The sequence below is a fragment of the Amphibalanus amphitrite genome, unplaced genomic scaffold (assembly GCF_019059575.1).
Source record: "Amphibalanus amphitrite isolate SeventyFive unplaced genomic scaffold, NRLGWU_Aamphi_draft 000101F_arrow, whole genome shotgun sequence".
NCBI classification, from domain to species: Eukaryota; Metazoa; Arthropoda; class Thecostraca; order Balanomorpha; family Balanidae; genus Amphibalanus; species Amphibalanus amphitrite.
Window position 1 is genome coordinate 871794 of NW_024881596.1, and position 144179 is coordinate 1015972.

At 51.1% G+C, this 144179-nt stretch overlaps 3 protein-coding genes and 2 long non-coding RNA genes across 6 annotated transcripts; 3 read left to right on the top strand and 2 right to left on the bottom strand.

Annotated features, from left to right (window-relative positions):
* Positions 1–21944: 21944 nt before the first annotated feature.
* LOC122380604 lies at positions 21945–27767 on the bottom strand. Its single transcript, XM_043363904.1, has 2 exons — positions 26248–27767; positions 21945–21948 (listed from the first exon to the last, which is right to left on the bottom strand). The coding sequence occupies exons 1-2, from the start codon at positions 27765–27767 to the stop codon at positions 21945–21947; spliced, it is 1524 nt and encodes a 507-aa protein (XP_043219839.1).
* Positions 27768–52925: 25158 nt separating this feature from the next.
* Positions 52926–112780, bottom strand: LOC122380583. Its single transcript, XR_006256350.1, has 3 exons — positions 112475–112780; positions 70183–70674; positions 52926–54178 (listed from the first exon to the last, which is right to left on the bottom strand). It is a non-coding gene; the product is annotated as an uncharacterized LOC122380583 (long non-coding RNA).
* Positions 56446–64065, top strand: LOC122380582. Of its 2 annotated transcripts, XR_006256349.1 has the most exons (3): positions 56446–56894; positions 57053–57283; positions 63665–64065. It is a non-coding gene; the product is annotated as an uncharacterized LOC122380582 (long non-coding RNA). The 2 variants fall into 2 exon arrangements; XR_006256348.1 differs by having other exon boundaries at positions 56446–57283.
* LOC122380581 lies at positions 60585–64065 on the top strand. The gene is made up of 2 exons (XM_043363865.1): positions 60585–63854; positions 64013–64065. Exon 1 carries the CDS (start codon positions 60623–60625, stop codon positions 63347–63349), a length of 2727 nt encoding a protein of 908 aa, XP_043219800.1. The 5' UTR covers positions 60585–60622; the 3' UTR covers positions 63350–63854; positions 64013–64065.
* LOC122380580 lies at positions 88070–92159 on the top strand. The gene is made up of 2 exons (XM_043363864.1): positions 88070–88833; positions 88954–92159. Exons 1-2 carry the CDS (start codon positions 88723–88725, stop codon positions 91813–91815), a joined length of 2973 nt encoding a protein of 990 aa, XP_043219799.1. The 5' UTR covers positions 88070–88722; the 3' UTR covers positions 91816–92159.
* Positions 112781–144179: the final 31399 nt, after the last annotated feature.

Genomic DNA, 144179 nt, shown 5'->3' on the forward strand with positions numbered 1-144179 from the left:
GACTGTGATACATATTTTAGAGTAGTTTTTACTAAATGCAAGCAAATTTCCGCCACACATTTTGCTTTGCATGGGGGTACTTTCGTAGGTAATATATTATTAAATAACTGTCCGCCAACTGTTAGATATTCAAAATTCAAGTAGCAAGCAACGCCGTTTAGCTACGTTTAGTCTATAAGTGGCCATCAACATAGTGAGCATATCATTCAGCATGACAACGTCGCCACGAGCAACCACTCAGTTGGTCAGCGCCGAGGGTCATCCCCATTCACCGAGTCAATCTCGGGGGCCACCCCACTCTGTACGACCTTTATGAAGCCGCCACCGCCCGTCACCTGTCAGGTAACCACTGCGGCCCGTCTGGCTGGCTTCATTACACCAATAACACGTCCGGGCCAGGCGCGTCCCGCCCGGCGCGGGGAGCCACAAATGCGCCCCTGCCGCCGGCCGACGCCGCCGCCGCGCCGCTCAAAGGGTCGCGCCGGCGGCGGCGGCGCAGACGAGGGAGCGCCACAAAGGGCACACCGCCGCCTGGCCGCGCCAGTATTGCCGCTGCCCGATGCCGTCGATAGGCGCCACACAAAAACCAGGCCATGAATAATCGCCAATGATGTCGGCCTCAATCAAAACACTTCTGGCTGAGACGATAATTTCGGTGACATACACGGCCGGCTGGGAAAAATCTCCAGCTGCTCGGCTGGAGGGGCAGAGGGAGGGAGGGGACAGAGGGCAAGCCACTCCAGTGTCCCTGAGCCGCCGGCAAGTGGCACCGATTCAGACCAATGAATGGGTCTGGGACCCCTCCACCGCCGGAATCCAGGGACATTTGGCCGCAGTTGCATTTCGGATAATCTGGCTCCATTGAGGAGACCGGTTGGCGGCCCTGGCATCGCATAGCCCGGGCCACGATCGGATGGGCAGAAACGCGACACAGAAAGGGGCGACTGTCACTGTCACGGACCGCCGCACTGGGCCAACAAGCAATGACCCAATGAGAAGTGTTCTTGGAAGACGTTCTAAGGGCTACTGGAATACATTGCCTAAGCATAGGTCCGAGTAACGTTTATGATAAGGGTGTTACAAGCCTAAGCTTTTATTGATATGCTAAAAGGTGCATGCGGAAGCATTCAATGGAATCGCAATTCGCTACAGATACGACGTAACAAGCTATGCTACCTGGCTTACGCTGAACATATATTTACAAGTTAAATTCGCTACCAAGAAGTGATTTACATTTGTCTATGGAAGCAGCGCACTGCAAAAGTTATGAGTGAATTAGGTTTCGGTGTGAGCTTAGAGGCCTAGATAGGCATGCAGGTCCCGTTGCACAATATTTCAGCAGAAGTGCGCCTGCGTCCAAACTTGCGCAATGCATTCCGTAATTTAGCAATTAGCCACGCACTATATCAAGTCCCGCTACATAATCACCTAGAAAACGATCCGCTCGTCTCGCACCCGGTGGGCAGCGGTGGCAGCAGCCGCGGCAGATGCAGTGGTGAAGTATTACAGCCCTCCTCAGTGCAGTGCCGACCAGTGAAGCTACCACGACGCTGCCAGCCGAGCCCCGGGCAGCTCTGTCAGACGACAGACCACCGTCTGAGCAGAGATCAAACAGCGCCGCCATGAGCGGCGGACCGACCGATGACGGGCTGTCATACGGAGCCGCTCGTGTGTCGGCGGGACCCGTCAACGGCGACCTGTCATCGGTGGGCTATCGATGGTATAGACTGTCAACGGTAGACTGCCGTCGTATGTAGGTGGAATGTCATAAGCAGAGGCAGAGGCTTCGAGGCTGGAAGGCTGAATGAAGCAATACCGCATGCAGGTTCGCCGCCACATGCAGCGGGCTGAACCTCACTCAGGAGAAGCTACGAGCATGGTTATATGTATCTAAGCATGGTTACCTGGATGAATGATGACGAATGTCGTCCATTTGGCCGATTGGCCAAATGGTCTCGTCCATTTGGCCGAGACGTCGAGTAGCTATCACCACACCTCGAATTCTCTGTCAGGTGTGTCTCCCATCAGGAGACGAATCAAACACCGCTAGTGGGGTTGAGCCAGGTCGCGACCGATCACACTCAGCCCTCCAGAGGAGTGGTGCTGTCCGTACCAGCCATAAACTCCCGAGAGCCAGACGACGCCCCAGCAGTGAATGACCGACAAAGACTTACCATTTTTATGTGACGGCGACACACGTATTACGAGGATCAGACGCCTTGCAAAGGCCTGTTTAGTCAAATCAAACACCAATCGTTGGTGCCACCAATCGTTGGTGCGTTTCAATTAAGGGTCGGCGGATTGTTTCAATCCTCTGGAGTTTAAATGTTGTCTGATTGGTCACAAGTGGCGAGATTTCTATGGATGAGATCGGGCAGACCCCGACTGTTACCGTGTTACAGACATTTTTTTAATTTAGCCTTGACCCAGCGAAACGCAAAATGGGACATCAATAAATAGCTCGAGAGCTGGCCATTAGACCACTTAGCAGCGATGCCATATCTTCACATTGATTCAGTTGATGAAAGAAGCCATCACACGGAGGGAAGAAAAACAGACGATTCGTTTTTCTTATCGGTCGTGGTGATGTCAACTGCATTTGCATAGCCGGAGAGCCAACACCCACGGGACAGCCACGAAAACACGCGAACAAATTCCGAGACAAAGCTCTGCTCGTGGCGATAGCACGCTCCATTAGATCCCGTCACATCCACTTCCTGGGGCGCCTGCACACGGGCGACAGTTCCGGTGCGCTGTGTGCCACCGGAAAGCGACATACCCGGCGCACCTTCTCTCGTGAGAACATTCGTCACAACCCTCCGCGCCCAGAAGCCGGGCCGATATCAAAACAAGGAGCGGCGGCGTCAGCACACCCCTCTGTATCAGAGAAAATCCGTCGTGAGTTCTCTGACACCACAGCAGAGACCCACGGCGCGGCGCGGCAGAGCGCTAAGTGCGCCCTAATGGCCGCCATTGTCCGGTCGTGTCCGCGGACAGGGAATGAAGCCACTTGTGTCAACACCGCCCTCCGGTTGACACGGCGGACATCAGGCGGCTGTCAGATGGACAGTGGTGGGCTGAGGGAGGGGAATGGCCGGAAATCGGCTGGGGAGGAGGGGGGAGAGTCGGGCTGAGCACCCACTCAACCAACTCAAACTATAACTCATTTTCTATACAGAACAGACGTGCTGGCCATTTGAGCCTTGGTGGCCCGACCCGGATGGGACGACTGGGTCCCCTGACCGAAGCTCGGGTTAGTGCACTGAGAAAACAGTGTCCCGATTTTCGGGCTCAGAGACCAGTTTTCGGGCTAATGTACCATATTCAAAACAGACAGCACATTTCGAGAATACTTTCTGAGCTAGCGCCACATGGGCTCATACGATCCCTTAAATCGGTATCATTGATCGCAGAAACAGAGCTCAGTCAGTACCCATTATCGGTGTCAAGCTCTAAAACTAGTCTCACTATGATACCAGTTTTCAGCCTGATCCCCATTTTCGAGCTCACCTGATTCCAGTTTGAGGGTTCAAATTGTGTGGTGAAGCCAATATTAGGGCTCACGTCATCGCTTTTCAGGGCTTTGGTAAAAGCTGGATTGCGTCAGCTGGCTGGCCAGCTGGCGACGCACGAAAGGTATTTAATTTTAGATATACCTAAGCGCGGTAGTAGGATGGACATAAATATTTCAAATGGCTTTAAATGAAAAATTGATCGGTAAATATTCATTCTTTTATATCTAGCATTGATATGTAAGAAGCTCTGCTAGCGCCACCATACGGCGCCAGCTGGCAAAAAATCCAGTTAATACCAGAGCCCGCTTTTCGTCCGATGCAGCCCCTCCTCCCCCCTCCCCCGTGTCCAGCAGCTGCGAATAAGACGAAGCCGCGGACAAACTTTTTTTTTGCTCGGCCAGGCTAGCGCCAGTCTCGAGCGGTGGGACAGTTAACCGGCAATTTTGGCCGGGATGCAAAAGTTACGTTAAACCGGTTTATGTTAACCCGGGAGCAAATAACAACGTGGGAGCCTATCTTAGGTGTGGCAAAGCTAACGGATTACTTACTTGTTGCCGAGGTGCCCAAAGAAGGTACTGGAACCGAAAACACAACATTGGTTCATGTATTTATTAACATTCATACACACAGTCATACTTGTGCAAGGTGTCAGTGTTCGGTTGTGGGGTGTAATAGCCAGGGAAAAAGTTCTATGAACTGAAAAACCCGGCGCCTATTACTTCGCAACATGGTTGTGTATTCAACATGAACTGCAAGGAGTGCAGACGACATTGCCTGTGCTAACTTAACGTCTCACGGGCAGCGCCGCGCTCTGACACCTTGGTCCCAGAAGCGGCGGCGTTTCTGACCGCAAATCGCCGGAGAGCCGGTCGACGCCGTTGAGGGGACTGAGCAGGCCGCTGCCAGCTCCACCTTCACGTCCGCGCGGCGCAGCTCGGTGTGCGGCGGCGGCTCATCGCGCGGGCCGCACCCGTCCGTCCGCTGCACGAGCCGCTTTTCGATCCGACAGCGCAACACCGGCACGCCATTGTGCTGGCTGAGCGGCGGCAGCGGCACGTAGGCAACAAAACAGTAGAAATCGATGGGCCTGGATCGGCGTTGCCAGCAACGCCGGCAGCGGCGCGGCGGGAGGCGCCAGTGCCGCCGTCGGGGACGTGTGCCCTTCGCTGCGCTCATTCGAGTTGGCCGGCCGGCCGCGCGGCGTAGTCCTTTTGACACGGTGCGAGAAGAGCCGGATGAAGGTGGACTTTTTATTGGCGTTGCTGGTGCTCACGCCGCCGGCGTCCAGTTTGGGCGGCAAGTCCGAGTACCAGGAGTCGGACAAGTCCCGCGCGAACGCCGCCAGCCGGTCGTCGTCACTGCTGGCGGCGGCCCGCCGACGGCGCTGCCTCAGAATCGGACGAGTCGGTGGTACTGAGCACCTCGCGGGACGGGTAGCTGGGAGTGGGCCGGCCGCGGCCCCTGCCAGGCCGCGCCACCTTCACCGGCGCAGCCGCCTTCAAACTGCCCTTGCTGGGCGGCGGGTTGGTCGGCGGAGGCGGCAGCGGTGCCTCGACGTCAGTCCGAGTCGCTGTCACTGGGCGGCCGCCGCGGAGACGGCTTCTGTTTGACCCGCAGCCGGCCTGGGCCGGCTCGGCGCCCTCGGCCGGCGGCGCGCGCCGTTTCGAGCGTTTCACCTTTTCACTGTTACTCTCGCCTGGTCCTCAGCGTCGAGCGGCTCGGCGCTGTTCGGTTTCATGTGGCCCATGCTGCTGGGAAACTCGGGTGGGGACAGCTTTCTGACTGGAGTGCCGTAGAAGATGGAGGAGACGGGGGTGCTCGCAGAGTCCTTGCCCAATGCCCATGATAGAGCCGAGGCTCCACTGGACGCCCAGCTTAATCGGGCTATCGCCGCCCTCCTTCTATGGTGGATTCTTCGGCCCCCTACAGCCACTAGGGCCATCATATACTCCCAGATGGCGGCACCTAGGGGATGAGGGGGGGGGGTGTCTGGGCCACTTGTCCACCTCGTGGCGTCGCCAGCGACGCCTGCGAGTCGGAGCAAATGATTATGGGGTCTTCCTCGAAGGACGGGTGCTTCAGGAGATGTTGCTTTGCCGTTTTGGGCGCCACCATCTCAGATCGGTAAATGGAGCAAATCCTCCCCGCCGCCTCCCGCAGTACCAATGTTGTACTGTCTGGGTGCTCGGTGAGGACCCCAGCGCCGCCTTCCTATTACTCCCCCGGTCGCAGACCCGTCGACCCAGGCCCACGTCGCACGCTGGGGGAGCGCTCCCAGTCACGCCTCCGCAGCACTCCTCCTCGCTGTCGCGGACGCCCCGATCGGCAGCAGGTCCAGGTGGACCGTGACGCCGTCTGTTGGCGTCTACGGGGGCAGTCTCGTGGATAAGCGCGCCTCGGCGGGCAGCGCCACTCCAGTGGTCCCAGACCGCTCCCCCGCGCTCTCTTCAGCCGGTCACTGACTTCAGTCACGGTTGGGGGGGGGGGGCTTCCGCCACGACGCGGCGGGTCCTCCGACGGGAGGGAGAGCGCCTTCGCCAGTAGGCGCGATGCCAGCGCATCCCTCCTCATCTCTCCATCGGCACGACGCCCGCCTCGGCCCTCACGGCGAGTCTTGGAGCATGGAAATCGGGCAGCCAGTGATGACTCATGCCACCATCAGCATCTCCGCCTCCAGGACGCCAAGATGTGTGGCCGCAGCCGCAGGCAGCCACGCCGACCCCGCTGCCCGCATGCCCAAGTAGTCTCGAATCGCTGACACCTCTCCTGAAACAAGAGTGGTGTCGTAAACTTAAACCCCTTGCTGGAGCCCGCCAGCCGCGACAACACCGCCACACCAATTTTTGTGACCCCGGAACTTCCGTCCCGGGCCTTATTTCACGGCACGATGCTACAGTGCGCTACACGTATTGTGGTATTCAGCTTCCATGGAAACATCAACTAATTTGGACGCTCAAACATGGGAGTCAGGAGTGGTTAAGGCCCAGAGCGTTCTGTCTGGTTTATAAAACCTTGGCCAGCAGATGTAAACGTGCTTTTTGTATAAGTGGCTTAATTTTGACGCAAAAGGGCACTAACCTTCGGCGCAAATAATGCAGAAATTTCAGCGCAAATTGCAAAATAGCTTGCGCCGAACTTCGGCGCATGACGGCTTCACGGGCGTCCGGCGTACCATATGGATGTTTTCCAGTTTGGGCTGCAGGTTTTAGCTCTAGGTTTTAGACTGTAGGTTTTGGGTTGGGCTGGGCTGGGCTGGGCTGGGCTGGGCTGGGCTGGGTTGGGCTGGGCTGGTTGGGGTGGTTGGGTTGGGTTGGATTAGGTTAGGTAAGTTTAGGTTAGTTTAGTTTAGGATAGATATGAATACCTATTTTTTGTAAGTTGAATTATTTTTTTCATTTTGTAGCATCATATGCCTTCCATCTTTGAACTGCCATATTCAAGCACCAGAATAAGTATGGACTTGAACCTTTTCCAGTCTGGATGCCTGTATGGAAGTTGTGCAAAATCATGCAGTTGAAGGTATTGTAACCACAAATAAGAGCTCATGACTCAAGTCTCAACTTGTCCATAATTGGTTATCTTGATGTATACTTGTAGACCCTTCCTCTTACTTGGCACACAGGCATGGTGTCACAGTGTTCTAAAATTGGATTTCAATTGGGTGTCCCAATAAAAAAAAAATCTGAAGACAAAATGAGATAGATTTAGTCTTTCCGCAAAACTGCATAATGCCATTTTTACCTCAGATTTTGTCAGAACCTTCACAGGATCTGAAATGAAATGATGTAGAGTAGATGCATCAACTGTCAAGTCATGCGTAACCTGGCAGCTGGCTGTTGAATCAAACTTTTGACATATTTTTTTAGCAAAGATGAAATAAAGCCACTTGTCATATTTTTAGGATGAAAACATTTTCCCCATCATGTGTGGTTATTCACCTAAAATTCCGAAACATGGAACACTGTCATACCAGCATTCCATCATGTCAACCAGCATTCCGCAGCATGTTAGCAGAAGCAGCAGCATGTTATAAGTATATGAAAGATCCAAATAGGTTGTAGGTTGGTAGGTATTGGTACTAAGTTTAACTTAATAGGTTAGTAGGCAAGGTTAGGATTAATTTTAGTTGAGCATCAAGATAACCATTACGAACAAGTAACAAAATCCTTACCTACCCTTGAAAGCATTGCTTCAATCACATCATCACGAAGAACCAGACAAAATTTTTGCACATTCTTACACTATTTGACATCCTGAATCCAGATATGATGCTTTCATGTGGCGCAAATACAAGAAAAACGAATAATCAAACCCGTGCGTATTCGTATCAACGGCGCCACAATTGTAGATCAGACCTTTTCTGAACAAATGCCACCACAATTTTAATTGATAAGGGATTAAAATGGCATGAGCATCAACATCTTGATTTTTTCCAAAAGATAGCGATAACTGATAACTAATAACTTACCATTCATTTTGAAATCACGGCGGTAGGTACACCAACACATGGCACTGAAAACAGCAAAAGACGGAATGGCGGAATGTCGTATGGAGCCCTAAAACGCAGCTCGAATTGAGCCCGAAAAGGAAGACGAACTGATGCCGCTTTCGGGGCTAATGTACTTTGAGCCCGAAAAGGGCGCCTAACTGATCCCGATTTTAAAATCATACAGATTTGAGCCCTGTTTTGGCACTCATATGAGCCCTTATTCAAAAATGTTCTCAAAGTGTTTTCTGAGTGTGGGCGTGCAATCGGAAAAGACCGATTACGATGACGCTTTGTGAACACGACAAAAGTGCACATCACGCGACCATACTTATAGCGATGTTCACGATACGGTATAATGTTCACATACCCCAAGCAGCTTACTTGTAATTTGACTGCATAAATAACGATAAGCAGGTCTGATGGCGCCTGGTACTGCCTTTATTAATCACATCCAAATAAACATGAGAAATGTTTACTGCAAGTCAGCGGGGATTGCATACCAGATGAAAGGCGAGCCCATTTCATTAAATAATGAATGTGAGAATGAGACAAGAACAATGCCCCATTAACCTCAGGCAGCAGCTCTGAGGATAAACATGATGAGCCAACGGCTCGGAACTCGGCGGAGTTGGTCATTCGCCTTCAATACGCAGCTTGCGCTGATTTGTTTAACATCTACACCGTGATATAAGATCGAAACAAAATTGGTAAGGTTTCAATTTCCCCATCTGACTTTAAAAGTCTAAATTATCAAAGGAAATAAAGAGACAAAAATGGCATTCGTGTAAGCATAGGTAATAAGAAAAAGAATAACTCAAGTCCAGCAATGGAAGCGCCACTTCTTCTCTAGCTTCAACTTCAATACCATTCTGCTATATCGTAGTGAATACGAACCATATTGAAGTCTTTCAGGGTCTCACATGCGTACCTAAATGCGGGACGAAAGACAGATGGGAGGGCTAACACGAAAAGCATGTCCCCTGCTGTAGTGATTTCCAGTCAGACCGCACGGAGGCAATTCTTCCTCTCAAATCGCACAAAGGTAAGTCATATTGGTGGCTAAAGGAGCCGCTCAGACCTCATTATTTTCCTTGCCTCCACAGTCCCATTGTCACCCTCACCTCCACACGCCCATGCGCAAGAGGCGGGCCGGGTCGACACAATCGGGTTCATTAGGACTTCCATGGGACCTCGAGTCCGTCGTCGCCGTCCCCTTTTTACAAATTTCACACACGGTGAATGATGCGGCGGGCCCCGAGAAAATATCAGGTCTGAGTCCATTATTCCACTGTGGTTCCTGGCAGCAGCCACCGCCTTTACGCTTTGGGAAATTTAGTGTCGGCGGCTGTCGGCTCTCGAGGGCGTCTGTCCCTGCTCTTCAGGTAGACCCGGCAGCTGGTGTCGCGGTCAGGTGGCCGAGACACAGGGCACCGCGGTCCGTAAAGCCAGACCGGGTCCCTGAGAGCGGGAGGGAAGGAGTTATGACACAAAAAAAAAACGTCGCTGGCACCCGTGCTTCCTAGAAAGAGCCCATGTTGGGCGCGAGGGAGGCTCGAAAGGAATGACATCCTATACGCCGCGTAGGTTGTTGGATACTTGTAGCTAGTCATGTAGAAGCATCGTTAGCTATATTTTCCTTTGAACAAATCACGAATTTTCCACAATCATAAAACAATATTTAATCTCTCTAGCCGTCGTTAACACCTTCTAAGCAGACACCTACACCACGTCAACAACATTTGTGGTCAAGAAAGGCCGATCTCTAAGCAGATTAAGTTAGGTGTCACATAAAACACATTTACTGCCATCGAAGCGGCAGCTTGGAATTCAATACGTCAAATAAATAACTCATCTGAATATCACCAGGATATGTGTTGGCACAAGCACGTGATGTCAAAGTCACACATTTCCAAACTGTTTTTATTTACTGTTTATTCGGTGACGTTCCATTGGATGACATTTAAGTTGGACGGCACAACGCCCATTCTAAATCATATTCTTTCGATATAGGCACGAAACAAACATAAATAATAGACAGTGTCGACTTATGTACTCAGCTATGTCAGTTTGTCCAGGTCATCTCCAGTCCGGTCGGGTCCGGTCAGGTCCTCCCAGATTTTCACCCGTTCTTCAGTCTCCATCAGCCTTTTCAGATCTCCCGAGTGTGTCTCCTCAGATATCGGCCTTAAACTTAGATAAGGCCGATAAGATATCCCATCAGTCTGCTATTCCTCCCCCGCAGTCCACCACTATTGTCTCCCAGCAGTCCATCTTGCATCTCATCAGTCCACCTTGTCTCCCATCAGTCCACATTGCCTCCCAACAGTCCACCTTGTCTCCCATCAGTCCACCTTGCCTCCCGTCAGTCCACCGTGTCTCCCGTCAGTCCACCTTGTCTCCCATCAGTCCACCTTGCCGCCCATCAGTCCACCCTGCCTCCCACAAGCCCACTCAGTCTCCCATCCTCCCGTCCGTTGGCCCATCTATGAATAAATTCGCCGCCGGTGTGTGACGGACGAGGTCGTTTCTCCCTCTGGCCCCGACTGAGACGACGATCCCCGTGAAATATATGCACGGGCGCCTGCGCGGCGGCGGCGGCGGGCCGCCTTTTTGACATTCAGTCGGCACTGGAGCCATGTCCGACACACAGCAGTAGCCAATCAGGGCCTGGTCGGTAGATTAGACCAGACGGATGGCCACCTTCGGCAGACATTAGCCCCACGCTGAGAGACGCTGCTTACGCCTCATAGAGACGCCCGCCCCCGACGTGACGATGACCCCAGAGTCATCAGTGAGGGCCAGAGGTGAACTTAGTTGCTGTATTTCGAATGTGACCTCAGAGTCATTAGTAAGAGGGCCAGAGATGACCCAACAGTTGGTCTCGAAATGATCGCAACCATGCGTGATTCCACACCAGTAGTAAGCCAAATCCAGCTAGCAACTGGTCCCTAGCATTTTGTCTGTCTTTTGCGTCGTTAGATAGAAGCTTTACTTTATGCGAAGCGTAAAAAGCCAGCCAAAGGCGAGAATCTGTCACGCATGGAGCAACATTGATGCGACTGTTATCTGTATGCGTGGCGCCATTGTTGGTGTGACAAGTGTCGGACCAACACCTGCCATGTCCTCCCGACCGAGCGTTCCTAGCCAGACACCGGATGAAGGTCCAGCGGTGGAGGTGACAGATCCCAGCTCAGCTCCCAGTTCGGGCAGTCGTCATGAGGCGGATTTCACAGCTCTCTGCATGAAGCGGATTTCAGGCGCCTACTCCGCTCGCCAATCCGACGTGACACTCTAGCGGCGCCTTTTGTGGCGTCTCTGGTTCTAATTAGACCCTGGAGAATTTAAGATCAGCCGGTGAGCCCTCCTGGCCGGCCATATGACTCTACCTGACGTCAGTGTAAGGGCAGCTGGCGGTCAGCCGGCCGACTGACCGGCCGTCCTGGCGGCGCGACCGACACGTAAGCTATTAAAGCCATTATCACCGCCCGGTCTCCGATATCGAGCTGGGTGTCGTCGGCCAGACGTCACAACAGCGGCGCGTCTCAATTACTCCGACGGCGAGAAATTTGAATACCGGCCGCGGCCCGATCGGCCATCGCGGCACGGAATGCCGAGCGGCGGCGCCGGTCGGACGGCACCGACTCACGGCCAACACCGCTACACAGATCGGTACGGCGTGATAAACACGAACGGGTGCCGTGCAGCGCGCCGCGGCCTACCAGTCAGCAGCAGCAGCTCGTGCGCTACTCCCATTGGTCCCTATTGGGTCCGAGTGACATTTATCAATCGACAAACAATAAAACATCACCGGGCAAAATATTGCAATCACGATACGTCTGATGTCAGTGGCACCTAGCAGGCCCTAAAAGGGTTGGCTCGTAAAAAGCGACATTCAATCCCGGCATAAGTGAAGGTTTTACGAGTGTGCACTTTTCATCTGTGGTCTGCAGATTGGTGCGGGAGCGATATGGACCGACCGGCCCTCGGGATTGGCTCACGAAATGTCAGAGGAGAGGCGTCGGCACCCAACGGGCGATGTGACACGTGACTTCATATCTTCGGAGCGTGCCTTGGGAGCCGTCTGAAAACGCGGCATCAGGAGAGAGGATGTGCCATTGAATGAACGACGTTATGCAATGATGCTGCAGCATCAGAAACAAAACTAAGACTTAATTCGCAGCGAGAGAAAGTTGAGTTTGAAGCAGCTTTTAGGAATTGCTATGCGTAATATAACCAAATTAGGGTTACATGCAATGTTTTACTTGTTACTTGCCGGGGCCTTGAAGAAACAAAATGCTGCTGTCAGTTGTTTCAGACAAATTTGTGTAATCTTATTACATTATTGCTCAATATTTTACAACCTGTAAATGCTACAAGAAACGCCGAGAATTCGTCTACAGCTTTCCCGTAAAAAGCTCATCGCTGCAACATCGATATGTTTTCATGACACTTCTGCAAAGATCGGGGAAAACAGCAACATGTAATTTACAAACACAAGCCAGTGCTGCTTTGTCTAATTCGGAACGCTATTAGGAACAGATTGGATTAACGTGACATTATTTCAGCGCTGCAAATCACGACACTTCGCAATGACAATTTTGATTTATCCTATTTCAATAATTCATAAGCTAGATGCGCTATGCATTTAGAAACAAATAGCATTAAAAGTTGTTCATTTACGTCACCTTTTTCTTAGCGAACGTCTGCAGAAGCCAACCGTGCTAAGTCGTGACGTGTCTTTCCGAAAACCGCCCGGCGTATCTGGGAGCTGCCGGCGGGCGGCAGGGGCTCAACATTCTTTCCCGCTAAGAACCTCAGCGTCGGCCAGTGTACCCGTTCTGATCAGATAGCAGCGAGCGATTCTAATTGGTAAGATTTCCAGAAATACAGGACGGATGCAAATGGTGGAATAACACGAAAACGGGACTGAATAGAAACGAAGTGCATGATGACGGAAAAGAAATGGCAACGACTGACATCATTAGTTTAATGTTTACTGTAAATTGAATAGAGTAACTGTAGTGTCCTGTCATTCAGCTCCTGATTATACTATTTACTTATCCATTTGCTGATAGTTATGAGAGTAGCCAGCGATCCACGTCCTCCACTCAAAGAGGAAGCACCCGTGGTAAGAGTGACAGACACCAGTGGTCCAGCAGCCTGCACGTGCCAATCGGATCACCACTCTAAAGGAGCCGCCGCGCCGGGGGCCTCCAAAACCGCTCACCCAGGCACGCACGCGATGGGTATACCGGGAAAAACGGCCAGGAATCCGCAAACCGGGGCTGATGATGTGGCATGCTGGGCCTCTGCCTAACGTCCCTCCTCCCCCCGCCCACCACGTGCGCCATCCACCCCCGCCAGCCTTTGATACACGGCGGTGGACGGGCCGGGCCGGGCTGTGCCAGGCTGGGCGGATGGGAGACTGCAGCGCGACACAGCAGGCTACCACCAGCTAAGGCCAGCCAATCGGCGGGCCAGGCCCACGGATGAACAGGGCTGAGCTCAATTAGCTTCACTTCAGCGAGCTTCAACTGACCACAAGCATGGGATGGCTCATGTAAAAGATGATGATGTGTATGGCCGCACGGAATTATTACGTCATGATTGATTAGCCGTATGACAGCATATTCTCGTCTGTTATCTATGGCAGGTTACGTATGGTATGATTCGTCTTTGTGGTTGGTGAGAACGGTCTAAATGTGCCATCATACCTTTTCCCAAAAGTTAGCTCTGCTTTCTCATCATCATGCTTCATATGCACACAATAGCATACATAGTAACAAAAGCTACCCTTACATTTTTTTTTTCGAAATATCACGCCGTCTTCACTTCGGTGCTAGTAACCAATTCAGCATCAAAATATCCTTAAATGTTCATATGAAAACAACAATACGTCCAGTGTCCCCACAGCTTCTGCTTACACCCAGCAACCATCTTCAATCATCACAGCGGCCTATGCCGCCTTCACTAGCGATAGCTGGGCCTCTCCCTGCAGGCAGCACCTCCCGACCGGGCGTGGGCCGCGCCATCAGAGGATCGCCAGCCGCAATGACAGCCCACGAGATCCGCACTTCCGATAAAAATCCCATTAGCAATCAAGCCACGCTTTAATCAAATGGCAGCAATCAACACGTGGCGAGTGACACGGCCGCTGGGATGTGCGAACAGACCGCCCGTCGGCCCGGCTGCACCTGGCCAAATTGGCTCCTGGGAGGGGCGGGCCGGGTAAGGCGGGGTGAGGAGGAGAGGGAGATGGGTCGGGCGTGTGGCGAACTGATTGGCTAGCGAGTGATATCACCAGCCGGCGGAGCCGCCTGCTAAATAGATATCACGGCGCGGTGATTGCCGGACGGGATTGTTGCGGGGAACAATGGCCCACATTGTCGGTCGGTGATGTGCCTGATCGAGTGATGGGGCTGAGCAAGCACTGGGGTCAATGGGTGGGCAGGGCAGGTCAAATAGTGGCACGCGCCGGGCGTAGTTTCAAACGGTCTTGACGACGCTTTCTACTATGATTGATAGAAGGAGGTGCAGCCAGGAAGAGAATTTAAGCAGCGCATAATTGACGAGATATGATATGGTGAATTGGGAAGTCAATGGTGATGCAATTATACACAACTGCAAAACTAGCTAAAATAGGAATGATTATTTCTCATTGGATGATTCGTAATAACAAAAATGAGCCTTGGAGCAGGAGTGTAATGGTCTTCATGGTATGACATCATGAACGAACCGTTTGAGTTTCACGAATTCAAAATGCTTTAACTATATACATATTCAGAACGTTTTTACATTTGAAATGTCTCTCCCTAGCACGGTACTTAATGATTAACATTTGATTTTTACCAAAGACTCATCCCGCAGCAGGACTTCAACACAAAACGGAATTGTCGGGGGAGGCGATGGGAAGAAGAAACTGTGACCTCACGGCGGGTGACTTAGGACAGCAGCCATACGGAGCTGATAAGCGATGGAACAGACACCCATGGTGATTTATAGTGACACTTAGCTCCACCATATACCCGCAGTGGAACGGGGCAAAAATCATCAGACGGACATCAATATAAGCTTAATATGGGCATCGGGCCACGAGTGGGAACGGTCGTCCCGGAGGCAGCGGGCCGGGTAGGAACAGTCGGGGAAAACGGAACGGAACATGGCTGGGATACTGAACCGATTCTGAACATCTAGAAGGCGGTTAGAGCAATGCATTGTTTTCGATCACGGAAAATAAGCGGCAGAAAGAATTATTGACAGCAGAAATAAGAGTTGGAGTGCAGTCCAATCGTGAATTCGTGGATTTCAATAGTAACACAGCAGCATGGAGTTATTATTATTCTAAAGGCGGCACATCCACTGATGAGCCCTAGAGCATCTGAAACTGGCCACGTGTGCGCATTTTCCTCCCTGCAGAAATATCTGCGACTTGTAGAGCCCCACGAAAACCGGACCAGCAGCTCAAATGACTAGCTAACCACATCCGGATCAAACCTAGTTGTGCTTTGTTCTGTCAAAATGACAAGACTCCAGGTTACGCAAGACAACGAGCGAGTAACTCACCGTCTTGACCGCAGTCGGGGGAAAAAGATTGACGAATCTGGGAGCGGGATAGGCAGCGTACGGTTAGGTCAAGTCGGGGCTAGAGAAGCAGCAATGACACTTCGCAGCGATAGAAACTGCATTGTATTAATGCGGTAGAGGAATGTGGGAAGCCCGTGAGACGAGACTGAAGAAGCCAGCAAGCAGAATCCATGACGAAGTGGTCTGACAATCCCTGCAGATCAAGGCCATATAACCAGGTATGGTCATCAGGCTTTTTTTTACCGTCCCCCTACCGGGCCCGAATGACGTCACTGGGATGGTAACTCGCCGGCCGCCGTCCGTAGCCATTATGGAGGACGGACGTTTAAATACGTTTTCAGCGGATTTTAGTGCAGTTTTGATGTCCGATACAAGGCAGAACGGTGTGATGTTTCCTCAGTGAAGCAAATCAGGACCAGCTGTTACTCGAACCAAAGATTTGGCGACATTATTGGGATCGGACCGAGCCAACGTGCGCCCCGCCGGTGATCCGGCCAGCACATCGGCGGCTCTCTCGTAGATGAAAATCGCCATAGTTTTGCGCCAGGCTTCGGAGTCAATGGATTTCTGGTGACTCTGACTCCAACCGCGACTTCCAAAAACCAACTCCGACTCCGACTCCGGGCTGGGTAATCAACTCCGACCGACTCTAACTCCGACTCCGCAGCCCTGCCAGATCTGCGGAGCGGCCAGGGCTGCGGAGTCGGAGTCGGAGTCGGTCGGAGTCGACAGTTGTGACCGGAGTCGGAGTCGGAGTCGATTTTAGAAACCCGAGCCGGAGTCGGAGTCGGAGTCACCGAAAATATGTCGACTCCGCAGCCCTGCTAGGTCTGCGGAGTCGGAGTCGGGAGTTGGAGTCGGTCGGAGTCGACAATTCTGCCCGGAGTCGGAGTCGGAGCTGGTTTTTTAAAGCCGGAGTCGGAGTCGGAGTCGGAGTCGCCGAAAATCCATCGACTCCGCAGCCCTGGCGGAGCCGATGGATTTTCGGTGACCCCGACTCCGACTCGGTTTCCAAAATCGACCCCGAGTCCGGTCAGAACTGTCGACCCTGACTCCGACTCCGCAGCCCTGGTTTTGCGTCTATTTCGCCCCATAATTAAGAGAGGTGTGAACTGCACAAACCGAAATTGTACCGTAACACAAGTATATGTACACATTCCAAACTTCTGACTGGAACGAACCAAATGCGTACACAATATACCGGTTTATGTCATACCATAAATCGTAGTTATAAAAACCATATTGGACAGATTGGTAGAGGACAAATAAGGCACAAGCCTAATCTCTTGCGACTTGAGTAGGTACAATAAAATGCTCCAATAAAATGCTCCGAACTGTCGGAAAGTTGTACAAGATGTCGCCTCTCCAAACACAATGTGCCGATTGACTCCGCGACAGCCAGGAACCGGGCAACATAACACGTGAAACAGAGCGGTGGCACCTCAGCACAGGCTCCCCAAGCTCGTCAAGGCGGCGAGAAAGGTCCGGCAAGTCGGTAACAGGTTCACCACGGCAGCGACAGGTCAGGCAGGTCGGCAGCAGATTCACCAGGGCGGTGGCAGGTGCGACAGGTCGGCAGCAGGTTTACCAGGGCGGCGACAGGTCCGGCAGGGCGACGACTGACCTGTTTCACCAGGGCGGCAGCGTAGACGCGGCGGCAGGCCCGCTGGGGTGGCAGCAGGTCCCAGGGCGGTCGCAGGCTCACCAGGGCGGCGACAGATCCGGCAGGGCGACGGCAGTTTCACCAGGGCGGAAGCGTAGACGCGGCGGCAGGTCCGCCGGGGTGGCAGCAGGTCCAGGGCGGCCGCAGGCTCACCAGGGCGGCGACAGCAGTCGGCAGGGGCGACGGCAGTTTCACCAGGGCGGCAGCGTAGACACGGCGGCAAGTCCCAGGGCGGCTCAGGCTCACCAGGGCGGCGACAGGTCCGGCAGGTCGTCGGCAGGTCGGCCTCAGCAGCAGGCAGTCAGCACTAGCAGATTCTCGGGGCAGCCCTGGCTGAGGTGGGATGTCATCAGAAACTGCACGTCTGGGTGCCGGTGTCGGATGTCGTACAGACCACGCAGCGAGGCTTTACTGCGCAGCACGCCCTGCTGGCAGCGCAGGAGTGTCGGCAGCCCAGCGGGTGCTTTCGGGTCGCTTTCCTCAACTTCCTTTCGGAAACTGGCGCTCGCCACTCAGGGAGTCGGGCGACGTCTCCAAAGCTGGGAGACAGATGCTGAAGTCGATATGATGTGATTTTATGCCCTCAGCTCGGTGCCAGTCATTGTGTTGTTATGTGCAGGTAGCCACTCCTCGCCGTCCTGCACGCCAGAGGACCAGCCCAGGACCTGCAAAACACATTACCAAGTTTATTAACACAATGCAACATGAAAAAAATTCACTAAGCGATGGCAAGCAAAAATAATCAATGCCCAAAGGTGCCTTTTCTTCGATTGCCTTTTCTATGTGCTGATATGAAGCCTCAAAACATGTACCTATTTTATATTTATGTATTGATTGCAGGCCTGACTCAGAATTCAGTTCAAACAAGCAAATAACACAATTTTTCATTATTATTTTGACTTTGGGTCTGGCATTACTGTTCCATGCACAGGTGCGTCTGCGTATAAAATCATATGAAGCAAATGCATTAGGTAAATAGTCTCAACAAATAGAAATTAGTAGTAGCACAGGTGGTATAAGTAGAAACCAATATATAGACATTAGACAAGAATGAGCTTGTTTAGTTAGCAAATGTCAATTACATAACATTTACATAAACAAGAATGGGATTTTCAGTAATAAGCATGTCAGAAATCCTTTTAAATTCAATTTTGAAAGTTTAGATACAGATTATAAAATCTGGCAACAACTAATATTGAAAAGAAGTAACAATGAGCTTCAACTTTGCACAAAAGATGTGCCAAAATTTTGGTGAGAAATCACTTGCGCTGAATTTTGAGACCCGAAAGCCCCTGGGCCCTGACGAATCTGACAGTGAGTGAATTTTTTTCCAGTCTGGGAGGTAAGCATAGATTGATTTGTTATTTGATACTATTTAATTTGACAAATAAGTTGTTATTTTCACAAAGCATTAAGATTTATAGAAGCTAACCACTTCCGATCCGAAACAATTTACAACTAGGTATTCCATCTCTATTCTCCTTCTCATTATGTTTTAAACAATGCTAAGGTATTTTACAACTTAATATGAGATTATCATGCTCCCTTTGAAAGCCAAAAATGACAAAAAAAGGTTAAACCGGGTTGAACTGAAACGTGGCTGATCTGCCTATGATACTCATGCTTATACAGTTGAATTAATTGAATACCTGAGCTAAACTGCTGAAGCTGGTCATTCTTCACGATCTCTGAGACGACAAGTGTGTGAATGCCACTTATGTATATGCTTTTCCGATCTTCAAACACATAAAAAGTAATATTATTATCAAATAAACAATATTCAAACTCCGTATAACAATACACGCAACGGCTGGAAAACACTGCGCCGGTGCGCCAGAATTGACAGCATCGCCTGAATCTCAGCGACCAATCAGCTTTCGACCATCCCAGTGACGTCACATTGGCAGCATTTGGTAGCAATTTTCCTCCTATGGCCCGGTAAAGGGACGGACCCCCCCTGCTGCAGATGTTGACAGGTGAAGAGGTGTCTGACGTACCCCGGCGGTCATTCCATCGGAATGATGGGGTGCGCCGAGTGAGGACGACGACAGGCGGGGGTGCAGCGGCGACTCGTGATGATACCAGACCGCCCACCGGCCAGACACTGGGCGGCTCCGTATCTGACCACCCGCCCACGTGCCTATCCGTACCGCAGACCGTTACAGAGGCGATTCGGCACTCTGGCACACTGCACTGTGACCCGGTCGAACCCAAACGTTAAGCCGATTGCATCTGGTGCCAACCAAGTATAGGTGTTTTAACCGTGTCCCTTCGTCACGATGTTCAAACTTTCCCAGTCCTTCTTACGGTCAATTTTGGTTTCTCTTGAGTACTTCTGTCTAAGCCCCTCTGTGTTCTTTCCAGTCCACCTTAATCATTGTCAGTCCCCTTTTAGTTTTGTTAATTCTGATCCAACCTATGTCTTACTTATCCTAATCCCATCGTATGCAAAGTCCCACTGTGGGTCCTTCCATACTCAAGTCGCTATTTTAGGACAGCGATTACCCCCACAGTTCACCGTCCGACCCTTCTACCTAACCTCCAGCCCCGCCGCCGCTCCATGCCGGGCCCATCGACCCGCGGCGGTCGTCATCCACCCAGGGCGGTCGTCATCAGCCCTCCCACCGGCGCACAGTGCCCTCCAGAGACGGGTTTTCGGAACATTCCGACCGCTATCTACAGCCATCGATACATGCATACGACCGATCGGTCGGCCGCCCTGTAATTTGGGGCCGCAGGAGCCGGCCCGAGTGCAGTCGATGACGTCATCCAAACGCCGGAAACGTGACGGACGGAGTAACGGGGTGGGTCGGTGTCCTTAGAAATACTGTCATCAGGTGGGAGGGATTGTGAGGTACTGAAAAAGGTTGCAACAGGCAATGTATGTAAAGTGATGGGACTCAAAAGCAGTTATGACATCTCAGATTGGAAGACGGAACACATTTTCACACTTTTCCCACTGCACAACTGCTAGCTAGCATCAGCGGAGTCGCTTGCTCGAAGCGCGGCCTCAGGTGTGATCGGGAACACGATCTTGCGCAGCGATCGCGTCACCCACGACAGTCTTCTTCTCCGGTGGTGTCAGAGCGCTCCTAGCGGGGCCACCATCGACAGACCTTTCAGGCGCTGCCACGTGTGGCCGTGTAACTGTTCAGCTATGATATGCCGTTAGATGAACGGCAAAGGAGCACCGACGTTGCAGAAGCAAGAGGACGTTGCAGGGAAGAGACAGCGACGAAGACTGGACTGAACGACACTTCCCGGTGACAGAAGGTCCGACGAACTGACATCGTCCAACACCTGACAGACTGACACGATCCGACAGCTGACGAGCTGACACGGTCCGTACCAACATAACCAAACGGCACGCCATCTCATCGTACCGGTGTGCCCCGCGGCCATCCACGGGGCCTCTCGATCCGCCGATATCGCTAAACGCACGCTTAATTAGCACTTGGAAAATGATAAACATGTGACCCGCGAGCGTTCATTAATCACAGTGAACGAGCCAAGCAAACTTAACCTGTCGGTAAGTGGGGAAAATCCCCACCACTTGGGTTACGGAGCACAGATGAGTTACATTAGCCATTCGTTCGGCTGTGTTTGCTCTCATGCAATCAACTTCAATGCCAGGAACGTTAATGGCGTTTTAGTTTATGTCCGCATCGATTTCTTAAGGGCACTTAGGATCCGCTATGCTGCACTACCTATTTCATTTTATTATTTGCATGTGGCTCGTGAGTGCATGGCTCTCGACAATGACTCAGAAGTCGTAAATAGTTAAAGCTTTCCTTCCTTAAATATGCAAGATATTACAACAAAAATTACCCGACGTTTCGTTTATTATAACTTTTTCAAGGGTAATGTGTACACGACACCCAAGCCCAAGCAAATGTTAAAGTCACCTTCGGGCTTTGGACAGGCCCTATATAATTATTAGGGCCAAGGCCCTATATAATTATTAGGGCAAACAATATCTAACACCCGCACCGGCACCCGCACGGTCTGCCGGTGCGGGTGTTATAATAAACGAAACGTCGGGTAATTTTTGTTGTAATATCTTGCATATTTATGAAATAATCGTCACATTACAACTTTCCTTCCTTCCATCATATGCGCCATTTTCTATAAACCGATCACATTTCCCTGCATAGCGGCGAAGATGTTGCTCCCAGGTTCATGGATACTGGATAGTACATGAAAAGTACGCAACAGCGGCTGAATTGGATGTAGCGCGCCATCCAAGGCCTACCGCAGTGGCGCAGCATTGGCATTCGCCTCTGCAGGAATGGCAAGCGCCTTCTCTTGCATGGCTCATCTTGCCCCAGATCTGCATTGCTCGACAGGTAAAGATCTTGGACTGACCCGAAAGAGGTTATTGTGGCCGAAATCAGTCTCAACTTTACCACGGCCATGTGAAAAGAACGTCACTGCAGACAGAAGGCGAGAAAGAAAAAAAAAACATGTTTGAACTCAGGTGAGTAATTTTAGCAATTACAATTTTCAGTCAATCTGTGATTTCCTAAACCATCCGTTACCATAACGTTACTCGACGTGCTAAATTATTGAACATCATTGGGACCAAGAGAGCAAACTGAAGCTGAGTCGATTCGATGCCAAAAAAAAAATCCACTGACCTTATTGCCCTGCGGCGTTTTACGGCACAATTATCGGCAAACATCCTTCTGGGTACTCACCTGAAACAGAGAAGACAAGTGGTTAGAAATCACACATGGCTCCATGCAAAAACACCCCACGGCACCGTCATTCATCGAATTTTTGGTCCCCTTGCCGTCACGAGACGGGTTTGCTGATTCCTCGGGTCATAACAGCCAATATTAGGCGCTCAAAATGTAAGTTTTAACATAATTTAAAATTAAAAATGCATTAATTGGCAATGAGTTGACATGCCAAGCGCGAACAGCATACAACGAGCTTGCATTACATAAAAGGCGTTCGCAACGAATAACTGCATTGCTTCAAATAAATGACAGTTGCAATTATAAACAGCATGAATGCCATAGAACCGATTTGGAGACTAATTGACACAATTCAGCCTAAAAGATTAAACCTTTCCGTGGCACGAAAATCTGCCTAATTACCAATCGATGACGTAATTTCTCGGATAAATATGCGCCATATGTCACCATTAAAACATGTCCTTGAAAACCACTCCCGTGATCATTCACGGTCACGCGGATGCGATTGTTGAGACTTAAGATAAATATGGAACACGATTATACGCTAAAGAAGCGTGACACCACGGGAGCCAGCACAGTAGCTCTGTTTTCTCAGGGAGTTTAAACATCCAAATCATTTCTGTGATTATTCTGTCGGACGGTCCGTAAATTCGATTGATTTAAAGCTGGGAGTGGGGCGCAACTGATCACAGCGAGGCGGAGTCGGCCCGCTAAATAACCGATATAAGACAGCCGGTGGGCGGCCTGATCGCTCTCATGTCTTACGCCCCTGCCGCAGAATTGACGCAATGCGATCCACTCCGTTTCTTATTCCTCTTCCGTATGTGAATACTACGGAGTCCTGTGGAAGGAATGACCCCCCCCCCTCCCCGAATGGTCCAAGAATAGGTAAATCCCAATGAAATATGAGAATATATTAGCTCGCAGAATAAATTTCTCAGCGTACCGAGATGATTAGCATAACCCAACATACCCATCCATTTGCTTGTTCGGTACACAGGGGATCGTTTACCTTCGATATCGCTGTAGAACTTGACGATATAACTATGGAACATAAAACCGACCAACAAACAATCGGCTGTCTATAAACCAGATAACTCCACGAGACAATTACCAGTACCACTATCCCAGCATAACGATCTGCCTCAGTTGAAATGAAAAAGTTTAGCTAACCAGACACCACAAAGAAAGCAGCATATCAGATGGTCGCCTGTGAAAACTGTGTCATCTCAATCAGTTCTTGCCAATCACTCGTTAAGGCCACGGTTGAAATGCCACGAGGCGCGAGCATGCGAAAAAGGCGATTTACGACCGAAAAACCATCGACATTTTTTCCGTAATGCTCTGCCTAAACTAAAAATCCAATAGCTTCTTGCAGTTGCATGAAAACGCATTTTCACATAAAAAACACTAGGATAATGCCGAGAGGGCTGACGGAATCAAACAGCCATTGGTTGACTCTAAATGCATGCTGACGGGCTTGGATGTTGACATATGCCTGTGGGCTGTGACGGACGATGACAGTCGCTGACTGACTGCGGCAGGCCATGACTGACGACTGAGACCACCCTCTGACACCGCCTTTCATATGAACAGGTGACTGAGTCCGAGCGGGCACGGCTGGTTTAGGGCGACCGCTCCGGCGCGCAGTGTGACCGGGTACGCAGCACGCTGTTTGCAGGGTCAGCACTGGTGGATTTATTACATGGATCGGGAGACGGGTGGATCAAATTAAGTATGTTCTTATGGCGAGGGTCGCATTTTTACACCGCGGGAGACGAACATAGGGAGAGTGTTCAGTCTAAGGTATAACCTCGTGGAGAGATCAATGAAAATAAGTTAGTGGAATGGGAAGAGAGGGCTGCCGAACACAGAGGACACAAGTTCAACAAATCACAACGTCCTGCGAACACATCAGCGATGCCTGCTCTGTCTCGTTCCCTGTTGATGCCTTGTTAAGTGAATACATGTCAGACATCACAGTCATCTAAACGGGATAGCTCGTCACTTGCCCAGTCACGGCCGGCTGCATATCAACTCTTCGTGGCAGAATTTCCAAACTAGCATGGATGCCTGACTCATTTTGTCATGTCGGAATTCAGCATCGACAACGGGCAGCATTTACCTAAACAAGACATCCGTAGTCCATGCGGGCATAAACAACGGAGTCTGCTGCGATACGATCAGCTGGCTCCATTACGACCGTTTGAGCGCCATCAGGGCGCAGTTTCCACCTACTCGGGGCCCAATTTGTAGCTATTTATCTGCAACTTGGGCCCATCGCCGACCACCGCCGGCACGGCATCGCCGGTGATGGGATGCAAGTGAGCGGGCCGGGCGGTCCGGCACCCAGCCCCGCTCCCCGTCTGCAGCGGCTCACCCCTCTCTCCTCTCCTCTCCTCCTCTCCCCCCGGCAGCGTTTGCAGTGCAGCATCCTCGCCCTCTGCCGCGGCGGCGCCTCGCACCGCCACCACATGGCAGCTACCCGACCGCGCAAGTCATACGCTAACGGCACCGCAACAAACCGCTATTATTTTATAATCAGGTTAGGATGAATAATGGCGCAAATTTTTAAGCGCCGTGACTCGACAGCGTTCGTGGCCAGCGAGCCGACACCGTTCGCGCGGCGCAGCTCTCCTATACTGATCGGGAAGATCAGTTCAAGGGCTTCTGAGTCGGGCGTCTTACAATGCTGAGGTCAAGTGCCGACTGCAAGGGAGGGAAAACAATTGCTTTGGATGAAAGAGAAGAGGCGCACGTAGCTGGTTTTCTATGAGATAAATGAAAGGATGACATGCAACATTTGAAAACTGGCATGTAAAACAAGAGAAAAGAGCCCTTCTTTCCATGAAAAACTGTAGGAATTTGATTAGATTTATCGTCCTTTGATCTCTTGGACACCAAAACTGTCCGATAAGTTATCTTTCGTATTAATGAACAAACATGATCAGTAATCACAATTGACACTAAGAATCACCTAATCACCAAAGCCGGCCTACGCCTTTTCCACACGAGTCTTCCACATAATCACTTTTACTCATAAGTCATACTCCTCCCAGATGCCCCTAAGCCCCAAGCAATCTTCCCTTCTTGCCAGGGCCTCACCCCACCTGACCCAAAAAGTAGAACATTCAATTCACTTAACAAATAAATGACCAGTTCACGTGCACTTTTGAAACAACGCCCTTTCAAGCGGTAACATTAAATCACACTCCTCCCCGATCCTGATCGAAACCGTACCGCATGGGAGCCCGCACCTGCCGCTGGGACCGCCGACACTGTCCCTCTCCCTGACCCATCTCCTCCCGGTTCTCCTCTGGGAGACGCACAAGGAGCGGCCCTTCGTCATCTGCGGTATCACTCTGAGGCTGTTCCACGTGCGCCTCACGGGGCTGCAGGTGGCGCACATGTCTTGGCACCCCATCCACTTCCACAGTCTGCAGTGACACTCGCCCAGTCACCACTCCCTTGTTGTACCGATCGTCACATCGCCCCCGCGCCGATTTCACCCACACCGCATCTCCCACGCTGTACCTGCATGTATCTGGCTCGGGCTCTTCAGCGGGCTGAACCGGATCCACTGCCTTGACTCTCACTGTGTACTTGTACACCATGCTGACAGGGGTTGCTGCGTCGGTCGAGTCGTCCCTCGGAGTCGCATTGTACAAATACACCGCCTCCGGCACGCCACATCCCTTCCTCGCAGCAATCACCTTCACGGAGCGGTGATTTCGTTCGACGATGCCATTACCCGATGGTGCGTACGCTGCTCGGTACCGCACCCGGGTGCCCCATTCACGGACGAATGCCTGAAATGCGCGGCTGCGGAATACGGTAGCATTATCGGCCAGCAGCTCTGAAGGTGCTCCCCTCTCGTAGAAAATCGATGACATCTCCCCTGTGACGTACGCCGCGCTCTCACATCGCAGCTGGCGCCAAATCGCGAACCTTGATGGTCCGCAGTCCACCATCGTCAGATAGAGGCGCCCCTGGAAGTGCGTGACATCAACTGCGACTCGCTCCCAGACAATGTCTACCGACAGCTGTCCGCCAGTCCACTTCTCCGGTGCCGGGTCGATCGACCGGCACGTCTGACAAGCTGATACAACAGATCGTGCCATACGCTTGGTGACCCGCAAGTTTGCCCTCTTGGAAAAGTACAAAGTTCTTCTGACACCTGGGTGTCCAGCGGCATGATGCACCCGCTCCACCTCCTTCACTAGCCCGGCTTCATCTTCGTCTCCTTCTGCACCCGCCATGATGCAAGCCGGACCACTGCCTGCACGCGTGTCTCGCCACCGCTCCGGCACTCTGGTGAGCTTATCAGCTTTGTTGTCAGCAGAGGCCACGCTGTGAACGCTGATCTCCAGGTTGTACTCGTCGGCCAGCATCTTCAGTGTACTCAGCCTTCGCCGGATAAGCATTTCCGAGACGGCCTTCGTCTTTAACCGTGCTTTGCCGCTCAGGAGGTCAGTGATCCAATGGTACACAGTACGCGAATCCGTCATCAGTCGAACTCTCTTAGCACCCCAGAGGATGGCCATGTTGACGCCCTTCAGCGCGGCATCAAGTTCTGCCATGTTGATATGTGTTCCGTCGGTTGGTCGCAGCCAGCATCCGTCCTCCACCACCTCGCCCTCGATCTCGAGGACCACTCCCAAGGCCAACATGCTGGCGTCCGCCCAGACCGTCACCTCGTTCCCTTTGACGTCCCACTGACCTCTCGCTGGGTCATCTGTGTTAATTTGCGTCATTATCTCTTCGATCAGCCCATTCACTAAACTGTCCTCGATGACGTCGTCCCAAGCGTCCGCCGCTTCATTAGCCTTTCGCTTCAAGAACGACACCGCTGGCCGCAGCCAGCCACACACCGGAAGGTGTCCAGTCAAACGGCCGCAAAGCGAGAACACCTTGCGTTTCGTCACCGGCCCGTCGATCTCTCGGACGTCGTTGTCCCTCTTCCATTTGAGGTTGCCATGCTCTTCCTGAACTCGGAGACCGAGAATCCGAGCGCCTTCTTTTGGTCTTACTGGTTCCTTGCACTGGAGCCCAAAGGCTCGAAGATGTTTGCTCACATTTTCCGCGGACATCACATCCTCATTGACCAAGACATCGTCGACATATGATGACACTGCCTTTGCCACGTCCTCGTCTTGATTCACCACTGCCTCGAGGACTGTCTTCATCACCCTTGGTGCGATGTTCAGGCCAAATCCAAGTCGACTCAGACAGTATCTTGTCCCTTTGTACTCGACAGTCTGGTAAGGCCACAGAGATTCGTCTACATGTATCTGAAGGTATGCTTTCTGGAGGTCCAGAAGCGCTACGTTCGCTCCCATCTGACGCCATTCGCGGAGCTTCTCGTCACACACATCAACATCTGCCGTGTACGTGTCGACAAATGTGTTGATCTCGCGGAAGTCAAGCACGGGTCGCACCTTCCCTTTATTCTCTTGGACCACTGCCATGAGTGGAATCAGGCCTTTCGGGGGACCGTGTTCTTCTTCATCGTATTCTAGTAGCCATCCGTTCTTGATCCAGGTCTCAATCTCCTCTTCATAGTCCTTTCTGACCTCATCCGGCACAGTATACTCGCTCACTCCATTCTTGAGGCGAACTGGTGGCTCCTCACCGGACCACTTCCATTCCACTGTCCAGCGCTGCAGCTCCGCAGCGAAAACGACACGGAAGTCTTCCTTATCAACAGTCAGATCTTGCGGGTCCCCCACACAGCCACATGCTTCGTTCTCGCCGGCGAACTTTACCTCAGAGGGCGATCGCACCGCTACTCCCCCGAGAGCCCTCACTCCATCCATGCCGAGAATCGCACTGAATCCCAGCGGCTTCTTAGCAACCACAAGTGCATCAACAACTACTGGTGCCATCCCCGGAACCTGCACACGAACACCAGCCGTACCCGCACATTCCAGCCTCTCCCCGTTGGCCGTCAGTACGTACACGTCCCGCTTCTCCCAAACAGCGCAGAGTGACGAATGAATCACAGTGCGAGTACACCCCGTGTCAATTAAGACATCACAGTCAACTCCGTTCATCGATAGCTCCCTCACCGGCAGCGCGCCGTTCCATCTCAGTCCCGAGAGGAGGCCGGCGCATGGACCGCCTCTCGATCCTCGTTTTCCGGGCACTGAGCCGCGATATGCCCACGCTTGTTGCACCGGAAACATCTCACCATGCTTGGACCGTTTCCTTCACGCGCCTGACATTCACGCGCGATATGTCCCAGACGACCGCACGCGTAACACGGCCCTCGCTCCTTCCTCCCACCATTGAAGCGCTGGTCTTGGCCGTCTCTTCCCCGTCGCACCACCATAGCCGTTATATCGGGTACCTTGCAGTCTTCCCGTAGGATGGCTCTGGCCCTATCCACGACTTCAGATAGAGTCAATGACTCCATGCGAGCGCCGGCCCGTAGCATTTGCTTCACAGATTCGGGTAGGCCGGCAACGAACGCGCATCCCATCCCTTCTTCGGAGAGCCCTCCAAAGAGGGTTGACAGCCGTTGCAAGTCTGCCAAATACACATCTACCGATTCTCCCGTGCCCAGCCGACGCGCGCTGAACATTTCATACGCAGTGTATTTATCAGCGGCAAAGGCGCGTCGCAGAGCCGCCTTTACCTTAACCGCCTCTCTCCTGTCCACTTCAGGCAGCTGCCGATAAACAGCAGAAGCGCCACCCTTCAATCGCAGTGGTATGACTACCACTTAATCTGCAGCCGGTTGCTGAAGATTGCATACCATTTCCACCTTTTCGATCCAGTCGACAACATCCCCAGTACCGTCGAATTCTGGGATCAATCTCACATCGAAACTTGCCATAGTTGAATTGAAATAATGACTAAAACGAAAAGGAATGCCGAAATAGCTTGTAGGAATTTGATTAGATTTATCGTCCTTTGATCTCTTCGACACCAAAACTGTCCGATAAGTTATCTTTCGTATTAATGAACAAACATGATCAGTAATCACAATTGACACTAAGAATCACCTAATCACCAAAGCCGGCCTACGCCTTTTCCACACGAGTCTTCCACATAATCACTTTTACTCATAAGTCATACTCCTCCCAGATGCCCCTAAGCCCCAAGCAATCTTCCCTTCTTGCCAGGGCCTCACCCCACCTGACCCAAAAAGTAGAACATTCAATTCACTTAACAAATAAATGACCAGTTCACGTGCACTTTTGAAACAACGCCCTTTCAAGCGGTAACATTAAATCACAAAAACATACTGAAAATGATAAAGAAGAAAGGTTTTAAAATAGCACCAATAGCCAACACGATCAAAGGCAAGAGCGTTGTCCCCCTCCCCCCCCCCAACAGACGCATTGAATCGGTGGTCGCCGAGGGCTGGTGCTCCGTTGTTGTGCAGTCGTGCAGTCTCCAGGTTGTGCCGCCCTGCGCACTAGGGCGGCACGACTAGTGAGCCGCATTGCAGGCGGCGGCGGCCGATCACTCAGTGCACACTACACAAACATCGGCTCACAAACGACTTTCAGGAATCCGGCGGCTAATATTTGCCTTCCATCATCTGCCTGTGTAGTCACCAAATATGTGCACACTGTGTGATTGCAGGCCATCTATAACCACGGTAGTTACAGTCGGTGAATCATTTGCAGAAGCGTATCATTTTAACGACACCGCATCATTATCATCACAATGCTCAGCATTAAAACGTATCATCATGATGGTGTATTTACATGAGCCCAATCGCAGGTTAGCAGTGATGGTGCGTGTCTGTGTCTATGTAGTTGGTAGTCGCTTTATCACTATATCGTCTCTGCGACTGAATCACTTTGTTTTGACAACGGTAGCCCAATCGACCCGCATCACATGGGTCTCTGATCCTTCCGCCGTCAACAGAGGCATCTCTCTCCCTCCCTCTCTCCCCTCTCACTTCCCCTATTCCTCTCTCTCTCTCTCTCTCTCTCTCTCTCTCTCTCTCTCTCTCTCTCTCTCTCTCTCTCTCTCTCTCTCTCTCTCTCTCTCTCCGGCAGGTGCGCGCTCAGTTACGGCCATGTTGGTATCACCGCCTCTGCTGGCACTGTCCCTCCCGACAGCTGCTAACACAGATCTCACCGACGGTCCCTCAGCGGTCCGATCCTGGTCCGGTAGTCCGGTCCGGTCCTGTAGGTCCACCAAGGACCGGCCGGAGCCCCACGGACAGACTGGATGACAGTCGCGGTGGACGCGGCGGCGCCCCATCCACCCTAGTGGCTGACACTAACGGCCGACAATTGCATTAGCGCGGTCGACGGCGTTGTTTGTGGAGTGCCGGCCACGTCCGATCGGCCACCGATAGCAGGGCAGGTGACACCTCCGGTCAGTGGGCGGTGTCATATGTCGGGGCACGGTGACAATTCTACGGCGCTCTGAAGGCAGCCAGGTGTGAGACGCCCACTGCGTAGCGTCTGTGCATGGCGCAGGCCACCAGTGACGCAGTGATAGTGTATGCTGGAGCAAGACACACGCGTGGACGCAGCCTGGCCATAAACTGTGGGACGAGGCCGGCGGTAAATCTGTCTCCTCCCGTGACCTGGTTATTCTGCGCATGCGCAATGACATCACCACTCGCCGAATATCCCACAGAAAAACCAACAAACACAACTGCAATAACATACAACCATTTCCCGAGCAGGACAAACACAACCCTCTAATGAGGTCGTTCGGAAACAGGGCGCGGCGCCCGGTCCGACATTCAGCGCCCATGCCGCCCCCTTTGGGCCGCCTAGTATACGAGGGTGCCGAGTCATCATTTAGGAGTTTCTGCACCGCCACCTGACGCCGTAACATATGTATCTCCTGCTGTAAGGTGTCTAACATATATAGCCAGATAACCTCACATAAGAAACAGCAAGTGGTGAACTAGTGAATGTTAATCCGACGAAATGAGTAGCCGACGACCCGACCGTCGCTGTGGATTCGCACCGACCAGAGTCACGCATCGGCGTCCTGCGTGCAGTTAACTGTTAAAGAAACGCGACGCAATGGCAGAGGAACGGTAGACACGAAATAGTACAACGACCAGACAGGAGCTGAGAAACAGCCGCGGAGGAACATGGAAATGGTATGACATGGAAGGAACAGTTTTAAAAAATAAGGCAAGGAATTAATTTAAAAATAATATAAAACCACTTATTGCCTCGGGGCAAACGATTACGAAGAAAACTTCTGAACGGTTACACCAACGAAAAGGAGTTGCATAAATAACGGTAGACCTGCTGTTATTTATACAGAAAGGAGCGCCTTACATTTCACCAATGTCTCAGTTTAAGGCACATTCTGCCATAGCATAGTGTAATAAATTCCCGAGGCTTGCCGTCCTCAGTGTCGCCTTGTACCATTAGCAGCCATTTCCAGCTTGGTTTCCATGAAAAAGGCGCAACCTAATTCGGCACCGTGGGTCCAGATCTCCATGTGGTGAAGGCTGCAGATATCAGAGACAATCGCTCATTCAAACGGGTGGAGTGTGGAATGCAGCTTCAGGGATTCGGTGTTTCGCAGAAGTCGTCTGACCCGAAATTTGGTCCTGCAGCATTTATGAAGAGCTTAGCTAGGTTATTGTAAATAAACCGGTAGGCGGTAACTTCCGCAACGCACCAGTTCCTAGAACAAGAGGTACAGAGTGTATGTGATTTAGCAAAGGTGCTTGCTACAGCAGGACACCGAACTTGGATTCACTAGTCGGCAACGACCTCAGCTCCGGAAAGACAACTCATAAAATAACACCATCGCGACGCACATACATCAATCCCGCATCAGACAATTGAATCGAGCATCTATATTTCATCGTAATCCCCATTGCCTCACACACATCGGCTGCCGTGCGAGTGTCAGCCACACACCGATACCATCGCTTTTCACAGCTCAACGCAATTAACATCTGACATTCGGGCAGCCCGGTGCCGGCCCGTCTCCCGAACTTAATTAGACACAGTTTGAACTGTTGCGTAACCGGCGAGCTGAGTTGATCGTGTATCGGCGGCGGTGGCGAACACCGCAGCCCGACCGGTAACCCAGGGACAGCGATTGGAGTCACTGTGAGAGCATTACACCACTGCGAACGGCACGCACCGGTACAGCTCTGACAGATCGTCAGGTGGCCAGTGACTACTGCGTGTTGGATATGGTTTATTCCGAGACAGACAGGCAAGCAAGCGTACAGACGGATACAGCGATTCGACAAAAGTGCTGATCTGATATGGTATCGATTTGGATCGGTTCGAAAAGCATCCATCCTGCGTCGAAACCTTCTGGTTTGAGAAAATCCGAAGAGTCATAACGGCCGATGACGTCAGAGCAGCTAAAACTGTGACGAAAATGTCAGATATAACCCGCTACATCATGGTAAAACATATACCAAAACGTGTTCGAACACGGGTCGGTCCGATCCCATAACGGCTCCTGCCTGTACCCGTCACCAAGATCGGCGTCAGAGATTACACAGAGGCTGGACGATCAGCCAGCGGGCTCGCCTGACCTCTGTGCACGGGCGCCGAGGTGGCTTTGTGAAGAGTGCTGTGCACGGATGCTACCCGCCGCGGGAGCAGACGTGCCGTCCGCAGCCGAAGGAGAGGGTCACTACTCAGTCGGGATGACCTCATTAGGGACCAGCATGACTGGCGCGGACCCAGGGGGTCGGTTAACGCCGTCAACGCCTTCTCAGAGGGGGTCTGGCGTAAGCCGCACGACCTCGCTGCATTATGAGCGTCTACACCCATACTGGCCTTCTAAGAGCGACCCTCTCCTGACATCGAGCGAACCCAGTCGTTCCCTGCGCTCCGCAACGCTTCACATTCTTCCTACATACCACCTAATCCTCTCGAGTTACCGCCTTGCCCTCGCAGGGTCATCGCACTCCAAGTGACCTGACCCTCCCGACCTGACACCGAATCATTGTTCGGCCAAAATGACCCATGAGAGCCACCACCCACCAATCTGACCCCTAGTCGCCACCCACTGCCCTTGCACCCAAAGTCGCCACCCACCGACCTGACCCCGCCGCCCACCTCCCAGCGGCCCACCCCGGCGCCGCTCCTGGCCCCGCCGACCGGTGCCCGGAGCCGTTAATTCGCAGCCCATTCTGCACACCAGCGGACGGCAGCGGGGCCGACCGACGCCGCAGAATAACCGGTATCAGTAGCGGCAGTGGTTATACCGTATTTGAAGAGTGCATGACGGCTGGTGAAAATTTAGGGTTGACTTGTGGGCGCTGTCCCATTACGGGTCATAAATCATGTTCTGCCAGCGGCACCGGTGCAGGAAAGCTGCACATCTTCCACCAGGCTGGAGGATTTGCATAAGCATGTTGTAATAACATTTGATACGTTATAAATGACCCGTGATGCTGGCAGCCCTTTTCCAGTCTCGGCGGCCACTCGGCTTCCGCACTAAACACCACACGGGGCAACTGATGGTATAATTAATCAGAATAAAGTCGCCTCCCACGATAGCGAGACAGCATAACAACCACCATTCCGGTGCAGCACCGCCATGATCTTCTGTTTAAGGGATGACACAATGCACGCAGCATATTAAAAGGTGCTTATCTGAGGCCGCTCTATGAACTGCAGTTAGCGGCTGCTGATGCGACTTTAACGCTAATGGTGTATATGGTGGGCGTTTGAAGATGACAAACGCTCGAATGAACGGTGCATTGTCCGCACGATGGACTGCTGCTGGTGAGAATGATGTCCGTCAGAGAGAGATGTGCTCCATACATCTGCTTCTGGTGAGTTAGAGGCCATATTCTCCGTCAGTGGCAATGCTCTTTGAGGCTTGTCAAATGTTTCAGAAAAGGTGCAGATGCAATATCAACGTCTAGTGCTCCAGGCCCAGTCGTTACCTGGCAGCGACCCATGCTACCCTGCCGGTACCCGGTAACTGGTTGTCCTGTCCTGCCAGGAACCGGTAGCGACCTGTCCTGCCCTGAGTGTACCTCAGAGTAAACCGTCCTGTCCTGTCGGTACCCAGTGGCGGCTATCTGTCTCGAGATATCCCGCACCTCAGCCGGGGGCAGGCCTCCCATCTCGCACTCCTTGCCGGCCGCTTTCCCGGAGGGCCGGGCAGGCTGACGGCGGCCCCGGGGCGGCCCTCGCACCCGTGAGAACTGTCGTAAATACCAGCCATCTGACCGGCCCCGCGGCAGCGCGCGCCAATAAATAGTCAGAGAAGTGACGGCAGCGTACCCTTCTGAGGTCGGCGCGCGTCCCTCGTCGAACGCGTCCCTGCGTCCCTCGCTGAGCGGGTCGCGACACGGCACGTCAGGGGCCGCCCCCGCCGGTCGGTAATAATAGGGTCGGCGGACCCCTCCGGACCCTGTGGGGCCCCGGCCGGTCGCGAGAACCGGAGATACCGGCGGCAGCGGACGGATTAGGGCATACCGGGGCAGCGGTACGGGTCCGCCCTGACGGACAGCTTCCATCAGACGCCACTGATGAAGAGAGAAGCCGACGCGGTCCGACGCGGCAACGGCGTCACGCGCTGACCCGATAATGACCTGACATCACGAGCCGAACACCCCGCGACCAACAGACCGTTGGGGACAGACGGACCGGCTCGCGGAGGGCGGGACGGCGGAATATGTCCCCGCACCTAACCGCGTCCACGGGACGGGAAAACACACGGTAGATGTGAAAACACACTGCTCGCCGACCAGGTTCGCTTGGCGGGTCTATTGTCTTCCAGTCATTGTTTCGGCACGCAAATGACGATGGTGACGGGCGCGACTTTCTCCGCGCATAGTTTGGGGAGGGGAGGGTAACGCACAGTGATTGTTGTTTGACGGGCGGCGAGATCAGAGCCAGGAATGTCTGGTCATCGTCGGCGCGCGAGAGATAACAGTGGGCCGCGCGCCGCCGAGCCGGTGTGCAGATTATCGCCCTTTACCGCGACACGTGTAGCCCACTTTTATCGGCGCTTATGGTGGCGTGAGTGTGCTTCGCTGCCACCTACAAACAGACCTCAGCGGACACTTATGGTAAATAAAGACACTGAAAAGTCTGATTTATGTGGAATCGGCACTCGGAAATGCATAACGTGTTCGGAGCTGACAGAAATATGTCAGTTTTTCGCGAAAAGGACATAATGTACTCCGCTATCGGTGGCATTAATTGTTCCATTGGTGGCACTGCGCTTTTTAGTCATCCAATTGTCAGCCAAAACCGGTTTCATTTGGTAGCTGTCGGCATTTCTGGTAAGGAATCGACCTTCTATTGTTCGCTATGAAATACGTTCTGTCCGACGTAACTTAATGAAATTCAGCTGATTGTTGTTACCAAGTGCGGTCAGGCACGGAAGCCCCCGCTGTTGTCGCTGATTTGGGCATCATAAGTAAAATTTGCCAGCAAAATGCTACAGTAAAAAAAAAAAAAATGCATCCTCCTTTTTCACAATGATTGATCGGTCACAATCCTAGAATTGGCTAGTTTCTGTGCGATTTAGACAGCGTCACAGACAGCCCTCCCAATAGTGATTTTACCATTTCACACTCGAGTGAGACAGGCTAACCTCGGCGAGTTTCGTCAACACCTGTCAGTCTGTCAGAGACCCCGCCGGCGCCGGGGCAGCGCATAACCTTCTCATCTCTCCCTTCTCCCGAGTCCCGACAGGTCTGATTTGGCACGGACGGCAAAAAGGCCACCGAACCTCTCTGGTCCACGGGCCGACGCCGGCCGCGGCGGAGGCGGCGGCAGCACGACCGGTGACTTTTTCGTCCACCGACGCGGAGCGAGGCTGCCTTGAGCCTTCACCAACGTCACCGTAGACAGACAGACGGACAGACGGACAGACAGACGGACGGACGGACGGACGGACCAAGTTGGCGGCGTTTTTGTGGCAATATGATTCCTGCCAGTGTGCAGGAATTTAGCGAGCGGCGCGGCGGCGCAGCGTTGGAACGCTGGAGGACGAGGTACCGCTTGTCGACGCGCCGCACGACAGGACAACAAGGGGCTCATTCGTCCGTGTCCCTGAGTGAGATGCAGGTGGCTGAATTTGTATCATTCCGTTCTCCCGAGGAAGGATAAGGAATTCAAACGTCTCAAAGCACCCTCAGATGAGTAAGAATTCTGCCCAAGATAATCATACATTGCGGCGTACGTTTCCCGAACCGGACGATCATTCACTTATTTACGAAGGGTGCAAGCCAACATTCTATGCATATATTTATCAAATCACGATAAATGAATCAATTAAATCGGGCTGACAACACTGCTATCGTCTTTTATCTGTGCCTGTAATGCTGCCAACGGCGAAGCAAAGGCATCCTCGGATAGCACGCTGCAAATTACGCAGCATCGCATTCCGTTGACGTTTTATGAGTGTGATACAGAAAAGTGGGTTGTCGGGCCGAAAATTTACAGCACACTCACCTGCCTTACAGTCTGCATAGCGTGCACTTTTATCTGGGCATCGTTTTGCAGCATTTCTGGAAACAGTTTTGTTCCAGCCGGCAAACAAGTTATCTTCCGTAACAGCCTTGATTTTTGTCGCGGCTGACAGCCGGTGACGTCACGGTTCGTGTCAGCACGCCCTGTCGCCGGTCTGCGGACTCCACCTTCGCGGCGAGCCAGGCGACCTTCCTCGTCAGGGAGTCAGGTTCGGCAGGGGTTTAGGTCTGAGCCGCCGCGCTGAGACGGTTCTCCGTGAGAGCCCGCCCGCGGCGCCGGTGTTCCTGCTATCCGATTTATCACCCGGTGTCGCCGTATCTTGTTTGGAGTAGCATGATTATTGGTCCAATTACGCCGCCGGAATGGCGCTGTCAGTGCTAAAAGCTGGCAAATATTTGCCAGGTAAGCTAAACAGGGTGGAAAAGATTTGTGCGCGGATGTCTGGCCGCGTAACTGGCGGAAACAGGGGGGCTGAGGGGGCGGCTGCCCCCCCCCCCCCTGACAGCGACATACCATCAGTGTCGCCCAGGCGTCAGGTCCGTTAGGCGGACGCTGTGACCATATACGTGGGGCGCCGTCAGCCCGAGAGCTGCTCACTGCAGTCCACCGAATCGCGTGCCGAACCGAGTCCCCCGCCATCATCACCGACCAGCTCCGCTCGCTCGCCATCCTTCATCACGTGCGAGAAACTTTACTGCCGACATGCTCCGGTGGGAGAGCACAGGCGGCGGGTGCAGACCATACGTTTTGCTGATATACAAACCTTTCAAGCGGCTGTTAAACCGGCCAGAACATAAGACCGTCGAGCGGGACGGCATGAGCCGATGTCGTAAAAACGGCCCAATCGCGCTCATCGGACCGGTTCGCCGACAGAGATACGGGACCTCGTGAATCGCCCCACCCCGGCGCGCTGAAAAGTGGAACTAATGCCCGCCGTGCAGCCGAGCGCTCACGGCTCGCGCAGTCACTAATTGGCCCCGGACCGGGCCAGGGGTCGCCGCTAAAAACGTCGGCACATGTGGCCGGCCGGGGCGGAACCGATTGGCGCCGGACGCGCCGCTCACGACGCGTCACTCACCGACGAGTGAGATCCGTGAGACGGCCGTCGAGATCGGTGAGCGCCGCGAGGCCCACTACTATCCCTCTATTCGGGATAGACAGAAGGATAAACTGAGAGGTGGGAAGCATTGACACATGTGAACGAAGCATTGATCACCCTCGAAAATGATCAACTCCGTGTGTTCATCACTTATTGGTGGCCACGTCATTCTCAAACAGTGAGAAATTCTGTGTCGATGCAAACCACTCAACGAGCTCAACACATGCTTATCGACCAGCCGAACGGAGATCCTCCCACAGCAGACAGCCTATCGGCAGTAAACGGACCCATAACCGGAGCTCCCCAGCTCGTCAGAGATGTAAGCGATGCCACCGACCGTAGTGCGCCACAACTGACCCCGCCCGTCTGAAGAACCGCGCAGCACAGAATTTTCGCGGATCTGAAATCGTAAGCCAGATGATGGAGAGCTTAGCGTGCATGCTATGTGCTTTTTAGGTGGATAATTGGCATAATTTTGAGCAAATAGACGCGCCAGAGATTCCTCGCAACATGAACTGGCATAATTTGGGCTTAATTTAAGGCTGTAAAGTGTACAGCCTGAAAATCCGCACCATTCTGTCGGCATGTTTATTTCAGACACACGAGCTTGAACCCGGGTTTGACCACGAGCTCGCTGCGGGGGGTGTTTGAGCTAACGCGACCGCTTCTGTCAGCAGACTTTGTTGGCTGAGGTAGAGACGATACAGAGGGCAGCACTGAGCGGTCATCTCGCCGACTTTCCGCTCCGATCTGAGGACCGACACTCGAGAGGGCAAATGATTTGATCTCACACAGTTGTAGACTAGCACACTGCACACGGGTCAACATGTGCACTGCTTACCGGTCGTACGCGCATCTCCTCTAGAGCCGATACTGGTTCAATGGCGATCACAATTCTGGGCCCGAGACATGGCGAATCATTAAAAGTAAAAAAGAAAATCAACTTAGTTACCTTAAGCTATGAAAGTTTTCTTTTAGCATTGGCGGATCGGAAGAGGTGTATTTAACTAGGGTGAGACAAACCAAGCAGTTCAGCATTGACGAGCTGTGCTTAATCTTTGAGCCAAGAGAAATCATTCTGGGCCCTGATAAACCATTCCATTGAGCCTCAATGAGCAAAATAATCATTTAGAAATTCCAGCCATGCACCAATTGACCTCACGATTGCATGCTGACCGTATCGACAAAATCACAAAAAATTCATGCAGAATGATTAATCACTTCCAGTATAGCTCATAATGCATCACACGCACCGCTCAACCTACCAGGAGAGATGCAGCGATCCAGAAAACACCCTCGGCTGTCACAGATAGGCCGGCCTCAACACCGATCCTATTTAACCGGCGCCTGATTAACGTGACGCACGCTAGCTCAGTTGCCAACTGCCAGTATTTTCACAGACTGAATCGTGAATAATCATTGGCTTCATATTGGTGGAATAAAAACCCATAGTCCGAGATAAGTGCTAAGAAGGTAAATATTTTCCTAGCATGAAACAGATTTACTTTATAAATTTAGATAAAATAAACCGACACATTTGAAGGTCGTTTGCCTTCAAAATGGCGTGACAGTCAAATGATCATTATGCATAATGCACGAAAAATATTTTAGATACGATGCACAAAACATTGATATGCACCAGGGTGAAGCAAAATCAAATCACAATCATCAGATGTTAACAGTTGCAAGTAAAACTAAGCTGATAGTCCTGAGCAGTGCTACTTCGTGATGTTGCCTCAACCTAACTTAACAGTTTACACTACTTCAACTTTTGATACATGATGCTCAACGCTAATCATTGCAGGCTAAATATGTACGATGTTAAATCACCCATCCTGATAAACTCCGGTTTCAGACGAGTTTGCCCAATGCCCATCCTTGATCAATCCCTGGGCGACACCCAGGGCGGATGGGGCTGACCTGTGACCGACAGTGACCCATTGTCGTCTGATCCTGCCGTCCATTACTCTGTACCTTTGTGATCGGGAGCATAGAATGGTGCCCGCGATAATATGCTACCGGGCCGGGGAGCCGACTGTCTCGTCAGTCAGGATACCGAGCACCGGGGCGGGGGGGGGGAGGGGTGACAGGTGCGTCCTGGACGAACTGCGACGTCACACAACGACGGTCACTCTGAACCATTGACGTTACAGAAGAGCGCGCGCAGGCAGTGAGAGACGCCGCAGATTAGGGTTATCCAAGACACTCGTGACGCCATGAAACAGTGCGAAGACACTAAGTGACGTCACCGAGAGCCGGTCACTTTGAGCCAATGACGTCACAAACACACGAAAACCAGTCGGCCCACATCAGGGAGGACATCAGTGCTGATAATGACGTCACAGCGACCGCATCAGGGGCTGCGCTGCAGTACCAACATGGCTTTGGATCTTAAAAACATTGTTGGCATGAATATTATGGCAATAATTTTTGCATTCATGTCATGTTTGAGGAAATACATGATTTAAACATAACATGCTGAAAATCTTGTTTATACTTGCAAAAAAAATTGAAACGTTACTTTCAGTTTCGAGCATACACGTGCCTTCCAGACATAAGCGTATGAAATTTATGATCCTTTATCTTCCCACTTACTTCTGAACTATAGATAATAAGATTAAAGTAATTAATAAATTGAGTAGATTAAACCCTAATTTGGTCCGGGATTGAGCCCATTAGAGCGGACACAGTCCAAAGGATGACCGAATGTGACTTTTGTCTTACCTGTGGGCCAACCAAAGCCACATTATCACTATGGGTTGGACAGATGAGGAAACAAAGAATACAGGTTGAACGAAGGACATGCTAGATAAAACCACCATCACCTTATTCCAGAGTCGAGCTGAAAAGAAACAGCATCTAACGAGGCAGTGACCTAATCGATATCGCAGTATTTGCCATGAGATTTGGCCGAACAGAACAGCTAAGCCTTAAGCCTAAGCCCTGTGGTCGAACTGAAAGGATCCCGCCGACTTCCGCTCGGTCATGGTGTCCCGTCGAGCAGCAATGCGGCGGCGAGCCCACGGAAATCAACCCTCCCCCGGGATTATGACAGTCCACTTGTGGCGGCCAATTCGTTTCTCGTCAGCAAACAAATGAACCTCACCGGCAGCAATCGGCGGGCGTCGGCAGCGGCTGCTGGGAGGCCGGCGGTGGGCTAGCCCCATGGCGATTCAATACCCCACCGCTGACACAGACGGCTGCCCCGACAGCCCCCAGGGCCGCTGAGATGCCGAGGGGAGGCAGATGAACCGGGCAAGTACCCAGCGGGGGCGGTCGTATCCCCTGTCTTGACCGGGCCCCTCGCCGAGAATCGCATCAAACGGTAAACCAACAAACAGCGGGAAGACATTCCCGGTAGGACCGCGGCGATCATGAACCATGCTGGTTATGCTGATGGTTGCGGCCGAAATTCAGCCGTCTCAGCACGACTCTGGCTGGAATTCTGCCCAATCATGAATGGCTTACAGCGGCGGATCGCCGGAATAGTTCATAAACACCGATGGGCCCACGTAACTAATCGCTGAAATATGCAAAACGGCCCGCAGCGATCCAAGGTTATCGGCGACCGAAGGACACTGCGGGGCGTCCGGCGCCCGCCCGGGCGCCCACGCGGTGACCTGAGGGTGACCCCGGGTGGCGCCCCTCCGTGATCTCCCTAGGCTACCCTGGGGCTACTGTGGGTCACTCAGAGGTCACCCTCGACCCACCACTGTCATGTGTTCCCACAGCAGCGACATTCTCCGCGGCTGAGCGCGGCCTCTCGGCATGCCGGTCACATCCAGTCCGCGGTTATTAATTGTCGACCGCGACCGGCGTGTATTCCCGGCTCGAGCCGCGTCGCTTGTTGTCCGACACGGCTATGCCGACAATGGCACGGCCGCCACGGCGCCGGTCAGGAGCCTGGTGGCCGCCATCTTGTCGTGACGGCACACTGGCTGACGTCACGCCCGTATGTAAATGCGGGCGAGTGTAGCAAATGGGTCGTGGCCAGCTGGCTGCTGGGGCTCGGTATCTCGATTGGTCTCGCAGGCGATCGGCCCGCGGTATCGACACAGACGCTCGTCGTGACCGGGCAAAAACGGCGGCACCGGCGCGGGCACCAGCGCGGGCGCCGCCGCTGCCGCCGCCAGGGATGAGATATGACTCCCGCGATATATGACCAGCAAAACACCTCAGCTTAGCATGGTGTGCCACGACAAAAAGGGGGCCAACAGCTTGGCGCCTCGGTGGTAGACGAAGCACGATCCGAGCCGGCCAGGTAGCTGTAAGAAGGAAATTCTCAACTCACGGCGAGGACCATGCACTACCTACGCAATGGACTTTAAACAGCAGCAAAGCTGCGTTTGTTGGTGACCAGCGAAGCCCAGCGTAACCTCAGCAGTTGTCAGTTGACCTCAGAAGACAGTCGTTGTCAGTTGACCCCAGCCATTGACCTGCCCATTGACTGAACGCAGTTGAAACCGCCCATCAGCCGCTGTTGTTCGATTCTCTGCGCTCGCTCAGCCGATTGATATGCGTGTAAAATGGTCAGTATCGGGTCGTACGTTCCTCAAGTCCAACCACGTCATAGATAGGTACCCTGCAGAGCCGCATTTGAGCGTACAGACGTCCCGTTAAGTGTGTACCGATGTGACTGAGGCAGAGGGTGTTGTCTGTTGGATGAGTTCTTAGTTGTAGGCGCACCTCGGCACAAGCGTTCGCGGGGATCTAAGAAGTGGCTATGTTGGATACCTCCGCATCTGCGTGTGACTTGAGTGTGTATGCACGAATTATGGCGTTTATAAGAGTTAACATACAGTACACACTACACACTGTATACCTACTGTGAACTCAAAGAAGCCCACTGTAACATCAATTCCAAATTCCGAAAACTCGCGACATCAAAGAATCAGACGTTGGCACACAGTCTGGCCTCGGATTCTCTCAGATCGATCACTCATCCATCAATCATTGACCACTGACCACCCCCAGCCCCTAGTCAGGGCTGCCAGGGCCCCCTGTGCAGCCTGAACCAAGCAGTGCAGCATTACGACATATTGATCTCTGTCGTTAATGATGACAGCAGTGAATGATTTGACGTCCAACGGGGCATAAAGGACCTCTGTCTTGTTGCCAGTTCAACCGGTAATGGTATACGCCCTACCGGAAGTCAGGGATGATAGCGAGATGGAGGGGAAGGTGCTTCAACTAAGTCGCAGAGTTCGGAGATGAACATGCTCTGGACAACGGGGCATTGAGACGACAGCTAGCAAGCGTGATCCATTCAGCCAGCGGACTAAGCTGGAACTTTGGCACTCATTCACCTCCCCATCTCCGAAACATCAGCCACCAAATCAGCCAAATCAGCCTCCTTCCGCAGCGATTGCCCTCCTCAACACAGCCCGACACAGCTCTGGGACATTCTCGCCTGACTGGTGGCCTCGAGGGAGCTCTCAGTGTCTCGCTGTCTCTCACTGCCTCAAGGGAGCCCTATCAGCCTGAGATTAAATCACAGCCGCGGCTCTCACTGCCCAACTCAACCACAGGCACACACAAAGAGAGCAAGGTCCCCTTTGGATCGTGCCAGCGCGCAGCTGCCGCCGCACACGCACGCTCCATGTGCTCTCTGTTCACCGCCCCTCGAGCTCGAGGGTCCTCCAGGCTCCGACCGGGCCCTCGAGCAGCGGCTCGGGGTGCTCGGTGGGACACTCAGCACCCCACGGGCGGACGGGTGGGTATAGAAAGGGGCTGATTCTCCACAGAGTAGTGGAGAGATCTGATTTACATGAGACCCATCGAGGTTGTAGTGTGATGAGGTTCATGGCATGGTGTGATGAGGCTCATATGGTGTGATGTGGTGACGGGAAGGCTGATGAGCTGGGTGATGAAAGGTGGTGGGAGATGGTGCGTGATGGGAATAGAATAATGTGTCTCTAGTCATGATGTGGTGACTGCTACATACCAAGAGCGACTGTGAGATGAATGGTTCAATGAAGCGCAGTGCAAACTGGCGGCTGCTCATTGCTCAAAGCTCAATTCTCCCCTTCGTTTTGAAGAAAATGCGGGTTGACCTTTCCTTTCACATTTCAGTCAAATTATATCGACATTTCACGTCAAAATTCGCACCTACAAGAAACTGCGGTATCTGGTGCGATATGCTCGATGGCTCGTTCGCTCCCTGGTGGGCGTGTGCCGTGTTGGCAGCCCTGTTTACCCCCTGTCTCCGTCCTCTCTCGGCTATTATATCTCGCTAGGTAGCGGACACCACACCGGGAGCCAAATTTATCGCACCCTCTCTTGATCATCAGTGGTTGGATGTAAATCACAGCGCATTGGAGCACACTTAAAGCAAAGCAAAGCAAAGCAAATCTCCAACCCGTGTAGTGTAGTGGTTCTCTACCGGCCCGCGCAGTGGGAGACGACCCAGCACGGCAGCTAACTAGTCTCTGAGCCGCGCCGGCCGGCGGCTGGTCAGTGGGCGCAAGCTGGGTAGAGAGGGGTGCGAGGGCTTCACTCGCCACCGATGGGGGCCGATTGCCCGTCTGGAGGGGAGGGTCGGCCCGTGCAGGGCAATCCGTGTCGGTATCAGCCGGCCGATCAGGCCCGTCTGGACCGGGTGGCGCCGGCGGCTGGGAAGCAGCTGTCGGCAGCTCGGCGGTGCAGGGGTGGAGGGAGGATCCAGGGCTGACAAAGCCCCGGCAGCAGCCACTGGCCGGTCGGGGGAGGGACGGTGGGAGTCAGATGAGCGGAGCGGAGCGGCGCAGAGGGCGCCACCTGCCCGCTGCCGGTCAGATGACTGACCCTCGTCGGCGCGGCGGGCCGTCTTGCGAAACGACAGTCGACATGAGTTCGAGCGGGCCACGCTGAGCTCGATGCCGGCCTCAAGATGAGCTCCTCTCAGCGGTTGTCCGTTACTGGAATAGATGAGCTTAATTCTCTTCCGATAGAAAAGAGAAGTTAAATTTCTTCTGCGATCAAATACGTCTATGCCATTCATAACTATGAAGCGTTGTTTTTTTTTATAAAACTTTGACCAATTCATCCCATCAAATTGTTTTGAAAAGAGCAGCTTCGAGGCGAAGTGCTTGAGAAGAACATCTTGAGAAGCTAGAAAAGCCTGATATCCGAGGATAGTCTGGAAGCTTCGTAAAAATTAATTCAAATCCCTCAGAATAAGCTAACCACTCTCATCAATGGACAAAAAGAAAAGATACGCAGGGTATTCGTGCAGCCGCACATGGTGGCCCTCAACTCAGACATCATTCACCATCAGACATCAATTCCCACGACGGTAAAAAGACACCCATTTCTGTCCAAAGACAGTGACATAAATCCCGCGAAACAGCTCCCTCCCGTCAGACGAAACATCGTCTCTTACATGATCCGCTTCGAGCTCCTGTCTCCAGCCGTCACTTTCCATTCCTACATTCACCGGAGAACACGAAAAAAGTCGCACTGCTGGTGGACTCTAGCGGAAACTCGCCAACCGCAGCATTTTTGTCCCGTCGAGATTCGCACAGTTTGAACTGCACCTTGGCCTTGGTAATGCCGCTTCTTATCTCGTGGGAGGACTGCGTCGATTTTTATGTTCAAATCAGACGTTACGAGATCAGATAACGATACTTATCCTGTGGATAGATTTACAGTTAGACAATTCATCAGACGACAGAGCCATCTCGTTCCAAACTCTGTTGCTGTCGAGATCTAGGCTTAATTGAATTTTGAAACATTCAAGAATGTCAGCATACCAGTAAAGAAGATACCTATTAAAGTCGCACCAGCCCTGGAATACCATCGCACCTGCTCGCATACCATCCCAGTCCCGGGAACAGAGACGAACCAAGAACGCGCGGCATTCATCAGTTAGCCACCAACAAAAGAGCCAGTGTTTTGTGGCGCTCACACACGGAGTTTCTACACAAAACTATTCAGCAGACAAACCGCACACGTCCCCCAGAGCATAATTATATCGGCCCGACGTTAGCTAGCCCCGAGATTCGCCCATTCATAAGTCAGTCACTAGCGCTGGAGCAGCAAAGGTCATCTCCCTTGCCTTTGCGGGCGCCTCCCGGTAAGAGCAGCGCTCGGGGTTAATTGGGCTAGAAATAGCTTCCTCCAATTATGGTTTCCCTCGAGCGCGCCAGACTGGAGTCTGCTGAGAAGTTAAGTATTCACTCTCGGTGGATAATCACAGCATTGGACAGGAAATACCGCCACCGCACGGCAGGGTGGAAACAGACGCTCACCAGACAGACATTCCAGTGAGGTTTTCACCCCTGATTCATCATCATCGGCAAACTCCGCCTGGCAGTAATGCATTTTTCTGCAATAAAATACGCAGATATCATCGCTATCTCTAGATCTACGTCGCTGTGGCCTTCAAACCACGCTACCTCCGGGAGCGGTCGCACAGAAATGTCGCGGCTGGCCGGCTGGATTCCGGTCCTGACCTCTCGCCGCCAGTCGCCGTCGATGCTATCTCGTGGCGATAGAGCCGCGACGATAAACGACGCCGGTATCGGTGGCCCGCGCCCGGCGTCCGTCACCCGACACGGCCCGGCTCCCGGCGTCATGTGGCGTCGACCGAGTCGTCTGATGTTCCCGCCCCGCCGCCTCTGACCCAGCCCTCCCCCCCCCCCCCCCCCAGCTCATCTGTGGCCCATCCCCGTCACATCAGGACCACCTTCCTGTATGCAAATCAAACGCCAAATGAGGGCCGTAGCCGACCGCCGCTCCTCTGTGTCCTCGGCTCATTACCGGCGTCACAAATGCGCACTCTATCGGGAGAGGCATCATCATTTTTTGCCTGTCAGGCCGCAGTCGGCCGGCTAATTTCAATGGGCCGTATAAGGCGCCGCGTGGCCCAGCTCGCTCCGCCACAGAAGGAGAGCTCTCCAACAGAAGTGGAGATGAAACAGAGATGCAGTAACACAACGGAGAGATTGTGGGACTGAAAGACGCGGCAGGAGACAAGGTGGAAACACAGCAGAAGTGAAGCGGATGAACTGGGAGACTGAATGGAAACATAGGAGTGAACTGAAATATGGCAGACTGATTGGAGCTGGACAAAAAGAAACAGAGGCAACATGAAATGGAACACAGGCGGTAAAGGAAACCATAGAGAAGAAAACAAAAATAAGGAGGAATTGACATCGCCTTGAAGAAGAGATGAGACAGCAGAAGAGCCTGATGAAGTCCGGATTAACAATCAAAGGTTAGAAAGCTTCAGACTCAGCAGCAGATTATGATGACCCCGACCACATTGTTATTTGCCATGTAGTCATGCTTTACAAAATTAAATAAACCATCCCAAACTTAAGCCCGCAGAGGATTTAGCTCGCTCAAAAATGCGGCGCTGTAACAGAACGCCTGTTTGTGCAGGGGATCACGTTTGCACATGTTGCCCGCATAGTTGCAGCGCTGTATTTTCGGGCACCTGTCGACTCTGGTGCAGTGGCCGAGTGGTCAGTCCGTTAGCTGCTCTTCAAGGGCAGCTGGAGTGGGCATGGTCCCGCTGTCAACACATGGTTCAAACTTGTCCCGCGCCGTGGATTACACGCCGGTCCCCCGATCGTACGACACAGCCAATGTAATCGTGCAATGGGATTACATGGTGCGCATGGTTACGTTTGAACCAATAATCGTGATGCTCCAGTCAACATAAATAGACTGGGAATACATGTGAGTACAACAGGTGATTCATGCCTTTTTGGGGATATGAAGCGATGAATGGTTTAAACTGTGACCAGCCTGAGGGTCCATGTGGTCCATGTCCATGTCTTTGTGCACCAGTAGCGGGCTAGGTGGTGGTCTAGCTAGCTATATAATCGTCTCCACCGAATTAGATAAGAACATGTACAATACTAATACAAATCATGTAAAAGTAGATGCTCACACGTCAACGAATGCAGCTTTGACCCAGCTGAAATACCCGCAACTTTATCCACCACCGATTTAGATTTCGACCATTTCACAATATGAAGTTATCGCAAGTCCCGGTACCCAACTGTGAAATCAATTCGCGTGAGCATCCATAGCACCACGTTGTACGAAAATTTGGAACACGTGTATCTAATACAGGTAGTACCATTCACAAAGCTCCAGTGGCCACAAAAACTGGAGCCAATGTAAGTAGCACGGTCCTAGCCATGTGACCACTGGAAAGACATGGAATGCACCCAGCCTTACACGAGGAACTGAATGTGGGCACTCAGGGCATGAATGCGAAAATCCGCCAAAGTATGTGCTCCGTTCTGTAAAGCGACAGGCAATCCAGCTGCTAAATAAGCGTAATACGACTGGGGTGCAGTTTCTGGAATTGGACAACCTTGACAGTTAAAAATGTATTTCAATGCACGAATCTTATCATTCCTGAAGTCCTATCCGGAAGTATTTCGAAGCAAAACGGTATTTGCAAATCCTCTATTCCCAGAAATAAGCAAACACAAAAAAAAAACACCCTGACCATAGTTGAAAAGCTTTAAGATTTCCCCCGAAATTAATCTAAGCCGTACCATATGTTCAGCTAAATAGCTCTAACACCGAACAAGGCTCTGGCTCAGCTGCCACAGTTCGGTCACACCTTCCCAAAGTTCCAGCCTTGGTCCCATGTCCGCTAGCTCTATTCTCGGCCCCAGTGTCCGCCAACTCCAACCCCGTTCCCGTGTCCGCTCACACCGCCCGGCACCCCTGGCCGTGTCCCCCGTCGCCATAAACGCCGCACGACACCGCGATCACCGCGGCGACGGACGCTTTTTCGGCGACCTTTCTACGCCGCGCGCCGGCCGCCCCCCGTCGCCCGCGCCGCCGACCCCCAGAAATTACCATTTCTCATCGAGGAGGGCGATTTTTCACGCGCCGGTGGGGCTGGCTCTCTGTGTGTGACCCGCCCCGTAGCCAAGGTCGGCCCCAGCGGTGTGCCGGAAAAACGTCCCGCTGGTTTGAGCTGCCCGGCAGAGGCTACCCGGGGCGCAGAGCTGCCCCGACCGGGCACCGTCTGGTTTTTGTGGCACCTGACACGTTTGATATCCCACCTGGATATATTGAAACCCGCAGTTATGGCACCTCTACGACTGGTAGCAAAAACACGCACTAATTGGGAACAGTTCGGAGTGAATGCGTCTCAGTCACATTTATGACAATATCAAATGTGTTTGGTGGAGCTTGGGAAAGGAAGACGATTCTGTATGATAGCTAGGAAGGAGAAATATATAAATATGCTTAGGAAGATGCATCGGAAGATAAAGGAACATGTGTTTACGCAATAATTATGAAAGCATTTATGTAAAGCTCAGTTACCACCTACGATTAAAAACATAAGTACAGCCAATTTGAATATACTAAGAAGATCCAGTGAACACGATGAAAACATGAGCAATTATCGTTTAAGATAAAGGGTCATGTAACACGATAGGAGCTCAACGCTTTAATTCAAAGGTAAGCCGGTGGTTTGGATAAACCCAGACATGTTGGGTTACAGTGCCAAGTACGCATTTGCATACAGATCTGCCTGTTTATCTTGCCTTCCACCGAATTTGCCGATTTGGGAATCCGGGACTGCAACGACTGGACAGCAAATATCATCACAAAGAATTAAGATCGTGATAATCGCATTTAGAAAGTCGATTCATGACAGCTAAACACAAAAAGAGCCTTGTAACGCCGTGTAGGGGAGAGTGGGGCAAAGCGGCCACCCGGGGCAAAGCGGCCACCCATCGTTTTAGCCCTTCATAGCTGGCGTCAGTTCCAATTTATGGTTTCCAATTATACTTCTCTTCACGGTCGTTCGAATGAGCCAGACCGGGGTTTCAGGCCCATCACCAATGTTCTGTGAAACACGGAAAAGCATTTCTTGCCAGGTTACCAACTATGTTTACAATGTTAAAATGTTATGTTATTCCATAACCGTTTGGAATTTTTATAAGCGTTCTTGTCCATGCATTGCATTGTTATCGTACATGTACTCTACCAATTTTAATGTTTTTTACCCCACTAATAGCTAAGCTGGAATATTTTTGTCTCGGACGGTATGCGCGGGGCAAAGTGGCCGGGGCAAAGTGGCCACCCCCCAATTGGCCATAAGTTGCTTCCATCTGGATAAAAAACATTATTTATATTCAAATGTGTCGTCATGCATTCATCTTGGCCACTTTTCAGTTGCATGAGTTACCAAATAATGCAATTAAATGTTTATTTTCATGAAAATCCTTTCTTTGTTTACCTACAGGTGGAAGATGATAAAGTAAACATCCATCCTCGCTTAACCTTGTCACCATCAAATACCCTAGTCGTACACGAGGCAACTATTTTGTTTCTCATATCGGGACTTGAGAAGACGCCGGTGGCCGCTTTGCCCCAGGGCAAGGGGCAAAGTGGCCAATATGCATATGTTTAAAGTTTTGTCAATATCTTTCATATGTGAACGCCTTTGGAAATAAAACGCAGTTGAAATAAAAGGCAACTTAATAGGGATCACATTGGTATAGAAAGAATCTTTCCAAGTTTAAAAATCAAGCGTTGGCATCGTGAGAAGCGTTAGGGTGGCCGCTTTGCCCCACTCTCCCCTATTATTTGTAGGCTAACATGTATTTTATTTGTAGCCTAACAGGATGTCACAGTCGGCAGGTGTGGTAACCTTATCAAGAGACTGGATGCGCGTTTTTAATATATCATTTTACAAAGGTTTATACACGGACGTTTTCAAACAACACAATGGTATTATCTTATGAACATATCCGTTCTACTTACAATATACAACATTCATGCCTACATAGTTATATTTAGTCCAAACAAAGTAGCATGAGACTTCAAGGAATTATCCGGCAATAAGCCATGTTGAATTTGACGTTTTCATGGCGCAGTGGTATCATTTAAGCGGATAAGAAGGAGCGAGTATTGTTTCTATCGTCTGCATGTATAAACAAATACAGAAAGACCATCTGCTGGTGGTGAGGTAAATACATTCACTGTAAGGCTACGCTTGTAAAGCACTCAATTACATATACTTACTTTAAAATTTACACATAGAAACATTGCGCCCTTTCGTCAAATGTTGTGCATTCTACATTTGCATACATTCATGGATCCATTCACAAAGGAAGTCCCTAGCTTCTGGATAGGTAGGTGCTTACGTACTATGCTAGTCGGGAACAAAGGCTAATTTAGATATTCAGATCACGGTATATCGGTTTTATTGCATGAGAGACAAGTACCACTCCACTTCCTGAATTCCAGTTCATACAAATGGTCTCTACTTTCGGCAGTGCTGCACGCCAACAGGCACGGCCGGTGGCTTAGGTGCAACGTGTGGCACTTTTTCGGCAGCCGTTTATGCATACAAGGTCGTCCTTGCCACGACTTAGCAACATTTTATGATGTGACCGGAATGTCTTGTGAATGCAGGGGAAACCGTTAGGTCTGAATAAGCAAATGAACGTTGCTTCCTCATGGCCTTGCTGTGTTATGGCACGTCTGATAACAGAAAGGTGCGGTGCCTACCGTTTATAATTAACCAGAATATGTACGAATATTGCAGCTCTCATTGACAAGTCAGCAGATCAACTTAGAAGCCCGAGGTTTGGAAGCGGTGCAGTGGGTGAAACAGTGCCACACTGATTTGGTATAAAACATTGCGAAGATAGCAATCTTTGAAATCTTTGGAGCTGAAATATGGTGCGAGTTGCGACTTCAGCTCCATTTCAATTCAGGTCTCATAACAAAACAGCTCGTCTCATAATTGTGCTGAGTGTATTGCACTGAGTGGGCGAAAAATTACGCAGGTACGAAGAGTCAGGTCGGACGACCGATGCCTCGCTCACTGCTCAAGCCACCTACATCCCTACCATCTAGCGGTCGACCGGCGAACTAAGCAGAAAGTCTCATGCAGAGGGCAGCACAGTACAGTGGAAGCTCGATCTCGGGAACATCGAACATGGACATGGACGGTGGGCGGTGAGAATACTAGACAACAAAATTGGACCAAAACCAGAATACATGCACCTATCCGTGCTTCTATCCTCAGGATACTGAAATCCTTCTCCTCCACGCCACAACCCCCTTCCGGGCTGGACAGGCAATTTTATCTCATGCGGGCTGCTCCCTTGGAGCGGCACCGCTGCTCCCGAGGGAGCTGCACCCCGTAGCCGGGTGCAGAGAGTGCTTGGGGGGCTGGTCGGCCTGTCCTATGGACGGGCTCAGCCCCGGCGACTCTCTAGGGTGCCTGCCCAGACCAATGTCTCCCCCTAATTCCTATCATCCTTCCGGCTCTGCAATGGTCTTGTCGACCGAAAGGGCCTAACCCAACAAAACAAACAAACAAACAAACAAACAAGAATACATGCGCATGCCTTAGGTATCCCAGACTGTGGCCTGTTCCGATGCACTTCAAATAAAAAATCATCGCAAATGACGCGAATATAGTACCTAATGTTCGAGGTTTTGTCATCAATGGCCTATGAAAGACGTGTACCAAGTTAGGCGTTTTCTAAGGTTTTTTTTAGCAATCGTTTCAGCCAGAATACGTTCAATAATCACATAGGTTTCGCACAATAATCATACGACGGGAAAAGTTAAATGAGTGCCTCAAATAAATCCACCTATATTTTCCTTTTTTAATAAGATCTCAGTCCGAACTGAGCAGTCAACGCCGCTCACAGCGGTGCTGGCCGTGACATTATGATCCCATTCTCCTGCCACGCATCTCCAGCGACGATCTCACGCGGTTATGCGTTGGTTCGGCCCACACTGCGCCGCGTGCGCCGCTGGGCTGCTTGGAAAACATTGGATGGCGGTCACCCAACAACCAAAACCGAACCGGCGCCGAACCAAAGGCCGCCGCCGTGGTCCTCAACGGTGGTCAACATTCAAATCCGACGCACCGAGCGCGACAGCGGGGATCGGGGTATTATTTGGGATATTGTCCTAGCACTTCTGGCTCTGCGATTCGTCTACCGATCCTTCCGCGCACAAGCATTCTTCTCTTTGCGACAGCTTACAGAGAAACCGTTTAGCCCACATGCCAATCTTGAGTATTTTGTAATTTGGGTTTTCATCTACCGCACATCTGGATCAACAACCTGATTTCACCGGCACTATAGCGAGCTGAAATTTCAGCAGTGTCACTGTGTCAGCGGAGTCCGGGCGAGGCCCGTTCCTGTATGTACGTGAGCCCGGTGTCAGTGATGTCACCCTCCCCCACCCGTCAGTGACCTGTCAGCGGACTGTTTGCCCATTTACAGCGTCAACACTGGACTTCTGTGACGCCGTCGTAGCTGCACAGACACCGCGAGGGACACTGCACAGGACTCCAGCGCCGATTCGTGACAAATTTGTCTGTCGGTTATACAAATACACTCAACACAAATTCGGAGTTATACATTATACCAAGAGTGAAAACTAATGATCACGATCATTCCTTCCTTAGAAATGGCAGCTGAATATTGCGATGCCGCTCCATTCGTACGCTGTAACCGCAGACCAAAAGCTGTTCGCAGGCTGAGCCAACCTGACGACTATCCGCTCGCGCCGCTGGCAAATTCGCCGAACACATGAGATGAAGACGCGACCGGGCCGCCCCGACCGGTCATAAAGGTCACATGGATGACCCCGGGCGTGAGTGAGAACGGCACTATTCGGGCGCGGCGCTGGCCGGCCCACGCCGACCGCCCGCGGGTGCAATCATACGAGTGGGCGCAGCTCAGTCAACGCGACTCCATTCAATCACGGACGCGACTCCAGTCAATCACAGACGCAGTTCAGTCAATCATAGACGCAGTTCAGTCAAGGCGGCTTCAGTCAGCGCCACTCAATTCAATCACAGACGCAGCAGTTCAGTTAGTCAGGTGCAGTTCAGTCTATGCGACTCCATTCAGTCACAGACGCAGTTCAGTCCGTCATGACAGTGAATCAGCCGCGGGGCCTGTATGCACTACCGCCCAGAGCCAGGCAGGTTGAGCAAGTAGACGTGGCAAAAGTTTGCTGGCTAGTGTCCGATGAGAGAAAATGATGCCAGTTATAATAAAAAAGGCATTCCAAGGCTCAAGCGCGTAACCGTTTTGAACTAATTTTGATAAGGGGTGCATGACAATGTCGATTCGTAGTCTTGCTCGTCATCTTCATGCAATACAATTTTGACGACACTTGCAATATTCTCGAATGCATAAGAAAAAGTTGCCAGATTTATACGATAAACAGTAAACACTGTATTTTTCCGTGGTCCCATCTGGTCTCAAGGCCGGCTCCTCCCGTCGTTTATGCTCGTATACCGCTCAATGCTGGCGTATTTTCCAGAGGGCTGTTTTGATACAAACACTGAATTCCTCATCCATACCCACAACTCGGTCAGAAAACATCCAGAAATATGTTTACGAACTACGAGCGCTGCATAAACGAGACAAGCCGGCGGCGTGATCAAAATATTAGCTGAATAACAGAGGGACGCGGATATAGACTGTAAGCAACAGGCAGTGTCTCAAGCCGCCATATACTGAAATCACGAGACGGGAATGAATTTCTACGGCATATCGAAATACTGGTGCGAGTGGATATGACACGTAAATAATACATGAATCTGTTCTACTCATGCAACGGGTACTCACATTGGGTTGGTGGCGTTCCAGAAGACCTGGATGCGTCGCGCGTGACACTGACGGACCAGAAGATGAAGCACCAGCAGGCCCCACAGGGCCAACTCGGGGAGTTGCATCGCGGCAGGACGCTCACTGACGGGGCGCCATGGAAGCTGCAACAGCCGGAGACGGACAGTCATAAGCGGCAGGATGGTTTTAGAAAGAGCGCGTCACGACAGCGGCAACAGGAGGGGAGAAATGTTCATAAACGCTAGCTTTATTTATAGGGAAAAGACAATATTCGCACAGCGTCCGAGGTCAGAGACACAACAGCCCGAAACAAATGAATCCTGGAACGGGATTTCATAAGGCTGTTTATGAAAGGATAGATGGAAAAATAAGCTGTTGAAAAAAATGTTACTTTATTCATCTAAATGTTTAATATGTTTCAGCAGCCAAAAGGCAACTTGCGCAAAGCAAGCGGCCACGTTGGTTCAAAGGTCAACCGTTCTGTTTGTATGTGAACTTGTTTTCGTGGTGCATTTCTCTGAATGAATGAATGAATGGAATGAATTAATTCCTAAATTAGTAAGCAAGGGCCTTGACAGTCAGCCTTCCGAAATGAACGAACATGCAGTGCAGCAGCTCTGCACGCGCTTCATTCCCATGAGTGGGCGGCCGGCGGCCGGGCCCGAGGGCAGCACCCACCAGTAGCGGCGGCCGAGGTGCTGACATTTGGCCACAAATAGAGCGCCCGGCACGCCAGGCCACTAATGAGTGCATACCACTGACGGGAGCGGCCGCGGCCCGCCACCGCACCGGCGGACGGACAGATTGACCGTCCCGTTATGGACAGACTGGCGGGCGCCGGGGAATGGCCAGCCGGCCCGGACAGAGGACGCTGTGTTGATATTTCCGTTCATAGATGGCGCCACCAGTGTGCGCCTGAAGGTATGCTGTGCCGCCCGACACCGTGCGCACATACGGCCGACCGAGTGGTGTGCGGAACGCGGCGGAAGGAACGACAAACTGACGAACGACCGTGCTTTGGATATTTTGAAATGTTCAAATGAGAGTTTAGGAAATTGTAAATATTTACTTTCCATGAAGACAAAATGCATTTATAATTGGTTATCTTATTTTTAACGGAAGACACCAAGAAAGGACGCACACCATCACATTCAGCGAAACAGCCATGAACACGAGCGCCTATCTGGCTGTCTGCAGAGATCTGGGTTAGAGCGCTCAGTAGCGCTGCATTTGATGCGCCGGCGAGTCCGAGCCACTGACTATACCCGCTGGTGGACACCGGAGGCCGGCCAGCCGAGGGCCATTACCGGAGCCGCTCCAGTGTTATCTGCCGCCAGACCGGCTGCATGGGACCGTGGAGGCCATCGTCGTACGGTGCCGTCGTTACACGGCACACATAGCAGCTCACGGCTCTTAGCTCCGGTCGGCGAGCGGCCGGCGGCACTTAGCAGCTCGGCAACGGCCCCGGAGCTGAACGGCAGAGTCGACGGGGTCATCGGAGTAGCCCGGTAAACCGTGGCGAGGGTAAACACTAAAAGGTAGGTGTCGGCTGTCAGTGAATGCTAGTTGGGTTCATGGACTACGAACAACCTATGCGACAAAATTATCCATTTATATTTTAGATTGCTACAGGATGGATTGGCCGTTTTCACGACGGCCATCTGGTACACATCTGGTGCACATTTGGTACAGATTAGGTGCAGATTTGGTCAAATCAGGTTCAGTGTGTCTCTTACTAGCTATCAGCTAGGGTTGCACTAATTGTTTGCTAGGGTTGCACTAATTGTTTATATGCCGGCTTTGTCATATTATCAAAAAGTATCATCGATTAAAGGTAGTGTGCCACCTTTGAAAGATTTCCCATTTTATTTTTCCTAGGATAAGAAGCTTCTGTTTTTACCTAATATCGCAAAAAAAATCAAAAATGGGCCTGGAATAGTGCCTTTTTCGCCTAAAAGTTTATCGGTTTTTAGATATGTATAACAACTGTAGTGGGCTCACCTGCAAACAGGCGTCGGGCAACAATCGCGAATGCGGCGCACTTGTGACAATAAGCAAAGGTCATTATAGTGTTACGACCATACGACATACGGGAATGAGTTATCAGCTGTCTAATCGTAGACAACACAATGTCGAGCCTTAAACTGTAAGCCCGTATTGGTATTGTTTCTTTTATTTGGCTGTCGAACATTATTTATGGTTTGAAATATGATTTTATGTAAAATAATTGATATGAAAAAGCCGTCTTATAAGTTATGACCCCATTTCACCACACGCAAGTGGCTGAAATGACAATGATCAGCTGACGCATTTTTCTTGGCCTTAGTCAGAGCGCGCAGCCCGACGCACCACCACCGCACCACAAAGTATGAGCAGAAGCCGCGCCCAAAGCCAGGGCCCCGGTTGTTAAAGCCGAGTATCTTTTTATGTTGGCTGCAAAATGGATCTTAATCTGTCGAGTTTTTCTTCTGTTGGCAGGTATCTTATGTTAACGGCACATGTCTTATATATATATTTTTAGCGTTTGTCTCGTGAAGTCAGATTTAATTTGCTGATTCAATTGTTGTTTCGTTGGCCAGAGATTATGTTATTTTTCTATAGGTTTTGGTATCGCTTTTTTGTCATTTTTATGTTTTATGCTTTTGCGTCCGTTTACAAAATCACCAAAGGACAGTGAGCGGGTGAGCGGCGCGAAGCGGAACGAACGAACCTGAACGAACGAACGAACCTGTACGAACGAACGAACCTGTACGAACGAACGAACTTATACGAACGAACGAACTTATACGAACGCCAACGAACGAACGTTAAATCGGCGGTGTCAAGTTCTTGCCGGTGGCTGCAGACCTGAAACAATCCGTGAGTTTTCTTTGCGTTTATGTGTTTGTGTGCTATGTGTTTCGTTTTATTTGGTTACTACTTCTATCGTACTTATATTTGGTTACGTCTTATATCGCTACTGACTGTCTTTTTTAATTGTCATACTTATGGACCTGTTGGTGTTTTGTTTCTTGCAGAAAACCGTTTTTAAATACAATGAGTATTGGATCCTGAGGCTCCACCGGTAAAGGTTTTGGATTGGTTTGGTATCGTCTTACTCCGGAAATTAAGAAATCAAGTTGAATCCAATGTTCGTCAGTACGAAAACTGCAAGAAGAATCAACAAGGTGGATTAATTCGATTCTGATCTGTGTGAGAGGCACAGTAAGTTCTGCAAGACCTTCAAATCTATCATCCCAAAATCTAAGGTACAGTGACTTCATATTATATTCTTCGGCGTTCTTCAGCAACCTCACGGCTGTCTTCTGGAACCTGCTGGGTAGGGGTTCGGGCTTCTGTTGTTGGGTCAGCTTAGGCCTCTGTCTGTTGTTGAGCTGGTTTGATTTTCTGTTGTTAACGAATACGATTACGAATTGCGCATTGCGACATAGGGCGAGTAGTGCTACTAAGTACTAACTGATCGGTAGTAAACGAACTTATATGTATGTACACAAGATCGAACAAGATCACGTATTGCTTGATGTTGAGGTCTTGTAATTTCGTTTAACTGAACTTTTAGTAGGTAATTTGCGTGACATGTAATCACGTTCTCACTGTCCTTTTATCCCTTTAGCCCAACCTTTTGTTATTGTTTTTTTGTTTTTACGTTTTGTTTTTTCATAATTGCTTTATTCTTAATTCCTTTATTCTCTTTGTCTTGTTATTTTTAACATATTATTAGCACTTATCGGCTAGCCATCTATCGTTTACTATTTCACCATATTTGGCTTAGCATCCATTTTGCAAGTCAGCATACACTGCTACCCGGTGCTATACACCCAACTTTTAAACATGTCGGGAAATTTCAACAATATAACTCGGGGGCAGTTGCGAATACTGCTTGATAAGATGGGACAGGATACACAAGGGACAAAATCTGTTTTGATTGAGAGACTTCAAACTTGCCTAAAGGAAGATAATTCTGCATGCCGCTCAAATAGCCCAGTCGTGCCTTTACAACCGGACGCTGATGACGTGCCAAGGCTTAGCACAAGATCACCATTAAAACCTCCCGATATTTCTGGCCTCGAGGCAGCACGTATTCATTGGGAAGTAAGTTCACAAGCTTCGGCCTCGTCTTCGATAGTCTCCGAAAGAGTACGCCGTGCAGGACTACAGGCTAGGGCATCATATTTAGAGCAGAAACATTTGCTAGATCGCCAAGCGCAGGAACTTAAGGCTAGGCAGGAGATGTTGGAGTTGAAAATGCAAATTGGGGAAGTCAGTGCGAGGGAAGCAGCGTTAGAAAGGGAGGAGGAAGGAATTGCAATGGGTTTTCAGGAAACTGAACGTGATGACGCCGCGTTTCGGGATAACGCGCCAAACATGCAATATGTTTCTCATTCTCCCTCAGCTCATTCGCCCTCAGCAACTAGGGACCACTTAGAGGACGTTCATGCCTCACAGTCAACCCAATCGAACGTGCGTAGCGACATAAATCCTTCTTATGACCTGGCTAGACGACTCCATCTTCCTCCTTTGGAGATTTCAACGTTTGATGGAGATTTAAGTAAATATAAATGTTTCATGCGGGCTTTTAAGTCAAATATTGCTACAAAGGTAGATGATGAAGATGAAAAATTGCATTATTTATACCAATAGGTACACTTCCGGACGACCAAGGGAGATTGTCTCCACATGCTTACACCTGCCACCAACGAGAGGGTTCGTGGAAGCGGTAAGTTTGCTGGATAAACGTTACGGGTGTCCGTTTCAGGTGGCGTCGGGTCTGGTCGATACCCTGATACAATGCCCCGCGGTGAGGCTCGATGACGTCCAGGGATTAGAAACGTTTGCTATTCAGTTGAGGGGAACCATGAATGCCTTGTTAAGCCTCCCATGCGGAACGGATTCAGTCGACATCAAAACCGTCCGTTTGCTCTTAGACAAACTGCCTTCGTTTTTTAAGGATAAATGGCGGATCAAAGTCGATGATATTGAACAAACAGAGCAGCGAAAATCAGACTTTAGAGACTTTGTTTACTTCATTGAAAGGGAGGCGCGCATTGCATCCAACCCGTCATATGGGAGACATTTAACAAATGTAACGAAAAATTACCAAGATAGAAAACATGAAAGCAAATATCACGCGAGAGGGACACTTTTAGCCGGTAACGTCAGCTCTCATCACTCCTCGTGTCTTTATTGTCAGCAGGATCATGAAGTCGCCGAGTGTCCCGAGTTGAGAATGCAGAGCAGAGATGTCAAAATGACGTTTATACGGTCAAATAAGCTTTGCTTTGGTTGTTTGTTACCGAATCATTTAAGCAAATATTGTGAAAATAAAAAGATTTGTACAGAATGTGGGAGTCGGCACCCAACTATCCTTCATTTTGACCGAAAACAAACTCCACTCTCAACAGTCACTTTGGGCCATCTTGCATCAAGTGGAGGAGCAAAATTGCAAGTCGTACCAGTGTGTGTTACGTTATTCGGGGTGACGAAGTTCACGTCTGCCTTTTTGGACTCCGGCAGCACACATTCGTTCATTTCAAGAAATTTACTCGCTAGTTTAGGGGTTGAACCAGCCGAAAGTACTTCAATTACTCTTTCTACTATCAACACAGATCACAAATTTGAAACATGCGTTGTTTCGAAGGTTACCATGGAGGATTTACAACACAACAATAAATTAGAACTTCCTCCGTTATTTGTTCTAAATAAGATCCCAGTGTCCATCGAGGATGCCCCGAACGTTAGAGATTTAAACAAATGGCCGTACTTGAGACAAAACGGGGTATACTTAGAAGAAAACTTTAAGCACGACGTAGGCCTTCTACTTGGGAATAATGTGGCGGCGGTGATGGAGCCGTTTGAGGTGGTTCCCAGTCAGAACGGCGGGCCATTCGCCGTGAGAACCAGGTTCGGATGGGTCCTAGGTGGGGTTGATAAGGATTCTCCAGTTCGTCTGAAAGTTAACCAATTGCAAGTGGCTCTTGACGACGTTTATGGTAATAGGGCTGAATATCGGTTGGGTCTGTCCGCAGAAGACATTAGGTGGCACGAAATGGTAAAGGCATCGTGCCAGCTGATAGATGGTCGGTACGAAATAGCCCTGCCGTTTCGTGATCCAAGTCTTAAACTTCCAAACAATAAGTCTGTGGCTTATAGGCGCCTTGTGCAACTGAAGCGCAGATTCGAGAATCAGCCCCATTTCTTGAGAGAATATGCCAAGCAAATTGATAAACTGTTAGACAACGGCTACGCTGAAAGAGCTCCCGATCTCTCGAGCAATGCAGAAGGTAGGATATGGTTTGTGCCCCATCACGGAGTCGAACACCCTGTTAAGAAAGGCAAATTACGCGTTGTTTTTGACTGCGCTAGCTCCTTTCAAGGAAAAAGTCTAAATGAGGAGCTTTTACAAGGACCTGACCTTACCAACACCCTGACAGATGTTCTACTTCGTTTCCGACAAGAACCCGTTGCCTTCATGGCGGACGTCGAGGGTATGTTCTTACAGGTGAGGATTCCCGAGAAACAACGTGATTTTTTTGCGTTTCCTATGGTGGCCCAATGGAAACATCGCCTCGAATCCTAAGGAATATAGGATGACAGTTCATCTTTTTGGCGCTGTTTCCTCTCCTAGCTGTGCAAATTTTGCGCTTCGTCGCACCGCTCTAGACAATGAACGGTTGTACGACCCATTGGTGTCTAGGACAGTTCTTAATAACTTTTATGTGGATGATTGTCTTGCATCGACTGGAAAAGAAGATGTTGCTGTGAAGCTGGCATCTGATCTTAAGCAATTGTGTCTGAGAGGTGGATTTAATCTCACCAAGTTTGTTAGCAATAGCGTTACAGTTTTGAAATCCATTCCAGAAGTTGACTACTCGCCCGGTATCCAAACACTAGATTTGAAATCAGATACTTTGCCTTCTGAGCGAGCCTTAGGCGTTGGCTGGAACGTTCGTTCTGATCGCTTAGAATATCAAGTTGACTTGCAAAAATTTCGGGGCAAGCCTGTCACAAGACGAGGGCTTCTGTCCGCCACAGCAGGTCTTTATGATCCACTGGGGCATGTTGGTCCGTATGTAATGCGGGCCCGAATGCTCTTACAAGAGCTGACTCGCCTTCGTTTAGGTTGGGACGATGAGGTGCCATCCCACTACCACAGACAGTGGAAGCAATGGTTAGCAGATCTAGAATGTCTATCCCAGTATAGTCTTCCCAGGTGCATATGTTTCGGTGGCCTTTCCTCTGCCGTCCTCCTCGAGCTGCATCACTTTTCGGATGCCAGCGAAAGGGGGTACGGGGTGGCCTCGTACGTGCGAGCCGTCAATGGAGACGGTCAACTGTCTTGCAATCTTTTGGTCAGCAAATCCCATTTAGCACCAATTAAGCCTCTCAGTATCCCAAGGCTGGAGCTTTCTGCTGCAACACTAGCTGTCAAAGTCAATTTAGAAATACAAAGAGCGTTTCCATTCGATTTTAAGCCAGACATCTTCTTCTGGACTGATAGCACTACAGTGTTGAAATATATACAGAATGAGGCAGCGCGATTTCATGTGTTCGTGGCAAATCGTTTGGCAGTTATACGAGACGGCTCTTCAATAGACCAATGGCGATGGGTTCCTTCGGAGTTAAACCCAGCCGACATTTTGTCACGCGGGTGCGATGGAACTACCCTTCTCAAAGAGTGTATGTGGCGTCAAGGTCCATCGTTTCTACTTGAATCACGGGAGAAATGGCCCCGATTCCCTGTCTTAGAAGATAATGCAGAGGACCCTGAACTAAGAGTGACCACTGTTGCATTAAACAGCCGAACAGAAAATGAAACAAAGATTCAAAAGAATTCGAGCATTCAAAAATTGATTGATCATTATTCCTCGTGGCAGCGTTTGAAGAGAGCAGTTGCGTGGGTACGACGCGTTATAGACACATTGGCTGGTAAACAGAAATCAGCACGAGCATCAGAGCTGACTGTAACAGAGCTAAAGTCAGCCGAGAATATTATCATCAGGGAACTTCAGGGTCAGTACTATGCGGAGGAGGTAGAGAATCTGAAAGCAGGACGGGAAGTGCGGCGGTCCAGCAGCCTTGTGTCTTTGGACCCCACGTTGGAGGATGGTCTTCTGAGAGTAGGAGGTCGTTTAGGGCACGCGATGGGCGTGGCCTATGAAAGTAAACATCCTTTGATCATTCCAAATAAAGGGCGAATTCCGGAATTAATCATACGGGATATTCACGAGAGGATTGGCCATGCAGGTCGTCAATGTGTCCTGGCGGAATTGCGTAAGAGCTTTTGGCTAATCAAAGCCAATACGGCGGTTAGGAGATGTCTCCACCAATGCCTCCGCTGCCGCAGGCTTTTTCGTACTACGGAGACGCAAAAAATGGCTGATTTGCCTGCAGATCGAATACAGCAAAGTGAGCAGCCATGGGTGAGTACCGGGGTAGATTATTTTGGACCATTCTATACCAAGAGAGGGCGTGGGCAGGTCAAACGTTACGGTGTCATTTTTACATGCTTGGCCATTCGCGCCGTCCACCTGGAAGTAGTCGAAATTTTGTCGTCTGACTCTTTTATATGCGCCCTCAAGCGCTTCGCGGCCAGGCGGGGCTCACAAATAAGAATCATGCGTTCTGACAACGGGACAAATTTTGTGGGAGCGGATCGTGAGCTGAAAAAAGAGCTCGAGTTTCTTGTTCAGCATGAGGCCCAAATTCGGAGAGACTTGATAAATCGAGGTATTGAATGGCGTTGGAACCCCCCTGGTGCCTCTCACTTCGGAGGCGCATGGGAGCGATTGATTAGGAGTGTTCGTAAGATACTGAGCGGTTTACTCAGGGAGCAAACATTTACTGACGAAACACTAACCACATTCCTTTGTGAAGTGGAAAGCATTATGAATAATCGACCCTTGGTACCAGTGACAAGTGACCCTCGAGACGACCTGCCGCTAACGCCCAATCACTTGCTGCATTTACGTTCTGTTTTGCTACCAGCCTCAATGGTGACAGATATAGATGCGTTTAGCAAAAAGAACTGGAAACGAGCATCGTTCCTTGCAGAGCAGTTTTGGCGACGTTGGCGTGCGGAATATCTCCCATTACTTCAGCCAAGGGCCAAGTGGTCAAGGCTCCAGACAAATTTGCAGGTAGGCGATGTGGTGCTTATTGTTGACAGTTCAGTCCCGCGGGGTGTGTGGCCTCTTGGCTTGATAGAAGAGGTCAGAACAAGCACTGACTCGAGGGTACGATCCGTCAAAATCCGGTGTAAAGGTACCACGATTTGGCGGCCTGTTCAAAAGCTAGTTAAAATCACGGAAAGTTAAAAATCTCTCAATCTGAATAAATTTGATCCCATAGTATCAAATGGGCCGGGTGTTAAAGCCGAGTATCTTTTTATGTTGGCTGCAAAATGGATCTTAATCTGTCGAGTTTTTCTTCTGTTGGCAGGTATCTTATGTTAACGGCACATGTCTTATATATATATTTTTAGCGTTTGTCTCGTGAAGTCAGATTTAATTTGCTGATTCAATTGTTGTTTCGTTGGCCAGAGATTATGTTATTTTTCTATAGGTTTTGGTATCGCTTTTTTGTCATTTTTATGTTTTATGCTTTTGCGTCCGTTTACAAAATCACCAAAGGACAGTGAGCGGGTGAGCGGCGCGAAGCGGAACGAACGAACCTGAACGAACGAACGAACCTGTACGAACGAACGAACCTGTACGAACGAACGAACTTATACGAACGAACGAACTTATACGAACGCCAACGAACGAACGTTAAATCGGCGGTGTCAAGTTCTTGCCGGTGGCTGCAGACCTGAAACAATCCGTGAGTTTTCTTTGCGTTTATGTGTTTGTGTGCTATGTGTTTCGTTTTATTTGGTTACTACTTCTATCGTACTTATATTTGGTTACGTCTTATATCGCTACTGACTGTCTTTTTTAATTGTCATACTTATGGACCTGTTGGTGTTTTGTTTCTTGCAGAAAACCGTTTTTAAATACAATGAGTATTGGATCCTGAGGCTCCACCGGTAAAACCGGTAACGTGAGGTAGCCGAGTCAGGGCAGCGTGCGCTGACCCAAGCCGGGGCCGCAGCTTTGGGCGCGGTCTACCGCATCCCTGCGGGCAGCCCCGGGCTATCACATGACACCGGGAGGACGCGCGGCTCCGGCTTGGGTCAGCGCACGCTGCCCTGACTCGGCTACCTCACGTTACCGGGGCCCTGGCTTTGGGCGTGGTCTACCGCACCACCTAACAGGCGTGTTCGAAACCGCAGGAGCTGATGATGAACGGGTTTATCGAAACTTGATTGGATGAGCATATCGGTAATAGCGATTTCAGCGTGTGCATTTATTGTTCATAGTGGTGTGAAATGTGGTTGGGGTACGACCGACAACCCGTCGGGGCGAATTTCGCACTGGGGTACTCAAAATTTGAAGAATTTAAGACGTTTCCATGAGTTTTGAAGGTATGGATAAGTTCTAAAAATCCGGTTCTCCTTATCTGGGCCATTAACTCCATACGGTCCAGGAAAGCTGGCACACTACCTTTAAAACACTGAAATAAATTCATAAAATACAGATATTTGCTGTAAAAGAGATTAGGTGCAGATTTGGTCAAATTAGGTCAGGTGCACTCGCCGGATAGCTCGTCGTGAAAACGATCATTATAAAATGTTATACCTTTGCATACATGAGGCAAGGTATTCATTGACACAGAGGTCTATGAATAGACACAGAGGTCTATGAATACGCAAAAATAGTATTTCGGTGGCAACAAGTCGCACATGGCCAAAACTAAACTTAGCTGTTCTCATTCAATGAACATGGCGTCGCGCCCACGCGGCTCTGCTCGGCGGCATTGTCAGGTCGCATTACGGCCGCCCGGCCGGGGGGATTGTCAGGGCCCGCGGTGGCGGCGGCAGTGCTCTGATGAGATTATCGGTGGCGGCGGCGGAGCCCGCCCGCCCACTCTGCCCGTCTCCAGAGCGGCGCCGGCGAATTGTGAACACAGCTATCCTGGTGAACTGGCCCCATTCATACCATGACTAGGTCGCCACAAAACCGACGAAAGAACCGCGGCGACCGCACGCTACCGCCACCCACAGAGCTGAACGTCAGAGTAACTTATCACACAGACATACAAACGGCGGGCACGCCACCAGCAGCCATATTGGCACGACATCCGTGCGCACCCAACCGAGACAAATTAAAACGGCCCGCTTTGTTCAGCTAGTTTTAACCGCTCCCGGCTCAAACTTTGATATTACCTATCACACGGTGTCAGAAGCAAGCATCGTTCATCCGGCGGGGCCAACACGCGGCCACCGACGCGGAAATTCCCCAGAAGCGGCGAGCGGCCAAATCTGATGGCAGGATCTTCCTCCAGACTCAGATGAGTGAGATCAGAATTGTGAAATTAACTAAGGAAAAAATAATACACACTTTTCTCCTAATTTATAAAAAATTATCGATGCAAATGGTCAAAAATTCCATTTGCCACATGAATGTTATCATGTCATGGTCAATGGTCATCTTCCTGGTTGTTACCGTCAATTTGCAGCATGGAAAATTAAGTTGCGAGTCAGGTTTTTCGTCATACTTTACATTCAATATCTCCTGAGAATTAAACATCTTCTTCGTTATTTAACTGCTCGAATCAAATCACCTGCATATTTGAGTCAAGGATTGGTTTGAGAGCAACGCAAAAATATTTAAATAAGATAAAATGAACTCAGGAAGATGCCGAAAAGCAAAACGTTTACCGATGAAAGTTGCATGCATTTTAGTAAGCATTTATCATGTGCTTTACACCACACTTATTTTTAACAGTTTTCAACGGCCCGTCAAAAACATTTCACCAAAAACTCCGTAGCACCTTTTCAATAGTGACCATCAAAACCGCTTTGTTTCCTCTCAACAGCTGGATGACAAAAATTGAGCGGATTGGTTCGACCCTCTTCTTTCCCTTTCCCATAAACCTGTTCGATCGTCACTGTGCTTCTAACAGGAGTGTAATCTCCTTCTGGCACGACCATCGGCATTTCACGACTCAGCAATCCCCCTACCGAGGCGAAACAATTTCACCAGAGAAGGGGAAGAACAACGAACAATTAATACCTCCGAGACCCCCCAAAAATCATTCACTTCAAAATGAAGAGTAATTCGTGTTTAATGACTGCGAGGTTAATAGGCTATGTTGCAATCTAAATACGCCAAAACCACAAAATTTTGACATCTTCGATGGTGATTATTAGGCGTTGATATTTGAAATCAAAATGTCTTGCATGAATGTTGACAGCGTGGGTTATCAGCTGAAACATGTGACGGCATTTAACTGCTTGAGAAGGATTCGGTTTAGTCGTAAAATGCTCATCTTTAGCGAGCCATAAAACGCCGCTTAACGACTGAGAACATTGACGTACGACTAACTAAATTTCATCCCAAATCATCCTAATGGCCGTTAACCTCAGTTACCGACTCCTTTTAACGCAGTCTTCGCACAAGCGTTTCGTTTGCATTTTCTTGCTGCAGCCTCATGAAAGCGGAACAAGAAATTTCATGGCATAACCTTTAGCGGGAGAGCTAAAATATGCTGATCTGACCCGACCGAGCTGTTTCATACTCGACCAGTCCTAAATCGGACACGGATATTCTGCGGATGGGTTCCAGTCCATCTTTTCTGACGATGGGTTGGATATTTCGGCGTCCATCGCAGTAGACGTCTCTTTGCCTATGGCCCGACGAGGTAATATTACGGCCTTACCGACCAATCCGGTCGAACTGGAGAACAGCGGTTGGGATCGTGGCCCAGAAGGATACCACATCGTTTCGCAGAACAGCTGTATGTGAGGACCATGCATGAGAACTGACGATAGATAGCTTTAGGAATAAAAGTGCACGTGAAAGGAGCCATGTGATAGTTTTTGCGCATTCATTGCTCACAGTGTGTACTATGTAGTGTGTAAGCAGAATATGAGTGCGTGCATTCAGAGAGTGACTGCATCTCTTGGCCCTGGTTGCTTTCAAACTGCTAGCTTTCTCACTGCTCAAGCATGGTTACAGGGCTAACCAAATAAAGCCAAACCTAAGGCTGCAAGAGCTGGGATGCTATAACTTAAGTATTTTAATTACACTGTTCTAGTCTGTCACCGAGTTACATTCATTTCAACATAAAATATTGACTTTGAATGCAAAACCAATCAACAATGAAACACCAGCATCACTTTAGTATTCCGATCATAGCTTTTGCAAACTAGAGCTCATGCCTTACTGTCGACTTGATGTACGACTCTAACGGAAAGAGATTACTCCTTGAAGCTGTATTCAACTTCGTAGCGGTAAATAAATGAATAAAACAAATAGCGGAACAAAGCAAACCAACTACTGCCACTAGGCCTCCAGAGTTCCCGAGCAAACGCCGTTAAAACGTGTGCTCTGCTGGATGTGAGCCGCTCTCTCCCCCGTATCACCTTTGGTACGCCTTTCCAGCACTCGTAGCAGCAGCATCAGACTGCCAAACCACGCTCAGTAGCTCGGCCAAAACAATCGTGAGCGGCTTTAAAGGCCGGTAACACCGTCCAACCGCCCATTAAAGACCGTCTGCTCTGGAGACTCGGCTCAAACTGCCCAGCCAAGCTGCCGTGCTGGGTGCTGTGGCGATCCCGAGGACCATTACGGGGCCACGCCGGCCGGACCAACGGACCACACTGGACCACACTGGGCCGTGCCGGTCTCACGCTGGACCAACCGCAGACCCATCCCCACCTCCAGGGAGGCACCGCGTGCTGAGGTCGGGTCACAGACGAAAAAACAGGCGGCCAGGACCGGTCAGCCCGGCGCCGCCCCTGTCACTACAGACTGACACCGAGCAGCCGCCGTGCGCCCGGCAGGCGAACCTGTTTTGGCAATCAGGTTTTTACGGCGTCAGTGAGGCCGCATGCGCTCCTGGTGATGCTCAGGAAAAACATACAGATGGTGGTTTACATAATGTTATCGCCACTTGGGCGCTGAGGCAATGAAATCATTCGTTAGTCGTCACTCTTAAATCATTTGATAGTTTTGTTTGTTTTTTATAGTATATCCTCAGCACGCACGTCAGTCACCCCAATTGAACTAAGAAGTCTGGAGCTAGCCCACTTTGCATCGTGACCAAGTACATACATAGAACTGCTGAGTAGCCCCTACTCCGAATGGCCTCTAACAATCAAAACACTTAAAAACACATCAGCTCTAGTTTAAGGTGACAGCTCTAACACACGGAGCAATGTCTTCAACCCTAACATGTTCGTCACAGTCAATTGATGCAACTTGAATGAATAGACAGAACACGAGTCAGCGTTATTAAACAAATGTAGATGGTCGGCCAAGCGAAGCACTAACAAATAGTTAGCAAAGCCCCTTCCTGAACGTTTCAAACCCAAAAGGATGCGTTACTGTTAAGTTGAAAGTATATCCCATTTACCTTCTGCATTTAACGTGCACTAAAAGCCTTAAGGCTGTGGTTATATACATGGATAAGTAAAACAGCCTGATGATAATCAGATTCGCTTGATGTGAAACTAAAGCATCATATGCAGAAAGCAAGTTTTATTATGCCGCTATTCAAGTGGGACGATTCAATAGGAGATCCCACTAATGACCATGATGACAAGCTACCAAAGATATCGCAGAAGTGGCTGTCCAACTTCAGGAAGAATATTGACATCAGCTGTCTCGGTCGACGCGGAGCTCGCGGGCCAAATTGGGAAATATCTTTGAACTAGATGGTTCTTAACGAGCCATTGATCTTGTAAGACATGTTAAGCAGCATATAAGAGGCGAGAGCATAATGAATATACATACCTATCAGCATGACGATGAAATGTTTAATGAAATATGTTGATGAAAATTACTTCATGAATGAAATATTGCGTTATTTACACATGAGCAACTATAAATATAAATATGTCAGCCTCAGGACCAGTCCATCGGCTACAACGAGGTGCAAATGAATGCGATCCACCGAGCAAATGATTTACCGATCTATACGACGTGAATCAGTCCTCAATAATATTTATGCGACGCTATTTCTGGTTGCACTTTTTAATGATAACACATGACCGCTGGCTGTGAAAGATGTTATTTCTCTGTTGGTGCCACTGACCTCTACTTTGCGTGTTTACTTGCACGTGCTTAGCACTAAACACCCAGGTCCCGTTATGCTCTTTGAACTGATCCTTCAGTTTACACTTATTTCATTCGCTTCACTGGCGCTAATCCTCCAGGCACGTGCTCACGTGCGAGAGAACCCAAAGTCAAGTTCACAAAGCATCAGCCCCATAGAGCCAAAGCTCCATGTCTGTAGTGTATACTGTGCACGTAACCGTGTCATACCGGCCGTCTCAAAAGCCCTCTTCGGGGTCAGTCTAGGACCACAGAGCTTCACGGACCACAATTAGATCACTCGGTGGCGTTGGCACGACAGTGGCTGGACTGAATTATAATGCATGACGGGATGCTCCACTTTGTTGACGATAGTTTAGCATGGGCTCCAAGCATACGAAACGCACAAACAGCATCTAGGGAAGACCTTAATTCTGTCTGTCATCTAGCTCTTATCATCAGCAACCATACTCAGCAGCCAGCACCAACATTGAACACGCCATCCCCGCACTGTCAGCCCCTCCTTTCCCGATCGGCACGGCCTCCGCGTCCCGCACGTGCCCCCGTACAAGGCGGCAGGACCTTCTCGGCCGGGCGAATCATGTTCTGATCCTCTCTCTCCAACTGTCTAGACGCCAGCTATAGATAATTCGACTCAACATCAGCTCTAGGCCAGAGCAGCGCAGAACAGACGGAGGCGACCGAGGATTGACGGCACGTGGAAAAGCCGACCCGCGAGCACATGCAAGGCTGGATTCGTGTGTCGGCGGCTCGACTCATGGCAGTCGGACGGTAAAGGTATTAGATCACGACAGCACGTGCTGAAAGATTATAATCACATGACACGGTAGATAAGGCTGAATACCGGAAACAGCTCCAAAAATCCCGTTCAGGGTCCTATTACTATTGCTAATCCCGAATGCACATCATAACATGGCATTGAGACGGCAACTCGCCGAGTGAAAGATTGTTTTGCGGAACGAAGTTGACACTAAACGCTTAGATCTTACCTTTCTGGGAAGTTAATCCTCTTCTGCAGCCCACACTTCACGCAAAGTTAACCGGAGCACTTCCAGCAGATTGGAGAAGTCGGTATTCGTAGAATTTCCAGAGTGGCCAAATCGTCACCGCGTCACGTCTTTCGGTTCGGTTACGAGTTTACAGAACACAGTTGCTGTTCCGTTATGTTTACTACAGCTTTCCACAGTTTGTTGTCCACCTCACGAGTCGCACACCGTGCCAGTTCCACTTTCAGTTCGAGCTCACTTCACAATCCACCCGTGTCCACCGTTTACTTTAGCACTATCTCACAGCAGTCTCTCGACTCAGTCCGTTCGCTCAGCCCTTGCTGTGCACGTGCGGAACAGCGCCTTTCGTGGAATTCTCTCTCTGTTCGTGATCGATGATACTTGCTGCGGTCAGCTAACTGACAAACACCGCAGTCCTGACGAATTAGCGACGTCCGTAGTCTTCCTGACAACGATCAGTAGCAGCCTGGCAGCCTGGGAACACAAGAGGACGGACGTTAGCGCACAAAAATACATCACTCGAATACGAAGGCAATAAACGGAAGTTACTGTCATCGCTTGTGAGTGTACTTAGCTTGAAAAGCACCAGGAACATATAAAACTGCGTCAGAAGCATGTTCCTGTTCGATGTGTCATAGAAGTTGACACGTTGCAGTCTGTGCATGGTGCCAGTGTTGTACTCAAGGTAAATACCAGGGATGCGGAGCCGTGGAAATTTCAGACGGCTCCGACTCCGGCTCCGGCTCCGGAGAAAAAATCGGCTCCGGCTCCGGCTCCGGCTCCGGGTGAAATGTCATGGCGGCTCCGGCTCCGGCTCCGGCTCCGAGTAAAATGATCCGGCTCCGGCGGCTCCGGCTCCGGCGGCTCCGGCTCCGGCTTCTACTAAGTACATCCCCTATGCGATCAATTAAATACGGGTGGAATAAAAAAAGGCGATGGGATTGGTGCACGTTGCTACTGTATTTGTATAACAAGGCTATTTTGAATACCACATTGTTTTACGCCTTGTAGGTGGTGGCAGCATTGCTTTGAATGCGAGGCGAGGTGTAACCGTGTATGCGAACACTGAAGGTAGAGAACACTGACCAGGACCTCGACGGTCCCTACTGTCAAACCGAACTAGGTAAATAATTGTTTCCTCTAAAGAAAAGGAGCCGGAGTCGCCCCCTTTTTTGACGGCTCCGGCTCCGGCTCCGGCTCCGGGCTACATTGTTTCACGGCTCCGGCTCCGGCTCCGGCTCCGGGCAAAATATGCCGGCTCCGGCGGCTCCGGCTCCGGCTCCGGCTCCGACTCCGCATCCCTGGTAAATACCTATTTGATCTTCCATGGACCGGACTGAGCTGTCAAACAACACGTGGCCTTCGGCTCTGCATCCGTTCTTCAGATTTCCCTAGTGCATGCAATAAAAAAATAAGTGACGGAGCCAAAATCGGCAATTTTGTAAGGCTACGTCACTATATGGACTTCTTTACCTACGAGCTGCTAAAGGGTCTAAGACCCCTTGCGAAGTTGCAGCGTGGTCGAATAGTCTCACGGCGTGCGGGTGTAGGTCTGATGAATGATAGCAATTTGCAAAATGCATGGCAGGCCACAGATACGTCATATGTGCCAGAGCCCACGATGTATGAGCACTGCGCACATGATACATATGAGACCGCTGTCAGTTGCAGCTCCCTGCGCCGTAAATACATCGAGATCGTGCTGTTTAATTTCGTTGGCAAATACGAATCGGTAGTTAGTCGTTACTGGAGATGCTATATTTCACTGCTATATAGCTGGCAAGTTGCAATTTTTCTTCCACCTTCAAGAATTTTGCGGTTGGGCATTGGCGTAGTTGATATTTTGCAAGTAACGACGGATGTCAATTAGCTTGTATATCAGTATTATCCCGGTCGTTTGAACGCCGATGCAGTAATTACAAACGGTACACACTTTTCATTTTGATAGTGACGATGCAGTTCCGCGCTGTGGATACGCTTACACGCTTGATGGCTTCTAAATGATAGCATTTACGACAATCTATAATAAAATAATTTTTCAGCCATAAACACAGGTTCGAAGCATTACAAAAGTCTGGTCCATGCTCTAAGACCAAAGCCAGATTTTCGATGCAGGTAGACTTTCTGTGAAACAGCATTACTAAGATGTCTGATGTGCAATGTTTCAGAGGAGAATGCACCATGCTAAGAAAAATAAGTCGGGTAATCCGTTGCCAACAGCTTCAATGCAATTAATCGTAAATTATGTAGCACCCCTGTTAGAGGTCATAACAGCAATGATCTAAATATGCAGCCCGGGCCCCATTACCATTTGTCCATCCTCTCCCGACGATGTTGAGAGGGTCCACTAATAGCAGCAAGTCACTTACATAGATAATTTGATTTGGGGGCGGCCGTCCATCGGGGTTACGCCGGGGGCCGCAGCTGTTGACAAAAGGTGCCGCCCGTCGCAGGATGTTATCAAACCTAATGAACCCATTGAGTCCAATCAAGCGAACAAGACGGAGCGCTGGGTAGACCATCATTCCCTGCGATCCAGTCGGCAATTACCGGCGGGGAGGGCCGGCACGCCCGTGCCGCCGCGTCCCCCACGGGCGCCACGTGCCGCACACGTGGCGAACGTGACTCGTGGCGCGCAGCCAGATGCCCGCGGGGCGTCGGCGGGCGTCCCCGGCGGCGGCGCGGGCACACCACAGTTTGCAGAGGGTCCAGCGCGCATAATCGCCGATTGTGCGCCGTGTGACGGACGACGGTCCCCGTCGGTGGCGGCGGGGACAGGACGGTGCGGTGAGGGGTGAGCCGGGGTGCACTAGAGCAGCTCCCGCAGCGGCACATGCCGCGGGGAACATGAGACGTCCGACCGACGGCCACTACCGACCGCCCTCACTATCTGCCGCTCTGCCACCGGCTCACCATTTCGCCCGCCATCAGCTCAGCCGGGATCAGACGAGCGACCATCTGCGGAAAAGACGAGCCGTCACCGGTTCCCCAGCAGTTTTTGTGCCCCCGGGGCAGAGCAGCGTTAGATCTGCCCCGCAGCCGGAACGTGGAAAGGTCAGATCGGCGAGCCCGCCTCCGCGCCCGGTCAATATGTCGATGTTGTTGCTCAGGGGTGGTGGGGAAGATGAGGTCCCCCGGGCGACGATCGGCCTTCGGTATATCGACATACCGAGATAGTCTATCACGGCAGCGATGGGGCGTCAGCCACCGCGACGATGCGATGCAGCCAGGGGCGTCGCCACGGATTTTTGAGTGGGGGGGTCGGGTTTCTAGTCTTCACCCGATGGGTAGGGGTGTTTTTTGCCACACTTCCCAGTTTTGTGCGTGCGTATGTATGTGTGCGCGTGTAACAAATCGGCGCGCAGCGCCGCGAAATTTGGTATAACCTATTAGGTAGGTATACCTACCTACATCACTTGCGTAAAAATTATCACTGGTCACTAAGGTCAGGTCGCCATGTCAAGTTCAGTTATACGGTATACCTCTATCAAATTTTCCCCTCTCGCCATTCTTGTATCTTTTCGCCCATAACTTCGAAATTTGGTACACTGTATACCTAATGTAAGGGGTTATAGGTACGTGTCAGCAATTCATGATTCTGAGGATTTACATCGATCTGGAGGCAGGTCAAATACGTGACCTCATCATTAGAAAATAATGAGAAATTAGAAAAAGCACGAATGTCTCCTGCTTTGAAAAAGTTCGTCAGAAACGCAAAATATATTTGGGGCCATGACAAATCAGCTCATCATTGCCAGGGACAGGGTGCAACTTATGGCGAGTGATGACTCGAAAGGTCATTAGTGGAAATGTCCATCGATGGCCACCAGCATTTTTTTTTCTACAATTTTTGACGAAGACGCGGTAGAGCGATGACAGCACCTGGAAGGTGTTCACTGTTCAGCTCAACAACACGGATCCATTCATATGCAGCAGGAGGTCCTTTTTCGATCAGGACATAACGTTGACCTGAGGTCGTTTTAACGTTAATTCTGAATGGTCAAATTTTAACTCATGTGACGCGTCTCAAAGAGATAGGTAAACACGGTGGTGACAAGACAACATATGTAAATACCATACAAATTCACGGAATCTTAAGTTATTGCAAAGCAAATGTTTCGGCAGAATCTGTCCAGTTAGCTGTTTGCCTTCTATGGGCAAAACATAGACCTGAGACGAAATCTGACGCGAAGCTAGCGAAAGAGCGTTGAAAGAGCTATCGAATATGCTTTCTGCTTCACTGTAGCCCTTCTATTGGTGGGTTCCCAGTCGCTAACGTTAACGTACCTATACTAAAGTAATGCTGAGGCATGCTTTCGACCCCTGATCGATCTAGAGGTTTGCGGAAAAAAAGAGCATGCTGCCCGTGACGAGAGAAAGCCGATGATACCCATTTACAAGGTTTCGGGTCATCTCAGGACTCAGGTCATCGCCAGTAAGTAGGGAAACTCGGGACCTGCCAGAACTTTGTGAATGTAAGTTGTGATGGTTTTTGGAGGTTCTGATTACGAATGTTATCTTAGTTTTGAACGAAGATGACGACTCCATGCATTTGGGATAGATCAGGTCAGGTCAGATCGACCAGTACCTACCTAATAGTGGATGACCACCACCGATTGCTTCCTAACATGTTATTTGTATAAGCAACACAACTACTTCTTAAATGTTCAGATGGGCGCCAAGTTCAAAATCAGCTCCAAAACTATCCTATACCTAAATTAAAAGCATGTTATGAAAAAGTGAACCAAGGTCATCTTTATTTGAATCAGGGATATCGATTTATTTTTAAGTAGGTGATTAACTCGAGCGCACCGGAAGCTTCGTTGCAATCGGCTCCTTTTTGCGCGACTTCTTTGCAAAAGCCCGAGAGGGTTTCATCTGACTCCCTTTCCCCCACATGTGCATTGTATGTACAGCTACTTGTGACGGTATAGCCATGGGGCTGAGGCTAGTTTGTAGTTTTGTAGTTCGGTACTGATCCGACGAATCGACTGCGACCATTTTTTTTTTTAACGATCAGACGAACGCTCGGGGCAGTTTTGGCGCGTTCAATCCTTTGAGGGATAAAAAGGTACAAGAATGGTGGCTACTTAAAAATATTGTTGTGCTGGTGTTCCCCGCCCACAGCTAATTGAACTTTAGGTAATTGGCTTATTGGCTTTAGGGAGCTCTTGAAGCGATTCTGAATCTGATGTATTTGTTGGTGTTGCTGACGCCTGCTTCACTGACATAAAAGCTAAAAAAGCATACTCAGCATCGCAAAAAGTGGGGGGGTCGACACCCCCAGTTTTCAAGAGTGGGGGGGTCACGACCCCCCCGACCCCCCCGTCGGCGACGCCCCTGGATGCAGCGGATGCCAAACTTGGAATGGCTAACCCTTGAGATTCGGCGTTATTTCATGTAATATTTGATGACCAGACACTCAAATCTGTCTTCGAATGTTGAACGAAAAATGATAGCAGTTTGGACACGAACACCTTAAATAATTTGAAGTTGCATGAACACAAAACTAAGCCTGAAGTGGGAACAGGTGTAGACAGTCTACTGATCAATAGCGCTCGTCTCATCACACATTAATTTTTCCGACCAAGACCTCGTCTTCAAAACAAAGAAGCGAACCAGTAGCAGGCAGACAAACAACGCATTTTCCGCATCGTTTGGAGATTGCTATTCCGATCGTTAGCTGTTTTCTGTGCGGTCGCTGTGCAGCGGTTCGCGGCGATATCCGCAGCGAGCTGTCTGCGGTCTGGTAGAGTCGGCGGTGGCGGTGGTGGTGGGGAGGAAATCAGAGGGCGGCCCGCCCGCTGGTAATGAGAGCCATCCATCGGCCAGCCGGAGACGGCCTCCATCTTCCGGGCGGCACTCATTAGATCGACACGAGCGCCATCCGTCCCGCCGCCGCCGCCGCCGCCGCCCACCGCCCGGAGCCGTGGGAGACGCACCAGCAGTCGTCACCGCCCACCGCCCACCGTCCACCGCCCACCGTCCGCTGCCACCGCCCACCTCCGTGCCGGTTCCTCTCCTCGGCACGCCGTCGGCGACTCGTACCGCCCACGTTCACCGTGCAAAATCCGCCCGGGGTCCGACCGGCTCTCGCTGCCAACCGATCTTCATTAGCGAGTCCGGCCGGTTCGCCGCGATCCGGCCATGTCGCTGGGTGGCCGGACTCGTGTCGACGGGGCGGGCGAGTTATCTAGCAAGTCTCGATTGACGCCGATCGACAGGATCGACATAATGACGACGATCGGTCTCTGCTGTTTGTGCAGGCGCGCAGTGACGGCTCTCGGACGCACGCCCAGTTGTCAGCTGGAGCTATAGGCTGCCGTGTCAGCCGTATCTGCTCGCCCACCGCGCTCGCTCGGAGACGGAGTTTTTGTCGAGCAGGGTAGACGCCGGTGATGATACTGGTTATCCACTTGTCGCTGTGTCTGTGGCCAACTTTTAATCAGTGGTTGCTGAGTTATGATCAGGCGTCTGATGTCATTTGCTTCATTATGACAAGAGGACGTAAAAAGTGGATAAAATGTTGCCTATTATCGCAGTGTTATCAGCTTCCTCGAACCCTCTTCTTATCTACAATAAAACTCAATTAGTCTTCACTTAATTCCAGCGCCACTAATGAACGCTCATTCATTTCGGTGGTCAAGCCTGCTCTTGTTTTCATCTGAGCCGTGTTCTATGAATAATGTCTGCCATCATCACACGAGTGACTCAGCACCAGCACTCAGACCGTGACCTCACGCTGCCCCCGGACGCGTCCATCAATTTGCGCTTCATTCAGACAGTTATGTATGCGTTTTCATGCGATGGCTGATAGGAGGCTGATTATGGTCATAGAGCCTGAATCCATCATGTTCGTTCTCAGAAGCAAACACTACTGTTCTCATTGCATCAGCTAACCACTGGTTTGTTTCCGTCTGTAGCCATTTGTAGCCGTCGCGATAATACGACAATACAATGCGATAAATTGCACGCTTGGCGCAAGAGGTATCAAATGCAGGGCTGTGCGCCAGGCAGTGACAAATGCCCGAGCAGGCTGACAAGGCCAAACATGGAGTCAGAGAGACGCCGAACAGCCCCAGTTTCGGCGTCAACTTGCTGCAATCAAAGCATCAGTGAGCCCCATTGGTTGTCAGCGGTGAAAGAGACCTCACAACAGCAGAATACGTCCGGACGGACGCACCACACCTCACAGAAATCTGACCGACCGGGACATCTAAATGTCGACGGACGGTGGTGCCGGCGGCAATTTCGCCCAGCTTTTCACTCGACGCCAGCCGAGTGAGACGCGCGGCGCGCCGATTTCATTCATCGCCCCTCTCAATCTGTCGGGTCCGAGTAGACATCCAAGAGCTGCAGAGTATCCGTCTTCCACAAAGACATCCATCTCCGCCGCCGGCTGGCCGGAGGGTGACCCACTCCCGCGCCAGACTCGGGGCTGCTCGTGGGGACGGACGGAGCCGCTCGCTGCCGGCAGTGGGGCTCTCGGCAGCCGCGCACAGCAGCCCGACGTCGGCCGTTCATCTTCTGTGAGCGGCCAAGTAAGTCGTACGTCAGCCACGAACGACGACGGCGACGACGGCGGCGACGCGACGACGGGCGACGACGGAGCCCGGCATCTGCGCCCGTCAGTGGGGCCATCCATCCAGGGTTCTGCCAGCGCCAGACTGGGGCGGTCCGCGGTGGTTACAGACAGGACAGTATCGACTGTCTTTACACTGAACTCTACAGTCTACAGTCTATAGGTACTTTACAGCCGACCATTTTCTTAGGACCGATAACCGATCACAGTCGTTGCGTTGTAAAGGTAGTAGGTAGATGTTGCACCACTATACGCGACGGCTAGGTACTTTGGTGAAGACTTATCTATAACTATGGAGACTTCACCATCAGAGACTATTCCGAGCTAACCTGGAAAGCTGCAACCATTCGGGCTTACCGCAACCCACGTGCGGGGACATTTGAACGAAATGTCAGCGGACGGAAACCACACACCTACCTGTGATTCTCGAGTATGGTTTTATTCAGGTAAGTTCAGGTGGCTTTTGGAAGCCTGCCCTGCCATATTACCAGCATCAGACTTTTCCAGGAAACTATCAGCTCAACTCTATAGGTGTAAGTGGAAACTTGAGCCTTTAGGTCCTGGGGATATTTTATTGAAGGTAAGGAGCTGGAGGGCTGCTATTTAATCAACAAACAAAATGTTTGGCTTCAGCTTTGACGATATTGGCGTTTTTAACTGAACGCAACTATAGGCTGCACTTTTCCTCGATGATGTTGACTTATGACGGGTGACGTTTTATTATGTGACTACTTGTATTTATGTCATACACCACAATATCAGGAATTTGCTCATGTGGTTCATGTCATTCGATCAATCATAAATGTGCTAAGTAGCATTATTGATGTTCTATGTGTTTGGCGTAATTAACCATGGGATCGTAATAGCCATCGTATCGTTATATAACTACCAGGGACGACAATGACACTATCATAATCCGATTTTTGTCAGCGACTTGCTGCCACATAACGACAAAGTCACGATTTCACCAACCACGCCACGAAAACAGCTGCTGTCCTTCCACCGCGGCGTGACATTTCACGACCAAGAGAGACGCTCGCTCCGACCGCGGATAATGAGACAGGGGGCCCGGCACACACTGATCCCGTGTTCCCGGAGCAGCCGCAGACCCCGAGCCGGACGGGGCGAGGCCGATCCGATGTGTGGCCGCCTGATTACAATCGGTCCCCGAGGTGCCGCCTGACGGCCGCTGTGTCGTATGACCCGGCGGTGTTGGCGAGGAACCAGCTCGACCGCCGGCGGTTGCCAGCCAGCCAGCAGCCGCCAGATCCCCGCCCCAGCAACGCTAATAACAGTCCGAGGTTGCAGTGCACGTGTCGACAAGCTGATCTTCGAGCTAAAACAAAACTAGTTCCACTGTGCAGACGACCGGTGTTTTCACTGAAATTCCGCCCCCTCCGCGACAGAAAACGTCTGCTGGAGGCCCAAAGTACCACGCACCTCTCACCAGCACCTCAGTTCACGCCTTTCTTCCCCTTTCCGGCGAATGATTCGCTCGTAAACCGAGCGAACGGGCCGCCGCAATTAAATCCTCGCCACGCCTCGGACCTCGCGCGGCTGGTCTGACCAAACCACCACCGCGATCAATGCCGGAAAGTGAAGAGACGGGCTGGCTCGGCAGCGCGGCCGTGCTCCCTGGCTCCCTCGAGACTCACAGCCCGTGACCTCGGCGGCAGCGCTGAGTCGAATGGGCTCAGCTCTCTGACGTCCGCGCGCCAAAGTGTGAGCTGGGATGGGAAGGAGTGAGATTCGCTAGTCACCGACTGACTAGATGGAGATTTGATCCGGGTTGAATGTAGGGCAGAGGATTCGGCGTGAGTATTGGACTCTATATTCGCTAGATTTATGTGGATATTGGGTATGCCACCTAGGATGACCACAGTGGAGTCAGAGTTCTGCTCAAAACCTCACCATCCAAGACCACAGCTGTAACTTGTAAGATATCATACCCACTGGTTCAATGACCTCCCTTAGAGAACAGCGCGCCAGCAGAATCAGGCAACTTTGTCAGATTTCCTTGGCAGAATGAACGGCGAACAATCATACCCGACCGATGACCCCGCGAGCGAAATATCATGAAAGGAACGATGGCCGATTGCAATCCCTAAGCCGGCAGTGGCGCGACGCTCTCATTTCGGTTCAATGTCAGGCAACATTGAGATCGCAGAGATATTGGATCAGTGAGTTTGAGTAAGTGAACTTTGATCAGGCACTGATTGTCAGTCGACATGTCTACTTACAGTCCGCCTTGATTTCTAGTCTATGTTACGTTAAATGTCTTACATGTGGTGCAGTGCATTAACGTCTTTTCACTTTGTCGAAAGCCAAAATTCAATTTGGTTTGATAATTACATATTCAATATTCTCAAGGCTTCAAGCAGGATTATTGAGCTAAAAACATTTGTTCTTTGGAAGGAAAAGCAAATGAATACTACAGTACTACAACAATCCCGCATATTTTCACAGAATCAATTTCATCCAGCCAACACCATTATTGCAGAGCTGCATGATTACACAGCATTAGGCGCTACCTGCCCCGACCCAGAGCAGGCCTGCACGGCGGCCTGTTTATCGTATAGCTGCACTCCCAGGGGAGTAGGTCGGTGCAGTCGCAGGGCGTAATGAGCCAACAAACACCAGCCACCAATCAATGGAGTCCGTGGCCGGCGCGCGTGAGTCAGGCCGTCGCCGGAGACGATAATGCGTCGACTGCGACGGTGCCGACGGGCGCTAGTCGACCGGAGCGCCGGTTCCGCCGCGGTCGACGACGTTCCGCCATTTCCGAGCTTCCGGAGCCGGACCGAGGGTCTGGTGGTGCAGTTGGGGCGTGAGCCTCCAAACCGACAGGGTTTGGTGGTGCAGTCAGGGCGTGAGCCTCCAAACCGAAAGTATGGGCAGTGGAGTCAGTCCAAATGGACAGAGGGTCTGTGCAACCCTGACGCCCCAGTGCAGCTGGGGCGTCAGGGTTCGCAACATGACGCGACCAAGTTGTCTGACTTCGCTGCCCGGTTCCCGGCTAATTTTGAGCATCTGTATTTCAGATAACAGCTCTGTCTATAGGAAAAAAAGCGTTTTCCTGGCTACATGAGGAATCGAAGCTGTATTTAAGGAATATAATTGATATTTTAATGTGGTTTACGTACAGCATGAACATATCGGGACAGAAAATAACAGAAGCCAGCTGTGGGAAAATGCTGTTTCCGGTCCCATTTTTGGCTGCGGAGGTTTATTTAGCTGATGGCTGACTCACCATCGATCAGAGCAATGGCAAACATCATACTCTATAAACACGATCGCTGTTCTGACGAATGGGACACATCCGTTGGTTATTTTTCAGTCATCGCTTCATGTTTACGATTTCAGTCGTGGCATTCGATCATAGCAGTTCTTGCTGTCATTTGGCCCCATTTGCATCATGATCTGGTTAGTAATGCAAGACACAAACAAGCATGAACAAATAATCATTACGAAACGAACATCAACTGTGAATTTGATGGACTGCTCCCTTAGAGCTTTATCCATTCTGAAACGGTGAAATCAAGAGAAACGTCACACAAACATTTCTATATCAGTCCGCCATTTCTAGTCGGTTGTAAATATATAGCGAAGCGCGTGTGAGGACCTGCGCAAAAATGTCATCGTCAATATTATTTTTGGAGCAGGGTGTTATCAAAAGAGCTTCCAGTAGCTGCGATCACGAACGATAACGGAAGACAATGAGCATGGAGCGGTAAAACTAGTGAGCCGCGTATGATGATTAATGATGGAATGCGTTGCATAATGCATATAACACTTAACATTTTTGCACCCGGTACTTCCTTATGCTATGCCGTGAAGAATGAAGACGTATACTAAATTGTGAATCATTGTGACGAAAAAAACGGGGTAATTAAAATTGACCCAGCTGCATTCACAAAGCAGACATGATGCTGATGCTGTACCCTCTGCCAGAACTGGACAAATTCATCCCTCTCAACTGTGCCTTAGCTTCCCCTGTGCCAGAGCAGTGGAGGGGGGATCAGAAGAGGGCAGGGGAGGGCAGCCAGCTGTCGGCAGCAGTCGCGTCGCGACCTTGGTGATTTACCGAGGGTAATACATTGGGTGCAGTGTGTGCCGGATACCTCCATTACGCTCCATCACTGCGGGCTCGGAGGGATAGTTGAGGGCTGCGGAGGGATAGTAGAGGGTCACGGTGGGACAGCGGAGGGTCCGTGGGATAGTGGAGGGCCGGTAAGACAGTGGAGGGTCACGGGTGGGATAAAGCGGAGGGCCGCGGAGGGATAATGACGGGATCACGGAGGGTCCTTGGGACAGTGGAGGGCTGCAGACCTCCAATGCAGCAGCCAGTCGGCTGGCGCAGAGGTTCAGACGGAGGGGCTGGAGGATATCGGATGGACACCGGGACAGTGGAAGCCCGGAGACGGAGAGGGAGAGAGGGAAGAGAGGGAAGAGGTCAACTGACTGAGCCGCTTACTGGCTGCCTCATTCACCTGAGACTGATGTGTGATTAACCCGCGCCCTGCTGGGGGGGGGGTGTTTGAACACCCCCCCTTGTGGTTTTTCGCAAATATCTCAAAAACGGCGGCGCGGAGCGCCGCCGTTTTTGGTACACCTTATTATGCATCAATTCTACACATGTTGTGAAAATTTCAGACCAAGGTCATTCAAGGTCAGGTCACCAGGTCACTTGAAGTGACCTCACCTCATAAAAAGTTTCAATGTCTGTCATAGCTACACCGAGTGACCGATCGCTTTGAAACTTTCAGCGATTGCTAACAGCAATAGCATGTACAAAATGTATATCTCAGAATTTTGATATCGATGACCTAAGGTCAGGTCAATTTTGCGACCTCCCCATTATAAGTCAATGGGAGAAAATTGAAATGCGTCTCTTTTGGACGAAAGACATTATAAACACTCCCAAACACTGAATTACAAGTATTTTAGACACACTGAACATGAAAATGGTGTCCGTGACCTCTGTTTATGCCCTGAGGTCATCTTAGGTCACGAATGGTATCTAACAGTTTTTCGCAAATAACTTTTGATAGAGGCATGCTAGAGCGATGAAAACACCTTAGATGTGTTCAGCTCGACGATACGGATCGACTGATATGCAACATGACCCTTTCCGGTCAGGTCATGACCTTGACCTGAGGTCAAATTTTCAAATTGACCTTACAAGGTCAAGTTGTAGTTCATTCGATGCGTCTTGACGAGAGGAACACGATGCCGGCAAAAGTAAGCTCGTACATGGCTTGGGTCAAAAGTTATTGCAGAAAAACTGTTTCCGAAAAAAATCGGCTATTTTTGCAGTTTTTGCCCCCTGCAGGCAAAACCGTTGACGTTAGGTCAAATCTGAGAGAATTACTCAGAAAGGGCGTTAAAGGTAGACTGCCACCTTTTTTCCACAAAACGGTTTTCACTAGAGCTGAGCCACCTATGTCCCAGACTGAAGTCGGTTTTCCGAAATTCGAACCCGTTTGCGAGAAATCGGAGACCAAAGTTCAGTTTGATGCCATTTTTTTAGTCCAAGAAAACCGACATCTCTACTGTTTATCGATAACTTTGAAACATGAATTTTCTTATCTTTTGGTAAATATATGTCAAAACTTTGATTGTTTCGAGATCAGAGAAGAATTTTGGAGTGTCAAAATAAAAGTTAAACTTATATATTCAGTAGTTCATTTTTTTTCCAAAAAAAAGTGTGGGAAATGGGGTTTAACATGGGCCAGACCCATTCCAAATGAGCCATGATTTTTAAATGTTTTACAAACTTAAATGCAAAATAAATTAAACATGGCCAATTTCTTATGAAATCATATATTAGTAAATCATGAAATACCTTACTTTTTCAAATAAAATGTAATAATCTTATGACCTTGAAGTCTAGTGATGTGTAAACATTGTCGCTAGACATTAACCGATTGATAATTGTATGATAATCGACAATTTTTTTCGCGATTCACGTGATGATACTTTGTCAGGTGAATTCTAAAATTTTGTTTTGTCCAGGGAATAAATCATAGGCCGATCTGAGAAAACTTTTTGAAGGTGGCAGTCTTCCTTTAATAGGGCTATCGAATGCGCTTTTCCGCGGCGCTGTAGCTCTAGGTTCCCGAGTTATGCGTTGGTTTCTTGGAAATTTTCGACATTCGACCTGGAAATCGGCGAAATTTTGCCTTCAATGACCTCTGGTGACCTGACCTTTGACCTGACCAAAAAATTGACCGAAGTGATTTCGTCATTATTTTTGACGCTCTTTCGAACGCCACCTTCCGCGTGTCGCTACGTGGCCCAGGAGCCGAGTTAGAAGGGGGGTGTTCAAACACCCCCCCCCCCAGCAGGGCGTGGAAATCCAGGACCCCCAGCCGGGCGCGGGTTAAAGTAAAAATAAATAATAATGCTCCCGACGAACGGATGTCAAATGTTTTACTGGACGTTCACTTTCCCAGATATGTCTTTTGTTCAAACTTCAAAGCACATGATAATTAACTTGCAATAGCAGTGGTCGCAAGATATCAAAAGCCTCCTCAATATCTCATGGATTCTGAAACCGGCAAACCCAAGCAGCCTCCAGGCAGTCGGACGTGGGTGGTGGTGGGTGGTGGGGGGGGGGAGGGAAGGCCCCACAGCCACCACCGGCAGTCGGCGCTCTCTGTCACCGGGGAGAGCCCGTCACTGAGCCAATATGGGCCAACTTTGTCGACTCCGACCATCTCCCGGCCGTAGTCGCCTCTGGGCTCGGTGGCGCCGCGTCCGGAGGGCCTTCAGGGCCCATCTCCGGCGGCCGGGTCCTAATATCGCCGCCGACAGTGGATGCATCGCTCCAATACTGTGCTGGCGACCGTCTGTGACCGGACGGAGGTTAGCGGGTCATGGGTGGGGTGATGGGAGACCGAGGCGGCACATTGACGCTCACCTGATAGTAAGGGGGTCGATTGGTGGTAGGTGTCACCACTAGACCGTCTGGTGTCAGATACCGACCGCTCGTGTCACCTTCAAACCTCTCCCGCCTCCGGTATAGCCACTGGAGCGCCCGGTGTCACCTCTCGGTCACAGCCCGTGTCACTCCAAACACCCTCCGGTGTCACTCGAACGTCCAATATCCGGCGCCAGGTCCAAAGTCCACCACTAGCACGTGCACACTGTCCACATGGCCCGCTCGTTTTATTGTTCGCCAGCGCATCGGCGGCGCCCTTGGCAACCCGTCGAACGTCAGTTGATGGCAATAGCTGTCACCCAATGTCCATTTGAAGCTACGATACGACCCCAGTGCAGCAAGGCTGGACGGGGCGTTCCGATACGGAGGGCAAAACGCGACAGCTGTTAGTGGGCAGTACACATTAAGGGCAATTGAAGCGAGCTTGAGGATTGCAGATGATGTTGATAAATGATGAAGCATAAATGGTGTAATGGAGAATAATGGATTGTATAGGCTAGATATGAATATTCCAACAAGTGTCGATAGAACAATGTCTAAATACCGCACGAACCGTTCAGTAAAATTCAGTGACGAGTCAAAAGCATTTTTATTAAAGCTGACGCTAACCATTCCTTTTCAATTACTCCGCTCCACACTGCAGCTTTCAGCAAGGCTCCGTTCCCGGTGCCACTCTATTTCCCGGCCGTTGCCTTTCATCTCCCGTCCCCTGGGACCTCGGCTGTACTGCCGCAGGTCGTCACCAGGTGAAGTCCCCGGTCCCACCGAGCCACCACTGAGCTACTGAGCCGCAAATGAGCCACTCCTGAGCCACCGCGACCGAGGCGAGGCGAGCCGAGCCGACCGCGCGGCGCTCTATAATTGATAATGGGTGCGCTGACTCCTGGGACGGTTCTGAATGCACCGCAGCAGCCGGCGCGGCCTCAATGGAGCGGCTCGTAGCAGACCGCAGGCCGGCGGCGGCGGCGGCGGCGTCAACAAACCGGTCCCCGCTGCCGCCGCCGCCGCCGCCGCCATCTGCCCTACGCCAGACGATCCTCTGCCGCTCTCCGACGCTGCCGGCGGGCCACATTCAATACTGATTATTTAATCAGGCTGATGTGCGTTTTGATGGCAGCCGAAGCATCGGCTCGGGAGCCATTTCCGCATGGAAAGGCGCTTTTACGCCTGCCGAACGATCGTTTAGTAACCAGGTCCGCGATGGGTGGGCATCGCGGAGGGACGTACCGCCTTCTCCTCTTCTGTTTTGAACTCTATCCATCACCCCCACCTCTCACTCTCCCTCTCTCTCTCTCTCTCCTCTCCCCTCTCTACCTCTCTCTCCCTCCATCCCACCTTGATCTACCATCTTACGTTGCCACAGCCACCTCGACAAAGCCCACAAAGATGACGGTGTCGGAAACGACGCTGTGGTGTCGGCAGCGACGCTGCTACACCGCGCTGTCGGTGGCGACGATGACGCTGCGAGGACAACGAATGAGGCCGGGGCCTGATCTGCATTCTGACGCGACCCCATCGCCGCCGCCGACGGCGGAAACCAGGCCGGTGCGTCGATGCCGACGACCCTATAGCGTCGACGCGTCGATGAGGTGGCTCGCACAGGATAACAGCGGAGGAGGAAAAAGGGGGAAGGTTGACCGAGACCGTGGCGCAACTTTTGAAAGAAAGGAGGAGACTGCGTGGGACCGACGTCCGGCGCCTAGCTAGCGTGGCCAAACGAGTGAAACTTCGGGACTAGCGTGCTCCATTTTCAAAACAGGATTTTCGTCAGAGTTTCTGATAACTCGATGATTGATTTTTCGTTCTTCACAAAGTTGTCGTCACGCCAGAGCCCATCTCTAGCACGACCTTTCAGATATGGTCACACAATGCTGCGTATTGATTCGGGATTTTCCATATCCATACTCCATAGCCATCCATATTGGTGACAAACAGATCAACAGAGGACCCGTCACACGATCTGACAGATCCAGACCGAGACCATATGACGGCTGACGGATCACTGGCGACCACCCGTATATCTCGAAATCTCATCAACGCACCGGGATTCAGCCCGACAATGGCAGCTCAAATCCGGTCTAGTATCACAAAGCAGAGCCGTCGGATCGACCACAGGCTATGTGGCTTACCCCCCCCCCCCCCCCCCCCCCCCCAGACCCTCCCCTCGCGGCACGTGCTGCGGCCCAGGGCAGACGGGGATTAGCCGATCAACAGGTGGGCAGGGGGGGGGGGCGGTGTGGTTTTGGGAGGGGCGGCCGGGAGCTGCCTTCCCTCGCCGCCCCCGGCGCACAGCGGGCACCCTCGTTATACTGTCTCGATCAATGGTGGCCGCCGAGACCGCCAGACCAGCCAAGGGCACCAGAACGCTCTATCATTATCATGGTGCTCATAGCCCTCATCAGCACTGCTATCATCTTAACTGGTGGCTCATATCAGGGGCTTGTGTTTAATGCGAGCTTCTGGGCCGTCGTAGATAACGTCCGATGCTCAGAACGAAATTAAAATGTGCATACGTTATGTATGCAAGGGTATCTGTGTATAAAGCTCCCTGTATTAAGCATTTAACGTTGCGTGAAGCTTACACGAAAAGTAAGCTCGTTAGGTAATGTAGCATGATGGACACAATAAGGAATGTGAGTAGCGTATGAGTCAGGCGCGCGGCGAGACTGAGCTGCGGGACGTGACCCGGTGACCCAATGTGAGTCATCCGCCGCCGCCGCCGGACGTCGGGGCGGCCGGGTTACGCCCCCTGATCAGTTGCACAGGGGATGACGTATGACAATGTGATTGGCTAATGATGATGCGCGATGACGTGTGCGTGAGAGCTATGGTCTGGTTGGGAGTGTGATTGCTGGGCAGTTGGCTGAGAGGCTCGGAGGAGAGCGGAATATAGTTTTCTTGGTTACGTGGAAGCAGGAGTTCTAAATCGCTTCAAGCTATTTCGGCCATTCTCAGAACAATCAGTGCTTGTGACAATGTCTGACGTGGAAGAGGAGAGTGGTGCCGCGGTGGTCGATACCAATGCGGCGGAACCCGAACTTCCTGCACCTGCTTTCGATCTGCGGGCAATACCAGAGTTCGACGGTACCGGTGACGTCGTCAAATGGCTGGAGCAGGCGAAACAGCTGTGCGCCCTGAGACGCGTTTCCCTGGCCGCTGTTTTGCTGACGCGCCTGCGGGACCAGGCGTACGAAGTTTGGGCCAGCCTCTCCGAGACCGAGCAACGAGACGCTGAGATCGTCCGTGACAAGCTGCACAGCGCCTTTGCCATGGGACCGGACGCCGCAATGTCAGAGCTATATCGTCGACGTCTGGAGCCGGGTGAGTCTGTTGATGCTTACCTGGGCTCCATCAAACGTCTGATGTCTCTAATCGGCTATGTGTCCAGCACGGTCATGACGGTTCATTTCCTACAAGGCCTGCCAGCGGAAGTGCGGCTGACGGTACGAAACAGCGTTGGAGATGGCACGCTCACCCTGGAGCGAGCGGTCGCCATCGCCCGGTCGACGTTGGCGATAACTGCCAGGGAGAGAGCGGCTGCACCGGTGGCTGCCGTCCAACTGCCGCCACCATCGGTACAGCAACAGCGGGCGACCAGAGGAACTGCTCGCCGGCCACCGTTGCGGTGCTGGACCTGTGGCCAGATGGGCCACATCGCCCGGCTCTGCCCAAACGGACGTGGCGACGGCGCTACATCAGCGCCACGGGCTCCGCCGTCGCCAGCCGCCGCAACAGCCCGGGAACGCCCATCATCGCCATCACCGTGAATGGGCACAGGTGCCGAGCACTGGTCGACACGGGATGTAGTGAGACAGTGGTGTGGAAGGGCGTGGTGTCCCAATGGGAGCGGAGTGACACCAGTTTGGTGGCTGTCAACGACAGCCCAGTTCGGTGTTGTGGGCAGGCTGCGGTGAGCCTGGGTGTGCGCGGAACGACAGTGAATGTGCGGGCGGTCGTCGTACCGGCCCGGTTGTTAGGCGTGGACGTGTTGCTAGGTATGACAGGCATCGACGCTCTGCGTGGCGTAAGTGTGAGTGGGGGGTCTGTTCGCTTCGGGAGCGAAGACCCGGCTGCTACGGAGCAGCGTGAGGCCCCGCCGGAGCGGGAGGTGTGCCGAGCGGTCGGCACGGCTGCAGGCGTGCAGCGTGAGGCCCCGCCGGAGCGGGAGGTGTGCCGAGCGGTCGGCACGGCTGTGGGCGTGCAGCGTGAGGCTCCGCCGGAGCGGGAGGTGTGCCGAGCGGTCGGCACGGCTGCGGGCGTGCAGCGTGAGGCCCCGCCGGAGCGGGAGGCGTGCCGAGCGGTCGGCACGGCTGCGGGCGTGCAGCGTGAGGCGCCACCGGAGCGGGAGGCGTGTCGAGCGGTCGACATGGGGCCAGAGTTGAGGATCAACGAGACCGACTTCACGGCAGTGTTCGATGCCGGGGTGTGGACGGTTCGCTGGAAGTGGGCGGGCGGTGTGGACCCGCCACCGCTTCGCAACTCCACGGCTCAGTACGGCATACCGAGGGGTGCGCGAGAGAAATTCGATGCCGAGCTGTCATTGTGGATAAGTGAGGGCTGGCTACGTGAATATGACGAGACGGTGTGCGGTCCGGCACAGGGACTGCTCCCGTTAATGGCGGTAACTCAGGCGGCAAAGAACAAGGTGCGGCCGGTGCTTGATTATCGAGAGCTTAATCAACACCTGACGCCTCACACGGCTGACGCGGACGTCTGCGTGGAGGAGCTTCGACGATGGCGACGCCACGGCCGCCGGGTCGCGGTCCTCGACCTGAAGAAAGCTTTTCTTCAGCTCCGTGTGGACCCGGCCCTGTGGCCGTACCAGACGGTCATCGTGCGTGGGCGACTATACTGCCTCACGAGGGTCGGCTTTGGGCTTTCCATAGCGCCTCTGATCATGAAGTCGGTGGTCAGGGAGGTGCTCGCGCAGAACCCGAGGCTGGCTGAGGCGGTGCGGCCCTACGCCGATGATCTGCTGGTCAACGAAGCAGCCGTTTCAGCTGACGAGGTGGCCCAGCATTTTGCCCGTTTCGGACTCGAGTGTAAGCCGCCGGAGCGAGTTGCGAGCGGCGCACGCATGCTGGGCCTCCGTGTCGCCGAAAGTGACGGGCCGGCGCTCCAGTGGACCAGGGACGGAGGGTCACCCACGCAGCCTCCACCTGTGCTGACGCGACGAACTGTCTTCGCGTGGGCCGGCCAACTGACATCTCACGTGCCGGTCGCGGGCTGGCTACGGCCGGCCGCTGCGTGGATGAAGCGGACAGCCAACCGTCTCAGCCCGGACTGGGACACTCCGATCGTCAATGAGGAGCTGCAACGCCAAGTGGATGAAGTGTCGCGAAGGGTGCTAGCCTGTGACCCGGCATGCGGCCAGTGGTGTGTGACAGGGTCAAATGTCACCGTGTGGACTGACGCCAGCTCCATCGCTCGCGGCGTCGTCCTAGCCGACCCTGTCACAGACGCCATCATCGAGGATGCGTCCTGGCTACGGGCCGAAGCTGAGCGGGACGTTCACATCAACATCTCGGAGTTGGACGCCGCTCTCAACGGCGTCAATATGGCCCTGGCATGGGGCTTCCGTCGCCTGACGCTCCGGACGGACTCGGTGACTGTGCACCGCTGGCTGAGCGATGCGCTGTCGGGCAAGGCAAGGCTGCGCACCAAGGGGCAGTCCGAAATGCTTATCCGACGGCGCGTGGCTGTTTTCCGTCAGCTGGTCGCCGAGTACGAACTTGAGGTCACCATCGAACTGGTCGGCTCAGCTGCCAACCGCGCCGATGAGATGACGCGGGTGCCCAACGCCTGGCTACAGGCCGCCGATCGGCCGGCCGCCGACTCGCCCGACAAGTCACCACCGGCTGCTGTCGCAGCCATCACATCGAGTGCCTCGCCGGGCGACATCCGCGCCATACACGAGAACATTGGCCACCAGGGCGTGAGGAGGACGTTGTGGTACGCCCGACGGGAGCTGGGGGTGAGGCGCGTCATGAAGACGGCCGTGCGGGACGTGGTTAGGCGGTGTCAGACGTGCGCGTCGATTGACCCGGCTCCGGAACGCTGGCTTGGTGGGTCACTTGAGACGGAACGTACGTGGGATCGCCTGGCCATGGACGTCACCCACCTGCACGGCCACCCGTACCTGACGTTGGTGGACTGCGGGCCGTCGCGATACGCCATCTGGCGCCGGCTGCGCCGGTCGGGGGCTCTGGAGATCGTCCAGCATCTCGAGGACGTGTTTCTAGAGCGTGGAGCCCCGGCCGAAATACTCACGGACAATGCGACGGAGTTCCGCGGCCGGGCTATGATGGCGCTCGCGGCCCGCTGGGACGTGGCGATGCGATTCCGCGCCGCCTATGAGCCCGGCGGTAACGGCGTTGTAGAACGCCATCACCGGACCATCAAAGTGATGGTGGCCCGGCAGGCCTGCTCCGTCGCTGAGGCAGTCCACCGCTACAACGTGACACCTAAAGATGGCAGCGACCCGGCAACAGCTCCGATCAACGAGGTGTTCCGACACCCTGGCCGCGACGTTGACGTGACGCCCCGCGGACGAACAAATGGACAACAGTGCGACGCCCTGCCGCTGAAAACACCAGGTGTGTACCAGGTGGGGGACAAAGTGTGGGTCCGGCGGCGGGGCGACCGATGTTTTGTGAAATCGGACGAGGGAACTGTGACAGGCGTCGTGTCCGCTCAAACAGTCGAAGTCGACAATGTGCCGCGTCATGTGCGCAATCTCCGCCACCGTTTGACCATGACTGATGCCCCGAGACCGGTGACTGTGCACGCCCCGACGGCGGAGCGGTGCGAGGACAGTGACAATGAATGTGATGGCATGTATATGGCAACACCTCCGACTGATGTAACGGAGACACACAGGCGGCCGCCGACCGTCGATCAGACCGCGAGGGTCGATCCACCGACCCAGTCTGAGGTGTCAACGGAATCGAGCGAGCCAATAGACGGCGAATTGTCCGAGGGAGAATCACCCGCGACCGTTACATTGCGGCGCAGCGTACGTGAGCGACGGGAACCAGACAGATATGGTATTGTTGTGACGGGGGATGTACTTGATGAGTTGAGTGAATGACATGATGTGTGATGTGGTTCTTTAGAACCAGGGGGTGATGTAGCATGATGGACACAATAAGGAATGTGAGTAGCGTATGAGTCAGGCGCGCGGCGAGACTGAGCTGCGGGACGTGACCCGGTGACCCAGTGTGAGTCATCCGCCGCCGCCGCCGGACGTCGGGGCGGCCGGGTTACGCCCCCTGATCAGTTGCACAGGGGATGACGTATGACAATGTGATTGGCTAATGATGATGCGCGATGACGTGTGCGTGAGAGCTATGGTCTGGTTGGGAGTGTGATTGCTGGGCAGTTGGCTGAGAGGCTCGGAGGAGAGCGGAATATAGTTTTCTTGGTTACGTGGAAGCAGGAGTTCTAAATCGCTTCAGGTAAGGATTGGGGTATTTCGGTCATGTTCATGATATTTGAGTCAAGGAATATAAACAAACTAAAATAAGCCCATAACAAAAGTAATTGAACCAGTTATCAAGAGGCAAGTGCCGCTAAACAAAAACATTTACGTGTTTTACTTGATAGCTGGATGGATAGCCCGAATCATAAGAAATAAATCATTTTATGACAGCCGGAAACCGGCGTTTTGCACAAAGCTTGTCGAGGCAGCCCTTGCATATAAAAATCGGCATGGCATTCGAGAACCGGCACACCTTCTGTACGAACCGGCACGTCCATACACCAGGTTGCGTGGGTGTATGCCGTGATTCTGCCGTCCTCCAAATGTGTCGCAGCGAACAGCCGAATGCATTTATCATAATTGAACTCAATCTAGACTCAATCGCTAGTTATTTCTAACAGTACACACTCATTTATTTGCCTCAAACTAGGACAGGCTCCCAAAAGTGTGCATATCTTGCACGGCGACACCAGTTTTGTCACGTCAGACGACCCTTCATCGACACGAACTGTGCACCACACCCGCATTACCACCGTTGTACATGCACAGCACCGCTCGATGCTACCTTCTGCACGTTTCGGACTGGTCTAACCCCGTCAACTGCCGTCAATTTGCACGGATCGACGGCTCAGCTCCGTCTTCCATCCCTCGTCAGTGACGTGAAGCCGTCTGCCAAATCGCTCACCGCCTCCGTTTGGTTTCGTGTTCGTGGCGCTCAGCGGTGATGTCCTGAAGTCGGGTGACGCTGACCTGACTAACTGTGCTCCAATCGTGTTCCAGCTGTGCTCTAGCTGTCCTTCATCCGTACTCTGACCGCGCTCAGGCTATGCTCCGTGCTCCGTGGCTCGTGTATTGTATTGTATTTGTATTGTATTTTTGATCATGGGCGATCCACACATGGCGTGGCGATTACTGCCCAGAGTCTGAGTCGGGCATATGCATGCAGGAACAAAGACCCGTCAAACAACAACAACAACACACACACGCACACACAGGAAGACTATATGCACGATTTCTAACATACCGTATACTTATATACAAGACGAGTGCCTAATTCAGGTCATCACGATGGTCTATCGTTTTTCCACAGAGACTTGACAGCGCGTGCGAATTTAGAGGGTGGCAGCTGTGAAAGTTCGGGAGGTAGGTCGTTTAGGAGCGCGGCGGCACAGTAACTGAAACGCCGCTTACCGGTTTCTAGTCGGGGACGCTGGAGCTGGAGAAGGTTATCCTGACGTGTATTTCTATCCCTGGTTGAGGAGTCCCGGTTTCTGGCAAACGTAGAGGCAAGTGCTACCGGTTCGCCGTAGTGTATCGCCTTACGTGCAGTGGCCATGGTTTGAAGTTTGTACATACATTCGGGCGGCATCCAGTTGAGTTTCTCGCGCAGGTTGTCACCCCATCGCGACGGCACCCATGAGGCCGCTCCTCCGCCTGTCGGCAGCTGGCCACCGTCGCGTCGCGATCCTATCGCGGCAGTGCGTCACTGTCGACGCACGCTGGTACGGCGCCGAAACGGAGACGACGCGCCGACAGAGCTCAGATTTACGGGCGCGCGGTGCTCGCGCGGCGCCCGTCTGTGCGGCGCGATGCGGCAGCGGCAGCGGCTCCTGCGAGCGCACCCGACGCGCCGGCCGACGCAACGGTGCTTTACGGTGTTGATGTTCGTCGAGAGAAAACAAACACCGTGTCGGCAGGCTCGTGAATGCCTCAACGTGTCGGCCAGGAGCGATTGGGCACTTGGAGGCGAAAACGGCCCGCCGAAAACGCCCCCCGAACAGATGAAAGCAAACACAGACGGTGGAAATTAGATCAGCGACAGCCGGATAAATGTCGGTCTTTTAGCAGCTTAAATTGATCAACTTTTCGGTGATTGCCACGTAATAAGACTCCCGTCTCGAACTAATCATGACCTACACCAGCATTCACGGCTCTAATTCAACTTTTATCGTAAATTATTCAGCATCAAGGCTCACTCGAACGTTAGAAACCGACACAGTCTACAATTTAGTTCGATATCCCAATATGAAGACGTGTCATAAATTCGCCAGAGTGGCTTTTGATGCTGGCAGCCTGCACAGAACAGTCCAACTTCCCTTTTTCGGTCGTCACGCGGAGGCTGGCGAATTTCTCAGACCCAGTAACAATCTATAACTCACAGAAATCCGGGGCCGCGGGTATCGATGGCATGGCCAAAGAATGCCCCGATGAGAGAACTTTCGACATAACTGTGAATGGCCGGCTAAAAAAACACATGTGACTTGACAACTTTTGTAGCATCTAACCCTAATTCAAAAAGTTGTGTCATATCGACTCAAGAATTCGCAACAACGAACGATGCAGATGCCTGCGACTTGGTACGCAGCGAAGCGTAAAATTGAAACGTCAGGGTCCAAACCGAGGCTCTAATAGAACGTCAACAGGTCGAAAAAAAAACGGCCAAAAAACAACAGAACAACGCTCGCGACGACCAGTTGACTAGCACTTGAGGGAGAGCAGCGGCTGTTCCCTGTAAATGCGAAGCTCATACATGAGCTAAGATGCCTCGTGAAGGCTTATTTCTAACAGGTTTTCTAGCAAGGCTTGCAGAAGAAAGAGCATTTTGCACAGAGGAAATGCGCTCATTTCTGCAGTAAACTCATCAAAAACAAATATCTGTCAGCATCAGATATAGCTGCCTGGAACTGCCATTATGTTTGACTCCTCCGTCCAACGTGTTCTGCATAAAAAGACGAAACCGAGAATGCTGGATCGCCCGAGACTACCCGCGAATCTCAACTGCAGTCATCCGTGAGAAGACTGCAAATCATGACATTCAAATAGACCTGCAATGCAATTCAGGCTTTCAGACGCATCAGAATGCCATGTTTGGAATTGATAAATATCAGACGCCAAGCTCGTGCTGTATCGGCACGGGATCAATTCGGTGGTCTCAAATAAGGGATAAATTCCATCTTCCCGGAATTTTATAACGTATTCTGGCATCACGTCATCAGGGGTCGTTACACGATGGCAAAACGATGTCTGAGTCGAGTCGACCACACCGAGCACAGGCCTCTCCTGACGGCGAAAAAGACAGTCAAGTCTCAACACAACCTGTCAACTGACACTCAGCTCGACCTGTCACTGTGTGTCAGGGGTGTGGCGACAGTTCAGGCCATGACAGTGTCGACTGTCCACTGCTGGACAGTCGATGATGCGCCCCCCCCCCCCCCCTCTGCTCACGTGACCATTGGCACGCCAGCAATGACCAAAGCTGGGCAGGACGTGGGCTGCGCAGACCAGACGCCGCCGCTGCCGCCTCCGCCGAAAAGGAACGACAGCAGAACGGCAGTGCGCTGTATGAAGTAAATACGACGGTACGGCAGTACGACTGTGTTACGTATTTGTCGGTACGTAAATTCGTGGTAAGTACGAAATAACCTCGTTACATCGTGTCAATACAGAAGCAGAATACCTTGCGCGCTATGGACCTCACATCACGAAAAATGTTTTGTTTGTCGATCAGCGGCACGAGCACGCCACGGTAACCTGCAAAATGGACTCTAGCTGCGCAGATGGTGTCAGTTGGCACAGAAAATGTGGCTTCAAACCTGGTTGTGTATTGATGCAATCGGCAAATGGCGTGGTGCTGAATGCATTTCAACATTAGACGCGGCGAAAGTAGCATGCAAATCAAGCTCATCAAACAATAGTGCAAGCCCGCATACCTTCAAGGCGGCATCGGCGGTGCAGGCGGCATCGGCGGTGCAACTGCTTCAGTAAATTTGATAACGTTTGAGTTCGAAGTCAGACGACACACCGTTCGTAGACGTAGATCATGGCTGCGCTAAAATGCCTCCGAGCCCTCAACTGCTGATGTTCTAAAATGCAGCACCATACACACATGTCAATTGTGAGTGCTTAAGCGTGGAATTCGATAAATGATTAAAGAGATTATGATGGATCCTACAAAGATCCGGAATCTAAGCAACATTTGAGTCTAACCGATATCCGAAGTCCGAGGGATTCGAAATCGATATTCTGGCATGGATGACATTCCTTATATCAGAACCGTGTTTGGTAAGTGCGTGCGTGGTATCGTGGCCGCTGCACAACACTGTCAGCTCTGTTGCCCCACCACCACCACCGCGCACGCACCAGTCCACGATCTCTCCGATGAGCCTGCAGCCCGTGCAGCGACTGTGAGCCCAGATCGCGTCAGACCGCAGCATACCTGCACCTCGACTCCGTCCGGGGCGCGGGCGCAGTCTAATTAAAGGTCCAGCCAAACTGGCTGTTTGTATTAGCAGCACGGTGCAGCCACGCCGAGGCGGCGGCGGGTCGCCTGCAATCACAGCGCCGCGCGCTGCTCGACGACCCCTGATGACCACTAAGAGCCGCGCCGTGGCACGGGTAAGCGCGGGTCAGACCCGGGTCATGATAGGGGTCAGCACTGGGGTCAACCGTTCGGCACGGAAACGATGGGGCTCGATTCGAACGGCCAAAACCTGCTGATCAGAACGGCGAAAAGAGGAGAGGTCGTTTCAGGTGTGATGGAAACCAACAGACGCGAATGCTTCGAACAGAGCCAGTCAGACCCGATCCGAGTAATTGCATTTACACATTTGTAAATTATATCACCGCATCTGGACTCTATCGGCACTCCATATCCCTCGGGTAGCGCGTCCTACACTCCAATTACCCGACATTTCACCACCCACTCGCACAGAGCCGCTTTGTTCGGCAGCTATGCAAAGGCACCTGGTCACCCGCTGTCCCATTGCGAGCAGCACACCCCTGTTACACCAGCGGGACTCCACCAGCGGCCTGTCTTTGTTCGAGTCCAGCCCGTACGACGAACGGCTCGTCGCGGCAGTCGTCACAGGCCGTATCAGACGACACGATCGCAAACGGCGACGGCGGCAGCGTGGCGTATAGCGGTACCCAGGGACCGATCGTGGAAGGCTGAGTGACGGCGGGGCCACGGGGGCGGGACGGTCACCCAGCCCGTTAGGACAGACGAATGAGACCGGGGAGGTCCGATACCCCAGTGGGATCTGCAGCGTGGGGGAGAGTGTTAGGGAGCATAATGAAGCTAGCAAAGAATTCCGCTCGTTTCGCATTTAATTTACGGTACTGAAGACCCACAAATAACAGGAATGTCATAATTTACGCCACCCATTACGCCCATTTACAAACTTAGACAAAAACGTTCAAGAATCTAAACCATAGCAAAAGATGTCAAGCGCCCACTATTGACCCATCTGGATCCTCTCCCCATCCCATCTCCCGCAGAGCAGTGACGTCATACACCACCTGCGTGCTCATCCCTTCCCCTTCCCTCCCCTTCCCCCTTCAGTCGGAGGCGCCGAGATGTCTGGCCGATACGCTCCGCTGACCGTAGGCGGCCGCTTATGAGCAATGAACAACACATGTTTGTGACTGGTCGACCGCCACTCGACGGGACCCGCGCGGCGCTGGAGAGGGGTGCAGGGGGCGCTTCGGAGGCACCCCAGCCCGCTGCGGAGGACCAGCTGTCCGAACTGATGTGTTCGGTGGAATTGTTTGTACGCGGCGGTTCACTCAGGTGAGGTGATTTATGGGAGACATCAATGTCATTGGACTGGGAACCAGTCATGCCTCAACGCTGGTCTCAGTAAGCGGCTGACATTATCTTAGTACAATATCGGCTAACTTCTCCGAATAAGATCGACCAACATCCCATACATAAGCCTTGATTTGTGGAGTTCGTAATTATTTTCAGGTTTTCGGAAGAAGATGCAATTTGAAAATGTTTCAGTCGCTGTAATTTTGTTGATGCCCTGATTTCTATCGAAGTAGCTTCTCATTAGAATATATGACCTTCTCCTCGGAAATTGACGAAATGAATAAAAATGCTTATTGATGAATTGATGATATTTCGGTCGCAGACCTTCGTCTAAATCGAATTCGTTAAATCGTACAAGGCAAAATTGGCGAGTCCGCAAAAGTCTCGCCACTTTTGCCTTGAACGACTTAACAAATTCGATTTAGACGAAGGTCTAAATCGAATTCGACCCGAAGTATCATTAATTCATCAATAAATAATAATTTTCATTCATTTCATCATTTTCCGAGGAGAAGGTCATATATTCTAATGATATTTCCTACATTTATCATGCTCCTCGCAGCAGCTCTGAACGATTTAAGAAGTAGCTTCTCCTGTATGTTTGCAATACACGCAAGGATTATCATCGTAAACTTACAGCTACCGTTTCTTGTCCGATCAGAACAATGCGTGTACCTCATGACCTCCCTAGCCTATCGACGCGGAATGTATAATGCAAGGGCAACTTCCAACGGCATCCTTTACGTCCGTCTTGGTTAGCGCTCGATCGCTATTCTGCCCATGACGAAACAATGGGACAGAACCCGGTAAGGCAGTGGAGGTAGATAAATCAACCCGATTCCCAACATACCAATACCAAACGTATCCCTGAGTACTTTCCCATGTAGGAAAACAATTAGAGCGATAAAAGAACGGGCGTAAATTGCCGGCCAGTCCAAGCGCTTTGAACGATCGGCAGCATCGGCACTGCAAACAAAACACAAACAAAACAAGCCTTCATAACGGTCCATTGGTAAAAGGAGACTGACCACCATAATACAAACATTTTTATAAAACCTTACAGGGCACTACAGCAACCAAGCCCAAGAAACTTGACGGTGCGCAAAAAGGCATTAATAAATAAACAATGTGATTAAAGCCTCCCACAGGTTTTGCCACGTCCTCTATGGGATTTACGGCTGTCAGTTTATGTGATGTAAGTTTATTTCCTACCCACTCCCTCGGTAGCCAAAGCAATCATAGCCGCCAGCACCTCTGTTCATGTATAAACAATCCCATATGCCGGAGCTGCCGATAAATTAGGCAGCGGGCGCGCGAGCAGCGGCCGCCCAGTACCCTCTACGGAGGCCGCTCTCCCGAAACGGAGTCCGTCCGCACGGCCACGTCACCGCTCACGTCAAACACCACGATAGCACGGCGAGCTGGCTCGGTTAGGTAGCGCACTAAATCACCGGCGCGTCCGCGGATGGACAGCTCCCCGGTGCCGCAGAACCGGTCACTGAGGGCTCTGAATGACGGCTGGGTATTGAATGACGTGATCACTCACGCTCACGGGCCTCACTCAAGGAAAAGGACGGAGGGTGAGCAGCGTAGCTGTGATGTTTTATGTGTGACCTATAAATTATTGAAAATGTGGATTCGAGTCGAATGGTGATTGAAGGACAAATTGCGTGCCAACATCTGCAGTTCTTTCTCAGTATCTTTCATGGTTAACCGTGGAATGCTTTCTATGAAAATGTCATGGTCACTTGTAATAAGCATCAGCAAAAAGTGAGATTTATGTCGCATCGTTACCAATTTATCAAAGCAGACTGGCAGCAGCAAATGGGCATACCATGTACTGCTTGCTCACATAACTGGCAAAGAAATATATGTTTTGGCAATTTATTTTAGCACCTGCTAAACTTAGCAAATTGCAGAACTTGAAACTTTTAAGGAAGCAAAGTGTGATCGTCAAAACAACGTTGCCGGCTCATTTATCTATAAACAGTAAATACCCATTCAGCACTTGGTCATACGATTACAACACCGCATCGTCCAGGCTGTAGTTAGCAACAACACTGCTGAGTACGCCGGTGTGCAGAGGACTTCGCTGACGAGGCACCTGATATCAGCAGACCTGTGCATCAGCTTTTCCCGCCAGCACTGCTCGGCAGCACGGCTCAGCAGGACGTCAGTACGGCCACCTGTATGACTCGCCAGCACGGCAGCAGAGCAAGCAGGACGGCAGCACGGCCACCAGCACGGCTCGGAAGCACGGGAACGGAGCAAGGCCCTCCAGCACGGCTCGGAAGCACAGCAGCACACCACAGCCAGCGCGGCACAGCCGAGACGGCAGCACGGAAGAACGGCTGAACGGCCCACCAGGAGTGGCTCGCCAGCACGGCAGAGCAAGGCTAGACGTCAGCACGGCAGTAGAGCACGCCGCCGCCATGCTGAGCCACCGACCGCCGGGCACGTCTCCGCTTACATGCTACCGTACCAAAAGTGGACGGTCCGACATTCCCTGCCGGCCGTGTCCGTAAGTTGCGGAGCGGCGCGTCCTTCGGCTCGGCGGAGTGGCCGCTGTGCCGTCCGCAGCCGTATACCGGTTTGGGCCGGCAAACGATACAACATATTACTGAGGAATTCCGCGCAGACCGCGGACGGGGAACAGGGAAGGAGCGGCCGCGACGTAAACCAAAAGACAACAAGCGTTTATGGTACGGTGAGGTCGAGGAAAACGGCGATGATTTATGATTGTTTAGGGATGATGGTAATAGGCGACAAAGGGAATATGAAGGAACAGGCATCTGATAGCAGGAAATGCACATTACATTTGCATAACTATACGGTGGATCACAAGTTGCATCCATCCATTAAAAGCATTCTTATCATAGTCATGTTCCTGTTTGTGACGAGCGAGTGAATGAATCAAAATAACGAGGTTCACTTACTACGATATATCAGGAAATCGTCTTAAATCACTCGAATAACATTGATCAGACCACAGTATTGATTCAACGACGGCAGATCGACATGTTAGACAATATTCATACTCGACATGATATCAACAGGAAACTGGGTGGCATTCTTCCAGAATCGGGCTTCATCGGAGCCTCCATTGGGTCCGTTTCGGGTAAAAGTTCAGCTGCTAGCCTCTGTAAAATTACATTTGGGTCAATCTCACAAAAAAATATACCAAAGTCACTGATTCATCCGCCAAATTAAGCTGTATTGTGCGAGACTGTTACAAGTTCTGTGCCTGATAACTGGTACAGCCGAGCAGGGGAAGGGAGAGGGACTGGAGTGAGGTCGCTCTGCAGTGATTTATGAGACAATAAAACACTCGGCAACATACCGTCACTCGTTACTGTGAACTAGCTCAATCACCAAACTGAGAACTGAGAAGTCTTGCGGGGAACACCAACGAATGTCAAGCTTGAGAAAAATAACAGAAGATATAAGAAGCATATGCGATAGATAATACTAGCAGACAAGCAATCAACAGCGTCCAATCTTTACTGGTGGAGGATTTTATTTTGTTTTCCTTCGCAGCGACGACAGGACCAGCATTTGGAGCTTGTTAAAGAATATCTTTGACATCCGTTATTTAAACGTCTCCGTGACTGAGGGCGACTCGTTGAACTACACCGCCGACATGTTCAGCCCCTGGGTGGGCAACGACGTGGCGGCACATCCATCGTCTTAGAACATGTGTTTTTAGTGGAGAAGATTCCGCTGCGAGCACGTTGTCAATTTATCACGCGCACTGCCGGCTGGCAGCTCTCACGCTGGCGGAACGGACGATACATCACAGGATCCATGGGGGCTTACGAGTTGCGACAACCCTGTCTCTTCCTGTACCAACCAGTCGTCATCGTCATCGTCATCCTAACGCCGGCGGTACTGTCATAATTAACTACCATTGCCAGTACCACCGCCGTCGAGGTAAGTCCTAAAACAGTACCGCGATTTACAAAACAGTACAGATTCACATGCGAACCATGGGAGACATATCGAGCCCGTAAATGCAGCACTTCTGGACCAGTACTGAACTTTGACATCTGCGGTTTCTAAAAATCTAAACTGACGGAATCTGCGCAAGTTTGAATCTCCGGACGCTGAACATTGCCGCTGTCTATCAGCTGAGGGAAAAAGAAGTACCAGGAGACTATAGGATCACTCTGGAGACGGCGCACTGCTGGGGATTTCGTGCGTCAAACTTTGTCACCGACAGACTCAGGATCTTCGGTGTCACGGGAGACAAAGTTTCAGAACGAGTAATTCAGTTAGCTTCATTGCTGCTGTATTAGTTTGAGCTAGTTTCAACGAGTTCTTATTTATTCACCACGCCATCAATAGCGGTGAGCTAAGACGGCAGCGTCATCACTATCGTTCATCACCATGCACTCAAGCAGGGGCGTAACTTTTTGGTTTTCGTTGGGGGGGCAACGCTGTCAGGGGCGCCTTTTTAAGGGCATGGGGGCGCCTCCCCGTGACTGTCTAGAAATAAGTCTTATTTCAGTTTACGGCAGCATTTTGTTTTTACCATAGCACGTTGTTTTTGTGCCGTCGTGTTTTGGCACGTTATGTTGCAGTTTTTTTTTTCTGAAATAGCGCGCCAAAAGCGCGGAATTATTTTGTAACCAAATACATTTTGAAAGCACTTTGGGGACCAGAGACCGGGGGCGGGTAGTGGAACTGGGGACCAGGGTAGTGACGCCTTATTAAACAACGCATATGGTAGTTCTTCTAAAGAAACGAGACGAACTGATGAATTGACAAAAAGAAAAGAAAAAACAACTGATAAAAAGGCGAGATTAAAGAAACAAATCTGTAGAACTTCACCCCACGCAGAAGCAAGGGACGTTTTACGCCTCCCCTTCAGGGCTGGTAAAAAGTGCCGATTCGGTGATAATATCGGAGCCAAGCCAGTAGCTGTTCGTAGGGTTTAAAGAGCCAAAATTAGGCGTTTCAATGCAAATTTGCATGTGCAAGACAACTGGTAAGTTTGTTGAATATCTTCAGTTCATTTTCACATCAAATTTCAGCATATTAGATGCTGTAACACAAATATTGATTTAGTAGCAGCATCTTAATTCACAATGAGATATTCTGCGCAATCTTTGTCTACATTTCCTTAAACAGCTGACAACCTATTCAAAATGGTTGTAAATGTTTACCGTGAACAGCGTCAGCATTCGTCAGTCGATGAGCCATCAGTCGATTTGAAGCTTTAACACTAGGGAGAATAGGGCTCCGTGGCTTTCATCAGTCGATGAGGAGCTAGTGTTGAGTGAACGGGGAGCCACTGACTCTTCTACTATTGGCGGCTCACTGTATTAACGACTAGTGTTAGAACACGAATACTGGTCTTTATTATAGTAAGGCCTCGTGCAAGGCTGCATCTCGTGCAGGTCGCGGTTCAGAGTGAAGTCTGCATATTTTTGTACATTTTTGGGTATACTTTTTGTTGTATGTCTTATTTATTTCTTGTATGTTCGTTGCGAGGTGAAGGTGCTCTTCTTCTCTCCAGTATGTACATACATCAGGGTAGCAATATCATTGGTCGCATAGATACTGCGTACTGGTATCTCAATCTGATTCTAATATGTTGATGTAGACATAAGCATGACTAGTTTTGATTTTTGATACATCACTGAAGCAGCTCATGATTTTAAAATGTATTTGCCCACCATCCTAGTATATTTATTGCATTAGTTACTAAATCTTTGCTTAATTATTGAATGTTTCTGTGTTTTTTCTAGTGTTAGACTCAAATTTGAAAATAAGATAGCCTATTTATGTAAGCCATCATATCTTTTCAGAAATTTTGTGACAGAAGTCAATGTTAGACTTATAATGCCTTTGGTGCTTGAGTTCCGAGCTCGATACAACATCAGCAGAGATATATCAAATGATGAAAAATATGACTGACCCTTTGCTAGTGAGGAAGATGATAACATTTCCTCTATTGGTAAGTCAAAATTATAATTTATATACCCTACCTTTCTGACTGTCATCAGCCAACTAAGACAAAATTAGGAAGTCATCTACATCCATTTTGTGTTTTTGAGGCGAGCTTATGTCCCACAATGAGGCTTTAACAGTGAGCTAAAAAAGCTGATGTTTAAACTGATGCCAAAGAGAACGTCTCCGCTGCTTTTTCCAACTCATTCTGTGAGGAGCCACTTTTCATCTAAGAAAATTTGGTCAGAGCCACCAAAACCATTTTTACCAGCCCTGCTCCCCTTTTAAGTTAAGAACACACTTCATACTGCATCTTTTCCGCACGTGTTCTAGAAGCAAACCAGTGGCAAAAATTTGCCCTCATCGAAAAAATAAAAAAATTGCCCCCCCCCCCGCCCGCGCCGGGCCGGGGGGGGGGAGTGAACACCTCCAATGCGGTTTTTCGCAGATATCTCAAAACTCCGCGCCGCCGTTTTTGGCACACCTGTTCATGCATCTTTTTTTTACACATGTGCAAATTTCAGACCCAGAGCTCTCAAGGTCAGGTCACCAGGTCACGTCAAAAGACCTCACCTCAGAAAAAATTGCAATCCTCGTCATAGCTACACCAACTGAACGATCGCCTTGAAACTTTCAGCGATTGATAAGAGTAACAGTATGTCTAAAATGTTTATCTCGGAATTTTGATATCAGTGACCTATGGTCAGGTCAATTTTGCGACCTCTCCATTATAAGTCAATGGGAGAAAATTGAAATGAGCCTTTTTTGGACGAATGGTATTTAGAACCCTCTCAAACATCGTTTCATAGGTAAACATGATACACTGAATCGGAAAAAATGCACCTGTGACCCCTCTGTGTGCCCTTGAGGTCATCTCAGGTCATAGACGGTCACCACCAGTTTTTTGGCTGTAACTTTTGATAAAGGCGTGCTAGAGCGATGAAAACACTTCAGATGTATTCAACTCGACGATACGGATCGACTGATATGCAACATGACCCTTTTCGGTCAGGTTATGACCTTGACCTGAGGTCAAATTTTAAAAATGACCTTTCAAGGTCAAAAAATAGTTCATTCGACGCGTCTCGACGAGAGGAACATGATGCTGCCAAACGTAATGTCGTGGCACTCTTGAGTCAAAAGTTATTGCCTAAAAACAGTTTTCGTGAAAACTGCTATTTTACAGTTTTTGCCCTTTGGAGGCTAAACCGTTGACCTTAGGTCAAATCTGAGAACAATGGTCAGAAAGGTCTGTAAAAGGGCTATCGAATGCGCTTTTCCGCGGCGCTGTAGCTCTATTGATCCCGAGTTAGCCGTTGCAGTTTCCAAAATTGTTGAAATGGCCTACATTTGACTTTTGATGACCTCAGGCGACCTGACCTTTGACCTGACCCAAAAAGTGACCGAAGTGTTTCCGTCATTATTTTTGACGCTCTTTCGAATGCTGCTTACTGCGTGTCGCTACGTGGCCCAGGAGCCGAGTTAGACCAGACACCCCCCTCACCGCCCGGCGCGGAAGTCGCGGAGCACCAGCCCGGCGCGGGTTAATCCCAGGCTGAGAGCGTTCAAGCTTAGGTCACCCATATACCTCTGTATACCGAGACATGCAGAAGTATGTGGCTCACCAGGTGATATCAAGTTATCACGAAATGATACAAATTACTCCTGCTTTGATCTAGAGGTGTCAAAACGTGAAAATTTTGGGAACCAGACTCGAACCAGACCCGGCTGGACATTTCTGGAACCAGTCGGACCCGGTCTAAGTTGGAATCGGAACCAGTTGGACCCGTTCCCCAAAAGTCAATTAATACAAACCGTTTGTAGAAATCATTAATTGCATCGTGTAAAACAGCCCTTTTCCCACTGATAATACTTATGAGCTACAGTGTGCAAAGGAACATACATGAGCAAATGTTTTCTTTCCATTCACTTCATATTTTGCAATCATATGTAGTGTCCACTATGTATGGTTTATGGTAGGACCCGGTTGGACCCGCCAGAAAATTTCCAGGAACCGGTCCGGACCCATATGGGTCCAGACCGGTTCTTTTGACCGGGTCCTCGGGTCCACATTTTGCCACCCTTTGAACAAAAAAGATGATGTAGGATACCAGTATAGTCAGAGGAGCGCTAACATTGCAATTGGCTCGATGGGTGCTATGAACCGTTGGGACGCTACGCCAAGCAAGAGTGGCGTTTTAACAGCAGGGATACCATAACACACAAGGCCCTGTGGGACGATTAGGTACATTGACTCAAGGGGCGCCCTTTAGAATCGGTGCGACACCGTGCAGAGGGCGCCATTCTTAACCCGCGCCGTGCTGGGGGGGGGCGTTTTTACGCCCCCCCCTCAGGTTTTTCGCGAATATCTCAAAAACGGCGGCGCGCAGCGCCGCCGTTTTTGGTACACGTGTTCCTACATCATTTCCGCACATGTTGTGAAAATTTCAGACCTAGGCCGTTCAAGGTCAGGTCACCAGGTCACGTCAAGTGACCTTACCTCAGAAAAAGTTCAAAGGCTCGCTATAGCTACACCGACTGAACGATCACTTTGAAACTTTCAGCGATTGATATGAGTAACAGTATGTATAAAATGTATATCTCGGATTTTTGATATCTGTGACCTAAGGTCAGGTCAATTTTGCGACCTCTCCATTATAAGTCAATGGGAGAAAATTGAAATGCGCCTCTTTTGGACGAATATCGTTCAAAACGCTCTCAAACATCGGTTCATAGGTAAACATGACACACTGAATAAGAAAAATGCACCAGTGACCCCTCTGTGTGCCCCTGAGGTCATCTCAGGTCATGATTGGTCGCCAGCAGTTTTTTGGCTATAACTTTTGATAGAGACGTGCTAGAGCGGTGAAAACACGTCAGATGTGTTCAGCTCGACGATACGGATCGACTGATATGCAACATGACCCTTTTCGGTCAGGTCATGACCTTGACCTGAGGTCAAATTTTCAAAATGACCTTTCAAGGTCAACGAATAGTTCATTCGACGCGTCTCGACGAGAGGAACACGATGCTGGCAAAAGTAATGTCATGGCGCTTATGAGTCAAAAGTTATTGACGAAAAAACGTTTTTCGTAAAAACGGCTATTTTTGGAGTTTTTGCCCTCTGGAGGCTAAACCGTTGACCTGAGGTCAAATCTGAGAACATTACTCAGAAAGGTCTGTAAAAGGGCTATCGAATGCGCTTTTCCGCGGCGCTGTAGCTCTATCGGTTCCCGAGATAGCCGTTGGCAGTTTCCAAAATGTTGAAATAGTCAACATTTTACCTTTGGTGACCTCTGGTGACCTGACCTTTGACCTGACCCAAAAAATGACCGAAGTGTTTTCGTCCTTATTTTTGACGCTCTTTCGATTGCCGCTTACCGCGTGTCGCTACGTGGCCCAGGAGCCGAGTTAGACGGGGGGGGCGTGAAAACGCCCCCCCCCAGCACTCGGCGGAAAGTTCAGGCCACCAGCACGGCGCGGGTTAACCACATCAATTTTAATACTCACTGCAGATGGCCTCCAAACTGTCTCGAGGGGTGCCTTCAGGAACCGATGGAACAGCCACCGAAATAGGGGCGCCGCTCTAGCTGCAGTGATGAAATAAGGTATTGACCGCATTGACCAGAGGAGCGCTTCATGTGGCTAAAGGGGCGCGTTGGTAAACTGGTGGGGCGCCACCCCATGCCCAGCGAGGGGCGTCGTACTTAGCAAGGAAATTATGTAAGTCAGAGGAGCGCGAACTTCGGCTCGAGGGGCGCTTGTATGAACCGTTGAGGCGCTAACCTAGCTAAGTGTGCCGTTTTAGCAGCAGGGATGCCATAACACACTATAGCGTGCTATGGTATCTAGGCCCTCTAGCCTCCCCCCCCCCCTCCCCGAGGAGCGATGATTATGACTCAAGGAGCGCCCTTAAGAATTGGTAGGCCACATACATTTCATTACTCAGTGCAGAGGGGCGCCAAAACGGGCACGAGGGGCGCCTTCAGGAGCCAATGGGGCAGTCTACGGACTGGGGGCGCTGTTCTAGCAACAATGATGATAAGGTATTGGCCAGAGGGGCGCTTCATCCACCTGAAGGGTCACATTGATAAACGGATGGGGCGCCGTTCTGCATGCGGGGGCATTAGTTATTAGCAAAACAGATGACATAAGACGTGCGTGTTGTCAGAGGGGCACCACTTTGGCTCGAGGGGCGCTTTTTAACCAATGGGGCACGCTATTTAGCTAAGTTTTTACTTGCCGCAAGCGGTGCACCATCCCTGAGGAACGTTACACAAACGACTGACGACTCTCTCGACATGGGCATCAGAGGTGCCCCTGTAGACCTCACAGGCGTCTCTAATTCCCATTGAGGCGCCCCTTTGGGCTTCAACTGGAGCTCCTCTTTCTATGGGCCTCGGAGGCGCCCCCATTTGGCATGCAGTCTCCCCTGTTTCGTATTGGGGCGCCATTATGGCCTTAATGGGCGCCCCTTTTTCATGTGGGCGCCCCCTATACTATAGACCTCAGAGGCACCCCGAAGGGCCTCAGAGACCAATAAGGTGCCCCTCTTTCGCATGCAGGCGCCCCTGTGGCCATCTCAGGCGCCCGTGTTTTGCATTGAGGCGCCCCTGAGGACTTCATGGGCGCCCCTCTTTCGCATGCAGGCGCCCCCACGGCCTCAGAGGTTCCCCTCTCACGCATCCCATTTCCATATTAGGCGATGGCGCCCCCTTGAAAGATGGCGCACGCGCTCCTATGACGCCGCTGGCCCGTGAGAGCGCCTTTCGGGCCTGGGGGCGCCCACCAAGGTTGGGGGGGCAAACGGAATGTTGGGGTGGCAAAATTTCAAGTTGGGGGGGGCACCTGCCTCCCCAAAAGTATACAAAGTTACGCCCCTGCACTCAAGCGATTTGTATAAAAGCGCATTCACGTGTAATGGGATAAATAAAAGACTATTTAAGAAAATACATGACAAGCGATCAAACGTTGTGTCGTTGGCTAGACGTAGAGTTGGGGCTAAGGTCAAAGAGGCATTCTTGAGGTCGACCGATCCACTTGGGACTTAAGAGTTTCAACTTTTCGAATCGGGAGGTCACCAGCGGAGTGTATGAATCATTGGGTGATGCACTTTACCGGAAGACGCTGACCATGCGCTGTGGGCACCTTATAGACAGCAACTTCTGCTAATATCGGTAGCCGTGGTGCCATGTGTTGCCCCTCGATCATCTGGTAGCTGAATAGGAATGCAAAAGTCCTAACATTATTGAGGGCAGAATATGCCATCTTTAGAATGAATGGCACGTAGCAGCTGGCGGCAGGGCAGCCGTTTTGGAATTGAAGCGTTGCGATGTTGGAACCAATATATGTATGGCCTTGAGACAAATGCCATTGGGCGCCAAAGGGTAGCTGGGAATGCTGTACGTTGGTTGAGCGTTGGTAAAGATTCGTTAGTTTTGATCGAAAGAAAGCTCTCCCAGAATAGACCGCTACCCTTAGTTGAATTTGTATGATCCAGGCATGCCATGCAGTACTAAACATACACGAATCATATCCATATGCGGAACGATATCATCCAATTCACGTCATCCATTAACAATCAGTTGCTGCTGAAATTCAAACAAAAAATGGCCCGCCACAATGAAAATGCCAGTAGGCATACTGGACAAGACAATCACATCACTTTAAGGACAAATGATCTCTCGCCGGTCCAGAATTGATGGCCATTAAAACATGTCACGGCATCATGCAAGTAGTCCATGGTATTTCACAAAAGGACGGCCAACATTCAATTCCAGTCGCAGCCCATGCCATTAGCGTGGCCCTCGATCTATTTCTCGGGCATGACAATAAAAAATGACAGACTTCGGACGTGAAGAGACAATATTATGGCGTCCATATGCAGAAACATTCGTACCATGACAACCGCTGGTAGTCAAGACAACCGCTGGTAGTAAAGCATCACGTCCTAACCATTTTACTTCTGTGCAGCCCCAACACGACCTTCTTTTATTGCAACAGCTGTTTAACTCCTGTCTTGTATCTGGAAGCATCCAAGTCCTCCGAAGCATCAATCGCATTTTTCCGGCAGCACGTGCGGAAGTCGGAGGACACCCGAGCCTTCTGTGTCGTGCAGTTAGGTCACGACCTGCACAGGGCACGGCACAGTCGACCCTTTTCGGGTAATGAGCGCACGGTCACCTGACTCTGCCAGCCGACTCACGTAGCATTGCATGCCGGCCACGGGGCCGAACGCAGCGCCAATGACCCGTAAAACCATGGAACCATCGCCCCGGCCGATGAGATGGCAACATACATGCAAGCATTTCGCTGAATTGGATTGGAAGCGATAAACTAAGAGAAAATGCAACATGCCTCCAGCCGGCTGGAAACGATGTAATCCACCCAACAGTATTTTCATTAATTTACTCTGATGTCATGAATGGATGGGTTTCTGGGATTAAAACCATATCAGAATAAGCTCGTTTCCACTGTAGTCACCAGCGTATTGAAAACCCGAAAATTATCCGTGTTTCATAGCTGCAAACTTCTGTTCCAAAGTTGTAGCTGCCTGTCCAAACGTCAAGGACCGTATTGTTATAATCTCATTGTCGACTGAACATGTGATCCCCGTCAGAAACAAGGTCAAAGGAGCCATACGGCTGTTCACCTCAAACTTCCCTTCAACAGAGAGGCTACAGGCTATTATCTCACCAGCTTTTCCTCGAATCTCGATACATCTTTTTCGCCAGAAGATCCCCACGCCACATCACACACGCCACAGCAGAATAACTTTCCGCTTTTCTGCCCGACGTGATTCGCTTTCACATGCATGTGACGCCTTACGACTGCTTTGGTGACCGCCAATCTTTATGCAGCCAGGGGGCCTCTCCTTCCCCGCAGCACCCTTAGGAAGCCGCCGGGAAGTATAGAGAGCTAATGCTTCCCAGCGCCTGCTGAATGCGAAGCAGGGTCGGCCCGACCACGCTCGGCCCGCCGACGGCCGCCAGCCAGATTACCGCGCCGGGAGAACACTTAGCAGCCTTTTAGCGCCGATTGGCACGGCGAATGGTGAGGTCACAAGCTATGACCGATCGGTGTTCGAGGGGAGTGGAGAGAGTGGGAGGGATGGAGGTCAACACACAAGGATAACAGTGTGGTGTTTATTTCGCGAGGGTTCTCCACATCCACAAAGCATACTCGTAAGCTGAAGCGAGAACCTCGAGGAGGGCCCAGAGGACGTTTGATTGTCCCCATATTCTGGATCAGACAAAGTTGAAGAGCCCTCACCGCATAGGACGCAGGTCTCATCTTGCCGGCACACGGGTCTCACAGGTGCTCGTTCATGACACCACTCTACAGCGGTTCATACCGCGGGCCGACAGGGTCACTGTATTATTAATTGGCCACGCCGGGCCGGCCGGGCCGCTCCTCGGCGGGTTGCCGATCCCCTCCGCAGGGTCAGGAGGGTCAGACGCCGCCGGCTGATCTAATCATCTCTAATGTGATGATGTCATGTGATTAGACCGGCCGCGACCGCAGAGAGGCGCAGTGTGCGCTGGAAACTCTGCCGCCCACGTGAAATGTCACAACTGTCCGCGCCTGTCTCTCCGTGATCTGGAGCTGAGAATGTCGTGAAAAGAGAACTCTGATGTTTGCAGGCGGGAACCTGCAAGGTGGTGTACCGAGCGAACTAAATATAAACGGGCCATGAGAGCCTATTGCCCTCCCACTACACCCACTTTATTAATTATTTAATGCGGGCCGCGATATTTCAGGGTGTGGCGGGCGATTCGGAGCCCGTTCTCACCATCGTCTGACATCAGGGCTCTTTGTTCTGGCTGCACATCTCCCGACGGTCGGCAGCGGCTAATGGCTGGCCGGCCGGCTCGTCAGCAGGACTGCAGCGGTCGGGCAGATTAGGGTCATTACTGACGCCGAAACCACTCGTTCCACCATCCGGCCGAGCTACCCTGACCAGGTGCAGACACATACCCACGGGGACGCCGGCGCGACTACCGACGCCGCTGTCATCACATGGACGCGGCCGGGGCACAGCCACTGTATTAGACTAAGCGGCGCTGGTAGGGTGAAGAGAGACCGAAATAAACCTCATTTCCTTTTCAAATATGAACTTGATAAAATAGGAGGTAATTAATAAATGCAAAAGCAGAATTATGTACAATGCGGTCAGCATTATCGCCTGCTCTATTCAAACAATAGTTACTTGCTGCAACAAAGCTCGACCACAGTGATATGTGAATGCCTGTCGTGAGCATGTTGGGTGTTTTCCACAACCTTGAGCCTTGTTCTGAATTCCCTCCCTCCCCTGTAACACCGTCAGCACGCGACACGCTGTCACTGGTCCTCGGGCACACGTCACCACATATATCGTCTTTCACAACGTCAATCTCGGCGATGGCAAGTCCGCCAACCGCGTTACCCCTTCCCTCCCCCCCCCCCTCCTCCCCCTTCATGGCACCGGGTCGCAGCGGGACCCGACCACCCAGACCCAGCCAATAACCAACGGTGTTACTGGGTTCCACGCCGGCAGGTAGGCGACGCCGGCGTCTCCCGGCGCGTGAGTGTTCCCCGTGAATCTCCCGGTGGTGAGTTACTCAGATGAGATCAAGATTGGTGAGCCAAACGACCCCCGGAGACGGCGGCCATTCTGGGCTATCAAATTACGTGCTGGATTCGACTGTGGCAGAGTTAGCGCTCGATTTGGGCGCGCTCGTAACTTACCGGACTGTGGTCGGCCGTGAGAAGTCAACGTTCTTCCGCGGAAACGACGCCGAAAGTTCTGAGGCTCGTCTCCTCCGGATAGGAATGTAGTCAAATGTCGTCCTCACGCACAAACACAATCAGTTGCGTATTTTGTTGCCACTCCGTTCAGACACACCGGCCGTTATGCGTGATCGGTCTCCCAGTCACGTGACCCCTCACACTGTGACCTCTCTGACCGGTCAGTCACTGACCCTGACACGGCCCGAGCTGCTGTGGATCTCGGTATTACGCTCCCTCAGTCGCGACACCACCACACCAACTGACAGCCGCGGCGGCAGCAGACGGCAGCGACCGCAGCGCCGCGGGGTGGACAGACTGGGAACTACCGCGAGCGGGAGCCAGCGCGGTGGCAAGCAATGAGTGCAACATTGCTCCCTGCAATCACACCCTCGTTATTACATTGGTAGACATGACTAAACCAAATAATTGATAAGACTTAACCGTTTTGGACTGTGTCTTATCTGCATTAATAGGACGTTATATGTCGTTTTAAACCATCACTCTTTCGCCACCGCACTATCCATATTAGAGTTGCAAAATTTCCCCCAAAGGCTGCTACCGGCACCGCCCCGCCCCACAAAAATTTTCTGGGATACCGGCATGCTACCACGACCCAAGCAAAAACACCACCAAATTACCGGCATACTAAAAAAACCCTGCAATGTTGATTCTAGCTTACCCATACAAGAGATGCCACACTTTGGCAATTTCAGTACCCATCCCAGTTCCCACCCAGCAGCCACCCAATGTCCAACCTAACTACGAACAGGATGATTTTGGCTCAGTTGGCCCCACAAATACCCACAATTTTGAAACTCAGTTCCAGTCTATAACTGTTAAAATATCACGTGTAATCAAAGAGGTATTGCCTACAAAAAAGCAGTAAGAAAAAAGCATAAAAAAGCAATGACAAAAAGAACTTAAATTACTGAATTGTTTCTGGAGACTGGACAGTTCAAGTTAGCAGTAATCACATCAACATTTCAGAGGTGTTCTACTATTCCACACTCTCCTAAAATGTTGCAGGAACCTACCAACCAAAATCAAATTTTGAAATCTAGATGGCCACAACATAAAAAGTACCTAGGTACAGATTCGGCCATGTGCCTGAGGAAGCGAGATCAACACCTTTTTTTCCTTTTCGCCATGGCTTGCTGGCTCATGAATAAGATACGAATCATTTGAAAAATGTGAAGAACTCACTTGTCCTGAGAACAGTCACCAAATAATATGCATAAAAACGATATAATACTCGCTTTCTCGAAGAATCTTCCTCTCCAAACACAAGGTTATCTCAACTATCAAATATTTCGAAACAGATGCGCCATAATAACAGAGACTTTTAACCAGCTGATTAAATTGCTGCAAAAAAAGTTTCTGAACTGTAGCAAACTGCCTCATAAATGATTTGTTGATGTAAATGATCCAAAACGATATTGAATTCTGATGTAATCAACATTGTGAGTTTAGTTCACTACAAGAAAATGCATTCCCTTTCAGGAATCAAACCAAAAAGGCATACGAATAAATATTACGTCATCATCTTACATCCTTCCATCAGGGGAGAGAAGATCTAAAAAGTCAATCCTTGGTTCCCCTGTTATTCTGCGCCACTTTGTTTATTTTATATGCATATTGTGTTTTCTTGTAAAGATGAGACAAAATGCCAGTTTATTTGATTTTCATTTCATTTTTGGGACCAAAGTCAGGCTCAGGGCTACCTAATACCTGCCTTTTCAGCTGGATTTTCAGTGTCAAATACTTTGTAGAGTATCTCAGACCACATCTCAGGACTCAAGGCCAGTTTCCAAACAATGTGTTTTGTGGTGTTTTGATTCTGCCTTTTCCTCTAGGGAACGTTGTCATGAACATTTATTTATTTTGTTGTATTTTACCTATTACATACCATTAGACTTACTGATTGATCGAGCTTTTGCAGCATGAATAAGCATTCTTCCATTTATTGACCACAGTAGATTCTTGACAATCCTAATTATAACGAAACCTGCGAATCGCTGAGGTCCATGTGTTATCCCTACCCTTAGCAATGTAACTTCTACCACAAAATGTATTTTGCAGTGGCTAACATTGCTGTTATTATAATTTGATAGCCTCTTAGTGCCCAAAGTTTAAACCATATGCTGATATTTTCTATTTTTGTGCAAAATCAAAAATACCGGCATGCTACCGGCAAGACATGCCAGATACCACGAAAAAACCTGCGGTAGTGAAAATTTACCGGCATGCCGGTAGTGCGGTAGGCAAACTTTGCAACTCTAATCCATAGGTATGATTGCAAAAGGTTCCCGATAGAGTTTCCAATATCATCCGTGATCCATCCTTTCCATCCTGATCCTCAGGATCAGCCCAACCTACAGCCAATTTTTTTTGTCCTGACTTCAGAGCAGACGGTCACACCACCCAGACAACCGCGAAGGGAAGCTCCAATAGGGACATACCACTCCGGAGAGATCGTTCGAGTGGCTAGGTGACTTTCCCCACTTGGGGCACCCCTGTCTGAAAAAAACAAGCTCATCTGCTGCGGTACACCAGTCGGTGGTTCGTTCAGCCAAAATGTCTTCCCATAAACCTCTCATCCTTCATTATACTGATCTTATTGGACCGGAAACGCATGACCAAACAAGGCAGAAGTGCGCAAAAAAACGATTTTCTCAAAATTCAACTATAGTTTAGCTAAAAGCAGCACACCTGGGTGACAGCCACAAATAACTTATTCCTATTTCCGAGCACACTGAACCTAGCCCACTATGCCGCACATTGTTCTCTTGATTTGTATGCCACGTCATCCCTGAGGCTGCTCACCTTGCTCATATAACACGGAGCAGAATTAGCCACCTGCTACCCAGTTTGATAAATCTACGGGGATTTAACACAGAGCAGCCAGCTTAGCGAGCAGAATACCCCGACTTGGAACCATCATTTATAACTTTTGCGGGACAACGCCGTAATGTGATTATTGCCCTCCCTTGCATATGACAATAAAAAAATGAACGCATTTTCCAGTAGCGTTGAACGCATGTTTATAGCCTGTCTTTTTAATATTCTAACAAAATTAGCTTCGGATAGATAAACGCAAATTATGGTGAATGATTTACCAAAATATATTTGAAAAACTACAATGAAATACAATGGAATTAGAAATAATTATGAAATATCGAATATGTTCACTGATTTTAAATCGTTTTTGAAGTTACCCTTGGTCTGTGCCTTGGTTCATCTGATTCGATTTCATGAATACCCTCATCGAAGTATTAGCAATTTCTTATAATTTCCCATTCATTTCAATAAAAAAAAAATAGGAAAACAGGCTGATCGCGTCTACCGTAACGTTAAATCCCATCGGCATTCTTTTGATGCTTTTCGTTTTGGCGATTATGTAAAACGTGCAATAAATGATTAAATTGTTTCAACCCGATAATTCCTGAGTGTGCAATTAAGCACAAAGTGCAACATATATGTAATGTCAGTCAGAACAAGAGACTAGTTAGGTAAAAATGAAACATGGAGGATACCGCATGACAAAAACATTAATTAAGTATACCCATTTAACTGGAAGCGCCAGCTCCAAGACACCTGAGCTTACACATTATACAAGTCTGCCTGGTGCCTACCTATACGAGCCTTCAGCTCATACAAATCCGCTTTGCAAAAACTCATCGGTCAGGCTGTTTGGTCACTGCGCTATCGAATCCATGAAAACATGGTCCTGACGTAGCACGCATGATCACTGATCAGGAAGTCGCCCCGTTTGATCTAGCCACCATGAGCAACAAACACCAACAAAGAGACAGTGCAGCACCACTTTTTGGGTGTCTGAGCCACGGGCAAAATTTATCGTCGGCCGCGTCGATCGGGCAATAAATTCGGCTGCGACTAACTATCCATCACTGCGGCAACGGGCAGCAGATGCGGCCCCCTCGCGAGGTGCATTCTTTAAAATCGGCCCGCCGACAGGCCTCAGACGATAAATCACTCGGCCGCCTCTCCTCCCACTCTTCCGTGCAGGCTGGTACCAGAGTCGGGATAGGAGGGAATGGGAGCGAAACGGAACGGGTTGGAGAGGAGAGGGATGGAAAGGTGGGAACGAGATGGAATGGAAGGAGAGAGGCGAGAGCAGGCTATAGAATAGGAAAGGCGGAGGGATGAGAATAATATGTCGAGCTATATCTAATAAATTTTTATTTGACTATCCGACGCCGGGGATAGTAGAGAACACGTTTTATTACAGACTCTCAGAACACTTGACGTGACACAGAAAAGCCACAAATGGCCGTCAACCGGCCACGGTGACTAGCTATTAGAAGGTAAGCAGCTTCCGAAGCAAGTTTTATCTGCAAAGCAGCGGGACGACTAGCGGATTTCTCATCAACTTCCAGGAACGCGTCAACTTTGTCTAAAACAGTAAACAGACTCGATGACTGCCCACCACTATTCAACACTCCCGGCACCGATTCCCTGGAACTGTGGCACCAGAAAACACCAGCACCTCCCTGCAGAAGTGCAGCGGCTGTTCCGCAGATACAAGACAAGCTCCGAGGTAGCATGTTCCGTTCCCGGAGCAGCGTGTTCCGTTCCCGGCGCGGCCCAGCGAGGACCAGGTACGGTATCGGATACCCGGCGGTGGCGGGTGGCGCAGCTGAGACCCAGTATTTATGGGCCTGTTTTGGCTGCGCTGCGCCCCAGGTGGTGGCATGTAATCGGAGTCATCTCGGAGGGTTCGCACCAGCGGCGCTGTCCTGACTCGCCCGCAGCTCGCTCCCGGCAGGCTTCTCTCGAAACTCTAAAGCGATGGCGCCTCCACGGCGAAGCGACGGAGACGGCGGAGGCAAAGGGTGCAGTGGTCGCGCTGTTGCTTCAAACGATCCAGCGCGGCGATGTGTCTCGGAAGTGGGCGGTGCGGAGTTCCAACTCACCCGAGCTTTCAGTTGCCGTGATTAATCGCCTCAGAGTAGATTGCTTTCCTTTACACACGTTTTTCGTAGCCGTTCTATCAAAGTCTGTTCACGTCATTAGCTGAAAGCGTGTTTCGATGGAGCGGCGACTTTTTGCTGTGACGCTGAATGGTGATATATTATACCACACCCGGAATAGACTTCTTCGCAGAAACGTCGCGCTCGATTCAGAAAAGTTGCAACAGAGCAACTCTGCTGGTGGCGTGTTTTCAATGAGAGGACTTAGCGCTGTGACAACTTCCACAAAGTGCAGTCCTGCGGCGCCGTTCTCGCGCGCGGCGGTCTGAAATCCAGCCGGCATTGTCTCGGCAGCAGTGTGTTTGAAGGCCGTTTGACGGGCCATTCCACATCGGGATGGGGTCTGAGCGGCGCTCACCGCCGGCTGACCAGTGTCGTGGAAGTAACGGCCGCTCCAGACGTCGACACATCGTTAGCAACGACGAACAAATCAACGGCCACCCGCCGAAACGGGCGTGGCGCGGCGCTTCGCGACAAACTTGGAGCCTCAAAGAGCAGTCATGGACACGGCCGCAGCTTTTGAAACAGTCTGGAAGGATAAAACGGCCACAACTCGTGCAACGCATCATCAAAATCACGAAGAATCCGAGTCTCCCCATCAAAAAAGCAGTTGGTCCCAACTCTCACAGGACCTAAACAAAGCTGGAAAGGGAACAGAACTCGCTTTGCTCAAGGTATTTATATTTGTTCATGATGGTGAATTATTATTATTTCCTGATGCTGCCGCACCGTAGATTAACGACATATTTTTTATGATTTAATTTGTCATTTTTCTCATTTGCTTATTTCAAATTAAATGTCCTACAGCAATGCAAAACAAGACAAACTTCCCCGTCGTGTGAAATATAAAATTTCATGACCTTCTCGCGGCCTCACCAAGAATATTCTTCAACACTGGTTCCACCAGCTCGACCGTATGGCCGCCGTCGGATCGGCCCAGTGACACCCTCTCCTGTCCGTCGCAGTCGCTCTCCACTCTCCCCTCCTACCCCGTCCTCTCCCCGGCGCGCGGGCCGTCACACGGGGGCTCACAAAGAGCGCACGGCTCGGGCTCCCTCCGTTCTCCTCTGCCGACAGAATGCAGCCAGCCGGGCGGCCTCAATGGCTCCTTTATCGCGCCGCAGCGGGGGATTATGCAGATGATGATAAACAGATAACGGACCGCCGGCGGTGCGAACGCGACGCTTTTGTGACGCCGTAATCGCCGAATTCGGGTACACGGTCAAAATTCAGTTAGGGGATCAACCGGGCTATAGTGAGAGATGGCGAACTGGCGCGCACCAGATGGGTCCTGCCCGGACTGAGCGCCGTGGGGTGGTGAGGGATGTGAGCGGGTATATGGAGTGGGACTGGGAGGATCATCAGAGCAGAGGGCCATCGCGTGGGGACAGTCGGTCTGGAGGGGAGGAGACCATAAGACTGAGTTTATAAAAGTTGTGGAAGTGTGTTTGTTGTGGAACTGTCACACTTTACAGAGTGGCAGACCCAAGGCAGTTCTTTAGACGATTGGGGTTTTTACAGCCTGGAAGCCATGGTCAAGTCAGCTATAGAGTCCCAACGATGGCCTCACACTCACCCTAACCCGTTTACCAAGCGTCTGCAGCTAGCGCGAGAGGTCCCTGTCTGTCTAGCTGTGAGAGTTACAATCACTGCGCAGTGCTCATAGCTCAGTGTTAGCCCACGCCACCGCATGGCCCATGTCGGCGCCGGGCAGTCGCGGGCGTCGATTTGCACTTGTCGGCGCAGTGGGTCTAAACTACCCCAAAACACCGGGCAGGGAATGCTTATGGCCGCTGGGCGGTCCGCCAGCGACCGCGGTTTCCGGTCTTGGCGGCGCCAGAGGGATGCGTCGGACTCGTCCATCGTCCACCCACCCATGGGCCGCCTCGCAACTGCATACTGCAATACAGACAGCACGGTATACGGTACGCCACGGCACTGCGCAAGCGTGACTTCCAACAAGGCACGGCATGGCAGGACGACAAACGACATGGAACAATGAAACGACAAGGAACGGCATACTTAAGCAGAGAATGGCATGACTGAAACGGCATAGTTAAGTGGGGTTGGCAACATAAATGATGCATGTATCAGCTACAACAGGACACAGGGCACAACGCAACCCAAAACGGAACAGACTCATGGACTGTGCAGAGTCCAACGACAAATCCTCGCTCCAGTATGAGGTTCTAGACAGTGTTCACTGTTCACTGCACAGTACACCGCACATCGCACTGTGCACAGTGGACACCCACCCACACTCGGCCGTGCACCCATGGCGCGGGAAGGTTGAGGAACGGCCGTGCGAAAACCGCTGGCATGTTGATAATGGAATGAGTCCCACGTGGGTGTGCTGGCAACGCTCTGTGCTTGCTGTCCATCGGAGAATTACTCGTGGAAACATTTGGGGGAAGCGTGAGAAAAAGGGAGGTCACAAACAGAGTCCTGAATTAATATGTAGTTAGATAACACAGCACAACAGCAACAACACACAGCACATAGCTAAATCTCAACTTCGCTGGTTTCTTTGGCATTTGTCTCTATTTTAAATTATTTTTTGTCCAACGTGCTTCTCGACCCATTCCTGTATCTTGTCCAAGACACATTCGCATCATTTTCCACTCGGATTACATAAAAGACCGTCGTAATTGCTTTTATTCGCAGGTCTCTGAGCGTCGCCTGGCACTGCCCAATATTACTTTATTCCGGCACAATTCCCTCGCTCAGACTAACGACTAATGCGCTCTTTATATGCCGGAGAGCGCGGAAATGAACAATTCATCCCGGCTTTGTAGAACGGATTAACGCCTTGCTCACTAGCAGCAAGGACGCTGCAGCTTCCGCTGATTTCCTTACGCGTAATACGCGAATGATGCAAAAATACGCCAGCACAGCTACAGCTAGTGATTGTTCTATAAGAAGGCATGCTTGCTAATTATCTCATGCAGTGGCTATTTACCTGTATAACTAAGAATCATGTTTTTGGAAGTTAAAGCATCAAAAATGCATAACAAAACCAAAATACCCAACAAGCAATGACATGAAACTTCCATACAAAATGCATTTTTGCCTTTTTCTCTGCCCTTCACCTCCGTCGCCGGCCAAACTATTCGCCGTGCTGGGTATCGATCGACCGACTGCAGAGGGCTCAGGTGGCGGGCGGCAGTCGGGGGCGTCCAAACACCGATCACGGCACTCATAACACGTAGCTCAGGCCGTGTCAGCGGCAGCCGAGTTACCGCGAGTTAGGAGACGAGGAGCGCGGTGTCAGACCATTCTCCACAGGGAACGGTGGTGTGGGTTACAGTTTGGAAAAACGCGGTGCATGATAGCATAATGATAAAATAAGACATGGAACATGAAGATGGATCATGCTGCTTGTAGGTAATCATACCTCGTAAAATGCTTTCTGTAGTGTTATCAGGTTTGCCTATAACTGAGGAAGCCAAGCAGCTGTGGTCTTTCACTGTTCCCTGGTATTGCAAATTTGATTTCGTTCCACTTATCGATAGTCCTCTTTGTGTTTCGGTGAGCTTTCAATTACAATTGTCCCAGTATAAGAGGACGATTCGTAGTTTCAGGTGGGCACGTGGGACGTGCTCACGTCTGCCTTCGGCGCACCGGCGGAGTAGCTGACCCGTTTACGTGCCGTATTCTATCGACCACGGCAGCACACAGGACTGGGCCACAGCCCTCCTGGCCGACAGGATTGGACCTTGAACGGGTAAGTGAAGACTGGGTAAGTGGGGGAGGGGGAGGGCTAGGATGGGATGGTCGGAACGAGGGCATTGAACATGATGCCTGTTGAAAGTACAATATTTTGGTATAATATAGATACAAGTCCGTCTGCAAGCAGTTTTCTTCTACTCGTAATTTCTGGGTTGCGCACGTGATCAACGCCTCACTTGTACATTTTTTCGAGACTCTGCAATGCAAACATAGAACACTACTTTAATCATCGTTGAACATACGACAGCAATAGTGTTTCTTGCCAAGCAGCAACATCTTGTGTCGGCTTGACAGCAAATCAATAGCTGAGAGCACTGGCTCAAAATATTTATTTGCATCTTTTTCCGAACATCTTATGTCGACTGGCATCCATTGCCCACCTATAAATAGTCGCATACATCAGGTCACATCAGATGACCCCGTGCAGGACCCCCGCTGACCGGCGGACCGTTCAGACACAAACGGGCACCGATTCCACCCGGAGCGTGTCAATGTTTTAACACCATCAAGACAAATGGCTCCCGACGGGGCACTGCTGAAAATATACCCGGAGATAAAGCTGCAGCAATAGCTGAGCCGATCGCGATGTTCTCACGCTAGCGGGAGGCTCCACAGAGAGCAGAGGGAGCTATTGGATACGCGTCCGTTATTGAGGGGCCCCAGAGGAGTGCTAAACAGGATCGTGACAGTGCCTCTCTTTTCTCGGTCCTTCTTATATAAGGTACAGGGAAAGCATTTCCATTTCCCGTGTCTCTTCTTTTTCCTACTCATGCTCGCTATGGAATAAAATGATGTATTAAACGCAGATGGCGCGGTGCTGTGCAGAGAACAACAAACGTTTTGAATAAAAGCAGATGTTTTCTTTCTACACAAAAAAAACTACACATCAATTCGTCAAATCGTCAAGCTCAGACGCCGCGAGAAAGAAATAGTAAAAAATCGCCCTCCCTGGAACCGTCAGTCACCTCATTGACTACGCAGCTCTTTTGGAAATGTCAGCCACTTTCTCGTGAAAGACCAAGAGGCCTCCACTGACCCCTACGGCCGTTCCCAGAGGATATGCGACTCGTTACCTCTCACACTGAGCGGTCATGGCCCGGGGCGAGCGCCCCGGGCGGTCCGGGTCATGTCACGGGTCGGCACCGACCGACGAGTGCCTCCGCTCTGTACGAGAACAAAGGACAGCCAAGAAGCGCGGGAAAAGGCAGCGTCGTCCCTCCCCCCCCCCCCCCGTCCTCGTCATACGGGAGCAGTGTGTGCCGCGCTAAAACGAAATAGCTCGTCCCTCGTTGGCCTGAGGGCTATCGGATGATAAAAGAAGCCAGTCTTCAGTGCAATGCTCATAAAACCACGAGCGCAATGAGTGTTTTACGACAGATGCATGGTACTAAAATTGGCCACCAAAAAGAGATGTAATTTATATAGCTGAAAATAGTTTTGTATAACTTATTAGACATGGTAAAAGGCAGATCCATCCAGCAATGTGATACTATCGTTCTTTGCACGCTCCATGTAGCAGAGATTCGGCTCATGTTTTCATGAGCTATCACTGTTGCCGACAAACTAGGCAAATGTCGCGCCGCCGATGCCGAGACGAGCCGCCGCCGCGCCGCCCGTCACCTCGCCCCGCCGGTCCCGCCGCCGAGCCGGGCCGCCGCCCGCCCAGCGGCCACCTGTCGCCGCGCATGGCTTTTTTCTGAGACAGAAGCAATGGGCCATATCGACGCCGCGAACGGTGGACTGGCGTCCCCCTGTGACCCTGCGACCCGGCTGACCTGTCACCTGTTCCGAATGGGGCAGGCGGGGCCCTGGGCCTGGGAACTGGAGGGGTGTGTGAGGGGACGCGGCGTGCCGGCCGCCTTTTTTGTGCTCTGTGTCACGACCCCTGTATCGAGTGACATTTTGGCCGTGTATTTGAACCGATACCGGGCTCTGCTCGGTCTCACTTCACTGTTAGTCGCCGACGAGCTCACTTCGCTCTCAAACGCGGACGGCGGAGCTCTGCTGCCGCTCACGTCTAACTTTTCTAACTACTGTGTCTGTGCTGTACTGCTGCCATCTCGCCGTCTTCGGTCAATAGCGAACTCTTCTATTTAGAAGACTGTGTTTAAGTGGTGGTGGTGTGAGTGAAACCGAAGTGGCGAGTGGAGGAAAGGAGAGCGGCGCGCAGCTCACAGTTCTCACGGTGGCCGGGTCTACTCACTATTCCTATCAATCCTCTGTCATCCTACATTATATGCATGCCGCGAGGTGTGCTCCTTATGCGCTCTGAGACGGGCGCTGTTGAACGACCCAACATGCATGCCGCGAGGTGTGCACCTTATGCGCTCTGAGACGTGCGCTGTTGAACGACCCAACATGCATGCCGCGGGGTGTGCTCCTTATGCGCTCTGAGACGGGCGCTGTTGAACGACCCAACATGCATGCCGCGAGGTGTGCTCCTTATGCGCTCTGAGACGGGCGCTGTTGAACCTTTGATCCGTAAATTATTCATCCGTGTTTATTTATTTACCGATTAGATACTTCCCTTCTTCATTATTCGTTCACTGCCTCTATTAATCCTACATCCTCTCACAATTCCCCCCGGCCGCCAACCCGAATGCTGCGAGACGTAACAAACACTATACAGTCCACACAAGAAAGCCAGAGACGTCCGCAACATTCGCTGGTCCTCCGGGCCGGATCGTATCAGTTAAGAATGTAAGAAGTCAAGAAGAGAACGTACAATAAGTCGATACTGTGCGTGAACGACCGTCCGTGACGTCGATAAGTTCTGCTCCCACCGTGTCAGTCGGATTGAGAAGTATTGTGGACCGATGGAAGACGCGATGGAGACGGAGCACCGGGAGACGACGCCTGAGAATTGCGAGCCTGCAGGGCAAGAGGAGACGGAGACGGAGGACCGGGAGACGATGCCAGAGAACTGCGACCCTGTAGGAGGAGAGGATGGAGATATCACCGCTGAACGGAAAGCATTAAAGCTTCATCGCGGTCGCAAGGCGGCCATGTTCACACGCTCGTGTAACAGGGCGGACGCGCAAATAGCGCGGCGAGCCAGTGAAGAGGAATGGAAGAAACGGCTCGAGACGCTGCACACAACGCTGGACACCTTCATGGAGGCAAATGAGGAGTTTGTAGAGAAGTTGCAAGATGTGAGCGAGCTGGAAGAAGCGGAGGAGTATGCCACAAGAATAACAGCACGGCACGCCGAAACGGTCGCTAGAATTGAAGAGGCGATAACTCGTCCACCAGCGAGCCGCTCAGCGTCACGCACAGGAATGCTCCCCCTACCATCGGTGCAACTTGAGGAAGGAAGCAAAGTGTGCGGGTCTCACATATCACGAGGCTCAAAGGCTTCAGCCACTTTCAAGGAGGCTGAAATCACCGCGGAATTGAAAGCTCTCGAACTGAAGCATCTCAAAGCAAGGAAGGAAAGAGAACGAGCGATGGAAGAAGCAAGCCGAGAGATGAGAAAACAAGAAGATTTGCTGGAAGAAAGGGCTCTAGAAGAGGAAGTGGAACGTGCGACTTTGAAGGCGCGTCTCTGGAGGGCCGCTGGCAACGAGTTGGAGTGGGAACGAAGACACGACTTTGAAGATGAGGTCGCTGTGGAAGTGGCGCCTAGTCGTCAAAACAACACCGGATCCGGCCGCGAGAAGGGAAACGAGCAAGAGCAAGGACGCGTGATCAGTGGCTTGGGAGAGCTCCGGCGCGAGCCGCCGCCACCGAAAGCTACTAGTACCTCTCCGATGGCCGACGAGACGCCGAGAACTGCCAACCAGGACCCAGCCAGCTGGGTGACAGCGTTGGGTTCCGAGCGGCGATGTGACGTCCCGGGTCCATCAGCATTCGTGAAAAGTATACCACGTCTGACACTGCCTACCTTCCGAGGCAGCCCTCAGGAGTGGCCTCGCTGGATCGGCCTATTTAAGGCTCTCGTCCACGACCAGCCGTCTCTATCGGACTCAGAGCGAATGGCTCACTTGCAGAACGCAGTAGAAGGGCCGGCAGCCCAAGCTATTGAAGGCATGCTGTTCAATGGCAGCCTCTACCTGGAAGCTCTGAGAACCCTACAAGAAAGATTTGGGAGAGAAGAAGACATCATCCAAAGTCACTTGAGGAAAATCTTCACTTCCAACCCACCAGCTCTCACGGATCTTCCAGCCATGGAAGAGTTCTACGCCATCGTTCATAACACAGTGACCGTCCTACAAAATCTTGGCTATTCAAGCGATCTGTCCAGTAGTGAGAACCTCAGGAGAGTGGTGGAGAAGCTGCCGAATGAGCTGGCCCGAGAATGGGGTCGTGAAGTGTTTCGGCTACGGCCAGAACGACCCACTCTGAAGACCTTCAGCGAATGGCTTCAGGTGCAAGTCAGCATCCTCAGCTTCTCGGCAGTACGGCCTGGGACGTCGGAGCGGAAATGTGTAGCCGGCACGCAGCGTGAGGGAGCGGTGCGGAGGACAGCGCTCGCGACTGGAGCGACTCATGAAGCTGGAGAAGTAGAACCACGTTCGCCGCCACCCTGTCTGGTGTGCGGCGACAAGCACAGAGTGGCTGACTGCCCGTCATTCAAGAAGAAAACATTGGAAGCGAGAATGGAGATGGTGTACGAGAACGGTCTTTGCTTCTCATGTCTGAGGAAGGGCCACTGGACCAAGAGATGCAGATCCTCACGGAAGTGCGGGGTGGAGGGCTGCAAGCTCACTCATCATCCAATGCTACACAAAGGCTCAGGAAACGCGAGACACGAGGAGGGAAGCTCAAGGGAAGAAGACTCTCCGAGCGGATCATCAACGGCTGCGGCACCACATCCGCAAGCTAAAGGAACGGGAAACTCGCCGTTTGTAGCAGCCTCCCTGAGCAATGAGACCGACACACTGCTACAGGTCGTTCAGGTGCGCGTCTACGGAGCGACCAAATCAAAAGACGTCCTGGCGCTGCTAGATACCGGAGCTCAGACATCACTGTGCAGCGCTGATGTTCTGCAGGAGTTGGGCATCACCGGGGACCTTCGCCAGCTCTGCATCCAAAATGTGGAGGGAAGCGGAGCTCAGAAACCATCTGAACGCGTTACCCTGACGGTTAGCGCACTCGGCGATGGTGTGAAGAGAGGGTACATCGAAATCCCTGAAGCCTGGGCTGTACCATCACTGAATGTGACTGCCCCAACGGTATCTCACCGCCAACTCAGGCAATGCAAACATCTCCGTGGACTAGCATTTCCGCAGTATGATGGCGGTGAAGTGAAACTGCTGCTCGGAGGGAACGTGCTGGAAGCTGTTCTCCAACAGGAAGTACGAAAGGGTCATTCCAACCAGCCAGCAGCTATAAGAACCGGGTTTGGATGGGCACTAGCTGGTTCCATATCAGCAGTGGAGCCAAGCAGCCTGCGCCAGGTTATGTTCCTGCAACGCAACGCCCAGAGCAGCGACGACGAGCTAGCAACCACCGTGAAGGACTGGTGCACGGAGGCTTTTGGGACCAAGTACGACAAGCATGTAGAACAGTCCAGGGAGGATGAGCGTGCGCTGTCAATCCTGAAAGGCAAAACAAAAGAGCCTCCGGACAGGTATGAAACAGGCATGCTGCGGAAGGAAGACCGGGGGGAGCTCCCCGACAACAGAAGGATCGCAATGAAACGGCTCGAAGCCACGGAACGAAAACTCAAACGCAACTACGACCTGACCAGAAAGGAGCAGTGCCGTCACGTGTCAGGAACGCTGAATCCTGTAGACGACTGCTCAAGAGAGCTGCCCGCGTCTGAGCTAGCGCCAGACTGCAATCGGCTCCGCGGGCGCAGTCTTCTGTGGCAAGATGAGGAAAACCGGCTATCAAAGCAAGACGCAAGCCCGCTCAGACCAGGACAAGAGGCAGTGAAGGAAGAGAACTTCGCGGGACTCACAACGCAACGACAGCCTGTGCTACCAGACGCCATGAAGAGCTCGTACTGGCTCCAGTACCGTCGAGCGGCGGCCTGTGTGAGACGTTTTACTCACAGCACAGCCATATGCGCCTCAGACGATGAAACGCGTCTCAGCGAACCTCTCAGTGCCCAAGAACTCAGGGATGCCGAAATCTGGATACTCAAACGGGTGCAGAGGACAAGCAATCCGGAGGAAACCCACAGTCGGGCGCTGGGGAACGAGCTACCTGGGAAGAGTGATCTGCTTCCGCTGTCACCACACCACGACGCAAGGCGAGGGAGACCATCAGTTATCCTCTCCGATAACGGCGTCAACCTCGTGGGAAGCTGTCTCGAGCTAAAGGCGGAGCTGCAAGCCATGGAAAGAGAGATCGCAGGAAAGCTCATTGTCTTCGAACTTGACCGGCTCTTCAACCTCCCGGCTGCTAGCCACATGGGGGGAGTGTGGGTAAGAATTGTGCGATCGGTGAAGAGCACGCTGAAGAAGGTGGTGGGTCCACAGGCGCTCACAGACGAAGGGCTTGTGACGGTGCCCACTGAAGTTGAGCACATGGTTGACAATCAACCCCTGATCCACGTCAGCTCGGAGCCGCCAGACCCAGAAGTTCTTACGCAAAATCATTTTCTGCTCGGTGGCGCGTCGAGGCATCTCACGCCAGGACTCGGGAAAGACAGAGACATGCTGCAGCCGACGCCGATGGAAGCATGTCCAAGCCGTGGCGGAACATGTGTGGAAGAGGTGGACAAGAGAGTACGTACCGACTCTCATCCCGAGGAGCAAGTGGCGCAAAGAGCAGAGAGTCCTGCAAGTCGTGGACTTAGTGCTGGAGGCAGAACCAAACATGTCTCGGGGCTCATGTCCATTGGCCCACATCTGCCGCGTGTTGCCGGCAGCGGGTGGCAGAGTCCGGTCGGCCGAGCTTCAAACGGCTATCGCGAAACTGCACACGCGACCAGCCACCAGGATCTGCTTCTGAGAAGAGGAATGCAAGTGAACCTGTGCAGACGGGGAGAAGGAGGATGTCGAGAAGATGAAGGAAGACGAAGAAGGAAGGGGACGATGAAGTAGAGGACCACAAGTGAATTGAAGCTGAGAACGAGACGAATCGAGAGGAGAAAAGTCAACGCATGGCGAGCGAGCGCCGTGTTGGTCGGCCTGGTCTGGCTTGGCTTATTCGCTCGGCAAATGTCTGATGTCCATGTGTGCCGCTTACTAGTGAGTAGTCATAGGAATAGCGTGTGAGAAGTTTGTCGGTCATTTTGGGTGTGTTCGGAACGTACATCCGAACACAGGGGGGAGTGATGTTGCCGACAAACTAGGCAAATGTCGCGCCGCCGATGCCGAGACGAGCCGCCGCCGCGCCGCCCGTCACCTCGCCCCGCCGGTCCCGCCGCCGAGCCGGGCCGCCGCCCGCCCAGCGGCCACCTGTCGCCGCGCATGGCTTTTTTCTGAGACAGAAGCAATGGGCCATATCGACGCCGCGAACGGTGGACTGGCGTCCCCCTGTGACCCTGCGACCCGGCTGACCTGTCACCTGTTCCGAATGGGGCAGGCGGGGCCCTGGGCCTGGGAACTGGAGGGGTGTGTGAGGGGACGCGGCGTGCCGGCCGCCTTTTTTGTGCTCTGTGTCACGACCCCTGTATCGAGTGACATTTTGGCCGTGTATTTGAACCGATACCGGGCTCTGCTCGGTCTCACTTCACTGTTAGTCGCCGACGAGCTCACTTCGCTCTCAAACGCGGACGGCGGCGCTCTGCTGCCGCTCACGTCTAACTTTTCTAACTACTGTGTCTGTGCTGTACTGCTGCCATCTCGCCGTCTTCGGTCAATAGCGAACTCTTCTATTTAGAAGACTGTGTTTAAGTGGTGGTGGTGTGAGTGAAACCGAAGTGGCGAGTGGAGGAAAGGAGAGCGGCGCGCAGCTCACAGTTCTCACGGTGGCCGGGTCTACTCACTATTCCTATCAATCCTCTGTCATCCTACATTATATGCATGCCGCGAGGTGTGCTCCTTATGCGCTCTGAGACGGGCGCTGTTGAACGACCCAACATGCATGCCGCGAGGTGTGCACCTTATGCGCTCTGAGACGTGCGCTGTTGAACGACCCAACATGCATGCCGCGGGGTGTGCTCCTTATGCGCTCTGAGACGGGCGCTGTTGAACGACCCAACATGCATGCCGCGAGGTGTGCTCCTTATGCGCTCTGAGACGGGCGCTGTTGAACCTTTGATCCGTAAATTATTCATCCGTGTTTATTTATTTACCGATTAGATACTTCCCTTCTTCATTATTCGTTCACTGCCTCTATTAATCCTACATCCTCTCACAATTCCCCCCGGCCGCCAACCCGAATGCTGCGAGACGTAACAAACACTATACAGTCCACACAAGAAAGCCAGAGACGTCCGCAACAATCACGAACCGGTGAATTGCTCATATAATGCAAGAACCGGTTGAAATATTGGCTCATTCAGCACACTTATTTTTTTGGTAAATTATGGGAGCACAACCGCAGTCGGTTATCATATTATTTTCAGTACTTGCCACAAGATTTAATTTATTGTTCGATTCAACGACTGCTTAGTTAAATTTGTTAAAAGCCAAGGACCTAATGATCGCAACCAGACAAGAGCTCAGGTTAACTGTCTTCATTCAGCCTGATGGTCGCCCACTGATGATTGATCTACGGAAATGCGTTGGTGTCTTGTAAAAAGCAGGATCTAAAAAATACGTACACTAAATAAAGAGCCAAAGCATTCACGAAAGGTGCATGATGCTGCTCTCTTGACGTCTTATTTTTTTGTCACTAAGGTCTGTTAAACATTCTGCCCGCTGCTTGCAGCTGCGTATTTCAACCACTTCCTGTGGCGGATCTCGCAGCCAGAGAGGCCCATAAGCGACAGTATAAACAGGAGGCGTACGATATACATATAGTGGCACGCTAGCCACGCTGGGCCGCGCGTCGGCGACGACTATTGACGCGGCTGCTGCCACCGACACGACGCTGTTGTTCCCATCTCGGGCCGTCGACGGTGACGATGATGACGGCGGTGGAGGCGGTGGAGGCGAAGATGACGCCGGTGATGATGTTGACCGCGGAGCAGGAAAGGATAAATGGAGGGGGCGGAGCTGCAAGAACCCGAAGGATAGCATAGTAAGGATCCTCGCAATGCGGTGCCCATCTTGGCTGACACATCCGCGTTTCATCGATTTTTTTTAATATAATATTTACCATGCATGTCAACGCATCCGTCGCATGCTCAATGCTCATGCTACATAGTTTAGTATAATTCTTGAGTGACCCAGGTCGTAATCAGCATTTCCATTACAATTGAAAGTTTCCGTCGAGCTTAAAGAATATCAAACTATGTATGCGCAATGCGCATGATGTGCCAAGTACAATGAGATTTGAACATAAGCGCGGACTGACAGAGCCCCAAGACCGCGTCAAGTTCAATTGGTTTAGGAGGGTGGATTTCTCACGTCCCGCTCGGCTCGGAGGAAATTGATGGCCGATCAATGGTCAAGGGGATGGTGAGGGGAGAGCCTACATCTGCGTTCGCGATTAATCGCCATCGTAGATCGGCTCTAATTCGACAGAATTGTGACAAAATGTCACCTCAATCAAATGAAATTTGATCTCAAATTTAATGTGTTCTTTATGCTAGGAAAGCTATTAAAAACTGGGGTTCTGTGGGATGACTTTTGAGCTTCTACACAATAATTAAAATTAGCAATAAGCAAACCAGTACAATTGGTAGTCTAAACAAAAAGAAGCATACTTGAATGTCAGTCGGCGTAAATAGCAGACATAAAAAAAAATTATTTAGAAACGTATTCTCTTCAAGACCTCCCCGCACACTGTCTACGTCTGAAGACATCGCACAGCAGCCATTTAAAGGTAGTGTGCCAGCTTTCCTGGACCGTATGGAGTTAATGGCCCAGATAAGGAGAACCGGATTTTTAGAACTTATCCATACCTTTAAAACTCATGGAAACGTCTTAAATTCTTCAAATTTTGAGTACCCCAGTGCGAACTTCGCCCCGACGGGTTGTCGGTCGTACCCCAACCACATTTCACACCACTATGAACAATAAATGCACACACTGAAATCGCTATTACCGGCTCATCCAATCAAGTTTCGATAAACCCGTTCATCATCATCTCCTGCGGTTTCGAACACGCCTGTTAGGTGGTGCGGTGGACCGCGCCTAAAGCCAGGGCCCCGGTACCGTGAGGTCGCCGAGTCGGGGCAGCGTGCGCTGACCCAAGCCGGGGCCGCGGGTCCTCCCGGTGTCATGTGATAGCCCGGGGCTGCCCGCGGGGATGCGGTAGACCGCGCCCAAAGCTGCGGCCCCGGCTTGGGTCAGCGCACGCTGCCCCGACTCGGCTACCTCACGTTACCGGGGCCCTGGCTTTGGGCGCGGCTTCTGCTCATACTTTGTGGTGCGGTGGTGGTGCGTCGGGCCGCGCGCTCTGACTTCGGCCAAGAAAAATGCGTCAGCTGATCATTGTCATTTCTGCCACTTGCGTGTGGTGAAATGGGGTCATAACTTAAGAGACGGCTTTTTCATATCAATTATTTTACATAAAATCATATTTCAAACCATAAATAATGTTCGACAGCCAAATAAAAGAAACAATACCAATACAGGCTTACAGTTTAACCCTCGCCGGCCGAGGGGGGGGGGCGGGTGCCGCCCCCCCCCCATAGGGTTTTTTCGCGATAGCTCCGAACACGCTGGCGATAGAGAGCTGAAACTTGGCATACCTGACCTTTGATCCAAGCCGCATCTTTTGACACCATTCGCATTTTTGGGTCAGGTCAGGTCACTGACCTATGACGTCATAAGTGAACCTCTGCACGGTCTTCAGATGTAGCAACTTCGCAACGCCCTCACTGCCAGAGGAGATGTCACAGGGAAATGAAACTTGCAGGATCTAGTATCCATTATGAGTCCCACAACTTGTATATCTCGGATTTTTCCTAAAGGTCATATGAGGTCAGGTCATTTTCGTGACCTCACCATTATAAGTCAATGGGGAAAAATGAAAACTGCTATTCTGGCGCCGGGAACGATCTCCAACTAGCTCAAGCACACAGAATCGTGATTTTATGCACTCCTTGCAAGTTTAGATGCGTCACTTTTGCAATGTTGACCTTGCGTGACGTCATTTATGACGTCATCAAGGTCATATTAGTTTTTCGTCAATAACTCTTGATCAAATTGAGCTAGCGAGTCGGGAAAGCCACCAATGGACTCAGGAAGACCTGCCGAATCGAATGATATGCGACATGACCTCTTTCGACCAACTTCGTGACCTGGGGGTGCTGACCTGACCTTGACCTGAGGTCAACACCCCAAGTTGACCTGACCCGGACAAAAAGTATATCATTCGACGCGCCTGAGCGAGACGAACACGATGCTGCCAAAATCGGCGCTCTGCGGCCGTTTTTTGCAAAGTTATTCACCAAAAACTGAACCGTACCTTGGGGCACTTGACCTGACCTCAGAGGTCACCGGTTGACCTAGGACCTTAAAATCGGGTACCAATCTCTGCGTCTCGTAACGGCGCACACGCTCATTTTTTCCGCGACGCGCTAGCTCCACCAGGGGCGAAACGGCGAGGGGGGGGGGGTCGTACCCGCCCCCCCCCCCTCGGCCGGCGCGTATGTAGAAAACCAATAGGTCCGGCGAGGGTTAAGGCTCGACATTGTGTTGTCTACGATTAGACAGCTGATAACTCATTCCCGTACGTCGTAACTCTATAATGACCTTTGCTTATTGTCACATGTGCGCCGCATTCGCGATTGTTGCCGAATGCCGACGCCTGTTTGGAGGTCAGCCCACTACAGTTGTTATACATATCGAAAAACCGATAAACTTTTAGGCGAAAAAGGCACTATTCCAGGCCCATTTTTGATTTTTTTTTGCGATATTAGGTAAAAACAGAAGCTTCTTATCGTAGGAAAAATAAAATGGGAAATCTTTCAAAGGTGGCACACTACCTTTAAATTCCCCGCCTGGTTGCTAAGCCCCTCTATCCCTGGTAAGAATATTTCATCCATCATTTCCCGTTAAAGCCGACCTTAGCAGCCCACTGAACCAATATCCGCGGCGGAGGCGCTCCCAAAGCGATCACAGAGGGGAAGCGGCTGGGGAGCACGAGCTCGGGATGTCTACCCCCACCTCTGTCCGCGAGACTGTAATCCTGCCGTCATTTAGCGACGATCCGCACAGAACCCCGCGACGCTCCGTTCTTTTCAGAGTGCTGGCGGACGGTGAGCCACGGAGAAGACGATGAGCGTGGAATGACAGACGGGAGGGGGAGGGAGTCGATGATGGGGTTTGACGGAGGCCCCACGCCAGACAAGGCTTGACCGGAGGCTGCTCAGTTGAGATGGAACTTGAGATACCCGAGATGGGGTGCGGGGTTCAGGCGTGTTTAAAGTTCTCACTTCTACGATTTGTATTCGTTCTATCCGTGTACATATATTAATTGTTTAGCAAGAGATTCCGGGCCAAAAAAAGAACGAGGTTCCAATACGCAGGGAACTCGATAGTCAACAGCACTTTTGCCTTCTACCTCGATGATTAAAAATCCTCCACATATCACATGACTTAAACACAATGTTTGTCTTACAAAACATAATCACCCGAGTCCTATCGGGTGGCTGGTTTTAAACACGTCACTGGAATGTCGCTGTTGATGAACCGATATTGGATCGCCCTATTGGTCGGTCGGCAAACAGCACTCGCCCGTTCCCCGGTCGCGGCGGCTTCGCTGCCCCTATCAGACCACCATCGATCTGCGGATACCAATCCAGCGCACAATGCAGACGGGCTCATTTGGCATTTATGAAATCGTTTAAATTGGCCAGCAAGAGATGCGGCCGACACGGAATGACCGAGCACGACGAACGGGGCACGCTCACGTTGCTCTGTTTTCTATCCGAACAATGCAGAGCGGAATCGATGCTATATGAGCTCACATAAAAACACGGGTCAAACTTATTTATAGGCGCCCTGAATCCCTGACTTTTTACCCCTGAAAATATATCTAAGGATAGATAAAAATATATTTGAGTACAAATCGGACATCCTTAACTTTTTGCAAAAAAAAAATATTGTCAAGTCTGTGCCATTCGATATTAAATAAATAAACTTGACAATCACCCTGATGTCTGAAAAGATAACTGTTTGACCCAACATCATATTCACTTTATCAATAGACCGCTCAACAATAGCAAGATTCATAAATAACCCAACTTTGACTCGGTACTCGTTAAGTATGACTTAAACATCGTGTCGAACGTTTTCAAAGTCACTGAACTGCAATTTTCCGAGTAAATGTTTAGTAACGATAACATGCATCTTCCGAAAACGGCCACATTTCACTAAAAGCCGACGTTGCCTTCCTTACGACTGTACTCAACCTGGTCAGACCCTTCAACCCGACATTACCCCGTGACGTCACTAAACCGCCATACGGTCGGCCGTACCGTCTTCGGCGGCTGTAAACTCGTCCTTATTGGCAATCGTTCCGGGTGCGCTCGGTCCGACGAGCGGGGCATCATGTCCGAACTGAGCCAATAAACCGTACATGGCTGTCACCGATATCTTCCGGAGACCGCTCTTGGCTCGTATGTGCCGCGGTCGGTCGCCGAATGGTGATTGCCGTCCGATGAGACGGCACATGACAGATGCCAAGCATCGAGCACAAAACGTCCGAACGTCGCATCGGCCAGCATTGGCTTCCAACGAGAAAGAAACGATGCTAAAGGCGGATGAACGGACGGTGGCCGCCGGGTTTGGTTGGGGATTGTTTTAAGTGGCATCATTTTGTCGATGAATGGCCTCGTTAGATTTTATGCACCGTGTAGTTTAGAGCTAGATAACGTTTCAACGGCAGTAAAGAGGACGTAAGCTGTTTGCATCGAGCACTAAATGCTTTTCGCTGAAGAAGTTTCGGAACATACGCAGCTACTTAAAAAATATATGTTCCAGAGGCCTATCAAGAGGAAAGTTGGGCGATCCATATGAGGAGCCATTTCGACCCCGACCACCACCGTCCGTCTCTCGGCCTGTGAGCGCTCCTCCGTCACCGGCGGCAGAGCCACAGTTCAATCGAGGCCGTCCCGCGGGCCCATTCTCTCACCAGCTCGACCAATCTGACGAGCAGCTGGCGCCCGATTCAATTTGAGAACCATCAAGTTTCAATTCAGCGCCAATCAATCTAGTCGCCATTTTTCAGCCATCGCCGATCGTATCAAGATTTGGATGGATGGCCTTTGGCACCGCCCGTCACGGTGGCGGTTCGGCCGGCCCTGCCCGGCACTCTGAGGCGACTCAAAGGGGTGCCCTCTCCCCTCCTAACACGATCACCGCGACGGCACCGGCAGATGACAGCCGCTCGAGTGACGCCCAGTTAGAGTCGCACAGTGAACAGCGTGAACTCGAATCGAATCACATCAGCCAGTCGCCCTGTGAACTGTGAATGGGTAGAAGGGTTGCCTCGAGTGGCAAAGGGCCGGGGAACCGGGGAATAGGGGAACGGGGCTCCAGGAAATGAATGGGATGGAGGGCAATAATGACGATGAATGTCTAGTTGAAAGTGTCATGCCAGATGATAAGGGTGTGGGTGATAATTATGTAAAACCTCACGAAAAATATAGGGTGAAGTCGTATAAGAGTACGCACTTAGTGGATTTCTTGCTCTCATTTGTTTAATATTTGAAAGAAAGAAATCGCAAATAGGGAATATTAAAGTTCATTGAATTAGCCATCACCCCATGGGGCAACGATCCTTCAGCGTAAATGGAAGTGGTCTAAAACTGACATTTTCTGAACCGCTGCAGTTGCGTACTCTTACCATATGGGGTGTGTAAGAGTACGCACGCCAGGCGGGTGGAGTACGCAAGCATATGAACACACACCTATGCAGCTTGTACTGTCCAAATGCTTAACTTCAAACTCAGAAGGCATTTAAGTTAATTCTAGTATCCAAAAAGAAAAACTTAAAATAAATATTTCAAGTCTATAAATCAAGAAATAATCATGTCGTGTATTTCTTAAAAAAAAAAAATGCACAATCAAAAGGGAGAATAACTCGTATTTGGAAGAATTTCGGGTACGCATCTGCATCACAGTGCTCCATTGATGATATACCTACAAAACAAACGTCATTGAGCGATAGGTATATTAATAATTTTATATTTCTGTATATTCGATTTAATGTACCAGTATAACGCCTTTTGGGGCGACTAACGGAGCGAGCGAGAGGGTGGGCCTTGCACGTGCGAAATTTCGAAGGGGTACCTCCAGCTGACTTGTGCACGGCACCCTACTAACCGGTCTCTAGCGATGTGCCAAATTTGAGCACAATCGGCCCAGCCGTTCTCCAGATCTGGAAGCGGCACCCTGCACGTGCGCACGTGCAAAATGGGTCCCAACTGACTTGTTCACGGCACCCTAGTAACTGGTCCCTAATCGTGTACCAAATTTGAGCGCCATCGGTCCAGCCGTTCTCGAGATCTGGAAACGACCCCCGCACGTGCGCACGTGCAGCAGCACCCCAACTCTGGCACATGGATATGCAGTGCCTAGTGGGTGCCTACCTACATGCCAACTTTCAGCGCAATCGGCCAAGTAGTTACCGAGATATTGCAACAATTACAAAACTGACACCTCTTCGTTTTGCACGTGGCACGTGCATAAGGGGTCACCCAAATGCATCGGGAATAGTCCAATACTTGGTAGAAGGAATGAAGCTACCCTACAAAAATTACCGCGTGTAAATCGGTCAAGTGGTTGCTGAGATATAAGCCTCGCAAAAGCGTCCGCACGGCCGGCCGGCCGGCCGGCCGGCCGGCCGGCCGCTCATACTCAGAAATTTCCGTTATTCTACGTAAGACTCCGCTCGCTTCGCTCGCTCCGTAATAATTCTGCGTACTCTTACCCTCCTGAACAGTGCGTCCTCTTACCGTACATGCAATTCGCGCACAAAACAACCCCGAAACGTTGTGCAAAACTTCGGAAACATAATATTGCACTGCACAGTATTTCCCCAGATAACCTCACAAGTTTCCCACAACAATCACGAAAATGTACCTTATCTCAACTGCCAAGTATCAAAATTATTGTACCATACCATAATAATATCATAACGCTCGAAAATAATATTCATCGCCTTAAACTCAACAGCGTCGCCGCTCAACGCCCACGTTCCGTTGGTGACAAGCACGCACTGGCGGCTTCATGTCACTTCATGAACTCCACAAGCCCGCGTTGCTAAGCAACCGAAACAGCTGATGCGTACTCTTATCGCCCGCGTACCTACTCTTACCCGCCCTTACCCTACATGCAAAAATGCTGAGCACCCATAACAGGTTGGATAATGATGTGAATAATAAAGAATAAGTAAAGCCAACGAAAGCATTGTGTATCTTTTTTTAAATATTCTTGGATTGGAATCCATTTGCACTAGTTGGTTCATTGTCTACAGCATTATACATTAAAAACAGCACGCCTCTGTTCGTTTTGTTTTTTGGATTACGCCATTTCAGCATGAGGGAACCTTTCCAGAGCCGGAAAGATGAGATAAATTAGGAAGAGGCCTTGGTCTAGGCGGGTGCCGCCAGGGCTGAACCATCTCTACCTTTTAACGCCCAATTTAGGCGGCAGTGCACACATTTACGGCATAGTCTGTCTATGGTGAACTGTCGAAATCGGTCGCACTATTACTGAACTGTGTGCACAATGTCTATATTTGGCCGTAAAAGGTGTCGATGGAAAGGCCAGCCAGCCCGCCAACGTTCACTCCACCGCACGTGAGCCTGCTCCTGAGGAGCTGGCCACGTCACATGAAGGTGACCGTGCAGCCTGCATTAGGAGGTTTGAGGCGTGAAGGAGGCGGATTTGACTGTCCTGAGGACGGGAAGTGACGGATCGGAGTGACTGTTGAATCTCATCGCTCAACCAATCACGGCCTAAGCCAGGGTAGGCCGCTAGCTATCGCTCAAGACTGGTGCACCCTGAGGCCTGAACATGTGACCTATGAACTGATAGGTCACACCTGATACAATGAGATACACACCTGTGTACAACGTGGGATATACGATAGGTATAGGTGATGAAAATTTGTGACATTCGAGAAATGTAGGCATCGCAAACGCTACGCGCGAGGTCAGAAAGGCTGAGACTCAGCAGAGGTCGCTGAAGTAGCAGGGTAAGGTAGGTGTCGCCACTGCACAGGGCATCGGTGAGATTGCTAGTGTTTCCTTGCAGCTCAGAGTCGGTGTTCATGCCTGTTGGATCAGCCCCTGTCAAGTGTCAATCTATTCAAATCATAAAATTTCGTTGTGATGAGAGTGTAAGAGGCAGCATTGGCCTCGTTGGTTATTTCACCACCGGCCAATAGGTATGTGCAGCTGCAGCTACGGCCTGAGCCCGCGCTCCGTCCCTATAGCACACAGGCCACCCAGCTCCTCAAACGTCGTAACACACGAGCAGCAAAACCTGGAATGTTTCGGTGCACATTCGTGCAGGAGTGATGCGTGCCCCCATTCAGCCTCGGCCACTGCTGACTGGCCGATTTGCCAAGCATCGGACCTTGCGTGGTGGACGGCAGAATTGTGAACTAGTGGTTCGACGTTTAGCCACCAGGTGCCGAGAGCTCTACCTCGTGGGTGTACCGAATATCTGGGAACTTCTCATGACCAGGGATGCGGAGCCGTGGAAATTTCAAACGGCTCCGGCTCCGGCTCCGGCTCCGGAGAAAAAAATCGGCTCCGGCTCCGGCTCCGGCTCCGGGTGAAATGTTATGGCGGCTCCGGCTCCGGCTCCGGCTCCGAGTAAAATGGTCCGGCTCCGGCGGCTCCGGCTCCGGCGGCTCCGGCTCCGGCGGCTCCGGCTCCGACTCAGTACATCCCCTATGCAATCAATTAAATACGGGTGGAAGAAAAATTGGATTAGTTATACGCGTTACCTACTCTTGCCATGACCGGCTCACCGCGTCCCCGCGCAAACGCACCTCGGAGAGAACTGGCAGAACAAAGGACTAGGAAGCGATGGCATTGGAAACGCAGTCGCCGCAAATCGGAGTTCACTGAACCATCGTAAGCTGACACCCATCTCGGCTGCATTGGGGGGTGGGGGGGGGGGGTGGGAAGAGACGGTGCTGGGAGTCGCAGTCCACTGCACTGGCTTCAAAACAATGGCCGTCACCTGATGACCGGTCCTCATGTTCTGGGGATGCAATAGACGTGAGGGGGGGGGGGAGGAGCAGACAGGAAGTTGATTGCGTACTGTGGGATACTGGGGATATTCGGCTTTTTCATTCACTTGATGGCCCATGACGTACTATTGGTCTCAAGATAAGGGCCCAGGCGACCTGTAGTTTTGATGCGGTGAATATCCTTACCCTCGCCACAACTCGGGCCGAGTGCACCCCTCCTCCCAGCCAGCGCCACCCCCACTCGCATTGTGGCGAGGATGAGGGTATTCACCGCATCAAAACTACAGGTCGCCTGGGCACTTATATTGAGACCAATAGTACGATATGTTTTACTGCCTTGTACCTACTGTCAAACCGAACTAGGTCAATTATTTTTTCCTCTTCAAAAAATAAAAAGGAGCCGGAGTCGCCCCCTTTTTTGGCGGCTCCGGCTCCGGCTCCGGCTCCGGGCTATATTGTTTCACGGCTCCGGCTCCGGCTCCGGCTCCGGGCAAAATATGCCGGCTCCGGCGGCTCCGGCTCCGACTCCGGCTCCGGCTCCGCATCCCTGCTCATGACCCATTGAATAAATGAATAGAATCGATTATTTACCTATACAGTCCTTACACCTTTATGTAAGTGTCTAGCAATAGTCACCTGACCTCATTTATGCAAATGTCTACAAGACCGAGCACGGAATTGGAGTGACAATAGGCGCATACAATAATTACATAGGTAATCGTTCTACCCAAACATCATCACCATTCCGTGCTTCTATCCTCAGGATACTGAAATCCTTCTCCTCCACGCCGCAACCCCCCTCCGGGCTGGACAGGCAACTTTATCTCATGCGGGCTGCTCCCTTGGAGCAGCACCGCTGCTCCCGAGGGAGCGCACCCCGTAGCCGGGTGCAGTGAGTGCCTTGGGGCTGGGTGGCCTGTCCTCTGGACGGGCTCAGCCCCGGCGACTCACTAGGGTGCCTGCCCAGACCAATGTCTCCCCCTATATCCTATCATCCTCCCGGCTCTGAAATGGTCTTAATGGACCGAAAGGGCCTAACCCAACAAAACAAACAAACAAACAAACCAAACATCATACAGTCTATTCATCACCGGCTCGACACAAACATATGTAAAACACCCTGCCGGAGGTAACACAGTCCCATGCAGGCTGAATCTGTTACCATACTAATGTTGTGTTTGTTCGCATCCGTTTTTTTTGCGCAAAAACCTACCGCAAATATACCTAATCGCTCCAACCTCTAAGGTCCATGGATTAGCCCTCCAATTCATCAAAATAATTGACTAATTAACCCCGCTGGCACCATCAGCGGTAGCGTGTGTGGCATGTCTCCAGCCAGTGGTCGTCACAGCCGCCCACACTCGTTAGTAGCTCCTTTTTACACAGCATTCCGCCCCAGTAAAAACTGGTTAAATTACCATCTGTCCGAGCGACGGACGTCAGCTGACAGTTCAGCGGAGACCGGAGTCTGAATTCCGACACTAGAATGCGTTTGGTTTTTGAGCTCTGACTCTTGCAAATGGATGGGTGGATGTTTACATTCTTACATCACAATGCATGGTGCTTGATGTAAAAAGGCGCCCGGGGCTAAGACTCAAACGACATCTCTGTACTCACTCGAATATAAGAAGCGATATAGGTATAATAAAAACGTAGCTCGAGTATTTCATCAAGCTCTGGCAATAACCAGAACATAATATTATAATTCAGATCCGGCTAGACAGACTGAAATCGTTCATTGCTGACATGGCCGTTTCTGTGGAACTTAGGCCTTGTACTCCGAATGTGAAACCAACGTAACGATTATCCATTGCCACTAGACTAGTGATTACGTTACACAAGAGTTCTGGATTACTTTGATGGACTGACGAAGTTTCCGGATAGAATACCCTAGTGCGGCTGTGGCATAAGATTCCGCTTTATTATTCATCGAATGGTGAAGCCGCATTTACATGCAGGCCGAGTCTCAAGATTGCAAATACTTTCCCTGAAGTAGACTCCTGAAGCCTGACTTGGATGGTTACCGATATTTAAAAGAATAATTTTCCAAACAACGCTAGGCAAGGTCAAGGAAACTGCCCTGATGCTGTCGTGAGCAAATAAAAAAGTTCGTTTTCGACTCCTAATTTTTCATTCAACATGATGAGACACAAAGGAAAAAAGAAGGGATAAAGAAAAAAGAAAAGAGGAGATGAAAGTGTGGCGGGAAAGGTTGAAAGAGACATATAGAAAGGTAGGTATATAGTGTAAAGAGAGAAAGTAAAAGAAAACAAACATCGGACGCTCAAAGAGCTACCATCACGTAAATGAGTCGGTGAGTCAAGAAAAGTCGGTGAAATGGTGTTACACGTCCACAGAGTAGAAACAAAGAAAACACCAAGCAGCCAAGCAGCCGAAACGTCCGACAAAACCTTGAACGCCTGAAAACAAAACTTCTGGTGAAGCTGTATCCCGGTTTACAGCAGGTCAATGATGAGAGTGGATGCTCTGTCGTTTCCTGGAAAGTTTGGGCAAGTTTGCTGTACAACGCGATGGCCAAATACTGTTTTATGAGGGTCAAGACTTTCCGGGGAGATTAGGAAATGTATACTGAGGTAAGGGTGTGCGGCTGTGTAACAGAATCGGGCGCGTGTTAAGGTCATGGGAAAGTCGGTCAAGGTTGGAGACTGTGTGATGAAATTTCGAGGACATCATAAGAACGAGGTGGCAAAGGACTAAAACAGGGTCGGTGACTCTTAACCCTCGCCGGACCTACTGGTTTTCTACATTACGCGCCGGCCGAGGGGGGCGGGGGCGGGTACGAACCCCCCCCCCTCGCCGTTTCGCCCCTGGTGGAGCTAGCGCGTCGCGGAAAAAACGAGCGTGTGCGCCGTTACGAGACGCAGAGATTGGTACCCGAGTTTAAGGTCCTAGGTCAACCGGTGACCTCTGAGGTCAGGTCAAGTGCCCCAAGGTACGGTTCAGTTTTTGGTGAATAACTTCGCAAAAAATGGCCGCAGAGCCGCAATTTTGGCAGCATCGTGTTCGCCTCGCTCCGGCGCGTCGAATGATATACTTTTTGTCCGGGGCAGGTCAACTTGGGGTGTTGACCTCAGGTCAAGGTCAGGTCAGCACCCCCAGGTCACGAAGTTGGTCGAAAGAGGTCATGTCGCATATCATTCGATTCGGCAGGTCTTCCTGAGTCCATTGGTGGCTTCCCCGACTCGCTAGCTCAATTTGATCAAGAGTTATTGACGAAAAACTAATATGATCTTGATGACGTCATAAATGACGTCACGCAAGGTCAACATTGCAAAAGTGACGCATCGAACCCTGCAAGGAGTGCATCAAATCACGATTCTGTGTGCTTGAGATAGTTGGAGATCGTTCCCGGTGCCAGAATAGCAGTTTTCATTTTTCCCCATTGACTTATAATGGCGAGGTCACGAAAATGACCTGACCTCATATGACCTTTAGGAAAAATCCGAGATACAAAAGTTGTGAGAATCATAATGGATACTAGAGGTTCACTTATGACGTAATAGATCAGTGACCTGACCTGACCCAAAAATGCGGTTGGTGTCAAAAGATCCGGCTTGAACCAAAGGTTAGATATGCCAAGTTTCAGCTCTCTATCGCCAGCGTGTTCGGAGCTATCGCGAAAAAAAAAACCTATGGGGGGCACCCCGCCCCCCCCCCTCGGCCGGCGAGGGTTAATAGTATGTGCCATGACAAGTCAGAAGCTAGAGGCTAAAACTTCTACAGGTACATTGTCAGCGACCATAGAACGTTCGCGATTCCAAAATATCTACCGGCTCTCTCTGACCGTCTCTGGAGACGTCCGAGTCGCGTGCCGACTGTTCTACGCCGCCGGTCCGCAGCGTCCGCCGTCGGTCCCGCTGCCGACGACCTGGCGTGTTCGTGCTCAACAGCCCCTCCTCTCCTGGATGGTAAATTACCTCCGACCTGCGGCGAGACGGGCCGAAAACAAACCTGCCTGCCGGCGGCCGCGTGCCTTCTATCTATGCCACCCGACTGCAGCATACAAACGGGCAATGGGCGGTGGGTGAGGTAGAAAGGAACTGTCTGCTACCACACAAATGCTAAGAAGGATACAATTCAAATAATAAGATAATAATGATCATAATAATTTGTACTCTGCGTATCTTCTGCTATCTTCTAAAAATTGCAACCTCTTTTTCCTTATTTTGATATGCGAATGGATCAACTCACTGATGAATAAAACCGACTTAAATATGGTTTGGCTTTTTATCAACTGTATCTACGACCGTTTTTAACAGAGTCCTGTTATCATTTGTTTTGGATAGCCCTAACAAGTGCCGGCTGCCCTCGCCTGCTGTGGCCCGTTGTGCGTCCACCACCCTCTCTGGCCACTTGTGACTCCTCGTATATAGCAACCGGATGATGCAGCAGTCAGCACCCTCCTCCTCTGAACGGCTGCTGTTTTGTCCGTCCCCTCTGTCACACAGCAGCCCACGGAGAGTAAACATCGCCCAATTTCGCCTCAAAGATTTTTCGGGGCGCCGCTTTGAGGAGCCGCAAACTGGCTGAATAGCCGACTCAGAACGGGGTTGGCGAAGAAGCTCACACGCGCCGTGCTGGTGAGCGGCGAGGAATCTGGTCACCGGAAACTAGCGGGCGTGCAGTATAATGGGCGCAGTTATCAGCGCCCAGGGCATTAGCGAAATCCCACCGGTTCAAATGAAACGCCGGCCCGCCGCGCCGGGCGCATTTCGGTGGATTGCCGAGCTTCGGCCAAATCGCCACCGGATGAAATC

Bases quoted from the DNA above. Each gene is read 5' to 3' on its own strand.
- LOC122380580 (XM_043363864.1), top strand. From the start codon at position 88,723: ATGACAGGCATCGACGCTCTGCGTGGCGTAAGTGTGAGTGGGGGGTCT. The intron at 88,834-88,953 runs GTGTGCCGAGCG...CCGGAGCGGGAG, and splicing joins AGGCCCCGCCGGAGCGGGAG to GTGTGCCGAGCGGTCGGCAC.
- LOC122380581 (XM_043363865.1), top strand. From the start codon at position 60,623: ATGACAGTTCATCTTTTTGGCGCTGTTTCCTCTCCTAGCTGTGCAAAT.
- LOC122380604 (XM_043363904.1), bottom strand. From the start codon at position 27,767: ATGGATGGAGTGAGGGCTCTCGGGGGAGTAGCGGTGCGATCGCCCTCT.